General features: G+C 36.3%; 1 protein-coding gene across 1 annotated transcript; it reads right to left on the bottom strand.

Moving 5' to 3' along the window:
* Positions 1-24703: 24703 nt before the first annotated feature.
* TET2 (tet methylcytosine dioxygenase 2) lies at positions 24704-131428 on the bottom strand. Its single transcript, XM_019738917.3, has 11 exons — positions 130953-131428; positions 96541-96681; positions 60891-64354; positions 59114-59204; positions 57634-57727; positions 56765-56973; positions 42329-42479; positions 40286-40375; positions 30763-30900; positions 28720-29074; positions 24704-26346 (listed from the first exon to the last, which is right to left on the bottom strand). Exons 3-11 carry the CDS (start codon positions 64306-64308, stop codon positions 24845-24847), a joined length of 6048 nt encoding a protein of 2015 aa, XP_019594476.3. The 5' UTR covers positions 64309-64354; positions 96541-96681; positions 130953-131428; the 3' UTR covers positions 24704-24844.
* Positions 131429-144179: the final 12751 nt, after the last annotated feature.

Below are 144179 nucleotides of genomic sequence, written 5' to 3'. Positions count from 1 at the left end.
CTTACAGTGAGAATAGAAAATAATGGATGAAAACAAGGTGGTATGCACAAGCAAGCTATGAGGAATTGTTTCTGTGGTCAAAAGCAAACTTTTCTGGATTAATTTTTCTTCTATTGAAATACAGCAAAATAATAAAGTTTGAATGAAAGGCTACTATCTTAAAAGTAGGAAAATATTTAGACAACATTATCTTAGCTGTGATGAGTTTTGATGTGACTGGGTAAAATACTGTCAGCTTTGCATCTTCAAGAACAAATTGTCAATCTAAACTGTGGAAGACGATCGTCAGCTATGTCTCTGGATGAGCAAAATTATTGATTGCGTCTTTGGAAAGTGAAAGTTCCTGGGAGTGAGAAGAAATTGTCAGATGCATATTTTCAAGATAGACTCTTTGGCCATGTCACTTAAATAACATGTTACTGTTATTTTACTGCCAAACTATGAAATTTACCATTTTTATCCCCTTTGCCATTTGAATTGATGGAGTGAACTCCACCCAAATTGTCATGTGCTTTGGTACTTAACAAGGGCTGATGTGCCACATGTGTTTTTGTGTTATGACTGGAAAGATAGATAGATATGAGCAACCAACCAGAGAGTATATGACAAAATGTTGCTTGTGTTAATGGAGAAAGAGCCATTCTGGATTCCTTTAATGGGTGCTTCATTCAAAACGAAAGGCATCCAGGTCAGCAGGAGGTGGGACAAAGGCACAGGGAGTGGGGCAGTCATGACTACAGCACTATATTTAATAACATGGTTGGCGACAGGTTTGTGCTAAGTCAATAATTCCCTCCTCAGTCACATTGTTTGGCTGAGGAGAGAGAGAGAGAGAGAGAGAGAGAGAGAGAGAGAGAGAGAGAGAGAGAGAGAGAGAGAGAGAGAGAGAGAGAGCGCCCGACTGACTATTTCTATACTGGCTCCCATTCAACAGACAAGAAGTGTTTCTGACAGAGTAAGTTAGCCTTAAGAGTAAGGAGTAAATAGATGAGAATTTCTTGTGTACACTTATATAACAAGAGTTTTCAAATTTATATTTGAGAAACTAGCCTGAATAACACTGCCAAAATGAGGTAGATTCTCCATTACTGGAAGGATTCGAATTCCCTCGCCAATTACTAAAATGCTAATACTGGGTGCATTTTCTTTTTGAGACCAAGATGTTCTGCTTCAACATCCCAGGAATCTCAGGGATATCCCCAGAAATTAGTTGTCTGTTTCATTCTGATTCTGTGGGTTTGTGACTGTCAGAAAGGAAAGCAGTTCCAGCTTTGAGTCTAAATTAAAGAAGTTGGAAATGTTGAGCTTCAGGATTCCCAAAGTTTGCTCTTTAGCAAAACTAATCCAGTTATCTGTACTGTGACACACTCTGCTCACAATTTTTCAATGGCTTCCCAATACCTATTGTAGTTCAACAGGGGACTCAGGCGGAAACAGATACTTGTAACAGGGTACAGAAAATGTTACAGGTGTGAGGGGTGGACGAAGGCACAGGGCATAATAAGAGCAGACAGGAAGAACTTCTTACCCAGATTTAGGGTTTAGAAGGAAAAGTCTACCCTGTGGACGTGACAGTTAGGCTGATACCTGAGAGAAGGGGAAGGGATCTTAGCTATTATAAGAAAGTTGTGGCAGGGTCTCTTACTGAACTAGCAAACTGAGTTAGTGCTCGTCCCTATACCTTTTCCATTCTCTTTATTCCAAGCAGGTGGACTCTATTATGTGAGATGGGCATGGTGAGAGATGAGGGGATTGCATGTTATGAAGGGTGTTGTAGGCTATCCCAAGGTGCTTGAGCCTTGTCTTATAAGGAGACATTGAAGAGAAGGACACAGGGGAGGGACGAGATCAAATTTGCATTTCAGAAACATTACTCCAGCTTCAGTGAAAAAAGATAGTTAGATAACCAAATCGTGTGGTTTGCCTATTGTGTTCTATACATTTTAGCATCTGTCTTAGATTTTTTATTTTGTAACAAATTAGGAACTCCACTTTATACTTCTAGCTTCTCCATGGGTTCTTCTTACAGTGTTTGAGCTAGATCAGTGAACAGAATTCTCACCTTAACATGGGATTAAGTCTGAAAGTCACCTCCATTTCAAAGTCAGCATACGAGACATTCATGATAAAATAGCCCAACAAATAACTATATCCAAGACCTTTAGGTCCTGAATAGAGGTGGGAGAAGTGTATAAGCCTACTATTCTACTGATGTACCACCCCACTGTGCCAGCCTGTGAGATGCAGGAAGCCATCACATTAAATGGGAAACAAGGGACCATAAAGGTTAAATGCACATAAAATAATGAGCAGGAACTAGAAGTTGGGTGGTTTGCTCTAGTGCATAAGAGAGAAGTCCTACAGTGGTTTGTAATTATGTGTTATGCATCTGTAACAATTTATTTGATTTTATTATTTGTTGGCCTTTTATTGAACAAGAAACCCTTTCAGCAGCCATGGGTTCAAAAAAAGATCAAAAGAGCATTTTCAATGAAAATTTAGTACTGAGTTATGGTTTCTTGGGAAAGTTGATACTGATTGATCAATAAAATGATCAAACAAAATAATATCACTAACCAAATAAAAACCAGAAGACAGAAATTTCTAAAAATCATTAATTTTAAATTTAGTACTTATAAGAAAACTGTATGGCTACAACAATTTAATGTGTGTGATACAGAAAGTGTATTTCCTTATCACTCTACAAACATGAATTTTCATTAGCTCAACTGACTGCTCTGTTCATCTTCAATTCCAAGTCTTGTAGTACACATACAAAAACGAAGTGATAACTATTGCCTCCATTAGCAAATGAGACATTCTCAATCAATCTCAGTCAAATGATGCTGGTTTTGTATTAGTATTTTCATGATGCTTCAAACAGAAAAGTTCATTCCAATGGTCCTTTTCTTTTTTATTAAATTTATTGGGGTGACAATGGATAGTAAAGTTACGTAGGTTGCAAGTGTACAAATCTATAATACATCATCTATATATCACATTGTGTACTCACCACCCTCCTTCCACTACCTTATATTTGACCTCCTTTCCCCTCTTCTACCACCCTCCCCTTACCCTCTGGTAACCACTACACTGTTGTCTGTCTATGAGTTTTTGTTTGTTTGTTTATCTTGCTCCTTTTTTGCTTTCAGTTTTATATCCCATATATGAGTGAAGTCATATGGTTCTCGATTTTTCCTTTCTGACTTATTTCACTTAGCATAATAATCTCAAGATCCATCCATGTTGTCACAAATGGTAATAGTTCATCTTTTCTTATGGCAGAGTAGCATTCCATTGTGTATATATACCACATCTTCTTTATCCAATCTTTTGAAGAACACTTTGGTTGTTTCCATGTCTTGGCCACCGTAATGCTTCAATGAACATCGGGGTACATATATATTTACAGATAAATGTTTTCAGATTTTGGGGCGTAGATACTAGGAGAGGGATTACTGGGTCATAAGATAATTCTATTCTTAATTTTTTTGAGGAAACTGCATGCTGTTTTCCATAGCGGCTGTACCAATTTACATTCCCACCAACAGTGTATGAAGGTTCCTTTTTCTCCACAGCCTCTCCAACACTTGTTATGATAGCCACCAGTCTTGTTGATGATAGCCATTCTAACAGGTGTTAAGGTAATATTTCATTGTGGTTTTTATTTGAATTTCCTTAAAGCTAGTGAAGTTGAGCATATTTTCATGTATCTGTTGGCCGTTTGTACGTCTTGGGAGAAGTGTCTGTTCGGATCCTCTGCCCATTTTTTAATTGGATTGTTTGTTTTTTTGTTGTTGAGTTGTATGAGTTCTTTATATATTTTGGATATTAGCCCGTTATCAGAGCTGTTGTTTGAAAGTATCTTCTCCCATTTGGTTGGTTGCCTCTTTGTTTTGTTGATGGTTTCTTTTGCTGTACAGAAACTTTTTAGTCTGATATAGTCCCATTCATTTATTTCAGCTTTTACTTCCCTTGCCTTTGAGGTCAAATTCATAAAAATCTGCTTTGAATCCAAAGTCCATTTCATAGAATCAAAGTAAACCTTTTGGAATTTCATTTGGTTGGATTATTGTTACTGCTAGTGCAAATTTAGATTAAAACGAAGTACAACTTTGACCAACAATTTATTTTGTGACAATATAAACATATTTTGGTGAAGCACAGATACGAGGTATAAATATTTTTTTATACTAAAAGTTATGGAGCTGAAATGTACATGGATTCATTGTGGTGCACACATACTTCATAACTGCAGCTAAATAAGCTGTATTTTTTAACAATTAAATACATTTTTATATATTCCCATAGTAATATAAAGTTATATGATGCTGATGATACTGAATATACAAAACTACTTTTTCATGGCATAACTTATGTTTTTTCTCTTTGCTGCTCATTAATAATTGGATTTTAGAAATGCCTGAGTTTTTGAAGGACTCTTTGAAAATAAAACTGATTGACAGTGGTTCTAAAACATTTTGTAGACAATTTCTTTAACTTTTTATTGCATTTTGTCTAAAATGGGAATTTTAAATGCAAGTATTTAAAAAATGGACCACCAGAAAAACCAAGTTTTTAGCAAATTTTAGTTATAGGGGAAAAAATCTAAGAGAAAGGAAGACATTCAAATTTCTGACCCCCAAAACAAGAGAAGAATGGAAATCAATAATGTGGACCCAAGTAGTGTATATGATATTTCATTCTGAAGTTTTAAATTTTGTTGTGTAATATTTCGATTTGTGGGAAGAATCTTTTAACAGAACTCCTGTTTTTAACTGGATACATTTCTATTCCATATACCAGGATGGAAGGAGATGGAGAAAGATTATGATTTTCAGTATCTAAATTTGGTGACACATTCAAAAGTATCATCAATAGAGGCAAGTTTGAGGACAAAGTTATTTTGTGAAAATATGTATCAAAAAAAGGCACTCTAAAGAGTGACAAAAATATAGTACCTGTGAAAATATTTGAGCTGAAATACCTGTGATTTCAATATGCAAAATTCCATTTTGGCCTGGGCTTATCAGGCAGTATAAATAATGTTTTCCCAATAAAAAATACTATGGACTACAGGAAATAGTTAAAGGTGTAAAAAAGTTAAAATTTGTTAATTATAATAATGCAATATTAAAGATTTCAGGTAATTTTATGAAAAAAATAAATTCAGAAAAATAATATTTGGTGTTAAAATAGATACAGCTAAGAAAGTTAATGTAGCACATAAATACAGGCCAAGAATAATTATTCTACTAATATGATTTTTAGTTTTAGATAATCCACATAAAGTAGGATTTTTGCTTTAATATATACACGAATATGTATTTTTTAAGAAAAAATTTATTTAATGTGGTAAAAAAACATAAAATTTGTATTTTCAATTCAGTGGTATTAATTGTGTTAACAATATTATATAACCATAGCCACTATCAGTGTCCAAAACATTTCATCAGCCAAAAGAGAAGGTCTGTACCTATTAAGCAATAACTCCCTACTCCCCTCTCCCCAGCCCCTGGTCACCTCTAATCCACTTTCTATGTATATGAGTTTGTTCTGTTATTTTATATAAGTGGCATTCTATAATATTTGTCCTTTTGTGACTGACTCCTTTCACTTAGCTTAATGTTTTGAGGTTCATCCTCATTGTAACATATATCAGAACTTCATTCCTTTGTATGGCTAAGGAATATTCCATTATATGTATCTATCTCACATTTGTTTATATATTCATCTATTGGTGGACACTTGAATTCTTCCCACCTTTTGGCTATTGTGAGTCATGTCACAATGAATATTGGTGTATGAGTATTCTTTTGAGTCTGTTTTAATTTCTTCTAGGTGTATACCTAAGAGTAAAATTGCTAGGCGATATGGTAATTCTGTGTTTCATTTATTGAGGAACCACCAAACTGTTTTCCACAATGCCATTTTACATTCCTACCAGAAATCCACAAGGGTTTTGGTTCCTCCAAATTCTCACGCTATTTTCTGGGTTTTAAATACATTGTTTATTATTATGGCCATCTTAGCAGGTATGGATCTCATGGCAGTTCTGAGGAATTCTATTAAGACAGTTCTTGACTAGAACTATTTTATCAGTTCACCAATATAATGAAATATATCGAACTCAACTTGTCAGTCAAATAAATATTTCAAGATATCATATGTCAAATAGGGGAGACCAAAAAAACAAAAGTAGGCAGACTGAATGGCAGCTGTAGTCCAGGCAGTAGATAATGGTGTCCTGAACTGGGGTTGTGGCAACGTGAAGGAAATGGAGAGATCTAAGAAGTAACTATCAGGCGATAGTTAGCCAGTAAATGAGTGGACTTAAAGATTGATTAATATGAGGAATAGGAAGAGGAAAGACGTAAGCTTGATGCTCAGATTTCTGACTTAAGTAACAGCGAGCATAGGGAAGCTGTTTTCTAAGATATAAACCTCAGGAGGAGGAAGAGCAGGTGTTGAGGCAAAGCTGTATACAGATGATAAAAAGGACGTGCAGAGTTAGAAATGTCCATGGAGCATCAGAATGACCTTGCTGACCCAGAAAGCACATGGAGCTATGTGCCTGAAGTTCAGGAGAGAAATCTGGGCTGCTCATGGAAATTTTGCAACTACCTTTTTTTTTCTGTATTCTTATTTCTATTAACAAGACAATACTCCCTGAGGGAGTATCAAACATTTCCTTGTTTCTCTGATTTTTCATCCATACAGCAAATGTTAATTGAGCGTCTTTCATTCCTGAAACATTGTACTAGATTTAAGACAAATTAAACAAAAGATGAATATGGGATAGCCCTTGCCCTTAGAGAACATACAATCTAGCAAGGACAAGAAAAATTTAAATACAGAAATAAATACAGAGATTAAGTGAGGTGCTTTGAGGCATGCAGAAAAGTATTATTCATTCTGACTAAGGAGATCTTAGGGCGAATGATACACTTATTATAAAAGGACTTCAGTACTTTGTTTGATCTAATCATGATGGCTACGTAGTTTGTAGGGCCCAGTGTAACATGAAAATCTGGAGGCCTTTCATTCAAAAAGCAGGAAAAAGTGGCTTCCCTATCCTCACTGTTACTTGAGTCAGAAACCTGAGCATCGTGCTTAATTCTTTCCTCTTTCTATTCCTCATATCAATCAATCTTTAAGTCTACTCATTTTACCGGCTAAATATCTCCTGATATTTAAATGTTCATATACACTTCCATGACTTGGCAAAGTATTTGCTATTTAATGTTCTCAGTTAAAAAAAAAAAATTAAAATCTTTAATTATTAGCATGAATTTTACCATTTCCTTTTACACTGTGTAATGACAGTTTAAAGTGCAAATATCAGAGCATCTAATTCAATATGCAGAATCACTGAAATTATACAGTGTGAATTTCATGGCTCATCTCCTATCAGAGTGCTTAATACTGTCCTGAATGTAAACACAAATGAGACTCAAGAAGGTTGGAAGTAGGAAGAGAGGATCCCTTCAAGGGCACGGGGTTATTCAAGGGGCAAGTGCAAATCCTCCCAGTACCCAGGGCCATGCCCTGCCATGCAGGGTGGTTCTACTTCCTGCCAGCTGCCAGAACTCCCTGCTGTGCAATGACTGGGGGCTGTGTCTGGAAAGTCAAGCCAGGAATACTCACTTCCTAAGGACCTGTGCCCCAATTTACAAAACACAGGAAAACCCCAAGGATCTTTATGCCTCTGTGCCTTTACAGGCACATTGGTCATTGGATCAGGAATGAATAGGTGAGGGACTTCCCTGCTGAGATGCAAACTCTGGCCAGCTGTTCACATGGCACCCCAGGGCGCTGCCAGCCCCAGGTGGAACCAGCCTCTGTTGTGTTCAGCCTCTCCTCTTGGCCCTTGCCTGACCCCAACCCTCTGCCACACCCTACAGTGGTTGGAGGGCAGCTGTGGTCACAAGGAGGGGAAAGGAGGAGGTGGGGCAGGGCCAGGGCACCAGAACTTTGGGAAATGGTATGAGCCAGGCTGCAAGTTCCCAGCACATGGGCCCATTGGACTTAATTAAAAAAAAAAAAAAAAAAAAAAAAAAATTTTAAGAATTTCAAGAAAGTGAGAGCAAGAGCATTAAACCCTATGTATGGGGCCCTCTGAGCATGGGGGCTGATTTGACTGCCCTGGTTGCATGCCTAGGAGCCTGTTCTCCATGGAATGAACTCATCAGAAGCAGGAAACAGGTTATTGGGTTTCTGGCTCTGTGCATTCCAAGCCCTTGACTCCATGCTGCCTTTTTCAGAGAAGCAGGAGGTAAGCATAAACATGCATTTGGGAAAAGTCAAGTTAAGGTATGAAGGGGTTACTACAAACTGAAAATGAATGCCCATTCCTCAGTTATCTGTCTGGTCCACTTACTGAGAGAACGCCTGGTGACATCTGAGGCTACGTGCAGAACCACCCAAAAAAGCTGAACCTATGCATTGGAAGAGATGTGTGTTCACATCCCATCTCTTTTTCATTTTATTTTTTTTAGTAGGGAGAAATATAAACAAACCATAAATGCACACACAAAATGTGAATGTATTCAGTCTAGACTAAGGCTTTTATTTGGTTCTGATAGGTCTTTGGTGGGATGCAATACAGGGCAGGGGAAGGAAGACAAAGGAGGCTTTATTTGGCTTTGGAAAAGAACATTCTAAAGTCATACTTTTACTATGTGTTCCACTTCACATACATCATCTTGTTTAATTCTGCTAACTCATCTGCAAGATAGCAATCATTATTCGTTTTTCTGACTCCTGTTTTTAAGGCTCAGCAAGGTTAAGTAACTTGTTCAAGGCCAGACATGGCAGAACCAGAATTTGAACCCAGGTCTGTCTGCCTGGGAAGCTCATGTTCTTTCTTTTGGGACCAGGTTCCTGTCCTCGGGCAGCAGACCAGTCTCTCCCCTGGGTCTCAAGAAGACTGTAGGTGACACATTTATAAGAGGTGGTTTCTCCAACTTTTTACCAGCCGTGTCAGACTGAGAAAAATTGTCTAACAGGGTAGCATGTATGAGAGAGCAGGAGGAATTAGGAATAGCACACTTTCCCCACTAGGAAGTTTTTAACTTGCTAATGGCTTTCTAATGGAGAAAGGGAGCCATTAGTCCTCTCTCTCCCCCCCCACGTCCTCCCTCCCCAGGCCCCTCATGAATCCTGCAGCCGTAATTGGTTGTTGAATGTATGTATATGAGATGGAAGAGAAAGTAGGTGGAGGATTTTTCTTGCCTGGCCCAGTTAACATTCCTGTCTTTGATTTCCCAATGTAGATGTTGTGCACACTAGACTGGGAGGTCAAGTTCTTTCATTTCTGGGCTCAGTCGCTCTGAAACTCTTGAGGTGGATGGACACTGCCACTTCTGAATCTCCACCTTCTGTGAATACTGTGGTCATCATTAAATATTTGAGAAAAATATCAACTCTGAGGGAACGTGGTGTTGATGTCTTTCTTCCTCCCTCCTTCAGCCTCACCCCGACCGCAACCCATGCCCGGTGCCCTTCCTCCACCCCCCTCCGCTCTCTGACCCCATTTCCAGGACAGGTAGTGCTCTCTTGAGTCATTATTTCTGTTTCCAGATGGTTCACATTAATAGTGACTCAGAAAAGCGGAACAGCCTCTTTTCTCATGGTCAGATTCAGTGAGTGGCTTCTGGATGTCTTTCTGTCCTTCAGGTGCAGAGTGTCATTCTGTGCAGCCCTGGGGGTTTTCCCTCTTCTGAAGTTCTGGTTATGAATGGTTACCATGATAGCAAATGAGTCACCACTGTTTAATATCCCAAGAGGTAGGCGAGGCTCTGTGACATCAGCAAGTGGTGTGTACGTGGAATCAGACACATGCCCACCTACACCCACGTCTTTTTTTTTTTTTTTTTTTTTTTTTTTGTCATTTAGAGCTGGAAGTGCTGAATAGAGCAGGATCCCTGGTACTGTAACATCAGGGATGGTGTAATGTTTTCCAGTGATGCTTTTCAGAGAAGTGCATGGCCCAGGTAGGGGGTTAGCATCTGTCCGTGCTGTATACTCGCCATCCTAAACCATGTTGTTGGACCTGAGGCCATTTTTCTCTTTTACTCATCCTTTGTCACTGACCCAGACTCATTTGCCAGAGAACAAAGAAAGAATGAGCAGTACACCTTAGCCGTTCATTAATGGGGCAGACATGGTCCACCTAACTCTGCTGACAGCCCTAGATGAGGCTAATAGACATGTGGTCACCTGGGAGCTCCATTAAAAACTGGGCAGCCAGGCCAAAGGATGACCTACTATTCTGACTGGTCAGCCAAAGCCCCTGTTGCCCAGATAAAACAGAATTTCTCATATCTGCCTTACTTTCTGCCTGGCTCTAGAGGCACTCATTAGCTCTGTGATCTTAACGAAACTATTTCAATTCTGTATCTCAGTTTTTTCAACAATAAAATGGAGATAACAGTACTTCCCTTACGTAGTACTCAATGAGGATTGAAAGAGTTAATCCATGTAAGGCACTTAGATCAATATTTGGCCCATAGTAAAATTCCATATAACTGTTAGTGATTATTAATATCTTTAGTAAGTCTGTAGTTTGGGAATTTCCTAAGATGTAAATATATGTCATATCACAGCCTACCTGGGAGATGAGAACATCGTTGTTGTGAGGTTCTGTTCCTTGACATAAAAATACTCTGACAGTCACCCGATATATAAGCACCTGAGTACTTCTTGAGTATGATGCTCTCTTCCTGCAGTGGTCCTTAGCAGGAAGTCTGCAGGGGCTGGGACTGAGTCACATTTACCATTATTTCCAGCCCTTTTTGTGGTTCTTCCATAAAACCTGGCATGTTGTAGGTGCTCAACTGAATTGGCAATGAGGGCCATGATTTTGAATCTTTACCATGACAATGCTACCTCTGCTTGGCCTTGCAGAGCCGACTGTGCTGTACCACAGTGGAGATTGATTTCAGGCACTCGTAGCTCAAGAGTTCCTGTCTAAGGTGATGTAAGTGTTCCAAAGATACAGAGATTTATTTTTTTTTAACTATTGTATTTCTGGTGTCTAGAACAGTGTCTGGCACATGTTTGCTAAATATTTGTTGAAGGTATAAATAAATGTAAAATGGTGGAAGTGCATTGGGATGTATTGTGTTTAGAAGGGGCACAAATACACTGACATAGACTGTGATTGCATGACATAAAATTGACCATTTTAACAATTTTTATGTGTATAGTTCAGTGGCATTAAGTACATTCACTCTGTTGTGCAAACATCTCTACCATCCATATCCACCATTCATCTCCAGAAATTTTTCACCTTCCCAAACTGAAATTTTGTACCCTTTAAACACTAACTCTCTGTTACTTCCTACTCCCAGTCCTGAAAACCACTAGTCTACTTCCTGTCTCTATGAATTTGACTATTTCGGGTACCTCATATAAGTGAAATCATACAACATTTTGTGTCTGGCTTATTTCACTTAATGCAGTGTCCTCAAGGTTCATCCATGTTGTAGCATGTATCAGAGTTTTATTCTTCTTTGTCATTGAACAATATTCTATTGTATGTATATATTCCACATTTTGTTTATCCATTTGTTTGCACTGCCATAACAGATTACCATAGACTGGATGGCCAAACAGGAAATATTTTTCTCATACTTCTTGAATATTAGGAGTCAAGACCTAGGTGCCAGCAGATCCTGTGTGTGGTGAAGGTCCACTTCCGTGTTTGCAGGTGGTCATCTTCTCATTCTGTCCTCACTTGGCAGAGAGCAGGGGGAGGGAGCAAGCTCTCCTGTCATGTCTCTTCCTATACTGATCCTAATTTTATTCATGAGGACTCCACCCTCTTAACCTAATCATCTCCCATGGCCCCACCCCCAATCCCATCACATTGGAGGTTAGGATTTCAACATATGAATTTGGGGTGGGGGACACAAATATTCTACCTAGAATACCATTCATCTGTCAGTGAACATTTAGGCTGCTCCATCTGTTGTGAATAATGCTGCTATAAGCGTGGGTATACATATAACTGTTTTTTGAGTCCCTACTTTCAATTATTTTGTGTATGTACCCAGAAGTGGAATTGTTAGATCATATGGTAATTGTATGTTTGAGTTATTTTTGAGGAACCACCATACTGCTTTCCACACTCATTGCACCATGTTACATTCCCACCAGCAATGCACAAGAATTCCAGTTTCTCTACATCTCACCAGGACTTGTTGCCATCCTGATGGGTGTGAAGTTGATATCTCCTTGTGGTTTGCTTTGCAATCCTATACTGATTAGTGATATTGATCATCTTTTCATGTACTTATTGGCCAATTGTATATCTTCTTCGGAAACACTTCTCTTCAAGTCCTTTACCCATTTTTAAATCAGGTTGTATGTTGTTTTGTTGTTGAGGAAGGTAGTTGTTTTACATTCTTTGTCTAATAAATCTGATGTCTGTGCTTTATTTAGGGATGCTTTCTGGCAGTTTATTTTCTTCTTTGGAATGGGCCAGGTTTTCCTGTTTCTTTGTCTATCTTGTGACTTTTTTTGTTGAAAACTGGGCATTTAGCAAAACAACAATCTTAGTCCTTATAGTCTGGCTCTGTCCTGGGCTTCAGAATTAGCTGGGTGTGCTCAGGGCCTTGTGTCAGCCTGAGTTGACAATTCACGGTCTTTCTGGGTCTTTTCTCAGTGTGAGTTTTGTCTGGGCCTGTGTGTGGCTTTTTCAACCCCACCCCCACCCCCATCAAGGCTGCTTTTAAACGTTTTACTTCTCCACAGTGTCTCACCACAGCTTCTCCTCAGAGCCTTAGATGGTCTGTGGTATGCGTCCACCAGTAATCTCTTGCCCTAAGCATCTACTAGTCTGAGCCTCCTTGCAGCTTTCATGAGCAGCTCCCACACCTTCTCCCTACCTGAGCTCTAAGTTAGATGAAACAGGAAGATGTTCAAGCAGACCCCATACAGATTTGAATGTTGCAAATAAGTTCTGCTCTGAGCCTCTTGTTCATGGGAGGGAACTGGAAACTGGGATGCTGCCTTTTCAGATCAAGACACTGCCTCGCCCAGGAGGTGGTGTAGCAAGGAAAACATCACAGAATTGACTACCATTTGTAATCAGCCTTTTCTTGATTGAGCTTTCTTTCGGTTGCTGGTAGACTTTTGACTTTTTTTCCACTGTTCCTATAATGTTATTTTAGTGTGTGTGTGTGTGTGTGTGTGTGTGTGTGTGTGTGTGTGTTTAATGTTTCTATGGGGGACATGAGGGCTTAGAGATTTCTAGTCTGACATTTTGTTGACATCACTCCTCAATTTAGATTTTATGACTTCTTTTAGAGTAGCTTTGGGGCAGTATTGATGGAAATTAATACAATCTGAATCCCCTCCCCCATGAAGTGACTCGTAGGCACCACCCAGATTTCTGGAGTTTGAAGCCATGACTGTAACTAGAAACTCTCAGTAGAAGGCGAAGTAAAGAGGCTATGGAGAGCCATATTTGGAGTTGGGAGAAAGCCCTTCTAAGCTCTGTTCTGAGAACACTGTTGAGGGCAATACTTACACAATCCACATGTGTTATTTATGAGATCCTAAGGGAGAAGTTTTTGCCTTTACCTGATAGGGTTTAAAATACATTAATATTCTTCAAAAAGTAGGCAAGACCTTTGTCATGCCCATTTGCCTCATAAAATTAACATGAGTTTTAGCCAAAACTCTTCTCCCCATTCTGCTATGCTGACCCTCCGAACCTCCCTGAAGATGGAAGATTCATTTGTAGCTGAAAGCAGGATCTCTGTCTTGTATGCCAGTGTATCCCCTGCATCTAGGATGGTGCCTGACACATCGTAGGTGTTCAGCAAATGTTTGTGGAATGAATGAGTAAATGGGAGGAGCCACTTTCTTGTCATATATGAAGGGAAAATGAAGACTTGGTTATCTTTTTCAAACTTTGTTTAGTGAACTTTATAATGAAGTGCAACAGACATACAGAAAAGGGCACCTGTCCTAAGTACATAGGTCAGTGAGTTTCCACATGAACACATCCATATAACCAGCTCCCAGATACAGAAACACTATGCCCTCTGTCAGTCAATACCGACCACCAACCCCATCTTCTCTCTGAAGCATAACAACTACCCTGACTTCCTAACTGCATGGATTTATTTTGCCTGTTTTTGAACTTCCTATAGATTAAACAATACATGTCCTCTTTTCTCTTTTCGTATTGGCCTTTTTTGTTCAACATTTTGTGAGATTCATCCATGTTACTGAGTAAAGTTGTAGTTGAACTTTGTTACCTTTGGAGACTTTAAAAACATTTAGTTTGAAATTAATCAATGCCTGGGGAAATACCAGATTTATAGAATAATAGCCTTCAATAAACACCATGTATTGAGTACGTGGTAACAGGTACTGTGCTGGGAAGTGATATTCATGAATGATCTTACTTAACGCCCTCAGTGGTTCCTGAGGTGTGGCTACCATTCTCCCTACTTTCTTGGTAGAGAAACTCAAATATAGAGAAGTTAACTAGCAAGCAGCTAGTAAACAACAGGCTCATAAATGATGAAACCCTTATTTGAATCCAGGCTCCGTAGTCAACCATGTCCATGCTTTTATTAACTGCAGCTCTCATTTGCCATTCCCACAAAGGAATCCTTTAAGAAACTGTTTTAAATGAATATGCATTTAGGGAAAACTAGGGGGAAATGTGGGGCTGGTACTAATTTGGAGATGGCTTTTAGTATGTGCACTGTGTGACAGGACGGTTTCCCAGGGCCTCTTTGCTGACCCTTTTGGGTCCTTTGCCCTCTGATCACCAAGGCTGATTCAGGGACCCAGAGCCCAGGAGAAGAGCATAAGTGGACCTGGCCCCCAGCCTGTGCACCACAGATTTGGGCCTCAGGATCAAACGGCAAGAATTATCTCCAGCTATGTCCTGTTTCTTTGGGCCCCAACAGTCATGGGTCACAGGCCCATGCTATAGGTCAGCTCCACACCAGCTGTTCTCAATTTCTGGGTGGGACATGGTGTCCTTGGTTTGAATCAGCCTCAGTTGAGAACTGGATTCCTCTGTCAAGTGGTGAACTGGGTCTGCAGAGCTTTCCTCCAGAGGCAAACTCTCCCAGCCTGGGATTTACTGTGTTTACTTCCCAGTTGTTTTAAACACACCATTCAGAATGATGCAGATTTTTTCTTGTTCGATTTTTCTTGGGCCAGCATTTCGCCTTCCCCATTTTTGTGGGCCTTAAGTACTACAGGCTCACTTGACTCTTCTCACATTTGTTTGTAGAAGACATTGGTGAGCAAGAACAAAGACCTCCATTTAGCACCAGCAAAGGCTGTCCTCACTTTGTGTTGTCTCACCCATGGCCTGTCCTTTGAGAGGCAGGACACACCTTCATTATCCATTCTCTACCTTCAACTTTTTTGTTGTTGTTCAAAAGGCTTTATTTGCTGATTTTACAGATTCAGCCAGCATTGACCTCTTGGTGTAGGGCCTTCACTTCCCCAGTTTGGGGGAGTGCATGCTTTCTGTCTTCTAGTCCCTTTCCCTAATCTCTTATTCCATACCTTCGGCCTTGTGGATGAGCTCTCTTGGTGTCATCAACCTTCTATGTCAGTGCAATGCTTTCCTGTAGCTCTCTGTTCCTTTCAAAGATATATATGTACTCTCGGGGGTTTTATGACTGTGGCCTTTGCTTATTTCTTCTGCTGATCTTTCTCCCTGCTCTCCCCTTTCTGTTCTATTTCCTCTTGCCTCAGAGAATGATTTTAAGGTGGTCAAGTACAAATTCCTACTCTCTGCAGCCTCTCGGAATTGTCTAGAAGAACCAATCTTATTGTGCACCAGCCATCTTGCTAGGCACGTTGTCATGCTTAGTCCATGGTCCTCATGACCACCATTAAGATGTTACTATTGCTGTTTAATAGAGAGGAAGAAATTATGCCAAAATGCACAGAGCTGGACTCAAACTCACCTGTATTTAAACCCCAAATTTTGTCTGTTTTACCCCATTGCTTCCAAGCCCTTTTACCTTTGGTAATTAAAGAATGCTGTTCAGAGGAAAAGGGTCCCATCCTATAGTTTGTGGAGGCAGATTACTAAAATGGAGGGCCCATCAGTCAGTATTTCTCTATCCATTTGCCTAAACAAACACCTCTATCCTTCATAGACCAGCTCAGATGTCACCACTTCTGCGTGGCCGTCCCTGGGAGCAGCCCTCCTAGTGCCTTCTTGTGCCTTTGAAAAACCCTGAGGCTTCTTTGATCATATATTTGGCACTTATTTACTCTTTTTTGTTTTTCATATTTTTATACTATTTCACATTCCATACCTCCCATCATCAACCTCTTAAGGGTAGCAGTGCTGTCATGTTTTATCTTCCAAACTGCCCTGAACATAGTTTGCATCCAAAAATGTATTTTGATGAACTGAGTAGGTCATATCTCAATTATTTTGTAGGTTTTGATGATTTTCTTTCATTTTGGCTTTTGTCTTTTTTTTCCCCAAAGTCCAAGTATTTACTCTTGAGTTTTTTCCCTTCCTTGCTACTCAAAAAGCCCTTGGACGTTTCCAGGTTGCTTATGGGTCACCTTTCCAGGCTAGTTCAGCCCTGGTGATGTCTCTATCTTTTGAACTCCCAGATCTCTTAACAGCAACAGCCTCCATAGTGCTCCAAACCGATGCAAAACTGTATTAATATACTTTCATCATGAATTCTTTCAGGGAACAATTATTCAGTCTCATTTGAACTCCTTATATGCTGGGTACTGGATTACGTGGGGAGTGGTGGGTGAGGAGTAAAACCAGGGCCCATAGAGACCCCAGCTCCTGTCTTCAGGAAGTAAACAAGCCATTGCAGCCTGAGGTGTAGAGTGAGAGGGGACACAGGGCTGCTGCAGGAGGATGCTAACCTGGAAAGGAGGAGTTGGGGAACGTTCCTGTGAAGAGTTGCTGCAGTGGGCGAACTAAAACGGGTTCAATATGACTAGAATGTAAAATGGGACTGAAGATAGGGGCCAAGGAATGTTAAGAAATGAGACCAGAACCCAAAGCAGAGGCCCAATAGGAAGCACCCTGTAAGCCCTGGTTAGGACGTTGAACTTGATCCTGAGAGCAGCGAGAAGCCCCTGAAGGGAGCTGGTCAGGGGTGGGGGCCACTCTGGAAGCCCGTCACCCTGACTGCATGCTAAGATTATTAAAGGCAGACGCCTGTGTGGCTTTTCTGTAATTTGATGGTACTTTGCACATCATTGCTTAGCTATTGATAGTGATGAGGAGGCAGGGCCAGAATTCTACTTTTCCTCCTGCTAGCCCCATTGCCTGAATGGAAATGAAGAAGGAAGGAAGTGGGCTCAGGCTGCAATTGAGTGCTGCTTCTGCATTCTGGGCATTTTGCTACACATTGTTTCATGTAAATACTTTTATTTAATCTCCACAACAGCTTTGCAGCAAATGTATTTTCTCCCATTTATCATATGTGGAAATGAAACTTAAAAAGCTTAGATAATTTCATCAGTAACAATATCTAATAATAATTATTAGATAAGCTGGTTGGCTAAGAAAAAAAACAACCATATCACATTTACACTGAATTCCCAGTTGAATCTTGCTTCATAGAAGAACTTTATTAAAAATTCACCTAATTTTGTATTCTCTTGTGCCTTTGTACTATGTATGTACATAGTACCATCATACATATGTACATGGTACATAGCTCCCTGGTTAAAAATAGCATGTACTTATTTGGGGTAAGAGATGCATTTGCCGACATGTGATTTACAAGTTATCTTTTTAGCCTTTGGGACACGAACTGTCGTTACACACGGTTTTTATGGGAATTATGAATGAGCTTCATAAGAGTATATAAAAGACCTACCATGCCTTTGCTTAAGCAAAAACCCCACTTTAGTTAGAAATGGGATTCATTTTTCATTGTAATAAAATAGCATTTACTTAGTTCAGCGATGGAATTTATCAGATCAGTGGGCTTGTACATAGCCCTTTCTTCCACCTTTTGTTATGGGGCCTGTAGCTGTGATGGGGTGGGAAAAGTCTTATGGAAAATGGAGGAAGGCCTAGACTACCCCATACTGCCTTGTGACCTCAGCCAAGTTACTTTACTTCCCTATGCCTCAGTTTCTTTTAACTTATAGAAGCTTCTTCCCTCCTCCAGTATATCATGCCCCTCACTCTTTCTCCTGCATTATCAATTTTCCATCTCTACTGGACCGTTCCCATCTGCAGAGATACCATGTGACATTCCACCTTAAAAGGACTTTTCCTCATCTCCACCTACCCTCCAGATACAGCCTCATTTCTCTTCTTTCATCACTGCAAAACTCCTTGAAAGAACCCCTCTGCTCCCTGCCTGACATTCTTCTTCTCCACTTCTTAAACTCACTTCAGTCAGGATTTGGCCCTTGCCATTCCATCAAAACCACTCCTATGAATGTCAATCATGACCTCCTTGTGTCTGAATCCAGTGGCCCATTCTCAAGCCTGATCTTTTTTGATCGATCAGCAGCATATAACACAATTGATAAGACCTTTCTTCTTAAAGCTCTTTCCTCACTTGGTTTCTAGAAAACCCCTCCACAGCACTCACACTCCCACCTGCTTCATTAACTGTTCTTTCTGTTTTCTTTGCAGGATTCTTTTCTACTTCTCAGTCTGAATATTGGAATGGCCCAGGGCTCAGTCCTTGGACATCTTTTTTCTTTGATCTACATTCCTCTTTAGGTGATGTTTATCTAATGGCTTTAATACCATCTTATAGTATTTTCCAGCCTTCCTCTTGTTACAAATTTCTAGTTTCATATCATTGTGGCTGGAAAAGATACTTGTTACGATTTCAATCTTCTTAAATTTGCTAAGACTTATTTTGTGACCTATCCTGTGATCTATCCTAAAGAAAGTTCAGTGTGCACTTGAGAAGAATGTGTTTCCTGCTGCTGTTGGATCAGTGTTCTGTATATGTCTGTTAGGCTTATTTGGTGTAAAGTTTGGTTCAAGTCTAACGTTTCCTTGTTGATTTTCTGTCTGGATCACTTATCCATTGTTGAAAATGGAGTATTGAAGTCCTCTACTATTATTGAATTGTTGTTTATTACTTCCTTCAGATCTGTTAGTATTTGTTTAATATATTTAGATGCTGTGACATCAGGTGGATATGTACTTATGATTTTGTTATCTTCTCAGTGAAATTTATTATTTCTTGTTATCATTATTAGTCCCTTAGAGCTAAACCAAGAGCTACCCATGTGAGAAGGGCGAGGACACCTCAAGTTTCAAGCAACAGCACCCATATTTCTATTCATGTGGCTATTCTGTGCAAGAAATAAAAGCAAGTGCTCAGAGAATATACCTGTAAATCCTTAATTCTGTGAATATAGATAATCTAAATTAATTCTTGTGGGAGTAGGGAAGAAGTGCAGTGTCTTTATATAACTACTATTTTACTCAACACCTAAATAGAAATCTCATTTCAGTTTGAATTAAGAATTGATTAGAGAGTAAAATATCAAATTGAGTAAATTCCTTCTGAAACAGCATAAAAGGAAGCCCCCAAAGAAAACATATTTGTCAAGTACATATGCAAGGAAAAGAGTGGCTCCTTTCAAGAGTGAACGTTGGGCTAGACAAGCAAAGAGATTTGTAAAATATTGCCTGGTGAGAGAGGGAAATGTAGGCAGGTGGCCTCAAATATGGAACAAAAGTACCTTTGTTCTTTGAGATGGAAGCGTGCTGGTAAAACTGAACTAATCTGTAATTGCAGTTAATTCTCTTCCAAGCATTTTTTGTGAATGTTTTCTCACCACTCTAACAACTAGAGAGTGTATTTCTCAGGGGAGGGAGGGGCAGGGAGAAAGTGTCCCAACCCCTTACTGGTAAGCCCAGTAACTGAAGTTAGAGAGTAAGTGTTTTCATCGAACAAGCACAATCCCTTCACATTGATTTTAGGGAGAAAAAAGACGCTTCCCTAGACTTCCCTTGTTTTGCTAGATACTTACCTCCAGATGGCCTTTTAAACCAACAGAACCAATTTAAAATTCTCAGCAGCTTCAGGAATAGGTGCCTTGATGAATAAGGTCTTTTTCTCACTGAGTCTGGTTCTGACATAGCTGATCGAGTATGGGGCAGAATTAGGCAGGAGTCAAATTACTCAAAGCTGGAGGGTTTTTCTGATAAACCCACTGGAGAGACTGAGGAAAGGAACAGTGGTACTGTGTATGTGACAGGGCAGCTGTGTGCATGTCTGCCAGCATGAAAAGGTTCATTCTTGGCAATTATTTCCACAAAAGGCAAGGGGCCTATAAAGCTTTGTGAATGCTGGCTCACTGGTCATTTCCAGCTGTCTCTTCCTTCCACCAGCAGCTCATAGCAGCATCTTCATTTATAGCATCACCTGCCTCAGCTAGTTGGGGTTGAAATGGGACTCTGGCAGGAAAAGCTTTTGAGTTCACGGAATCTTAAATTCCCTTGCCCTGGGCAGTGGAGACTAGCAACTGAGAAGAGTGGGAGGTTCCCAAGGTTCTGTCAGAGGATGGATGGTAAAATGAGGGTTGACAATGTCCCTAGAGGGTTGAGATTAAAAAATAAATAAAAATCACTGGATCACTGCTTTATAACAGTTACGTGGCTGCTGCTTTCAATTCCTGGCTTTGAAGAGAGTGCTGGAAGAATCACCCCGCCAATGAGTTCCACGGTTACTAAACGGTAGTCCTTTCCTGGGCTCAGATAGTACTACTGAAGTCAAATCTGGCCCAGGCTGAACAAAGAGGGAAATATGGGAAAGTGGCTCCTCTTACTTTATACATCATGAACATTATTTCTCTGACAATTTGGGAAGCGGTGGAGTGAGCGTGGGACTGGAAAACTCACAAAACTATAACTAGTAATTGTGCTTAGTAGCTTGTGTTTCTAGGAAGTATTTCAGCTGGGGGGGAGGGGGCACTGGTACTGTGTGAGGGATGATTCACATGACAGAGATGAGGACAACCTAGCCTCCCGCTCCCGCTCTCGCTCCCTGAAGCCATGTGGGATGGATGAGGGCATGCACGTTGGTCTGGGGCCTCCCAGGCCACCTCTCGCTTCTCCTCTTGCCTAACACTGTCTGCGTTTTGGATGGGCAGGAAGAGGAGTCTTCCTTCAGAAGACTGGACATGAAGAGGAAGACGAAAATCTGAGAACAAGTCTGGCCTTAGACCAAAGCAATATGAACTCACCCCCAGGGTAGCTACTGTCACTGGTAGCTCTAACAGATGACACAGCAGAAGGGACGGTCAGTTTAAGGTCAGCAGAAATGCTATTAGTCTATTCCTGACTTAACCTGGCTACACATGCAAAGTGAATAGGCTAAAATGTAAGCTGGAAAAAAAACAAAACAAAACAAAACAAAACAAAATGTTGAATATCTAGACTATTCAACCAAAGAAATACTTTGGCCATAGTTTTTTGGATATTACTTTAGATATAGTTTAACATTAAGAATCTCTATCTAAAAAGTATCATTAAAAAGCAAATTCTTTTCCCTTTTGCCTCATTGATAGGGCAGTAATTTAGGCAGTAAACAGAAACTTCAACGAGACAATACTTAGAGTGCATTAAATAAATATAAATTTTATTAAAAACACTCACATAGCGTTATCAGGAATGATATAATAATAAACGCTTTCAAATAACCTGCATTCATAACATTACAATACTTACAGTATTTATAACCCTCCTCAGATTTTATAGACAAACCAAACATCTCATGAAAATGAAATGAAACTAAGTTTTTAAAAAAGCGTTGAAAAATGCAGAGTTCATTATCTTAGTGTCAAACTGCAAAAGTTTCCCTACACAAGTTGACCACTAGCTTTAGAAGTGAACTGTACACCACTGTGCGTCAATCAAGATGAAAAATTCATTCAAGTAAAGTTGACACCACTCAGAAGCATTTTCAAGTATGGCTATACAGTCAACCTGATATTCCTATATAAGCAAACTGGAGATCTGCTTTCCATTCATTCTAACTGAGGCAGGTTTGATATTTACAATTATAGATCTGATATTTACAATATGCTGTTCAATTTCCTCTTCTTCCTACCTAACCTCTCCCCAAACCCCAAACTATACTTTCTGCCCTTGTTGGCCAGCAGTTTGACAAGTGACCGTGGGTGATATAGAAACCAAATATTCATATAGAGATGGCTGACTCAAAACCAATAAATGAGCATGTAGTAACCAAACATTTGGGTAAATATATGGCATATGCAAAATATTAAAATCATGTGGTTTGACATATGCAAAACAAATGCTTTTGAAATATCTGTGAACTGGTCACAGCCGAAAACTAAAAAAAACTTTTTAAAAGACAAAGATTTGACCAATAAAACTCAAAGGCCTCCTATGATTAAGAGTGTATTTTAAATGTTAGTAAGCAAAAATGCACTTAGACCAAAATGTAATTGTACAGTTGATTGCACACAATATCTCTAAGTGTTTTGCCTGTTTGGAGAAGTCCTCATGGGTCTGTACCTATACTGATTACAGGATCAAAACATCCTTATTTAGAGAATTGAAAGACATTAGCCAACAGCCACTTGCCAAACTCCTGCCTTACAACTTTCCCTTTGTCAACTCAGTGCATTCTATTTTCATGTAATTTTTTTCCTGCTTGAAACAGTCAAAATATTCCCCAAACTTTTAAAATGCTTTTCTTTACAATTAAAAAGAGCCAAGTGATTTACAAAATTAGTTTTAGTTACATAAGGACATATACAAGCAAAATAGGAGGGATTCAAAATAAAAGGGTTAAATCCCTGAAAAAGAATATATTTATTAACGTATAACAATTTTACATAAACACAGGTGACATGTTGGCATAAGAAGAACATGAGCTGAAATATCCCTGATTTTTTAGAACAAAAAGGTTGACGTTCAAGTTATACTTGCTAAGAAATCAAGTATTGAAAAAAGGTATGCTTTTTTAATAAAAAAGTCTTGGAAAAAAATGATGGTACACAATGCTATAAGCTTTCACTCTCAGTTCAATATCCTATTGCCAAACTAGTGTTGAGGTATATGACAAGTAGGAACATCACTCAAACCTTTAATGAATTCTTAGCTCACATTATGATATATTTGTAGCAGGCTGAGTAGCACCATCATGATGTGAATTCTGCTTCAAATCCATATATATATATATGTATATATATACATATATATATTTTCCTTTTGTTTTTTACAGTACTAAAATACTAAAGCATTGCGTTAAAAAAGTTTTGTTTACAATTTAATTTACTTTCTATACATCTCTTTCACTTCTTTATACAAATCAATGATTTAAAACCACCACAGCAAACCAGCTGCCTGTTTTCTTTTTAATTAACAGATTCACATGGAACTAACCCTGTTTGTTTATCTTATGGAGGCATCAGTCTGCTCAATCTTCCTGGTAAAGAGGACACTTAAGCTAAGAAATGACAATGTCACAATGTACAATTATCAACACAAAGGCAGACTGCCATTCAGCTCACTGAAGAGCACATAGATACATAAAATCGCTTCGCTTAAGTGAACAGCTTGGTTTAGTCTGTAGCATGCAGTTAATTATTACCTGCAGTTGATAGAAAATTCTTAAAACTCTACATATTTGAGCAATGAACTTGTCATACAATTTTGTATAAAACGTTTACAGTATAGCATGTGAGATGAGCACCAGAAAACATGTTTTGTATACTAATGTATTACCTTGAATCCAGCAAGCCCCCTTCTGGATTTAACTGGCTGTATTAAAAATGGACACATTGCTCATCAGCAGATGCATGGCTAAAAGCAAAAATATTTTAAAAGCTTTCCTTTCCTTAAAAAAATCAGCTTTGCATTCTAAAATGAAAGTAAACTTTGTTTTTAAACATCTCAGTACCTTAGCATTGTTCAAGTTGTCAAAGCTTAGGTAGGCAAAGTGCTTCTAAGACACCATTTAACATATTTATACATATACATGTATGTGCACATATACATATGTGTGTATGTATGTACATGTATGTTTTTTTGTCCCACAAGGACTTCACTGGATGAGCAAAATCCAGAGGCCTTTAAAATGTCCACATTTTAAAAACTAAGCTTGTGTAAGAATAAGTAATTAAGATAAAAACTTCAATGTAAAGGTACCCCTGTTATTCAACAGCATTGGAGTACACTGATAGCATCTCGATGGTAGAAAGGCATTAAATTTTCAACTGTTAAAGACACCATTTTCTTAGCACCATTTCTTAGAACATCCAAACAAATTCAGTGTTTTGCTTTCTATTCACTTATTCTTCCTGTAGCTATTTTGATAAATACAAGTTAACATTAAGATTACAGTAAAAACTGCATGTTAAAAAGCCATAATTCCAGTATTTCAATACGTATGTTCAGCACCAGATGGTATTTTAAGAGTCCTGCCACTGTAATACTACAGTACTTGGTTGATTTGTGTTCCATGACTATGCAAACTTGGTATTATTAAAAGTGGTCACAGATGTGTAGAGTTGCCAGGGGAAGAAAACGTCACATTTACATATCATCTCGTCCAATAATAGAACCAGTGTTTAAAAATGTAAATTGTGGAACACTTTCTTCCCCACCTTCTTTTTGCACAGAATGCTTTGGTCTTTTGCCTAGATGCCATCTGTGATCACTTAGGAGTCAGTGGACATTAAGTGCTATGGTAAGGGGACCTCTTTTTCTGCTGGTGAGCTGAGGTTCCTCCTACCACATTTGTCATGAATACTGACTGTGTCCTTTCCCCACTGCCCATGTCATGAGAACTACACTATGGACAGGTTGGTTGTGGTCTTTTCAAATGAGGTAACCAACACGGGGGAGATATCATATGTATCTGTTGTAAGGCCCTGTGACCCGAGTGAAGGCATATGGAGATGTCGTTACTGTGGAGTCTGTGGTCACGGACATGGTCCTTTCAGCAAGGGACTTGATGAAGCGCAGGTAAGTGGGCTCGGAAGGTTCATGTGGCTCAGTGGGCTCCCGTTTCACTTTTTTGCCATGGGTTTTCTGAGGCACATAGTCCGGGCCATACTTTTCACACTCTTCTTCTTTCTCACGGGCTTTTTCAGCCATTTTAGCTTCCCAGAGCGCCAAGCCATGTTTTGGCTCATTCATGCTCTTGTGCTGGTAAAAGACAAGTGAGATCCTGGTGGGGTGATTCCTGTTGGGATTCTTTAAAGGGGTGGTGGCATGAAGCTCACGCTTTGCACACTCAATGAGAATTGACCCATGAGTTGGAGCTACGGCCACTCCCCCGATGTCAGGATCCAGAAAGCTCTGCTCGCTGTCTGACCAGACCTCATCATTGTCCTCGGCGGCAGATGGCTGCTTCTCCTGACTGCTAGCATCATGTAATTTGTGTAAGCCTTCTGGGACAGAAGCAGTTCTCTCATGGGTAAGACCTGGAAGCATCTTCGATAACCCATTAGCTGTGTGGGAAAGCATGTCATTCTCCTTGTTTTGGAGGCGCAGGGCATGGAGAGAGCTGTTGAACATGCCTGAAGCTGCAGTGTAGTTATGGATTATATGAGAAGATGGGTGATGTTCACCATTTTTACAGTCTATGTTTGGATTGCTCAAATTGGGTGGTAATCTCGAGGCAGCTCCCATGAAGTGACCATCCATCTCATGAGTGGAATACGGAGGAAATGTCCCTACATGGTGTACATTTGGCCTAACAGTACAACTGCTAAAGGCATCTCCCTGCATATTTTGGTTTCCATAACCTAAGTACTTAGAAGTAAAACTCGGGCTATTTCCAAACCTTGGCTGGTAAAGTGTATGGATGGGTGGTAGATTTAGCTTGGAGAGGGGGTCTTGGTTTGGATACCTATATAGCTCTATGGGCTGAGACTGGGGAGAATAGGAGCCTAGATACGGGGAGCAGTTGTCCATTGATATAGTTCCATTGCATTGATATGATGGATATTGGTTATTCTGATTTAAAAGCCTGGGGTAGGGGTTGATGGCATTAGAAGAATTCAAATATGAACCTGCAGTTTGGGATGAGGTGGAATAGAAGTTCACAGGGTTGGTGCCTCCGTAAATATCTGAAGTGTGTGAAGAGCTCGGATAAGGACTAACTGGATTAGGCCGTCTCGTATATGGATGGGTGGACCCAGAAGGAGAGAAAGAGTTGACAGCCTCTGACTGAGGGTTACTAGTCAAGGGATGATGTGGTGGTGGCTGCTGGGGTCGCTGCGGCTGTGGTGGCTGTGGTTGGGGTGGCTGCGGCTGTGGAGGTTGCTTCTGTAGTTGTTGGGATTGTGATTGGGGCTGGGGCTGCTGGGACTGCGGCATGACTGGTCCTGAATGTCGCAGAAGTTCTGTGGACAGGATAAGAAAGAGCAGTGACAAGTATGCTTGATTATTATTTTATGAATGCTGGCGAGGATGCTTAAATGTATGTAAGAACCACCAACAGCATTATGCGATAATCAAACAAGGACAAGAGCAAAGTCAGGGTTCTGATCACTGTCTGGCATAATTTTTGTGTGTCTAAAGCATTAGAAATAAAATGGCAGACTTCATAACAGTACAATCTGGTAATTGAAGAAAGATGCAATAAACATCCAAAGGCCATTCCATTGAGAGCACCATGGTTTCTGGAGCTTCTGTGCTTCTGACCATGTCACACTCTCCACATGAAGTGCCTTCCTTCCTCCACCCATTTCCTTGCCCTTCCTTGGCAGAGTCATCCCCTCCTTGAGGAAACCACCTATGACCGCCTCTTCCAGGGCTTTTGCAGTACCCTCTGCAAACATAAGTCAGATAAAGCAGCAATCATAATATATCGTAATGATCTATTTTAGTCTCCTCTTTACCCTCCTGCAAAGTAGTTCCTGGTGGGAGGGCAACGTGCCTTATTTTACTTTACTTCTCCATTGCCTGCCATGCAATAAAATTGGTTAAATAATTAAAGGAGTATAAAATTTGTTATGGAAGAGTCAGCAATACTACGAGAAAAAAAAATGATAGCCATTTAAACACTCAAAGCATCTTATATAAGAACCCTGTTTCATTAGCACGTTTTCGAGAAATTTACACAGTTGTAGTTTCATTACTTTCAGTTTTGCAAGTGAAACTTTTAAAAGTCATACTTCTGGTTCATGACCTCACGTAAAAAAGTAATCTGAGATAAGAACAAGCGGAGCTGCAATGGCAGTGCTGACAATCGAAACGATTACTGCAGAAACCAGTTAGAGGCCAAGTTCTATTGGACTATGCTTTATAGCTAACAGGAAGCATATATCAGCGACTGAATAGGATTAACTTCTCTTAGTGTGAGTCAACCAATCAATAAATATTTATTAAGCATCTTTAGCATATTATTCTAAATTCGTTTCTTTAAAATTTGAAATGAATCAGCAGGAAAATTTGACTCTGTGAACCAAAGATAGTTGGTTCTAAGCAAACTGGTACACTAAATTTAAAAGATATACTTTTTCTTAATCTTTATTAAATTTATTGGGGTGACATTGGTAACTAAAATTATAAGGGTTTCAAGTTTACATTTATGTATCATCTATATATTGCATTGTATGTTCACCACCCAGAGTCAGTTCTCCTTCCATCACCATATATCTGACCCCCTTTACCTTCTTCTGCCACCCTTCTCCCCCCTTATCCTCTGGTAACCACTATACTGTTGTCTGTGTCTGATTTTTTGTTTGTCTTGTTTATTTATTGCTTTCAGTTTTTTTATTAGTTTCAGGTATATGAAACAATATAATAGTTAGACATTTACACCCTTCACAAAGTGATAACCCCCCTCTCCCAATCTACTACCCCTCTGACAGCTTATATAGCTGTTACTTTCAGTTTTCATAGGAGTGAAGTCATATGGTGCTCGACTTTTTCTGTCTGACTTATTTCGCTTAGCATGGTAAAAAGATACACATTTTTCTTTTGTTAATGACCAGGCCAATACCATCTCTGAAGTTAGGATATGGACATTACATTGCTATATGATTTTTCACAGTGTTAACCATAGACATAAAGCAAGGGGCTTTGGAAAGAAAACGTCAACTTAGTATTGATAAATAATGCTCTATTGCCACTACTATAGACGTGATTTATTTTGATGGGTAAAAGCTTTATAAGAACTACATGTGATCCACGTCCTAAACCTCAGTGTGGCTAAGGAAAGGTATCTTAAGTCTCCAGCCCCTCACCCCACTTAATCCTGTTTCTAAACTTATTTCAATAAATCATATGTTATCTAGGCTTAAAACTTTGGAGTCATCTTTAAATTTTTCTTCACTTTCATGCCAATGTTTTGTCACCAGTGTACTGATATTCATTTTGGAAGAATTCCCTTCATCATTTTTGCTATATCTTCATTGTTACCACCAAAATTCAAGCTCTTATTACCTCACTCTTGGTTTATTGCATCTGTCTCCAAACTATAAGCTCCTCTAATGTGGTGTAGCTGCCACTGCTAGAACACTAATTTCGCCATATCACTCACCTTTCATGAAGCTGTCATTTATTACAGAATAAAATCCCAACTTTCTCATCAAGCTGGGGTTGATGGTGCAATATCTCAGTACCATCTTCAAGAGCAAAGCTGGGCCCTTGCTACTTTAGAGAAGATTCTAAGACCATAATTAATTGTAACCTTCCAAAATTAACAATGCTCATTTGTAACCTAAGCATCATATAACACATATGTCTACAATGCATCACATTAAATTTACCTGCCAACTGTTTAGCTTGGGTTGCATTTTCAGTCTGTTTTGTACGAGATGAAGCTGATTTTTCCTTTTCATTCTTATTTGCGCTGTTCTCCAAAGAGGAAAGCTTTTCAGCTGCAGCTTTCTTGGCTTCTAGTTTCCTCTGTCGGCATGTCTTGACTGGCTCTGCTAACATCCTGACTTTCCGCCGAAAAGAAGTCAGTACCTGAATGGCACCATTTCGTGTTTTCTCCTCCTGAGCTTCTACACTCCCAAACTCATCCACATCAGAGACTTTGTAGAGAGGCAGAACATGGAGCTGCTCGTCCTCAGGTTTGCCTCCAATTTCTCGATTGTCTTCTCTAGTGAGGGTGCATACCTGGTGAGGAAATAAGACAGTATAGCCTCAGTTTCAGTCCAAAAGAAAAGTGTGTGTGTGTGTGTGTGTATCAGAGTTGCCTATGGTGACTCTGTTCTTCACCTACTTTCTGACTCTAAGGGAAAAAGCAACACTCCTACCAAAATGAAGCAATCTTTGAATTTTCACTCTTGAAGAGTAGATGTGATAGATGTGAAGGCTCTTCAGAAAGAGGCTAAAACTTCGTTTCTACAAAGTGACTCCCTCTGTTTTGGGTAATATCACATTTGCCTCATCTCATACTATTGTACATGAAGAAATTTCAAGTCCTTCCTCACATCTGACTCCTAAATCTCCTTCACTGTGTTTCAGAAATTTCCACAAGTTATCAAAGTGAAATCTAAATAATGTAAAATTGAAGATTTGAGTGATATATTGATCATATAACTTAACAGTGTTTCTATCTTCCTTCTCTCTCCCCTGTATTGTTAAATCTAACTTACTGTTTCTCTTCTATCTCATTTCTTTTCTGAGCTATCACTACATACAAGGGGGTACTCTGAAAAGGAAAAAAGCTACTTCTGTTGCTTTGATAATTTAATGGTACTTTTTACCTTTTATTTGCCACAATCATGTTGATTTTGATGAAATGTTATTTGTTGGTTTTAAAACACTAGCTTTTTGTATTTAGTGTTTTTGATTAGTGGAGAAAATGTGACCATGGTTATTTAAAACCCAAGATAATATAAAATCATTGGAAGATACTCTTGAAAGGAATGTGGTCATGATTATAACAGACTTACCTTTATAAATAAGTTTAACACAAGATGGTATTAAAAATGTTCACTTCCTACACATAAAAGTCTTCCAAATTCATGTCTCCTGAGTACTGGTCACCTTTTCCCATGAATATTTATCCCTATTCAATTTTTATCTAGGGCTTCTTTCCATTTCACCTCACAGAACCTGTGACCCATCAGAGGCAAATTGCCCTTCATTCAAAACACCTTCCTCATCCTCTGCTCACTCTCCATCACCTTGCTGGAATGAAACATGCTTATTTTCAGGACCGACTATAGCTTCACCTTTTTCTTGTACTTCCCAGAATCTAGCAGAGCCTCCTAATAATGAGCAGGTGCTCAATACATAATTAGTAATGATTTTAGGTATTGCGGGTGATAAGTCTTGTATTTGTTCTCTTGGATTAGAAATCAGCAAACTGTGGCCAATCTGCCCCACAGCCTGTTTTGTATGACCAGTGAACTAAGAATGTTTTTTGCATTTTTACAGGATTTTAAAATTAAAATAAAGCCCAAAAAATCTTGGTCTTAGAGAGGATTTTATGAATTTAACCTCAAAGTTAAGGGAAGTAAAAGCTAAAACAAATAGACTAAAAAGCTTCTGCATAGCAAAAGAAACCATCAACAAAACAAAGAGGCAACCAACCGAATAGAAGATATTTGCAAATAATGCCTCCAATAAGGGGCCAATATCCAAAATATATAAAGAACTCATAAAACTCAACAACAACAACAACAAAAAAAACCCCAAACAATACAATTAAAAAACAGGCTAATATCCAAAAATATATATAAAGAACTCATAAACTCAACTACAAAACAACCAAACAATCCAATTAAAAAATGTGAACTTCCAGCCCTCCAGTCTTTGGCAGGCCATGCTGCTAGTCTGTCCTCAGCCCCACTTACCATTGTGCTGCCATTCTGCATGTTGTGCAAGTCTCTATGTGCATGAGCACAGAAGTCCAAACATGCAGTGACCCCTGAGAACGGGCGGCCTTCCTTCAGACCCAGACGGCACTCTGGTGCTCTGTGTTCATATTCAATCTGGAAAAACAAAGTGTGTGTGTGTGTGTGAGTGGGGAGGTACATAGGCATTTCAAATTCTTAGGCATACATTTGACAAAAAAAAAAAAAATCCAAGACTGATGCACTGAACAGGTAAAAAAGACACCTTAGTATTTAGACTAAAAGAACTTTTAGAAATGTTGTATATTTTATATGCAAAAACACAATGGAATGACACAAAATAGAGCAAATACCTTGACATGGTAAAGCTTTTATTTTACAGTGTAAGGGCATAACTGACATACATTAAGCAGAATATATTTGAGAATATACTTTTGAATTTCGACATCTATACATGAAAACATTGCCATAATTAAAATAAACTACATATCCCTCACGTCCAAAAGTTTCCTCATGACCCTTTGTAATTTATGCCTCCCCTTGGTTTTCAGGTAACTACTGATCTGCTTTCTGCCACTACTGATTAGTTGCAGTTTTTAGAATTTTATATAAATGGATCCATTTTGAGTTAATTTTTAGTTATAGTGTGAGGTTAAGAGTCAAGCTTAATTTTTTTTCCATATGCCTCTCCAACTGTTCAAATACCAATGGGTAAAAAGATTATCCTTTCCCCCATTGAATTGCTTTTGCTGAAAATTAATTGACCATACACGTTGGATCTATTTCTCCATGCTCTATTCTGATTTTTGGTATATAATCGTATGTTTGTGTGTGTGCCTGTGTGTGTGTGTGTGTGTGTGTGTGTGTGTGTGTACCAATACTAACTGTCTTGATTACTCATAAATGTAGATTTTTAGTAAATCTTGAAATCAGGAAGTATAAGTCTTCAAATTATGCCCTTATTTTAAAAAATTATTTGGCCACTCTAGATCCTTTGCATTTCTCTCTATAGATTTTAGAATCACCTTGTCAGTTTCTTCAAAACACCTGGTGAGATTTCGATAGGTCATGTATTAAATTCATTGATTAATTTGGGGACAATTGGCATCTTAATATTGTCTTTGTGATCCATGAACATGATCTATAATTTCTCTCAGCAATGTTTTGTAGTTTTTAATGTACAGTTCTTACATTTTTGTGAAATGTATGCCTAAGAACTTCATATTTTTTATGATATTTTAATTGCTATTGGTTTCCATTTCGGTTTTAATTGTTCATTGCTAGTATTAGAAATATAATTGCTTTTTGTGTTTTGCAACTTTGCTAAACCATTTATTAATTCTAGGAGGTTTTTTTGTAGATTCTTTGGGAATTTCTATGTTGACAAGTATGTTGTCTGCAAATAAGCACAGTTTTATTTCTTCTCAACCAATCTGTATTCTCTTTATTTCTTTTCCTGGACTATTGCACTGTCTAAAATTTTCAGTTAGATGTTCAATAGAAGTGGTAAGAAATGAAGTCCTTACCTTGTTTCTAATCTGAGTGGTAAAGTGTTCAGTCTTTCACCATTAAATATGATGTTAGCTTTAGGTTTTTTATCTGTGCCTTTTATCAGGCTGAGAAAGTTTCCTTCTGTGGATGTTGAATTTTGTCAAATGTTTTTTCTAGATCTATTGAGATAATATTTTCCCTGTTATGTCAGCTAATATGGTGAATTATATTAATTAATTTTTGAAAGTTAAATGAACCAAGTATTCCTGAAATGAACTCCATTTGGTAGTGATATATCATCAAACATTTTCAAACATTGTCAAATCTAATTTGCTAATTTTTTTTAAATTAAAGTTTATTGGGGTGACACTTGCTAAATTTGTTAAGAACTTTCATATCAATATTTATGAAGAACGTTGGACTGTAGTTTTCTTTCTTTTTAATGCCTTTGTCCGGTTCTAGTATCAGAATGTTTCTAGCCTCATAAAATGGGATGTGTTTATTCCTTTCCTATTTTCTAGAAGGCTTTCCACTGAATTGTTATTATTTCTTCCTTAATTAATGGGTCAAATTTGGAAGGGAAATTATCTGGGCTTGGAGTTTACTTTTCATGAAAGTTTTAACTACAAATTCAATTTCTTAATAGACAAAGGATTATTCATGGTATTTGATTTTTTCTTACTAAGCTTTGGTAATTGTTTTTAAGGGACTTTGCTCATTTCAGTTAAATTGTTGAATTTATTGGCATAAAGTTTTAATAACATGTCTTTATTATGCTTTTTAATGTCTGTAGGATCTGTAGTGATGTCTCATCTCTAATTCTTGATATTGGCAATTTGTACATCTTTTTTTTTTTTTAATTGAATTGACTCCAACTTTTGGTTTTACTTATTTATTCTCTTCTTCTCTGTATTCTAGTTCATTGAGTGCTGTTCTTTTCTTTAGGTTTTTTTTTTCCTTCCTGTTAACTTTTAGGGCTAAAACTGCTCTCCTTTTCTTAGGGTAGAAGCATAGAGCATTGATTTGAGACTTTATATTTTCTAATATAAGTGTTAAATGCTATAACTGTTTCTCTTAGCAAGGCTTTATTGCTGCATCCCACAAATTTCAATGTCATGTCTTAATATTCATTCAGTTTGAAATACTTTCTAGTTTCTCTAGTAATTTATTCTTTGCTCCATAGATCATTTAGAAATATATTGCTCAGTTTATAGATAATTAGGGATTTTGTAGGTATCTTTTTGGTAAAGATTTTTAATTTATTTGAATTTAATTTAGTGGCTGCTTGATTTAAGGTTTACAGTGCACTCTTAAACTTATCACAATCTACATTCAAGTAATATTATACCACTCCATATACAAGAACCTTACAACAGTATATAGTAGTCTCCCTTATCCACAGTTTCACTTTCTGCAGTTTCAGTTACCCACAGTTGACCATGGTCCAAAAATATTAATTGAAAAATTCCAGAAATAAACAATTCATAAGTTTAAATTGCACACCATTCTGAATAGTGTGATGAAATCTCACACCAGTCTTCTCAGTCTCACTCGGGACGTAAATCATCCCTTTGTCCAGCATCTCCAGCTGTATGTGCTACCCTATTTGCCCATCAGTCTATTAATAGTTGTCTTCCTCTCAGATCAACTGTCATAGTATCCAGTGTTTGTATTAAAGTAATACTTATTTTACTTAATAAACAACCCCCAAACACAAGACTAGTGATGTTGGTAATTTGGATATGCCAAAGAAGATGTGTAAAGTGCTCTCTTTGAGTGAAAAGGTGAGTATAGAGCAGTAAGATATTTTGAGAGAAAAAGAGAGACCACATTCACATAACTTTTATTATAGTATATATTTATAATTGTTCTATTTTATTAGCTATTCTTAATTTTTTACAGTGCGTAATTTATAAATTAAATTTTATCATAGGTATGTACGTATAGGAAAAACACAGTATATATAGGGTTTTGTACTATCCACTGTTCCGGGTACCCTACGAGAGTATTAGACTGAATCTCCCATAAATAAGGGTGGGGGGAAACTATTGTACTTCCAAATCCAAAGCCTCTGTGCTACTTCTACATGTTATAAACATCAAAATACCTTGATAATATATTTTTAATTAGCAAATTATCTTTTGAAGAAAATTTGAAAATAAAGAAAAAATCTTTTTACTCACATGTTTACTATTTATATTTTTTATTTCTTGTTGTCAATCCAGATTTATATCTGATATAATTTCCTTTCTACCAGAGGGCTTTCTTTAACATTTTTCAAGTGTTAGTCTTCTGGTGGTAAATTATTATTTCAGCTTTTTTTTTTTTTTTTTTTTTCAGTGTGCCCATATCTTTCTTTAAATTTTTTTTTGACAGTTTCACTTCATTATTAGTTTCAGGTATACAAAACAAGATAATGATTAGATAATTTACACACCTCACAATCACAAAGTGATAACCCAAGAAGTCTACTACCCATCTGATACCATACATAGCTATTAAAATCCCATACTCCCTATGCTGTACTTTACATCCCACAATTATATCTATATCTCTCTCTATATATATAGATATCTATATATCTATCTATATATCTATATATATAGAGAGATATAGATATATATGATTATATGATTATATGGTTATAGTTATAGCTGACATTAAATATTTTATATTAGTTTCAAGTGTGCAGTGCAGTGGTTAGACATTTATATAATTTATGAAGTGATCCCCAATTATTTTGGTTTTTGTCTGAAAAAACAATCTTCATTTTTCCTTTACTTTTGAGAGTTGTTTTTACTGGTTTTCTAGGTTGATAGTTTTATTTTCTTTCAGTACTTTAAAGATATTTCTCCTTTATCTTCTTTCTTGCATTTTTGTGTCATGGAGTCTCATTGTGTTTATAATTTTCCTCATTATATGTAATTTGTTTTTTTCTCCGTTTTTCACATTTTTCTCTTTATTATTGACCTCAAGCAAATTGATTTTAATGGATCTTTTATGTAGTTTTCTTCATGCTTCTCTCTTCCATCTCCCTCTACCCAAAATTAGGGTCTTGCTGTGCTTCTGGGATCAATGGGCTTATAGTTTAAAACAAATTTGAAAAACAATTAGCTGTTATTTCTTTAAATATCTTTCTGTCCCCTACCTCCTTCTGGGAGTCTAATTACACATATATTAGTGCAATAATTAGTGTAATCAATTATAGGTCATTAATCTATTCATTTTTTACCAGTTTTGTCTTTCCTCTTTATTTCACATTAGAACATTTGTACTGCTATGTATTCCATTTTACTAAATGCTGCTGACTCCATTTAGTGAATTTTTTTATCCAGACATCATATATTTTTCATCTCTAGAAGTTTAATGTGGGTCTTTTTGATATCTTCTTAGGTTTCTTTATCATGCTCATGCTTTCCTCTGTTGTCTAAAGCAAATGGAATATATGTATGATAGCTATTTTAATGTCCTTATCTACATATGCTTATTTATGTCATTTCCGGAATTATTTCTATTGATTGCTTCCCCATCCTCCTCGTTATGGGCTGTATTTTCTTGTTTCTTTGTATCTTTGGTAATATATGATGGGATGTTAGATATTAAAATTTTTACCTTGTTTTGTGGTTTTAAGTCTTTGTTTTGGGATGTTGTTAAGTCACTTGGAATCAGTTTGCTCCTTTCCAGTCTTGATTTTAAACATCTTTAGATGGGACCAAAATAGCCTAATCTACTTCTTCTATGAAGGCCATAAAATTCTGAATATATTATTTGCTGTCTTGTATGGTAGGAGGTCTTTTCTTTCTGAATGGTATTAACAAAAACTATTCCAGGTCCTATATATGAAACCAAGAGAATGTTCTGCCTGCTCCTTTTGATGGTTCTTTCCACAGCCTTGGTAATATCTTCCTATGCATGCACTGTTCAGTAAGTACTCAGCTGAAGATTCAAGCAGAATCCTCTACAGATCTCTTGAGCTCTTTTCAATGATGCTCTCTCCTCCTTGGTACTCTGATTAGTGAATTCTATGACCTTGCTTCCCCAAATTCTGAACTTTGTCTCCTTAATGCAGAGACAACCCTGGGGTCTGTTTAGGTTTCTCCTCCCTGCCCTGGAGCCTAATGTGCTCTTCAGGAAATAAGCTGGGGTAATCATAGGTTCACCTTTTTACTTCCTTTTTCTCCCGCTGCTTCTTGCTCTATGTATAAAAATAATTGTTGCATATATTTGGCGTCTTTTTTTTTAATGTGTAAATCCAGTTCATGTTAATTCATCATAGCTAGAAGCTGAACTCACAATATGATGTTTTTGATGGCTTGAATATTATTTACCAGTGGGGTCACATAGCATATTTGTATACTGAAACTTGTAAGACTCTGGCCAAAGGAAAGTGAAGGTGTGTGGCTTGTGACTGTTTAGTATAGGCTGTGGCATAGTTAGCATCATTCTGTTCCTTGAATAAAAATATATAGAAAATCTAGTTGGTGATTAGTCAGACTTACGCCACATCATAAGGAATACCATGCTCTTTATTTCTCAGATATGAATGTGAAATGAATTACTAAAAATCTACCTCCATGTCTGGAAGACAATCCAAGTGCATGGCTTTCAGATGATGTAAAGCTGTGCTGTTCAATAGGGTATCCACTAGCCACATGTGTCTATTTAAATGTAAATTAATTAAAATTCATTAACTCAGTTGCACTAGCCACATATCAAGTGTTCAATAACCACATGTGGCTAGCAGCTACTGTACTAAAGAGTGTAGACAGAGAATATTTCCATTGTCATAGAGAGTTCCTTTGGATAGCACTGGTCTATAATATCATCTCTACAGTCTATGGCCGTACCACTCTGAATGCACTCCATCTTGTCTGATCTTGGAAGCTAAGCAGGGTCAGGCCTGGTTAGTACTTGGACAGGAGTTAAAATGTCATTTCTACATAATATGATGAAAGCATATGATTCTGAGATCTGAACCTGCTAATTCAGGCCTAAAGTGTAATGGTAAGACAACCATAGAAAAGACAGAATAAATATAAATCTACTGGGTAGATATAAAAAAAAGAATATTTAATTGAGAAAACCTATGTTCTAGTTCTGTGGAGTTGACAGAAGAAATGCTCTGAAGACCCAGTGAAGCTTAACTTTAGCAATAAGACTTTAACTAAGAAATCAAGGAAACACATTCAGATCTGAGAAATAAAGAGCATATATTCAGTTGGAGGAGGCAAAAATCAAATGGCAGTTTTCCACAGCATCCATAACCTCAAAAGTTCTTCCCATATACTAGGTGGAAAGATGACATGGCTATTTTCTTGATCTCTAGACCATATATTAAGACATACAGGTGAACATTATCGATAGTATCTGCCATGCAATAAAAAACACCTTATCCATTCACAGCCTTTAATTGATTTAATTTACATAGATATTACATCTATTTTTTTATGCATGAATGTATGTAGTATTTAAATTTTATTTTACTGTGATAAGAACACTTAACATGAGATCCACCCTTTTAACAAAATTTTGAATGTATTGTTGACTATAGGTATAAATGTTCAGATCTCTAGAGCTTATTCACCTTGTTTAACTGAAACTTTAGGCCCACTGATTAGAACATCTACTCATTTATGCATATATAAATATTGAAGCACATCTCAGGTTATGCCTCATCATCTTATTATAACTTAAAAATTTTGACTACCTTCATATTTTGGGTGCTCCAATTTGAGGAAATGCATAAAATATGCAAAAGAAAATGTGATAGGGTAGAATATAAATTCTTAGAAAATCAGGTGTGTATGAGACAGTCTATAATGACAATCAAAAAAAGTAAAAAGAATATTAATTCTTTGCTACTCTCTCCCCTTCCCCAGTTAAAACCATTTGATTACTAGTACCTATAAAACAATTCATTCAACAAAAAATGGCCAAACTTGGAATCTAGCAACATAGACACCATTTTTATAGCTTGGTTTTTATTGTGTCCTCACCCAGAATTATTTCTCAATAGTTCCAAAACCTCACTTATTTTCTGTGGTACTGACTAAAATAGGTAAGTTTGTAAAATAATAGTTTTAATCCCACTATTATTAACAGCGTTTAAAATAGTTCTCCTAGACAGTCACATACATTTCTAAAAACCTAAGTTGTGAAACAAAACAACTTATAAACAGGCCATCATTATTGAATTTACTTCCATTAAAAAAAAAAAAAAGAGTTGAGGTTTAGGAAAGTGTTAAAGTCCACAATGGAAACAAGAGTAGCTAAATCATTAATTAGGATCCATCCCATCTGGCCCTGCTATGTAAACTAATCTAATCCCATTAGTCTTCAATGCTAAGTAAATGTGTGCCAATGTACTACCCTTCATACTTCCCCATACCCCTTTCTGCTATTTACTCTGCTCCATACTTTCTCGTCACCTCCAGTTTTTCTCCATCTGTCTCCCTCTTTCCCTTAAATCTTTAACCTCTCCTGCTGCATTGCTCCTACCCCTAGCACTTCACTGGTTTCTCTTCCTCGACTCACCCCTGAAATGTTGCTGTGTTCCAGAATCTCATCAGTATCATTAGCCCCTTCTCTTTGTCATCTCCACTCTGAAAAATGGCATTCACTCCTATGTATTTAATTTCAACTACTTCTGCATTTTTGATAACTCCCAAATCTACAGTGGATTGTTCTCTTGATTTTCCATCTAAATATCCTATGTAAAATCTATCACGTCCAAAATGAAATTTATCATTTTCCGCCTCTCTACCCCAAACATGTTTCCTCACTGACTCTTGATACTAGTTAATAGAACCACCTGTCCAGACCAGAAATTTGGTGGATCCTCAAATTCTATTGTGTTCATCCTCAAATCCAACCGGTCACTAAGTTCTATAAGTTCCACCTCAAATATTTCACATACTTACATACTTCCTTTTCTCTATCACTACTGCCAGCTCTTCAAATTATAGAAGCTACTGCAACCATTGGGCATAGATGGTAAGGTTCTAAATTAATCTTACACTAATCTAAGTTGTATTGCATTTATTTGGCTAGTTGAGTGGCCTTTTAAAAAAAATTACATCACTTCATCCTCCCCCACCCTCAACACACACTTAACACACCCTAATGGTAGCTTTCTTACCTACAGGATAAAGTTCAAAGATCTTTATGGGAACTACAAGGACATTCTGACCTTACATCTGTACTCTACTTTCAGGGAGAAACTTTTTGTTTTTTCAGAAATGTGTGCACACCTTTATCCCAGCTGTTTTCATATTATTCTGTAATTGGTATTTTACTTGTCTGTGTCTCCTATAAAGAAGAAATTCCTTAAAGTCAGAAAGCCTACATTGCTCATCTTCATGTCCACAGTGGCTAAACACAGTGCCTGGTTTATAACAGATTTTCATTTTAATGCTTTTGTGATAGATATTATTGAAACAGGAAAGACTTTATAGTCTTTTGCCTCCTTAATGAGCATTTCTGAACAAATCACATAGCTTTCTAAATAGGTACAGTCCAGAACACACTCATAAAGTAGGAAAAAATGTTTTTGCTTGGTTCATGGAGCCAAGGCCAAAAGGAAAAAAAAAAGGAAAGATCTAGCAAAACATGGCATACCTGGACACATGTGTGTACATTTACAAAGTAGTACACCCATAGCTTCATATATGTAGACTTTCTATGAAAACAGTTATGAGGTAGTTAGAACCTGTAGCTTGGGCCACATAATTTTAATTAATCACCAGTGTCTGATTACAGAGACAAAATTATTCGTATGAGAGCAAGATTAGTAGATATTGTGAGCCTTAAAAGCTCACAATATTTACGTATTACAAGACCAAAACTATGCTCCTTCTATGGTGTAATTTTTGTATACCAGAAACACAAGACGGCAATGGCTTCAACAATTAAAAAGAGGAAAAGTTAGAAAAATAAAGGAAAATATTTGCTTCAAAAATATTTGTGGAAGTAGGTAGGTAGGTCATCAATGAGTAAGTAAATAATTCCACTGTCAATAATTACTTAAACTTACCTGATTATTATATGCATCAGGTGCGAGTTTCTTGTATGTTGGTGCCATAAGAGTAGACAAGTTTTGTAAATGAGACTCCAGTTTCTCTTCCTGTATAAAATGAATAATTCTACATATTAAATTCTAAATCCATTCTCTCTTTATATGAGAGAGTCTATCAGATTCCGTCCCCCCACCCCCCTCATATCTTGGATCCAAATAACTCTATACTGTCTTATCAAACTAAACTAAAACGTCTTAACATGACTATTTCTATATATAGGCCATACATTACCAGTTTTTGTGTTATTAAATATCTAGCACTTTGGCATTTTCATAAGATTAATCAACTTTCTACTTTACATGTAGATATTTGGTATTTTATAAATATAAGCCGAAGTGGTAGGAGGGTTGGGAGAATGAGGACATATGGTCTTAAAGAGGTCACACGCTCTACTCCCTCTCCCATTATTACACGCATCAGGTGCAACAGCTGCCCAAGATGAGCTACTGAAAGGATTTGTTTGGTTTAATTTGTCTATTTCTAATCTTTATACTTTTAAATATCTATTAAAATAGCATTTCAAAATGTGAAATGTTCTCTCCATATAACAACTAACAATTACTAGATTCAAATATGGATCAAGTTTTCAGAACCAGAATGTGGTATATATGAAGAACTTCGCAAAGTTTACTTGAAAGGAGAAATGTTCCCTTACTCCCCTCCCCCCCCCCAACAAAGAACAGATTTTTCAAAGTAATCTACTTTTTAAAATTGTAGATAATAACATTCAGTTGTTCTATTCATACTTAGAAGCTCTCATTTCACATTGATATTTCTTTAAAAATCTTGGGAGACGTAACCACTTGGCAGAGATGTACTTGTTCACATTTTAGGAGAGGAGGCTTCTGAGCAGAGCTCTCCTACCTTACTGAGGGAGGATGTTACTAGCCATTCCTCGGATTTGGTTTACATGAAATCTGGCTATAGTGACAAACATTTATGAAATAGTGGTAAAAAGTCTCCAGTATGGAAAATTAAAGTGGCTGACAGCATGCAAAATTGCTACTCTTTATTAAGCTTATTAACATTCATGTGTTTTTCTTATGAAAAGGCATCTAGCATATTTAAGTAATAGAGTTTATTAAAAATATGATCCTTTGAAAAAAATTTTATATCATGATTTCAAGAGTTTTTGCCCTTGATTAAACTTCTACTTATTATAGTCACAAATAATAGTTTACAAATTTTTCATTTAGAAGGACATATCAATATCATAATATCCATAGTATGACTATATTTCAATTGCACTTAAAATTTGAAAGATAATTATAAGGTTCACAGAGTCACTAAAAATGTGGTTTCATCTAAATGCCAAATATACTGAGGTTTTCTGATTATTCAGGTTAGCATACTCTAAAATACATGCCACCCCAAACTTGTTAAACTTGATACCAACCAGTGAGTTATATTTTGAGAAATATATATTCTTGGCAAACAGACAAAAAACAGTGACTTCAGTGAGAAATTAATGTTCATTTACTTTAATTATGCATTTAAGATCTAAATATGTTTTAGTTACTGGAATGCGTTCATTATAGTAACTTAAACTATCCAATCTCATGGTGTGAAAATGTGACTAGAAATGTTCTTTTCTGAAGTGTCAGTCATGAACATGACTTCTATTATTCAGGTTCAAAGGATGAAAGTTTTAACACCGAAGTATTAACATTTAGTTTTAATACTGAAATAACAGCTGTTTAAAACTCTGCAATTAACATAAAAGATAAGGAATAAATATAAAAGGCCATAGGTAAGAAGAGTTTATGTTGCTCAGATTTGACCTATTACTTTGGCATAGTATGGTTATTATGCTAACTTAATAAATTATTATAACGTACCTACAGTTTAGCAAAGATTTTGTTGATTCATCTCCAATATGAAATTCTTTGTTAATGAGTGTTTAATGGGGCATGTCATATTTTTCATCTGAGCTCATCAATTCTCATCATATGATCTCATCAATGAAAATAAAGAGATTATACATCAGGAAGTAAACAAACCTCTTTTGGGTCATCCCCAAGCAGCTTAAATTTTCTTGGTATCTTGCTTCTGGCAAACTTACATCCATTGTAATACATGCTCCACGAACAACCAAAAGAAAAGGAGGCACCACAGGTGTCTGGGTCCAGCCCTTGACAGGCACAGGTTCTCCTAAGAAATCAAAGAACCAAGTTTATAGCTATGAATAGCATTACCTAGGACACCAATCTCATATTCTGGGTGTCTACATGTAAAAAAACGAGTGCAAATTAGTTTTCAATGACGTCTAATCGAGCCCTATATTAAGCTGTGCCATAATCACTATCAGAAAATAACCATTTCAATTGACTTTAAAACACAATTTAAGCAACTTTTTTGTAATATAATGCATAGAAAAGTACACATAATTTTACAGCTTGCAAATACTCACAAATGAAATACCTGAGTAGCATCCAAACAAAGAAACAAAACATATACTTGCACCCCAGAATCTCCTCTTAACGTCTTCCTTCCAGGCATTGTCCCGTTAACAGTAACTATCAGAAGAGATTAGTTTTGCCTATTTTGTTACACACACACACACACACACACACACACAGAGCTTTGTCTATTTTATACTATATATAGGATACTATATACCTACTGATAATATAGTGTGTATGTGTATGTATACATATATATGTATACATACAGTTTTGCCTATTAGTATAAAAGTACTAAAATACTAGTATTAAATATATAGTATAAAAATAGGCAAAACTGTGTATGTACATACACATACAAGCACACATATGTATATGGAATTATATAGTATAAGCTTAATTGTGTCTTGCTTCTTTTGTTCAACATTACGTTTGAGATATCCATCCATATTGTTGCATGTGTTGTACTTTATTCAATAAGTACAATTTTCCATCATGTAAACATGCCACAAATTAACCATTCTACTATTGATGGGGATCTGAGTGCTTTCTAGTTTTTAGCTAAAATATAGTATTGAAGCTTTACAGGCCAAGTCAAATATATTCTAAGAGCAATAGCAGACAAGCCAAAAAGCAAAACAAAACATGATAAAACAACATACTAGAAGAACTATATTCAGCACGTATTTTTTTCAGCTTTTTTGAGGTATAATTAACAAATAAAGTTGTAAGATATTTAAAGTGTACAAAGTAATGGTTATATATATATATATATATATATATATATATATATATATATATATATATATGCATCATGAAAGGATTCCTCCATCGAGTTAACACATACATCATTTCATATATTTAACATTCTGTGTGTATGGAAAGAACATTTAAGATTTACTCTCAGGAAATTTCAAACATATCATACAGTTTATCAATGATACTCACCATGTTATACATTAGATCCTTAGAACTTATTCATTTTATAACTGAAAGATTGTATCCTTTTATCAACCTCTCCCTATTTCCCCTGCTCCTCAGCCTCTTGGAACCAGTTTTCTACTCTTTGTTTCTATGAGTTCAACATTTGTTTTGGTTTTGATGCCACATATAAATGACACTATGCAGTATTTGTTTTTCTCTGTCTAGCTTATTTCAGTTAGCATAAGCCCTCCAGATTGCCCATGTTGTCACAAACATCAGGATTCCTTTTTTAAGGCTGAATAATATTTGCGTGTACATGGTGTGTGTGTGCACACTCACATGCACGTACACAAATACATCTTCTTTACCCGTTATCGGCTGATGGACACTTAGGTTGTATCCACACTTCGGTTTTTCTGAATAATGCTGCAATGAACAGTGGAGTGCAGGTATCTCATTAAGATAATGATTTTATTTCCTTCGGACATATACCCAGAAGTGGATTGCTGAATTATATGGTAGTTCTATTTTTAGTTTTTAGAGGAATCTCCATACTGTTTTCTTCTATAGTGCCTATACCAGTTTACGTTTACATTCAACAGTATATGAGTTTCCCTTTTCTCCACATTCTTGCCAGCATTTGTTATCTGTTATTTTCTTTGGTAATAGATATCTTAACAAGTATGAAGTGATATTTCATTGTGGTTTTGGTTTACATTTCCCTGATGATTAGTGATGAGGTGCACCTTTCATGTACCTATTGGCCATTTGTATGCCTTGTATACAAAAATGTCTATTCAAGTCCTTTGACCAAATTGTTTTTTGTTTTTTTGCCATTGAGTTCTATGAGATCCTTATACATTTTGGATATTAACCTCTTATTGGAAATGTGGTTAGCAAACATTTTCTCCCATTCCATAGGTTGCCTTTTCATTTTGTTGATGGTTTCCTTTACCGTGCAGATGCTTTTTAGTTTGATGTAGTCACACTTGTTTAATTGGCTTTTGTTGCCTTAGCTTTTGGTGTTAAATCCAAAAATCATTGTTGAGACCAATGTCAAGAAACTTATCCCTGAAGGGGTTCAAAACAGGCCTTCTCAAGATGTGCAACTTTGGCATGTGAATTATTTTGAAAGGCAATAAAGATCTTGTGGGCTCACAAGAAACTGTTATCTCTCCCTTAAAGAATTTAAATTAGGGGACTTGCCCATAATAAGAGTTATCAGCAGAAATAACTTTTATGCCTTATATATAGAGCAAGGCAAACTTTTAATTACTGAACATCTGCTCTTATGATCTGTTGTACAAATCATCTTCCTCTGTTCAGAAGCCCAAAGGTGATTTAACACTTTTCCTTTCTGTCTCTGACTCATGTATGTGGGGTTCAACTTGGTTATTTTCTCTTGTTAATCTGCCTCATGTCAATTCAATTATTAAACAACATAGAAGAATCTAGAATGATAGAGGAAAGTTTCTTCCCACCCCCACATCTCCTATGCTTACTTCTAGGAGTTTTACAGTTTTGGGTCATAGGTTCAAGATCATAATCCATTTTGAGTTGAATTTTGTGTATAGTATAAGACGGGTCCAATTTCATTCTTTTGCATGTGATATCTAGTTTTCCCATCACCATTTATTGAAGGCACTATCCTTTCCCACTGTATAGTCTTGGCTCCTTTGTCAATAGTAGTTGACCATATTTGCATGGACTTATTTCTGGGCTCTGTATTATGTTCTATTGATCTATGTGTCTGTTTTGAGGCTAGCACCATACTGTTTGATTACTAGAGCTTTGTAATATAGTTTGTATTCAGGAAGTGTGATGACTCCAGCTTTGTTCTTCCTTCTCAAGATTGCTTTGACTATTCAGGGTCCTTTTTAGTTCCACACAAATTTCAGGATCATTTTTTCGTATTACTGTGAAAAATGCCACTGAAAACTTAATGGGGATTGCACTGAATCTATAGATTTCTTTAAACAGTATGGGCATTTTAAGAATATTAATTTTTCCAAGCCATGAACACAGACTATATTTCCATTTATTTGTGTCTTCTTCGGTACCTTTTCATTAATATATTTTTTTCTCTTTTTTTTTTTCATTTTTTGCAAGAGTTAAGTTTTCAGCATGAACAGAGCAGAAACTCTTTAAATATGGTGACCAGGGAATACTACATTCAGTTACGTCTGAAACCCACGTGCAGAGTGTTCACTGCAGGAGTTTTCAGTGCACAGATCTTTCACCTCCTTAGTTAAATTTATTCCTAGGTATTTTATTCCATTTTATGATATTATAAATGGATTGCTTTCTTAATCACTCCTGTTAATTCATTGTTAGTCTATAGGAACACAACTGACTTTTGTATATTGATGTATCCTGACACTTCATTGAATTTGTTTATTACAAGTTTTTTAAAGGTAGTTTTTAGGGTTTTCTGTATATAGATGGTGCCAAAAAATGTATATACATTTTAAGAAAGAAAAACTGTATTAAAATGGTAATATTCAATATATACCAATTACAAAAGATGAATACAAGTCACGTTTGACTTCTGCAATTATAAGAGGCACTCAAAATGGTTACCATCAGCATCTAGAAACTTCTGTTTATGGTGAACTGCTTGAGCAACACTGACCAAAGTGCCCACTCATATACATTTTTTTGGCACCCCCAGTGTAATATCATGTCACCTGCCAATAGTGATGGTTTTACTTCTTCCTTTCTGATTTGTGTGCCTTTTATTTCCTTTTCTTGCCTGATTACTCTGACTAGGATTTCCAGTAGTATGTTGAATAAAAGTGATGAATGTAGCCATTTTTGTCTTGTTCCAGATCTCAGAGGAAAAACTTTCTGCTTTTGATCATTGAATATGATGTTAGCTGTAGCATTCTCATATTTACTATGTTGAAGTACATTCTTTTTTATAATTTTTTTTTGTGTTTTTCTCTTGAAAAGATGTTAAACTTTGTGAAACACTTTTCCTGCATCTATTAAGATGATCATATGATTTTTATTCTTCATTTTGTTAATATTGAGTATTGCATTGATTGATTGGGTATTTTGAACCATTCTTGCATCCCTGGAATAAATCCCAGTCGATCACAGTATACGATCCTTTCAATATACTATTGAACTTGGTTCACTAATATTTTCTTGAGGACTTTTGCATCTATGTTCATCAGGGTTATTGGCTGGTAATTTTCTTTTCTTGTAGTGTCCGTGATTTTGGTATCAAATTTTGGTATTAGGGTAAGGCTGGCCTTGTAAAATGAGTTTGGAAGTCATCACTGCTCTTCAATTCATTGGAAGAGTTTGAGGAGGACTACTATTAAATTATCTTTAAATGTTTGGTAGAATTCACTATTGAAGCAAACCCTCTGGTTCTGGACTTTTCTTTCTTATGAGGTTTCTGATTATAGATTCAATATCCTTACTAGTAATTGGTCTGTTAAGATTCCTATTTCTTCATGATTCAGTTTGGGCAAGTTTTATGTTTCTAAAAATGTATCCATTTCTTCCAATTTGTTGGTATATAACTGTTCATAATATTCTCTATGATTCTTTGTATTGGTGTGGTATCAGTTGTAATGTCTTCTCTTACACTTATCATTGTGAATATTTGAGTCCTCTCTCTCTCTCTCTCTCTCTTTGTAAATGTAGCTAAAGGTTTGACTTTTTTCCCCCCATTATTTAAAAAAGCTCTTAGTTGCATTCATTTTTTTCTATTGTCCTTTTGGTCTCTATTTCATTTCTTTTCACTCTGATCCTTGTTATTTCCTTACTTCTGCTAACTTTGGGCTTAGTTTATTGTTCTTCATCAGGTTCCTTGAGATGTAAAGCTGTTTGAGATCTTTTTTTCGCTAAATGTAGGTGTTTATAATAGTTTCTTCCTACAACTACTTTTCCTGCATTCCATAAGTTTTGGCATGTTTGTCTCAACATATTATTTTTTGAATAGATTTCTGTCCCTTTCCCTCCTCTCCTTCTAGGACCCCTATAATGGTCCTCATGGTGTCCACTAAACCCCTTAAGTTGTCTTCACTCTTTTTCATTTTTTCCCTCTCTTTTCTCCTCTGATTGGATACATTCTACTGCTCTTTGTCCTGTTTTTTTTGTGTGTGTGATTTTTTTTTTTTTTTTTTCCTACTGTGGAACTCCTACAGTAAAATTTTCAGTTTATTTATTTATTCTTCAGTTTTGTGATTTCTGTTTGGTACTTTTAAATATTTTATCTTTGTTGAAATTCTCATTTTGTTCATGCATTGCTCTTCTGACCTCATTGAACATCAACAGTCTTATTAGTAGTAATATTATTATTTTGAAATTACCTCTCTATATTGTGACATGAGGAGATCTTGTAATGTCAAAGAAGGCACAAGAATTTCAGTGCAAGATAAAAGTGTAAAAGATAAGTAAAATATCCTATAATCTTAACTATGACTAGGAAATGATGGCATGAATTCATGATTTGAGCTAAAAAGCTCACATTTTCTCTTTTTAAAAGATAATTACTTCCTATGTGTGCCCACTAAAAATGCCCAAACGCAATAATATCTCAGTAGCAATGAGCACATTTGGACACAGTTTCTGATTTCTAAATATCATTTCTCATGAAAATGAACATAAGTTAAAGTCCATGAGTTAGTAATGATAACAAAAAGAAAGAACTAATTAATCATTTTTGTATGATTACTAAGGCACCAAATCACTATTTGGAAGTTTCACAGCTACAGACACCATGAAATTTATTCTGTCATTTGTTTACCTGCTATATTTAATGGTACCCTAACAGTTAGTAAGGAGAAGTTCTTCAAAGAATTCCAGCTAATAAATACAAAGGAATGTTACAATTAGAAATTATCATTTTACATATGTCAGCAAAGATGGAAGAATAAGAATCTCTGAGAGTTCTCTCCACCATAAAAGCAATGCGAATAGTGGTAAATATTGTCAGAATCAATTTTTGAGAAATCTAGAAATTAACAAAAGGCTCACAGCTTTCCAGGAGCACTCATTCAAGAAAAGCAATGGAATTTCCATGAGAAGAGTAAGTTTTGTGGTGTTTTAATTTGCCCTATTCCTATGGTCCCCAACAGCCTTGAAAACCAATAGCTCGCATTTATGCATACCAACATATGCACACTGAGAATTCCTGAAATAAAGGAGGGAGAGTAAGACAGTATGGAACAGAAAGATTATTTGAATAAACAATGGACCCCAAATCCCCTAATTTGATGAATAACATTAATCCGCACATTCAAGAAGCTCAACCAACTGCAAACAGCAGACTCAAAGTTCTCTACACCTAAAAGCATCATTATCAAGTTGTTAAAAGCCAAAGAGAAAGATAAAATCTTGAAAGCAGCAAGAAAGAAAAGTAACTCATCATGTACAACAGATTCAATATGCTGATGTTTCAACAGCTAATAACTCATCAGAAACAATGGAGACTAGAAGGCACTGGGATGACATATTAAAGTGCTGCAAGAAAAAGACTGTCAACTATGAATTTCTATATCTAGCAAAACTATCCTTCAACCATAAATCATAAGTTAAGGAATTCCTTGATAAATAACCTGAGAGCATTTATTGCTATTAGGCCTGCCCTACAAGAAATACTAAATGGAGTCTTACAGGATGAAAGGAAGGATGCTAGACAGTAACTTGAACCCACATGAAAACAAAGAACACCAGTAAAAGTAAAAACACAGGTAAACAGAACAAACCTTATGTATTTTTTGTTTTTAACTTTTTCCTCCTATCTAATTTAAAGGCAACTGCATGAAGCAATAATTATAAATCTGTTAATGCATACACAATGTATAAAATATAACTTGTATAACAATAATAGAACAACAGAAGAGGAGGGAATGGAGCTATGTAGGAAAAAAGTTTCTGTATACTATTGTAATTAAATTGGTATTACTCCAAATTAGGTTGTTATAAGTTAAGATGTTAACTGAAACCTCTACTGCAACCACTAAAAATATAAGTTAAAAAAAGTGAAATGATAAGGGAATTGTAATGGTACACTAGAAAATATCTATTGAATACAAAATAAAGCAGTAATCAAAGAACAGATAAATAAAAAAGATAGACATATAGAAAACAACAGTAAATCGACAGACATAAATCCAACTTCATTTGTAATGACATTTTATGTATATGGATTAAATAATAAAATTAAAAGGCAGAGACTGAAAAATGGATTAAAAAACAATCCAATTATATGTTGCCTATAAGACACATGCTTTAGTTTCAAAGATGCAAACAGGCTGAAAATAAAAGGATGGAAAAAGAGATGTGCAAATGGTGACCAAATTGGAGTGGCTAAACTGATATCAGACAAAATAGAATTTAAGATATTATTGTCTTAATAATAAGTACAACAAACAAGTATATTTTATAATAATAAAAGGGCCAATCCATCAAGAAGATGTAAAAATTGTAAACACATATGAACCTACAGAACACCAAAATATGTGAAGTAAAAAATGACAGAATTAAAGGGAAAAATAGATAATTCAGTAGCCTACTTTCAATAATAGATAGAACAACTATACAGAAAATCAAGGAGAAAATAGAAGAGATGAAAAACACTGTAAGTCAAATAGAGTTAATAGACATCTAGAGAACACTCCACCAAAGAACAGCAGTCTTCTCAAGTGTAGATAGAACATTCTCCAGAATAGACTTTATCAGATCATAAAACAAGTCCAGCTAAATTTAAAAGTCAAAATAATGCAAACTATGTTCTCTGTTATCAGTGGAATGAAATTATGGATGACAAGAAGCAGAGTTAGGTAAGTAATCAATATGTAGAAATAAAATAACACATTCCTAAATAATTAGTGAGTCAAAGAAAAAATAAGGGAAAGTAGAAAATATTTTTTGAGAAATGTAAAGGAAAAGTTAACATGTCAAAATTTAATGCAATGCAGAAGTCTTAGAGGGAAATTTATAGCTTTAAATATCTAAATTTTTAAAAAATAAGAAATTTAGAAAAAGAGCAAACTAAACCCAAAGCAAGCAGAATGAAGAAAATACTAAAGATTAGAGGATAAACAATAGAGAAAATCAAAGAAATCAGGTTAGTTCTTTGAAAAAAAATCAACAAAAGTGACAAAACTATCTAGACTAAGAAAACAAGAGAAAAGACCCAAATTATTAAAATTAGGAATTAAAAAGAGGACAATACTACTGACCTTATAAAAAACATTATAAGAGAATACTGTAGCAATGGTACATCAACAAATTAGATACCTAAACGAAATGGACAAATTCCTACAAAGACATAAAGTACTTAAACTGCCTCAAAAAAGAAATAGGTTATCTGACTAGACCTATAACAAATTAAAAAATTGAATTAGTAATCAAAAGCTTGTCACAAAGATAAGCCCAAGAGTACATGACTTTGCTGGTGAATTCCACCAAACGTTTAAAGAATTAGCCCAGATCCTTTACAAATTCTTACAAAAAATAGAGGAGGGAACACTTCTTAATGCATTCTATAAAGCCAGCATTACCCTGATACCAAAAAGAAAAATATCACAAGAAAACTATAGATCAATATTCCTCATCAATATAGATGTAAAAATCCTCAATACAATACCAGCAAAGAGAATCCAGCATATAAAAAAGTATATATTATGGCCAACTAAGATTTATCCTAGAAATGCATTGTGATCCAATGTACAAAAAAGGAAAAGAAAAAGAAAGAAATCAACAAACTAAAAGGATGAGAACCACATGATCATCTTACTAGATTCACAAAAAGGATTTGAGAAAAGTCCAACGACCCATTCATGATAAAAATAATGAGCAAACTAGGATCAGAAAGAAACCTTCTCCACCTCATAAAGAGCATCAACAGAAAACAACAAAAACTACAGGTAACATCATATTTAATGGTGAAAAATTGAAAGTTTTCCCCCTAAAAGCAGAAACAAGACAAAGATGTTTGCTCTTGCCAATTCTGTTTAGTATCTAGTGTAGGTTTTAACCAGGGAAATTAGGCAAGAGAAATAAAGATGGGAAAGGAAGAAATTAAACTATCTCTATTTGTAGATGATATGATCTTATATGCAGTAAATTCAAAAGAATCTACAAAAAAATAGCACTAATAAACTAGTTCAGGAAGTTTGCAGGATACAATATTAATATATAAAAATCAACTGTATGGATGTATAGTGGCAATGAACAATCCAAAAATGAAACCAAAATAATTTCATTTAAAATAGCATCAAAAAATAAAATATTTAGAAAATTAAAAAGTACAGAACTTGTACATTGAAAAGTATACATCACTGAAAGAAATTAAAGACCTAAATAAATATAAAAACATCTGTGTTAATAAATTGGAAGAAAAGCTTAAGATGTTAATACTCCCCAAATTGGTCTACTGATTGAACAGAATCCCTGTCAAAATCCCAGATGGGGAAATTGACAAGTTGATCCTAAAATTCATAGGGACACGAAAAGGACTCAGAGTAGCCAAAACAGTCTTATAAAACAAAAACAGTTGGAGGACTTAACATGTCCCAATTTCAAAACTCACTACAAAACTACAGTAATCAATACTGGCTTAAGACTAGATATGTATATTAATCAAATAGAAGTAAGATCAAAATAACCCATACATCTTTGTCAATTAATTTTCAACAAGGGTGAAAAAAACATTCAATGAAGGAAAAAACAGTCTCTTCAACAGATAGTACTTACACAACTAGATAGCTACATGTTAAAGAATGAAATGGACTCATGTCATATCATAAAATTAACAGTGATAAAAGACCTAAATGTTAAGAGCTAAAACTATAATACTCAGAAGAAAACATTGGTGTAAATCTTCAAGACCTTGAATTAGGCAATGGTTTCTCAGATATGACACTAAAAGTACAAGCAATTAATTTAACAAACAGATAAGTTTGATTTAATCAAAACTGAAAACTTGTGTGCTTCAAGGACATTGTCAAGAAATTGAAGAGACAGCCTATAGAGTAAGAAAAACTATCTGCAAACCATGTATCTGATAATGTTCTAGTATCCAGAATATATAACTCTTACAACTCAAAATACAGTTTAAAAATGAGCAAAGATTTAAGTAAGTATTTCTCCAAAGAAGACATATAAATGGTGAAAAGCACATGAAATAATGCTTGCCATCATAAGTCATTAGGGAAATGCAAACCCAAACCATGAGGAGATACACTTCACACCTGCTGGGAGGGCTATAATAATAAAGACAGATGATAACTAGTTTTGGTGAGGATGGAAAGACACTGGAACCTCCATATATTGCTGGTAGCAACGAAAAATGGTGAAGCTGCTTTGGAAGACAGTTAGTTCCTCAAAAAGTTAAACATTAGAATTTCCATATGACCACCAATATCACTCCTATGTATGTACCAAAGAGAACTGAAAACGTATGTCCATATAAAAACTTTTACACAGGTTTTCATAGCAGAATTATTCATAATGAGCAAAAAGTGGAAACCCAAATGTCCATTAACTGAAAAATGGATAAAGAAAGTATGGTCTATATATATAACGGACTCTATTCAGCCATAAAAAGAAATAAAGTACTGATTAATGTTATGATATGAATGAACCTTTAAAACATTATGCACAGTGAAAGATACCAGACAGAAAGACCAAACACTGTATGATTTCACTAATATGAAATGCCCAGAATAGGCACATCTATAGAGACAGAAAGTTGATTAGTAGTTGACATTTAGGGGAGAGGAGAATTTGAAGTGACTGCCTAATGGGTATGTGGTTTTCTTTTGAGGGTGATGAAAATGTTGTACAACTTTGTGAATATACTAAACCACTGTATACTTTAAAAGGGCGAATTTTATGGTATATGGATTATATCTCAAAAATATATCTACAAAACAAGTTGGAGTGACTTCAAGGTGGTTTCCTACATGAAGTGGCTACCAACAGGCTTTTTTATTTCTATAGGGGGCTTTCAAATATTGTTAGAATTGGTAATGGCAGCCTCATTTTAACATGGCACAGAATTTGGCTCATGGTTAAAGGACAAATCAGTGGAGCAATTGTAATAAAAAATTCATGTACATAACAGATTTTTAAAAAATTAACTTGTGAAAAAATTGGACTTGTGAAAAAAAATTAAGAATTAGACTACTTATGCAAACTTACGTAAATATAGAAAACCTAGCAAAATAAATGTATATAACAATTAAATTCATACAACATCAAAAACAAGATTATCAATTTGTAAACTCTAACAAAATAATGGAAACAAGCAATGATCATCAGTGGATGTTTTCACCATTAGGTGAAAGTTTTCTGGGAAACTGTATGATTGATGAATCAAGCTGACAACTCCTAAACTAACTGAACACTATTACCATCAATAGAAATGGAACAAAGCAGACGTATGTCCCTATTGATGGGTAAGAACTAGGATTATTTCATCACCACTTATGAAGCATTTTTGCCAATATGTACATACATGTATACATATGTAACTTATTGAAGTCTCTACCAGTGTACAGAAGACACTGGGGATAGAGGAACAAGTTAAATAAAACAACTGTGCAATCAGCCAATTTCAGAATGTGGGAAATTTTACAGAGCAAATGATACAATCTCTTTAGCAAATACATTCATAAAAAAGAGAGGAGGAACTATATATAAAAAAAAGAGGTTTGTGAATCATATAACTTATCTTCCAAACTGGGACACTTCTGAGAATGAAAGAAAGTTCGAGTAACAATTATGCTAGACAATAGGCATGATCTGGGACCCCTCTGCTCAAACACTTCAATCAAATGCAAGGTATGGACTCTTCTTAATATCTTTTTACATTCATTCATTCATTCATTCATTCATTCACTTATTATTTGGGAAAGGATCCAATTGGAATTTGAACATGGTCTGAACATTAAACAATATTAAAGAATCATTGTCAATTTTAAGATGAATGATAATGACACTGCGACTGTTTTTGTAAAAAAAAAAAAAAAAAAAAAAAGTCCTCATCTGTTAGGTGCACACACTGAAGTGTCCGTAGGTGAGATGATACAGTACCTGTGAGGGTGGGAGTGGGGTACGAAGCATGGGGAAACATCAGTGAAACAGTATTGGTAAAATGTTTATAAATACTGAATCTGTGTGTTGGGCCCATGGGGATTCGTTATACTACACTTCCCCATTTATGTAATGCTTCAAAATTTTTATAATATGAACTTTCTTTAAAACTTCAATATCACCCAGCATGGCAGAAGGCATTTCTGGCTTTGACTTTCTTATAATGACAGATACACTCCCACAACTCTTCCTTGCCAAAAAAATACTGGTTAGGCTTAGTCATAAAATGGAAATCTCAAAGGGAAATCTTTAAAGGAGAAACAGCTGGTTTGGCTCAAAGGAAATGTAAAACTCCATTTTTGACTTTCCCACTGAAAGCTGCTCTCAGAGTTCTTTTCTGAGACTCACAGTGGGTGGTTATGGTGCGTGTGGGCACTGGGATTGGTAAGGACTCAGTGATGAGGTTCACACGGCCTTGAACATTAAACTGAGTCAGCAGTCCCAATTTGAGATTATCCTCTGTTCTTGGCACAAGTCATAGTTAAAAAACAAAAACAAACAAACAAAAACAACACAGCAGTGTACTGAATTTCTTAGAAAAAGACTGTTACCAACATGAGCTCAACGTGCCTTAACTTTAATTTTCATTCTGGTTAAAGGAGAACATTTTTAAAGGAGGAACAAGGGAAATTAGGGTAAACTGAATATTATTTTATAATAGTGGTCCATCATAAGTTTATGAGTCATGTGTTATGAATCAGCAACTTCTGCCTTCCACTGTATCATCTGTAAAAGTGAATTTATGGAAGTGAGGTACATACCATGACATTTTTAGATTACATCTACTACAGAAAGCCAAGTAACACTTCCTAAAAAAGTAACTTTTCTAAAAAGATTTATAGTTGATTTACACTACCTTGTGACCCAGAGAGAAGAACCTATGTTAACATAAAGTTAGTAAAACCATGCCAGTTAGAGTAATAGCCAGCAAAAGAACAAATTTAGTTAACAATGAGTTGTTGCAATGAGCAGCATAGTATTTCCATAAGCTCAGTAAACTATTTTGTAGTTTAGTGTACACAGAGGAAAGGAGATGAAAGGAAGAAGTGCAAAATTAAAATTATTTTAGAACCAACTGTGAATAAAATAAGTACTGTAGGATTTCAGTGTAGCATGGTGAATTTTCCTATATTGTTTGAATGTTATACAGGAATAGCATAGCAGAGGAATAATAGTAATAATAATAATAAACAACGAAGCTTTCTCCAAGTGAAGACTTAAACTTCCTATAAATTGAGAGGGTTAAAAACAAACAAAATCCACAAACAAACAAAAACATACTAACACTTGGATGCACTGAATATATTTAAAGGCATAACCCCGCTCTTCTATTCCAAATATTTATATGCCTAGAAAATAATGCATATGCATAGCCACTAAATTCTCGATTTAGTAGTAGTAAAAATGGAAGCAATTTTGATTTCAATCGTGGAAATAATGAACTAGATTAAACTGAAGTCAAAATCAGTTTAGCTTTTCTTAAAAAAAAGCAAAAAATCAGTTTGGTTCTATGTAACTTCTACAGACCTTGCATTTTTATGTTTGCTACATATATGAAGGTCCTTGACTTGGAAATCCTAAAGTTTCTCACCAAACTTACTTTCTGTTTCAAATACTGCAACTTAGAAGTGGCGTCACTACCTACTAATGTGGCAACGAGGCACACATAAGAGTGGTCATATTGCGAGTGGACACACACGTGTTTTCAAGTTTATGGTATGACTGAGTTCACGTGGGTACAAACACTCAGCCTTCCAGCAGGCTGCTCCTAACTAACGGCTCTACTGTCTGAAGGTACAAAGCATTCGTTAACAAAATCACCTCAAACTGTCCATGTTCACAAATACAACCTCCTATCTCATCACCGTGAAGCACACATTTCGGTCCCCATTTTCTAAATATAAAAATGCAGGTTCGACTGTCTTCCCTCCAACCATGATCAGGCTTTCCTATGAGTGGAAAGAGCAGAGAGGCCCTGGCTTCACTTACTCTTCATTCAAGGCACACCGACGGTTGGTGAGGGTGCCATATTTCCTCAGCGTCTCAGTGAGCTCCGAGTAGAGTTTGTCAGCCAGAGATAGTGGGATTCCTTCCCACACCAGGATGAGGATCACAATCACTGCAGCCTCACAGGTGTGGCCAGCTCGCTCCCGCACCAAACACAGTAGCTTCTCCTCACTGCAGCTTCTGCGCACCACCTGTGCGGGTCACCATTCCACCCCAACGCCCCCCACCCCAACCAAAACAAAACAAGGGTCACTTGCAGCAGATGAGAGCATTCATTTATGTATGTATATTCTGTTCATGTCTGGGTCACAGTTAGGGTGCCATTTACCACCACCTGCAACTTGCCTTTTGCTGCCCATCTACAAAGCTGGGATTCAGCATGGGGTCAGAACAGAGACATGCAAGACTGCTCAGTGTTTAGCAGACTACTATACACCCAGTACAGTGGGGGCAATGCTCCTGGGATTAAAGCCAGAGCTAGATGGAAGATATGCAGGTCTCTTTCATAAAGTTCAAGGTTATCATAAATGATAATATAAATATTAACTGAAGGTAGGTAAAAGATTAAGAACCACTTCTTCACATTCCAGGGAGAATTATATGTTTAGCAGGCACTTTGAATGGACCTCCTCCTTACCATTAAATTCTTTCAATTAAATATGGTTAGCAAATGATTTTAAAACTAATCTACCTTTTTCTTAGGACATAATACATGATAAAATAGATATAAGCAATATTCCTTTAACTGGCATTAGTGATTCTTTGATGTGGGTAACCCAATTCTCAGGGTTAGATTAATGAATCAAAATGCCCAAGACTGAAGACCAAAAGCTTTGTCAGGTCACACTTACCCATTTGGCAATAGGACATCCCTGAGAACTTTTGCCTTCTTTACCAGTATAGATGACTCTTTCAATCCTAATAGCTTTACCCTTCTGTCCAAACCTTAAAGAAATCCACAGAAACACACACACATAAAATTAGCAAATGAATCTAAGAGGCATCCAAAACACTGAACATTTGAGCATAATTTTATTTTATGACCACATCCTGAGAAATGAATAGTTTAATTTATTTTTTAAAAATAAAAACAAGTCTAAGCCAAGCAAATTGGATAATACACTTTAAGCCTTGTTTTACCTCAGTATCAAAATATACTGATAATTGTAATGAACCATTTTGAAATTCTACATTGGGTGAAATTAATGGGAAAGCTTATTTTTGATACATGATTTCACAAAGCACAAAACTTTTTTAAGTTTGCTAAATTCAGTCTTCTAAGATATACACTACTTGATTTTTGTCCTTTACTAAATTTAGCTATTTTAAAACTTAGGGAATCATAACAGATTTTAGTTAGAACTCTTCCTCAAAGAATCTCTCACATTATTAAAACGATGGCTGGCAACTTAACTAGTATCCAGCAATTCTAAAAATACAGAATAGTTCTAGAAATGGTTTATATTTTCCCTTATTACCAAGACACTACTTACTACTTGCTAATAATTTAAAAAGGCACTAGATGATTATTTAGTGAATTTCTACATGCTAATTTAGAAATGAATCATTTGGAAATGGGGCAAGAATTATGCGGAACATGCCCTTGCCGCCCAGAATGTCTCCTAATGTATTTGAATGATAACACTGCCTACCTCTTAAAGAAAAGGCACCCTAGCGTAGTAACAGCTCAAGCGCTGTGGACACCTATATGAAAGCCTCTCTCTGCATTGATTATCTCTCGCTCTTAAGAGTCTTCTACATGCAGGAGTAACTGTGTAGATTCAGGTAAATACTGGCATACCTGTGACTGACAGTGAAAAAGAAAATGCAGCTGTAAATAGAATCTGTCTCCATTTCCAGTCAGTATATTACACTTGCCCCTTTGCTCATACTAAGAAACAACTTCCTTCGAGGTAGCTACTCCTTTACAACTCTAGATGAATTTAAGTCAACGGTTCCTTTCTTACGCCACCTTTCCCCTCTCTTCCTCTTTGACACTTTATCCCCAAGTGGGAGCCAGAGTGGGGCCCCTCTTTGCCAGCACCCTTGTGCCTGGCAGGCTGGCTGGCTGGTTCTTGTTCATGCCTGGGTTTTCTGGCATCCATCTCAAAGTGGGCAGCCTGTGCCAGCTCGCAGACTATTAGTCCTGTCAAATATTGTGACTCTCTGGTGAATAGCACAGTGTGTAGTGTTGGCAACCCTGGAATAGCTAAGCCTACTAATAATTACTCAATTTACAATTGTTTACTGCTTTGTATGTGAAAGCTGGAAAAATTCTGACATATACAAAAGGATAAACGTTAATCTGCCCTGTGCCTTTGCGTTAATTACCTTTCTTCCATGATTTCTCTAATAGCTGCCACATTAGGACCTGCTCCTAGATGGGTATAAAAAGGACCTTCATCTTTTTCAATAATTTGCTCTGTTGAGATAATAGAAGATTATTATTATAGACCTCAATTATACTAAATATAAAGCCTACATCCACAAAGCTTATCCCCCAACTGCACATTAAGGGCCCTAAATGTGACTTTAGACTTTACACATTTTTTTTCTTTAAAATGAGCAAATTGATGGACTCATCTATTAGAAAATGTGCAAAATAATTAAGTATATGTACATGCTGGCTGTTGGATAAAAATAAATTACATTTCAGATATGGGATAAGAAATTATTTTATAGCAAATAAGTGGAAACTAAACAAGAAAACAGTGTGGGAATTATAATATATTATATGTAATATCAACTACAATCCAATTTTTTAAACTGAAAAAAAAAATTTTTTTACAACTAACTAGAATCCTGCTCGCTACTTGGATGTTAAAAGGTTAAAAATAAAAGTCCTGTCTTATCTGACCCCCAGGATATTGCTCGGTTTATTGTCAAGATACCTTTTTCTCTTCTTGTTTCTCCACAACATTTATTTACTCTGTTTTGAAAATAAAAACATTGAATCTAGACCAATATTTGTATGTACTTTAGAACAAGTTATGATGAGAGAAAATACTGGAGAGAGGGTCAGGTAAAAGGAAGAGGCTCTTGCAAACTATTAGAGATGAAAAGGGAGGGCAGGAGGGGTTGGGGTGATAGGAGAAGGGAGTGAAGGCAATTATAACTTACCTAATAGTATCTATGACATGTGTGGCACTTGAGCCCAATGAGGCAACCTAATAACACTAACCAATCACAAAGGGGCAGTAGTCATCCTCCCTCCATTCTTCCATAAAATGTGTGGGGTTCCATTGTAAGAGGAGCAACATGGGGTGGGTGGACCATTAGCCACGTTACTTTGACATTTGTTTTTTTCAATGTCTTCTACTGTATCCAAGCTGAGTAGCTATAATTAAGATCTCCACACATACATATGTATAAAATCTGCATTCATCAGCAAAATGTTTCCCTATTCCAACAGATCTATTATGTATCTTGAATTTTAACAAAAAGTGTTTTTAAAAAGGAAATGCCATATTTTCTATCAAAAAGATGAAACTTTAAAGAGAAAATAGAATCAAAATGAATATAAACCACAATATTTCAAGCGTATAAATGGAGAGAGGGCAACTTCATGAGTATTCAAAACTTCAGCATTGTAGTTTTTCCCAGTTCATTGAGACTGAAGCTAATAATTTCTCCTTTATCTAGAAATTAATCTTGTAAAACTATTAATGCATTCAAGCCTGAATTAAAAAATATTAAAAGCTCCTACATTAGCTTGCATATGGCAATTATTTTCTCATTTTAATAGACATTTTTACTGCCTGGCTGTCTCTTCAGAAGATGATCTATAAAGAGTTAAATATATTGATTAGCCTAAAACAGATAACTTTATATTTTAAAGGATTCGAATAGAGGGGGAAATGAATATGCACAACTGTTTTCATTTTTTTCGAAGACCTGAATATAAGTGAAGTTCTCTTTTGCACAGCACAAGCATTTGTAATTTAAAGAGACAAGAAATGTTTAAGCTTCAGATTTTTATGGGCCTCTACAAATTGCTGCCAGACTCAAGATAAAAAAGAAAAAAAGAAAAGAAAAAATCCCATATCTGAAGATAAATTGGCTAATTCTGGATAAACACCATGTGTCCCGGGACATTTCTGGCACTTACCTACACATCTGCATGATGGGAAATCATATTGAGTCTTGACAGGTGTATCCAATAAATTTTTTATAGGAGTATCTAGTAATTTGGAAGGTGACTCTAAAAAATTATTGAGAACAGAACCAGCTGTTCTTTTGGTTGGTGTCTTTTCTGAAGGAGTTGCTTGCTGCTCTAAAGCTGGGGGATAGCTATCAAGTTCTGCAGCAGTGGTTTGTCTAGTTAAAATCGTGACTGGCCCTGACATTTCAACTTTTACTTGTTTCTGTGATTTGAGAGTAAGAGCCTTATGGTCAAATAACGATTTGACCTGAAACTGTTTCAGATGTTGCTCCATGGTCTCAAGGATGCTCCTTTGCTGCACATTATCACAGCTTGGAGGTGGAATCTCTTGCTTAGTTATCTTTTTCCAGGTTTTGTTTTCTGACATGGGGTGCATACAGGCCTGGGGCTTCGATCCAGGTTCAACCTTAATTGGCCTGTGCATCTGATTATGGCAAGACTCAGTTTGGAGCTGTTGGTTTTGCTGCTGTTCTTGCTTCTGTAAGAGATGCCACCTTAGAGCAGCGTGCCTTTGAATGTCCTTCTGGGGAGGGGTCTGAATGTGACTTCCTCCCTGGTCAGGTGCAGGGAAAACATTTGCTTGGTTTTGCACCAGGTACCTTTGCTGAGCGAGTTGTGCAGCTTGTTGACCAGACACATCTTGGTTTTTACTTTTATATCCCTGTAGAACTGAAGCTTGTTGAGGCTTCTGTTCTTGTTCCTGAAAGCACCTGTGAAGAGCCTCTTGCTTTGAGGTCACATTATTCGGAAAATATTGCATGTGATGCAAGTTTTGGGTCTTGTTTCCTGTAAGAAGTTCAGAATTTATAGTCTGTTCTGTATTTTCTTGAACTTGGTGTGTGTTGTTTGAACAAGAAATCTGAGCTTTGCTTCCATTTGATTTCAAGATCTGACCATAGGGGGAATTTCTACTATTCATATTCTGTATGTGTTCCGATCCCATTTGAGAATTATGAGTGTGAAACTCAGTTGGTTTTGAATACTGATTTTCAACACGAAAGCATTCTTCCACTTTAATCTGGCTAAAGAATGAGCCTTCTCTTTGCTGATCACTGTTGCCTTGGGGATAAGAAAAAGTCTGGGACATCTGTTCTTTATTCTTCGTGTGTAATTTTTGCTGCTGCTGCTGTTGTTGTTGTTGTTGTTGCTGCTGCTGCTGCTGGTTTTGAGGGAGATGTGAATTCTGGGATGTTTGTGTTTGTGCTGCCTGCTTATGAGGCTTATGTTGTAAAACGTGTGAGTTTGTCTCTGAAGACTGTTGATTCAAGTGTTGCTTTAATGTTGAGGGCATGGGTTTCTCAGTTTGGGAATCTGGTCTTTGTTGAAAATGAAATCTAGGGGCGCACAGTGACTGCATTTGAGCTTTGGGTAAAGGGTCTGTTTTGGAGAAGTGCACCTGGAGTGAGGGTTTTTGGAACTGGAGATGTTGGTCCACTGTACCTTGAGACTGCCCTTGATTCACCTCAGCTTGGTACCTTTGTGGCCTCTGCTCTGGCTGCATTATTTTTGGGATGTAGACTTGCCCTGGGAGCCCCCCAGGCATGTTGGAATTTCCAGTGTATTGTATGGAGGTCATTTGATTGGAGGAGTTGGACTGATACTGAAGAATTGACCGCAGTGATGCCTCATTATATTTTAAATGGGATTCTGCTTGATGGAAGTGAGGGGCCTTCAATTCAATCCATCCTGGCATCAGAAAGGGCTGGGTTGGGAGCACAAGATCTCGTGTTTGTTCCTTGTCTTGACCCTGCAGAATCTCTTGATCTTTGTGTCCCATCAACTGCTGGCAGTGGTCCTGTGGAACTCCACTGCTACCAAAAATTGGTGGCTTATTCTTGAGATGTTCTGATATTTGCCTTGTTTTCTCAGAACACAATGGAACAGTCATTGTCCCTGGAGTCTGTATGTCATTCTTGTTAGCACAATTATTCTGAAACCTTTCTGGAAGCATCAGAGAGGGATTGGCTATACTTGTAGATGGATTAGGACTCTGGGATGGTGGTGCCTCGGCTTGACCCTCAATTTTCACTTCCCTTAAAAGAGTTGAATTACTTTGGTTGGGGTAGTGACGGTGTTCTTCCAAAACGCCATCATTCAGAGTGCTTTTTCCTTCTGAAGTAAGCTGAGGAACCTCCCCAAGACGAGGAGGGGGAGAAAGAAGCAATTGCGTTGTTGGTGGTGTGATAGTGGCAGGAAAGGAATTCTTAGTGAACACTGAGCTTTGCTTGAAGTGAGCACCATTCATTTCATTTTGTTTTAAATACCGTTCAGAGCTGCCACCAGGAGCCTGCAAATGGCTGCTGGAACCTGAACAGAATTCTTTACCAGATACTAGCTTTGTGGTTCCTTGGATGTTACTGTTCTCTTCAGGAGATGGGCTTATCTCAACAGCTGATTTTTGTTGTTCTGGTTTCTGAAAGGGACAGGTACCTAGCATTGCAGCTGGTTCACTGACATTATCAGCACCACAGGCCTCAATCACCACTGCATCTGGCTCTGGAGGCAGCTCAGAGTTCGAGGTCTGTAGGAAATTGATCTGCCCTGAGGTATGCAATGGGTGAGTGATCTCACAGGACAACTCATTAGTAGCCTGACTATTAATGGCATGTATGTGAGATGTGGTTTTCTGCACCGCAATGGAAACACAATCTGGATAATATTGAGACAGTGTTTTTTCCAGGAGTTCACCATGTGTGCTTTCCATGGAAGAGGCAGAAACTGTAGCACCATTAGGCATTAGCACGGACTTATTTTTAAGAAGTAATACAACGTTCTTTTCATGGTAATTAGCATTTTTCCCCTCCTGCTCATTCAGAATCTGAAGCTCTGTATTCTCAGACCCACTGCAGTTATTTGTTGAAAAATGGGTGAAATCTTTAACTGCATTTTCTGGGGCTGCAGAGCTCACAGATTCTCTCTTATCCTTCAAATCGGAGACATTTGGTTGACTGCTGCCTTTGACTGGATTTCTTTCTTGGCTTTCCCCGAAGTTCTTTGTTTCTCCATTAGCCTTTTGGTCATGTTTCAATTTCTTGCTCTGATGGAGCCCAGAGAGAGAAGGTTCACTAACTGTACGTTTTATTCCTCCATTTTGCAGACACTTGGAATACCCTCTACCTTCTTGTATAAAGTCCGGACTCACACGGCTATTCTGGCTTCCTTTCACATGGGGTATTCCATGGTAACTTTTTAAAGACTGCCACTTGTTATCTCCATTTACTTCTGGGTAAGGTCTCTCCGTTAATGGGCTTCCATTTTGGAGCTTAATAGCCAGAGGTTCTGTCTGGCAAATGGGAGAAGGAGATGGTGTCAGGAATGGACTTAGTCTGTTGCCCTCAACATGGTTGGTTCTATCTTGTTCCATCAGGCTTGCTTCGGGGCCATCCACAAGGCTGCCCTCTCAATGAAATCTAAAGAACATGGAAATAAAAATTAAATTAATATATATCTAACACTAATAATACATCTTAGAGAATAATCATGTCATTAATAGTACTGGAATTCCTAGACATAGCACACGGTGATACTCATTTTTATGTTTCAGGGTGACAATCAATAGCCACTTAGGAAATGACTTTTCTTGTCTTCCCAGCAACTCTCAAGTATGTATGGTCATGGAGAACAAAGATGATCAAAATCACCAGCCAAAGTGGGAAGTTTAGACTGTATTAGTAAATAGTATCAACTTCCTTCCTAAATAATTTTGTTGTGTCAAAATGCTAAAAACAATACAGAGTATCTCCTTTCTGTCTTTGTTAGCACTTTGTATCACAAATCCCTTCCTAAATTCCACCAATTCCATTTCCTATATATTCCTTGGATTATCTTCACTGATGCTTGGTAGCCAGATCTACATTATCTTGCTTCATTACCGATTGTAGCAGCTTTTTAAAGGGGAGAGAACAGCCTAGCCTATTCTCTCCCCAGTCCTCAAGGCTCCTTCAACTTGTTATCAAAGGAAGGTTCCAACAGGCAAATCTGATGTCATACTCTCCTTAACACACTTTACTGGCTCCATATTGCTTGCATTAGTAGTTCTCAAACTCTTTCACCCAAACACACCTGCAAGATAAACTACATTCCCTTTAGTGTTAACATACAAGGGAATGGGATAGGGGTGAAAAGTGTAGTTTATGAAATTCCTTTCTAGGAGATTCTATATTTTCTTCCGCAGCAGCTGGCTTCCCACTTCAATTGAGAATTCCTGCCTAACAGAAATGGTTTTTCATATGCCAGTTTCTACTTTTCTTTCCTCCTACTTCTTCCCATAGTTTATACTCCAACTACATCAGCTCATAAATACACAAACATGTAAGCTGTTTCAGACCTCCATGATGTTGTCTGCCCAGAATGCTTTCTTAGTTCCCTTATTTGTCCAGTGACTCTTAAGCATCCCTCTCTAACTGTCTCAGATAGCAGCTCCCTTAGGATTCTTCCTTTGATTTTCCAACAGAATTAATTACTCCCATTTCTGTGCTGCTTCTATACCTTATATATGGTCTACACTGAACATAACATATCACACTCAATTGTATTTTTTTTACTCTCTTACAGGACTGTGAATTCCTTAAGAATGCTCTACTCTGTTCATGTTTGTGCTTAATATAAAATCAGCATCCAAGCAGTTTCACTAGATTGATATAAATTTGCTCATCTTGTGATCATTCATTCATTCATCAAACATTTTTGAGACCAATACTGATGGAGATCTCAAAGTACCAATGATAGAGAAAGCAGGAAGAAATGGGCACTAAAAAAAACCAAATAATCTATTACATAAAGTGAATGCTGCCCCATTCACGATATAGTTATGATTATTTTTTTCACAGTTTTTCTCATTACATTTATTTTAAGGATGTATGTAGGGGAAAAATCAAGACTATTTTGCTTTTGGGCTATAATAGAGCTTTATTAAAATAGTCATTGCTTACTAACCAAGACAAATGAAACAGAGGAAGAAATAAGATATAAACACTGAAAAGCAACAGTAAAGGTATCATTATTTGCAGGTAATAAGATTGTATACTGGTCAACTAAAACAATCAATGGAACAACTGTTACAGCTGATGAGAATTCAGTAAAGTAGCCAAAGAAAAAATCAATAGCTTTGATATATAAAAACAACAACCAGTCAAAAGCTTTAGTGGAATAAAATACTGTAATAGAAAAAAACATTTTTAAAACAGTAGAAATATACATAAAAAGAAAAGTGGAAGATATAGTTGAATAAAATTTTAAAACAATACTAAAGAATATACAATGACAAAACAAGTAGAAAGGTATAATATGTTCTTTGATAGTTGTTAATCTACTCATTTAATATACTTTCAATAAAAATACTAACAGAATGTTTTGAGGCATTAAAGAAGCTGACACTAAAGTTCATGTGGAAAAATAAACAAATAGGGTAGCCAGGACAGGGCAGTATCCAAATTAAAAGATATTAAAAAAAAGCAACAAAAGCTATTGTACTTAGCTCGTTCTTGCCCATCAATAGATAACAGAGTGTTAAAAGACCAATGGGATTGAACAGAATGTCCAGAAATAGATACAAATAGAAATATGGATTGAAGTAATGGTGACATTTCAAATAAATATGATATTGGAACAACTGGGTAGTGTTCTGCAAAAAATGATAAAGTTGAATCTATCCTTTAAATCTTATACCAAAATGAATTCTAGGTGGATTTAACATTTGAATATAGACTATAACCACCCCTCCCCCCCAAAAAAAATTAAAAACAGTCTGAGAAAACTTAAAAAAAATAATCTAATAACTGGTAAGTTCTCTGTGACACAAAATATAAAAGACATAAAAGACTAGAAAGTACAGTAAAATTTACATACTGGATTTTCAAGGCTTCAGTGTGGACAAAAAAAAACCATACAATAATTCAATTTTAAAAACTATTATATGTGAAATATACCACTTTGGATATATTAAGGAAAATATATCATTACATTAATTTCATTTGTTTCTTTTTACTTGTTTTAATGTGAGTACTAGAAAATTTAAAATTCCATATGTGACTTATGTTATATTTCTATTGGATAGCTCTGAGCTAAACTAATACTTTAAAACATCAATAACCCTTAATAAAAATCTCCAGGTTCTAGAATCATGAAATTTGTAGTCTTTGATTTAAGATAATTCTCTAAAATCAGGGGTATTACTACTTTTCAAAAATTAAGGAGCATAGAAATAAGCCTAGATAAATCCTTCATAGACTAAGTCAATTAGCTTTCCAAATACTACAACAAAAATGTTTTCTTTTTGCAACTGTAAAATCAATTCACACATACACATCAAAAAGTATTTACATGTACACACATGTACACTTATGTTATATATTATATAAAACTTGCATGTTCCATGTACAATATATATTTTCTTACTTAATTTTCTACACATATTTTAAGCATTTAATACATCATTCTTTATGATGATCTATTCCATATAATTTGGACATTTTTTAAAGTGTCAAGGGCAGAATTACAATAGATGGAGCTTGCAAATCTTTTATGAGCATAATAATAGCTCTTAAGAAGAAATGAAGGTGAGTTAAAATTAAATTTATTTCAATATGGAGTTTTAAACACAATAGCCATTTTTAAATATTCATTTAAGCTAATTATCAAAACTATTCTGTCTATGACAGCAATTCCTTTATTGAGCACAACCATCGGATGTGGAACATTAAATGGTTAACTTTTTCAGGGAGGGCAGGAAAATTATATATTATGTTTCCATTTTAGGATGAGGAGAATTTGTTATTTGAGGATTATTTGTTATTAGGCTATGAATCTGATTCAGAAAATTTAAACCAATAAAGTGCCATTTAAGAGGGAGAAAAAAATATTTTACTTCACTATGTCCTAAACCATAGTTTTTCTGTATATACCCTGGAATATTACATGATCCAGTACTATTAAAACCCACTTGCACTCTTTTAATCACCTAGTGCTTTTGGCAAGAATTTATTTGGACAAGTTATTTCTTTTTTTAAAAAAAGAGAAATGAGACCTGTTCATTTTGCTCATTTATAGAAATATTTAAAAAGCTTTCATGCTGTCATTCATATAAAGTTTTTTCAAGCTTACATAAAGTCAATAATTTATGTGTGAGACAAATCTTCCAAGATAGTCTTTGTAGATATCTACCAATCATTAGTCAGTGAAAATAGGGTGAATAGGTTATTTTTACAAATGTAGGGGAAAAAATAAAACTTCTTCCAAAGTTAAACTATTTTTCAAATGAATGTAAATTTTTGCTGTAGAGATTTTTGGGTAACATTGTTTTTGCTTCTCAGAGATCAGGAACTGAGAGAGAGTTGTTATTCATTCACGTTTGCTTGTATGTGACTGTTAACAGAAATATTTTGAATTATCATAATTCGTTATTTTTGAGACAGATTAAATACCCTTTATTTTTTCCTACGTCACAGAAGATTTAACGTGCAGGACCAATCAGGATACTATTCCCTCATACAACTGAATATTCAAATGCTTTATAAAGTAATACCAGCTATTGGAGGTTTGTATTCCGTAATTTATGCTGAATAAAATTCCATATACTTTATGCCAAATTAAATTGTAGCTATAAAAAATCCAGAGAGAGAATTTTCATTTTAGAATGAGACTCAATTTTAAAATAGGGATAATGACTCACCTGAGAGGACACAGGCCAATCAGAATTAAGGCACTAAGTTTTTCTTAAAACTGTTACGAAGTTTATATGCAAGAGCATCAGCAAAAAAGCCTTTGGCAAACTTGGAAAAGATGACTGGTTAAGTTTACCAGGGATGCTTTTCATGGTGTAAATCCTTCAGGTTATAACATTTAGTTGCAATTTAAAAATGAATAGCTAGCTTTAAACATATTCCTGGTGACATGCTTTTATGGGTCATGGCTGATTTCAACCTCCAGTTCACGAAATAACTGAAATTTTCACAATCTGCTCTTGCAAACTGTTATGAGCTGTTTCTAAGCACACTACTGTTACAGCTACCAACATATTAACAAATAATTTCCCTCTCCTCCCCTTCCTTTCCCTTCTTTCTTTTGGCCAAAAGAATGAGATCAAATGCGTGTCACCTTATTTTGGTAGTCTTCCTAATGGTTTCCAGAATAGTACTGGACAAAGAGAGAGCTTGCTCATAGAATTACTGAACAATATTTTAAACTTCCGGATGGTTAAGAAATTTTAAAACAACACATTCAAAATGAGTGATAGTATGTGACGATGGTCCTAACATGTAAAACATTCAGAGTATAATAAAGGATCTCATTCTATTCTCTCATTTTACAGATGTAAAAACTGAGCAATTTGCTCAAGGTTAGGTAACAAAATAATTGCTCCCACAGGGGCTCGTGTGGCAGCTCCCAAGAAGCTCTTCCTGCTTCTTTAAGAAAAGTACAGAAATCAGGGAGTAGCTTTTATTTTGTTAATAAATTCACACTTAGCCAATATTTAAGGGTTTTTTCTTCAGCCTTAGGATGAAAGAGGAAATGAAAAGGAAGATGTAAACCTTTAGTAAATGGAATTTGAAGTTATCACAGAGTTATTCTGATCCCTTCCTTGCTACCTTTCTTGATTACCTTTTCAATCAATGCTGGGTTGCTGGTGATTTTTCTCTAAAATATTTGAGGACAATTTATCTCCACTAACATCAGTTAGAGAACTGGAGTTCAATGCTCATTAGCCATTTGTGAAGTTCATAGTTCATAGTTCATCAGTCAAGCATTAGTTGAATCCCCACTCAGTGCAAGTGCTAAGGAGCAGGGCTAACTTAAAGGTGTACAGGCCCTGCACTGCTCTGGACTGTGGTTGAGACAAGGGAATGTGACTGTTCAAGTGCCACAGGGGCACAGGAGAGGGGAAAAGTGCTTCCAGATGTCAGGGCCTGCCTACCATCAACTCAAACTTCTCTAATGAAATTTTTCATTCCCACTTGCCTTAGTAAGAGAGAAATCCATGTCCCACTAAGTCAAAATTAGTTTTAAAAGGATGACAGTGAACGTTGATCTAACAGTTCCATCAGCATCACTGAGGCAGAAGAACACTAGTACCCTAAGTAGGATATGTACCAGTCGTCATCAAGTACAGAGGAGACTATATAAAACACTCAATGGAATGCATTAAAAATAAATCAATAAACTAATGATATTCAACAAGTGACTTATGGAAATTTTTCTGATTATTAAACCCTTAACCTTGAAAAAGTCATGGTATATGTTTATCTGCTTTAGTCTAACAATTGTCTTTGCTAATCAAAATATAAGTAGATCATTTAAATTGTGTACACACACACACACACACACACACACACACAGTTTTTGATTACATGGTAATGGTACAGCATGAGGTTTCTTCATAGATTTACCAAAAAGGCAACAAAGTAACAAACTTTAAGAATGGACAAAATATAATACTCAAATTCTAAAATCAGCTTTGGCACTTTTTTTTTACAGCCTAAAGAAGCAGTTTTAGAAATGATTTACCTACATGACAGATGTTAATTAAGTCACAATTTAAAATGTCATAATTTAGATCCCACTAGTAATATTATTTATGTTTATCATTTTACTCTAATAGTTTAAGATTCCCCATAAGGTATGGCTATCTAAGGAACCAAAAAGAGCAGCTCTATCAGCACTAAATACCACCAATATTTTTGGAAATTCTAAAGGTCAAATTATAACCAGGTAATGGAATATAAATAGGATCACGCAATAATACATTATGACCACTCTATGATTTCAGCTAAGGCTCCAGAGTAATTTTTCATAAGCTATGAGTCGGGGGAAAGGAGGGGGGAAGGAAGGAGGAAAGGAGAGAAGGAAGAGAGAGGAGAGAGGCTCAGACGGAAATTGAGAATGTTAAGTAAAAATGCCAAGTATGTCAACCTTCAACCTCTATGTCAGAAGTACACATTTATGAAGCATGTTTACCTCAGGTGAAAATACTGGCCTTTTGACTAGTACAGATAATGTTTAGGTTGCCTAAGACCAAAACAGGTTTTAGCCACAGCAGTTTTCCTTTGGTATTTGATTTTGCTCCTTCTCCCGCCTCTTTGACAGTCATTTATTATGAATTCAAGTCACATCAGCAGCATCTGTGAAACAATTACTGCATCTAGGACTGACTCTGCAGTCTAATCCATCATAATTATGACAGGCCTCTTTGAAGATGCTATGATGCATGACTTAAAAATAGCACATTAGTGTGCAAATGGATCAGCATCTCATTTCACCAATATGCATTTAGGGTTGTAATTTAGCTCAAAACCATTTGAGTCTTTTTGAATCACTGAAGAATGGGGGCTGTATCTCTCACCACACAAAGCTGTAGATGATGCTCAAAACTTGTGAAGAGGGTATTTGTTTTTGCTCTTATTTTTGATTTATTGATTTCGGTGGTGTGTCTTACTGCTCTGAGAAAAAGAAATACACTTCATTTAAATCTCATGTCAGCTTTTTTCAAGGAGACAGAAGAGTCAGTTTATAGACCTGTATATTATAAGGCAACACATTTTTTTCTATAAAAAACCTTCGACTGCATATTCTAATATAAAAAGTATATAAAATACTCTGCCATCATCAAATGACTCCTGTTCATTGAATTATGCAAATTATTGGGGGTAAATTCTTAAGACTAATTACTGTATCTACTAAAGACTATGTGTTCCAGAATCAACCTTAGGAAATGACTATGTATGTCTTTATCACCTCCACTGACAGGCTTTGCCCCTATTGGTGATTCAAGTGTTAGGAATTAATTAGTTCTTGACATGGAAAACGTTGAATAAAGATGATATATTTGACAACACCTCCTACGTAGATGGTACTATTCTCCAAAAACTATTTTAGATTCTTCCTACCAAAATGGGATTTAATTTGTGTCAATTATACATTTATGTCAAGATATGGGCAACGGGCCTCAGCATTGTCTATTGAATGTCCCAATGAATATTGCTCTAAAATGTTGGTTTCAATCCCTCTCTTCTGTATCTATCAAATTCCCTCTATGTAGTTTGACTTTCTTTTTAATTAATATATAATATTAGCATGGTTGTTAAGTCCCACTCTGGTGCAAGCAAAGAGTTTTTTATAGGGCATTACTTATGAAATTAAAAACTTCTTTATTAATTTAATATTAACAGTAATTTGATATTAAAGCTAAAATTTTAAAGGAAAACAATCGATCAACCCAAAACATTTATTTTCAACAGCAAAACTGTGTATCCAAGCTACATGTTAAGTCTGGAATATAATGTGTCATATATGCATGAAGTATGGAGAACATGAAGTGAATTAATATTTTATGGCAAAACTGACATTCATATTTCTCGTAAGAAATTTCAATCTTAATATTAAGAAATCTGTGAAGATATATTTCATACTTTTGGAAAAGAACCAACAAATACCCAGGTCATGTCAGAGTCTCAGAAAAAGTTCTTATTATTTCTGGAAGTGCACTGATTAAACATGCAGCTGCGCGCACACACGACAGGCATGTACATTGTAGCATGATGGCGTGTTGCAGGGAGGCCTCGTCAGGTTTTTCGTAATCCCCAGTAGATAGTAGCTAATTCCAATGCTTTAAGTTTTAAAATGTATTTCTTATCTTAAAATCAAAGTACAGATAAAATTTAAGAACATACAGATTATTTCAGGGAGGAGAATCAGGAGGAATGTTCACTGAAGATTAGTGAAAAAGTTTATAGACAGAAGTGTGAGTTTAAGATGTGGAAACAACTGACAGTTTAGAAATAAATCTGCTTACAATTTGCAACTCTAGTCAACCAGTTTCCCCGCTGGTAAAATGGGCAGGATCATTTATCAGGTCTCAATTATCCACATATCTGTTAATCCTAGGATTGTTTTTCAAAGTTGGGCTTATACCTGATCTCTCTGTCATCAAACTAACATGTGCTGAGGAAAAAGATCCTCAAACATAATTAGAAATGTAATTGGTCACAAGCATTATTTGTTTCTCATAAATTATAAAAATTATTCAGATTTTTCACTGTCAGTCCATACCTTCATTACAATGGCTAATTGTGAGCTGGCTGGTCCTACTAGGTTACTCTATAGGATGGACTTATCAGGACATACTCTATCCAAAGCTTGACATTTTCAATTAAAAGGAAAAAAAAATGTACTGCAGAAACTGTAGTTGTTTGGGCTTATCTTGCTGATAACCTATCTGAGAATCTGTCCAGTGGGCAAGTAGACCCCAGCAGATAAAAAAGTGGATTCTCTAGGCAAAGTTGAAGTGGGTGTGGTGATAGAAGAGATAAACAGGAGACAGACATCCCGTATCAAGGAGCTGCACAGTAAGAGCCACTGCAGGCCCCTCTGAAGAACCCACGTGTGCCAAGTGAGAGCTAGTATCCGGATGCCTGCCCCATGGAGGGTATCCAATGGCCAGTCCATGTCAGCTACCAAAACAGAAACACCCAAAGTTCTGCAGCCTTGGTTAGGCAAATAAAATAGAGCCCTAAGCTTTTTCCTTCTTCCTGAGTCCTGCCCAAACTCCCAGTGACCGGTGCTTAAAGGGTGAGGGCAGATATTCAGAGTGAGACTCTTCTGCTCTCAAGGCCAAGTGTTGGAAACAGAGGTTAAGCCTGTGCTGAGGGAAGGAGAGGAGTGTTGAATCAGTCTTGACTTGGGAGTTTTAAGATAATGAGGACTGAGTTTCAAAGACTGGAATGAAATTGTTCTAATAACCAAAAGATGCTGTAAAAATTATGGAATCTAGTCAAGAAGATACGATAGGGAGAGCGGAGTAGGGGGAGACTCTCATAGTGTATTTGAGGGGCAATTATAGGACAAAAGCTTTCATTTTTATACATTGAAGTATGATGTTTCTCCAATAAGACCATTACATAAATCCAATAAAATTATGTCTAGTAATATATAAGAACTTTATATAATTTTTGACAGGGCTCATAGTCATTCAATGTTTTTAATATAATGACAGTGGTTGTTGTAAAAATAACCATCAGTGTATTCATTCTCTATTCAACAAATATTACTAGACGCATCCTATGTGCTAGGCACCATGGCAGCCAAAAGCAGTACATCACTGAACAAAAGAAACATCTCTGCCCTCTTGGACTGATATTCTAGTGTGGAGAGAAACAATAAACATAATAAGGAATAAACTGTATGATACAGTAAGAAGATATTGAGTGCTAATGGAAAAATGAAGAAATAATGGGGGCTCAAGAGTACCAGGGAGGGGCTGCAGGTTGTAGTAATAAATACTATAATCAGAGTAAGTCTCATTGAGAAAGTGAGATCTGAACAAAGTCTTGGAGTCAAATTATATATAATAAATATCCAATTCACCAAGGTGATGTTAATCAATTTGTTAATTCTATATTTTGGATACACTGTCCCATGTCTTCATCCCTAAAATCAAGAATGGAAACAGGAACTATCAAGATGTAGAAGACAACTCTATTAATGCCAACTATACTGTCATATCCCCAGGGGCATCTACAATATCAATGTGAAACAATCTATTAACATACCTAGCATGTTATTGAAAAACTTTATAAGAGGGATCCTTGCAACACAGGCATTTTGGTAATTACGTATGCACTATACTGTATTCATGAAATCTCCTTCTGGAAAGTGTTTTGTTCCCTACCATTGCCTCAAAAGAGACATGCCATCTGTGTTTCTTAAAGGTTTCGTACAACCTTGAACAGCTCCATCTTAGTACTGATCTAGTCCTAATTTGCTCCAGTTACCATGACAACCTAGTCATTTTTCTTCTTCCTATTTTGGAACAATTAGTGATTATTATGTTTCTGTTTCAGTTAACTTTGCAGGGTGTTAGAAAGTTATTCTTGAAGGTAAAATCAATATTCCACTTAAAGATTAATAACGGAGATGCCATTAAACCCATTAGTCATCAATGAGCTATCAACTTAAGGTATTTTAATATGTGCCAGTCCTAAATAAAACTGCCAACATTATTTCATAACATAAACAAAATAATTTTAGTCCATCCAGAAGACAAAAAAAAAATAAAATAAATTCTCTAGTAGGTAAAGCATTAAGGAAATGAGAAATATCAACTACGTAGATATTTTAAAAGGACTTCAAATCACCACATATTCATCAGAAACACATTCTCTCATACATTATGAAGATTACTCTCATCATCTATCTTCTGTGTTCTGGTAAAACATCTGATAAACACTTTAGATCACACAAAAGTACACATTTTAAATGGTATCAAAATAGAAACAGAACGACTATAATTTCTTTTTCCCTTCCTCAGAAAAGGTTTTTATTTCTGAGAACACAATCTATGGGATCCAGAATTAATATCAAATATAGTCTCTCTCTTTACAGATTTTTACCTATTTAATTGGCAAGATAAGATATATACGTGGGAGAACAGCAATTCAGAAAAAAAAAGTTCTGGATATGAGTATTTGAGCACGTTACAATCTGCAAATCACAATTAAAAAAAAAAGATCTCTAACATAATATGAGGGAAATGAATAAGAATACATCTAAGGGCTTTATGAGTTCTAAAATGCTCCAGTTCTCTAAAATTGCAATGGTAAATATCTACTGGGGTGTCAGAGAAATGTCGTCACAAAGGCTACTTTTGGTCGGGGAGATATAATTATCACCTTATTTACATATAAGTAAACAGAAGCTAAAAGAGTAAAGTAGCTTGGCATAAGTGATAGGAGGCAAAGGTAGATATGAAGTGAAGGCTTATCCAACTTCTGAGCCCAAGTGTGACTAGGTGGGGGTTGGTCAGTTCTGGGCAGAGAAGCCGTTTCTTTCCTTATCAATACTCTCCTGGGAAGAGAAACTGAACTGGCACATATGAGTGCAGTCACTAGGCAAGCAAATTCTTCTATGTGGCATGGATGACTAAGAAGATTCCTTCACTGAAGTCTAGATAATAGAATGTTACTTCAGACTCTTCTGCCTCCAAGAAACATTTGGTACCCTTCTTACAAGTGCTTTGGACAATGAACATAAATAATATTTTGATCACTGGAAATTTGAGTTCCTGATTATGAACTGATAAATGTATAAATTTGTTTAAATACCAACCTCTTGTGAGTTTGATTAAAACAAATCACTTTCCCTCAATCAAATCAACTCTGAGGGAAAGATAAAATTGGGTTTCTGGATTTTCAAATTAAGGAGCAGATCCTAGGTAGTGGTGTCTACCCCAAAGTGGTATCTTCTTGATATTGTCAAGTCTCTTTAAAAGCACATTGCTAATAAACTAGAAATGAGTCTGGATGCAGAGGTGCATGCACACAAATACACACCCACACTACTGGAACAGAGTCACATCATATGTGATCTATGAAACACCAGTTCTAGTGGATATTAGTACGGATTTTAAAAAAGAAAAGGTCAAGCTGAGGGAGAATGAGTAAGGAAAACTAGGTTAAAAATCAATTTTAAACTTTTACTAAGGAAAGTCCTCAAAGCCTTTCAAATGATGATGGGATCTCTAAAAAGGCACTGTGAGATGTGGCATGTCAGACATAGCCTGGGTTCAGAATCACTGTTTACAAAGTACCCTGCAAAACCAGCATCCCTTGGAATAGCATATATTGGAAAACCCTAATTCAGATCTATATGATAATTTTATGCCATTTTTATATGCACCTGGAACTTGAGGCACTGATGAGAACTTGTGGTCTAGGGAGAATATAAATGCCTATCACTACTCAGAGCTTAGCTGTGGAGAGTTCTGTGATCATCTTCAAGAGCCAAGGACATGTACATATGCAAGTCTTGCTTTAACTTCCAATTAAACATGTAAAACCTGAACTGTTTTCCTTGTCTTATTTCTTCCAATTACATAACTGTTCCAATCATTCAAACTCTTCCTTAGAAAAGGTTCTTTCCCTTAGCTCAAAATCTCATCTGTCTTGGTGAAAATCTTCAGAAATGGTTATAAAATCTCAACCTGAAATCAGAGTTTTGAAACAGTCACTCATACTTCTGTAATTAATAGTAACCCCTGTTTTCTTCATGATTTGAAGAGTAGCAGTCATTAAGTAATGCCAAGAGTGAATTTCATCATATATACATATAGCATGACTTTGAATAATGTAGTTTTGCTCATTGTCGTTTCATTATAACTTGCATGAGATGCTTTAAGAACTTAACTCTTATTTATATCAATCAGCTTTGGGTAGAATTGGTTTCTTTATATTTTAAAAAAAGCCTTTCATTTAAAGCTGCAGAACCTACCAAGGATATCAAGTGAGGACTTACTGTATTTTAAGAGACAAATGAGTACTTAGTCTTAAGGTTAAAGCTTATGAACTAGCTTTTGTGATCCCTATATTCCCACCTGCCACATCAAGAAAGACCCTCCTACTATGTTTCCCGGAAAATAAGACCTACCCCGAAAATAAGCCCCAGTTAAGATCATCAGCCAGACAGACGCATTTAGTACGTTATGACGATGTTCCAGAAGAAGATGACATGACTGTATTTGAATAAATGTAGATTGTTGTACATGAAAAAATAAGACATCCCCTGAAAATACACCCTAATGCATCTTTTGGAGCAAAAATTAATATAAGACCTGGTCTTATTTTCGGGGAAACACGGTAATTGTTCAATACCAGATTACATATTATAAAAATGTAATGAGGATTGGCATACGGTCTAAGTTTTTATACACTAAATACAAATAATAGAAATAAAATCATATTAGAGTTGAGAAACTATAGTAATATAAGACTCTAAATGAAGGGTAATATTGAATAAAATAGGAATAGAAAACTTGCTATAATTATTTTCTAAATACCAGAAATACTGTTATGCTCATATAGTAAGATGAAATAATTCTCCTATCAAAGATTTTATCAGGATTGAAGTGAATTAAACTTTTGATAACATGACCACAAAATCCCATTTTTTTCTAAATCCTTCCAAATATGCTATGTATTAGCTAGAACAGAGTCTTTAGCATTAGCGTAGAATGCAATATAAAACCTTGAAGCATAATTTTAAAAATAAAATAAGACAAACAGGAAAATTCAGATTCCAGGCAGAAATTTTATGTTAAACTATCCTATGTAATGCTTTACTTTCCCCAAATATGCAGAAAAAATATGCTGTTGTTTTTTTTCTTTTTTTGTATGAACTAAATACACCACCATTTAAGTTTTGTCTTTAAAGTTAAGAGAAAAGTCTGCTCTTGGGGTGTAATCCGGGTAATTGTTCCTTTATAACGTAGCATGGCACTGATGTATATTCTCACAGGACATGCCGGGAAGCACAAGAAGAAAAATAAAGAATATTTTTTAAAAAAAGGATTGTAAATTCACTAAACCTAAGCATTTAGAAAAACCAAAAATATACTTCCATATATGTCTGCATTAAAAATAGCATTTGGATTTAAAATAAGACCTAATTACCTGCAAAGTAATTTCTATATAACCACAGCATTATTTAGGAAATGTCAGAAATTTACATGTCACACCAAATGGTGCATTTAAAATTAATGTGGTGAATGGTTTTGCCTAACACACATAGCTATACATCTGTGTCATAACTATAACTAAATCTGTTAAAAAATGAATTACTTTTTTTGTTTGAAAATAGCTTCAAATTAATAGATCAATGAATGATCCAAGTTTATGGCATTTTTCATAGAACAAAAAATAAAATTTTCTAAAGAAAAAATCTATTAGAAAATATCATATAAATTTTCTGCCTTAAGTTTATCATATAATTTTTTTGTGTGTCAAATCATTTTACACTTCAGTTATATTTGAATATGGTAATACATAATAAAAGTCAGACACATTGCATACTTAAAATGTCACCACCAACCCCCAAAAGTTGCTTTCCCTTGTTTCCTTCTCTCAGTAGGTATAAGAACTCTGATTTTAACTGCCATCTTATAAATATGGCACCATAAGATAAGCCCACCAGTTCAAGTAAGCACTGAATTACAATGAAAAAACTTCTCAGGTTAACTCTTAATAGTTACAGAACTATAGTAACCAGAAACACCAACATTTCCATGAAAAGGCTGTTAAAATTCAAAACAGTAGTTCCTTTGAACTCTCCTCCCCCTCACCTATTTCAAAGAATTGGAGTGAAATAAACAGACATGAACATTCATTTGTTGTAGTCTTTAGCTTTAAAAATATTAATTTCTACTGTACTTGTCCTCTTCCGTCCCCCAGAAACTCTAACCAAACTCCAAGTCCACTAACTCCAATATTCATAGTGTGGAAATGTTTTACACTATCTTCTAAACCCATGGTTAGCAATTAAGGTCATAAAATACTCTGAAGCTAAATTAATTTTATTTGAGGGAAGAACAAAGGGTAGAAGAAAATGGTGGTTAGTATCCTAGTGGGAAAATTGCTTTAGGCACATATGAAGAAAACAGAAGTCTGAATTGTCAGACATTTCTATTCAAAGGTATTGACTTACAGTTAAAATATTACTCAGGCCACCCAATTATGGTATTGCATAAAAATTCAACACTGCTCTGCTGAAAGAGGTTATGGGATAGAATTCCAGAACTGAGTTGGCATTCTGGTTCCCTTTCAGTTTCCTACAATTCAAGGCAAATCTTTCTCATATTTAAATGTTCTCTTTGTGGCACCATGCAGCATGAAGAGATGGCAAAATCACTGGAGCCAAAAAGTTAGGATTTCCCAAATTTTAGAAACTGAAATTGTAAGGCCTGTCTGTATCTTTTAGTGCTGTTCTTTCCAGCTTAAATACATTAAAAATTGAATGAATGTTATTAGTCTCAATTTTCTAATTTCCATTAAACAAAAAACACATTCATTCTCTACCCCACCCCACCCCACCCCCACCTAGAGGCCCCATGGAAGTTTTATTTTACAAATGCATCTGCTCATCTATTTTCTTTTTAACTGCATTATGTTCTGAGTTTAAATCTTGACTCAAATCCTTAACCCTTCTTCTGGCATAGAAATGTACAGCTGCAGTATGAAATAGCTTACAGTGACTCTTTTGAGGAGTAGAACTCAGTATCTATAAACTACTGACATAACCTAAAGAAATTTGTCAGTATGCTTACTTGATTATTTTAAAATCAGAAAGGCAAAACTTAGGAAGATTCTCTGCTTTTTCAAATTTATTCAGAAGAGGTAAAATCTAAAAGAAGTATACTAAATATTTTTATCCAGTTTTAATCAAGTTGAGTGATTATGCATTAAAGCTTGTGGCATATCACAAAGAGTAATTAGGGTGCCATCTTGTGTAAGACTATCACATCTGTACCCTTCTCACTCTAAGGTTTTACATATACCTATGCTTGACCAAATAGATTTCTTGTTATTTTAAGATGACTATGTTTTAAGCCTTCTTTCTATAAATTATCTCAAGCATTTCCCTTCATCTAATTTTTCTTCCTTATCTGTAACTAAAGACATTCTCACTATTCCACTTACTGTGTGACCCTGATTTTTAACAGGGTCTGGTTTTTAACCTAGTGACAACACTAACACGAAAGGAGTTACTCTAAGTATTAAATATGTGAAAGACAAATGGGACGACTCTCTGTTCCCTAAAGAGGCATGTATTTTCAGCCTCTGTGCCTTTGCAGGGTTCTAGTCTAGAGCTTCTTTGGCATTCATTCATTCATTCATTCATTCATTCATTCAATTTAACAGGGAGCTATATTCAAGTTATCGCTCTGAGCTCTAGGGATGTACAGGTGAACAAGAGAGTCTGGATTCCTCTAATGAAGGAATTTATATGAAGCAATTTTAATGAAGTTTATTCAGTGAAACAAGTAGACCAGACAACTATAGACTGGTAAGTGCTATCATTCCTTCTATCCCATCATTCAGAAGGAAATAAATCTGAATGATGGGATAGAAGGAATGAGATGGGACTCTTTAGCTAGAGAAGATAGAGAAGACTCTCTGAGTCCCTGACATCTATCTATCTGAACTGAATGAAAAACCAGTGGTAGAATGAGCTGGGGAAAGAATGTTCCAGTAGGGAACAGAAAGTACAAAGTCACTGAAGCATAAAGGAGCTTGGCCTGAGGAACAGAGAAATGGGTCTGGTTGGTTCCAGTTGAGTGAGTGTTTTTAAGATGAGGTTAGAGGTATACAAAGGCCAGGTCGAGGGAAGTACTTAGCTTACTACTTGAATCCACTGGAAAGTCGTCAGAGCATTATATGTACAACAGGTGCATGATCTGATCTGGACTTTTGAAAGGTAACTCTGGTGGTCTGTGGAGAATGAGCTGAAGCCATGAAGGGTAGACACATCAAGTTGGCAGAACACAGTAATTCAAAAAGAACAACGTGATATCCTGGATTAGGGTGACAGCAGTAAAAATACAGGGGATTAGGGTGTAGTTTGGGATTAGGGTATAGTTTGGAGGCAGAAATAGAACTACTTGGTAATGGATTGGATGTGAGGGAGTGAATGAAACAAACAAGGAAAATGCCTACAGCTTTGGCTTGAGCCACAAGGTTGAAGATAATGCCATATACTCAGATGAGGTGAATGAGAGTAACAAGATTGATGGGAAAAATATGAGTTCTGTCTCGAATAAGCTAAGTTTGAAATGCATATTGGGGGGGCCGGATGGCTCAGTTGGTTAGAGCATGGGCGCTCAACAAGTTTGCTGGTTCAATTCCCGCATGGGATGGTGGGCTATGCCCCCTGCAACCAAAGATTGAAAATGGCAACTGGACTTGGAGCTGAGCTGCACTCTCCACAACTAGATTGAAGGACAATGACTGGGCCCTGGAGAAACACACTGTTCTCCAATATTCCCCAATAAAATAAAATAAAAAAAGATTCTGAAATGCATATTATCATTTAACTGGCTATATTAGGCAGGGAGTTAGTTATAAAAGTCAAGAACTAAGAACGAGGTCTAAGCTGGAGATAACCTTCAGTTATGCTAGCCTATCAATGGTACTGAAAGCCGTAGGACTGGATGGGATCATCCTAAAAGAGAAGATGGCCTAAGATTGGATCCTAGAAAACTCTAGAATTTAGAGGTCTGAAAAGAGTAACTACAGACAGCAAGGTGACCCAACAGATGGCCAGAAGACAGAGAGATAACTATCTAACTCCCATGAACACAAATTGCATTTCAATCTCATATCTCTACTTCTAGCCCTCAGCTGAATTCCCAATTTGAATGTGTAATAGTCTCTCAGTTATCTGTATATCCAAAACTGAATTCCTTGTCTTTCATTCCAAACTTGTCCTCTCTTGTATGTTACCTAACAGAGGAAGTGGTAGTATCATCTGCCCACTTACTTAAGAAAAAAACCTGGGATGTTTAATTCTTTCTTTCCTCCTATAAACATCCCATCAAATACCAGGTATAATTGGTTCTACCTTATCACGGTCTCTGGAATCCATAAATTATCCAGACATCCTCACTCTTACTATTATGGCTCTTGCTATCACCATCTCATTCCTGGTTACTACAACAGCCCATTAAATGGACTTCTTGCCTCCAGGCTTGTTCATCTTCTAACTATTCTGTATGCTAAAGTCCAGTACTGAACACCATTTCTTCTCTTCGGTAGAACACCACCCTTCAGTAGGTCCTTTTAGCCTTACATATCCCTTAATATGACCCTAAGGCCTTCTCTCTTTTTCTCTTATGTTCATTTGCCCCAGCCTCTTATTGATATATTTACAACTTATAATTCTCTTAACACACCATTCTCTCTTGCCCCTGTGCCTTTGCACATGTGGTCCCTCTCACTGTAGATCTTCTCTATAACTCTCCTTTTTACTGTTCCCACTCTGGACAAATTAACTCTTACTTATTCTATTCAGGTCTTAGTACACATAATACTTCCTCCAAGAAATCATAAATGACTTTCCTAGAGGGGGTTAGATGCTCTTCTGGATGTCCCAGAACACCTTCTATTTTTCCTTCCTCATCACAGCACATTACGCACTAGGCTGTGTCTGCCTATTTCCTTATCTGCATCTTCTACGAGGCTTTTTTTGCAGAGTAGGAGCTGTCTACTGGTTTCATAGTCATAACCGTAATATATAACTCAGTACCTGGCAGAAAGTATTGGTTGAATAAATGAATGTGTATACATATTCTCTCTTTTACTGGTTTATAGGAATCTTAAGGTCTGCATTTAGCAGTTATACCTCTTAACACAGAAATTTGTTTTAGTGGCTAAGTACATTGAAAACTGGAACAAAATTTCTATAAAGAGCAAAAATACAGGGTCAAATATATGGTGAGAGGAGGACACTAAACACTGGGTGAAGAGCACACAATGCATTATACAGATGATGTGTTATAATACTGTATACTTGAAACTTACATAGTGTTATTAACCAATGTGACCCCAATAGATTTAACTAAAAAAAGAGCAAAACTACATACTATCAGGTATAGATATTACTTAGAAAACGTACACTTTGTCATTGAATTAGCAACTGAGAGAAAACAAGTTTAAAGTCTTCCCATAGATGTCTATTTTCAACCCAGGTCCCAATCCACAAAAAAATAAATTCTGAAAAAACTACTCTGACTACAATATAAACGATTCAGTTTCTTTTTTAAGCATATTGGATAAAAGTGCAAAGACCTCGCATAGGAATTTGGAGCCATAAATTCCCTTGGTGAGTCCCCTTGTTATCACTAAAAAGGTTTGTTCTTTGACTCAGTTATTTCTGAACTACCTAGGGGAAAATTCCATGTCTTATCTACCTTCCTTCTCTATCCTAAAGGTACGCAGCAGGTACTCAAATTTTTTCTGTTGACTGAAAATGGAATGGATGTCATTATCCTTGATAGATTCCACTGTAAATAATCAAACAAACCAACCTGAAATGTCTATAAAATGTCTGTAACTAAATATTTTATACCAACCACAGGGGGGAAATCTTAGCATTGGTGTTCCCAGATGATGAGAAATAAAATGGAATTTTCTGTTTTTGTTTAAAATAGTCATTTCATAGCTGGCTACAAGTTTAAGAATTCTGAATTTTCTTGAGGACATTTACTACCATGTTTCCCCGAAAACAAGATCAGGTCTTATATGAAGTTGTGCTCCAAAAGATGCTTATGTTCAGGGGATGTCATCCTGAAAAATCATGCTAGGGCTTATTTTCCAGTTAGGTCTTATTTTCAGGGAAATACGGTATTAATAAAATATCTTCACCGTAGAAGGGTAAAATGACATATTTAATTCCATTAAGAAACACAAAAAAATATGGGAGAAACCTGTTGTTAGATTTCTGTTGGGTTCCCATTGTGACAAACCAACGTGGCTTATGTACTATTTTAGCCAAAAGAACGTTGTTGGAAGCGCAGCATGTCAGCCATGGGCCTGAATCAATGGGCACTGAGTACTTAGACCTCTAACCCTGGAAGTCAATTCAGCTGACAATTTAATGTAAAGATCCAAAGTCAGTGGGTTCTGAGTCCAGGATCATGCAGAGTATCTCAGTCAGGGTAAGAAGAGATTTCAAATAAGAGATTTCAAATTTCCTCCCAGATAAGCTTGAAGACACACTTTGCTCCAGAAATCTGTTATCACATTTGACTTACCCTAGAAGAAATTCAAACTTCAACTACTGTCAATTAGATGCAAACTTGGAGTTATATTGTTACAACCTTAATCACCCTGATTGAATAACTCATGACTGGAACGAACACCAGAGGTGAATGCATGAAAAACGCTCATGCAGACATTGATCAGCATATTCAGTTTTGCTGGATGCAGGCACCACCCAAACAGATACACCATGCATGAGGCAGCTATTTGTATTTCTGCTGTGCAAGTTGTAACTTATTAAATTCCAAACTTAATTAAACTGGCATGCATTTTAATCATTTTCCAGCAGATGGTGAAATTTAATAGCTTTGTCCCTTTATTCCTGTTTCTTTCTAAAACACTTATCACTATTTGAATTTGAGATTACATTTGCTGACAGTTCAATTCTTTGGTGGAAAGAGACTGGTTTTAATTGGTACCAAGCTTCCTGCTGTTTCCTCTTTGTTATGGCAGGTCACCATGTCAAAAAAACAGGAAGACATCAAAGAATAGAATTAATACTAAATTAATCCCAAACTTTGAGATAAATTGGAAACACTATCTTCTTACCACTGTGCCTTTTTATGCTCCTATTTTACTCTGTTTTTATCCTATAAACTAGTAAACAAAGTTGGTCATGCTCAGCAACTTTTCTGACTTGTAAAGATTCAAGAACTATGAAAGAGTTAGGTGGTAAAATAAAGATGACCTAATTACTTTTTAAAAAATTGTTGCACATAAAAAAAAATCAGTTTCTCTGTCCCTTATACTTCACTTAATGACAAGAAATAAAATAATTAGATGATAAAAATAAATGAGAAAACCAGAGTTTCCCAGTTTGGAAAACTGATTCTACAGGACTCAAAATATAATTTGGGGGACTATGCTGGAGAGTTCTGATCAGTACTGGACAGGTGGATTGTTCACAAATTGAACAATCAACTTCTTCAATTTTTGTAGAAAACTGTTCTACCAGTTTCCACCAAAACAAAAGACTATATGAAAATATTCTGATACATCTGAAGAGTGAGCTTTATTTATTCTGCTAATGCCTAACTGTATAACACAGGTATCTACTGTGACTTACACAGCCGAAAAGGTTGTGCTAAGTAAGATAAGAGGGAAACAAACAGTTGGGCTCTTTTCGCCTCTGAAACCACAAAAGTCCAGAGTTGCCATCATGACCAATCACTTCACTTTCTTCTTATGTTCCCTTAATACAGACGGTGAAGCTGAAGCCATAGCCCAAACAAACTGAACGCGCTTCCCACTTGTCTTTTTTTTTCATTATTAGTTTCAGGTGCACAAAACAAAGTAATACTTAGACGTTTATCATTTATATCCCTCACACTGTGTCAACCCCTGTCCCCCATCCACTACCCCTCTGACATCGCACACAGCCATTACATTTCCACTGTCTCTATTCCTAATGCAGTACTCAGCTTTTTGTAAGTATATACATATCTACCTATCCACTTGTCTTTTAAAACTCCCTCCTCCTTCTCCTGCAGCATACCAGAGGAACTATGCAATACAGGATCTTGCTTAAAATCTGTTGGTTATTCTGCATACACTTCAAATCATCACAAATCCAGTTTTCTGCCCTGAAGTTTCAGTTTTTACTCTCCTTTTAAGGAGCATTTCCATGCTTAAAGTTTTCATGTTTGTGCTAAAGCAATCTCTTATGGAATTAAGTTTATTATCCAAACCAGAAACTCATAAGATGGTGAATTTTTGCTTTAATTTTCTTATACATTCACAGCATTAGCTCCTTAGTTTTAAGATCCTGTCAAGAATCTCATGAAAGCAATTGGTCCCCTCTTCCTAGCAAATTTTATGTAAAATTTCCAGTGCCTTTATAGAGTCCCATACATAAATGCTTAGAATCCTTATCAGCTAAAGATTTTAGCTCTTCAGTTTCATTTGAAGAGTTCAACTTGAACTGGAAATGTAAAAAAAGTATACTCCAAAACCTGTTGTATAAGATTTGGCTTCTTTTTTCCTTGTGAGACTGGCTGATAATTTATTCTCTCTTCTTGAAAGCTTGCTTCCTATTTTGAATTTCCTCGAAAGCAGCATCCAAGATTAAATCCATTTAAGGAGCTAATTTTGATCGTGTTCATGAACAAAATTAGGCTGGAGGCCTTGCAGAGAAGTGGTAACATAAGAGTAGACATCCAAGCCCTCTTTCCAGCAAATGATTTAAATAATCGGTGAAAAACAAAAAATTGGAAAATATCCCGCATCAGCACTAAAATACTAGGGAATAGTGAGAGGCAGAAAGTTTGAGGAATTTCTGGATAACATGTAGATGAATCCATAGCAAGGGGCATCACTAAGAGTCTAATCACAGCACCCTTTCAGTGCCAGCTGTGGAATGCTGCAGAAAGTAAGAAAAGCTGGGCCCAACACCCCTTATTTGGAGGGCATGGGCTGGGCTAACAGGCAAGAGGGAGAATTAGTAATTGAGCCCTCCAGACCTGTACCGCAGTCGAGAGAGAACTTCTTAGAAACACAACAGAAACCCAGCAGTGCTGTGGTATCTCTCTCTGAGCTACATACTCTTGTGACAGGCTCACCCTAACTAAAAAAGCTGTCTTCCAAACCAAAATGTGTCCTCCTAATGTAGCAGCAAAAGCTAAAGGTGACGGAGCCATTGGAGGAACAGGCATGTCTTATTTAACCATGAAGCCGTCAAAGGAAGCAGTGTTGGGAAAAGAAAACATGCATGAACTCTCCAAACAGGACGCTATGGGCGGCAGGGCTCTTCTCCAACCGGGCTTCTCATTCAGAGCGGGCTCACCTTGACAAGAGTGCTCAATTTCCTCAACTGGTAGGGCTCACTGGAGAAGGGGGCCCCCAATACGGAATTGAGCTCTTCCCCAACTAAGCGCGCTGAAACACCAAACAAGAAAATCAGACAAAATCAAAGTATGAACCTGGCCTAGAGGCTGTGACAAATGAAAGAGAGATATGATGGCTGTTAGGGTGGGGACAAATGGGGATCTGATCTCTTATGCAATATTTTCAACAAACAGAAGTTTTACAGTGATAATGTTCTAAAGATACCACTAAAGGAATGTTTTCAACAACCTAAGAAGATTCTATCACATGTTAATGGTAGCAGGTGAGTCAGTCTTCCTTCAATGATATAAATAAGGGGAACAAATCCAGAACTATACCAATGAAAAAACAAACAATCGAAAAAAAAAACAAAAAAACACACACACAAAACTTCAACTAAAAGAGGAAAAATCTCACTCAACAGTAGAAAAGCATGCTTTCAGAAATGATTTGCTTAATGTTCTAGAAATAAACTCATGTCCCTTATCCTGCCAAAGAAAACTTTCATAGGTACTCTTTGAAACAACAGATGAATGACTAAGTTAGAAAACAGACAGAAATAAACAAGAAAATTAAGAAGTTAAGGAAAATAAAGCCAAGTAACAATTTCTCATGCAAAATATAAAACAACTGAAAGAAGCAAAGCACCCCCCAAACAAAATTAACACTACAAATAATAAAATTATGTCAAGAAGAGATTTTTTTTCTCTCTTTTTCTAAATAACTTTTTGCTCAAAGTAGAAATGAAAACTTTAAAAGAATTTCTGGTAAATGGTAATGAATACAGCACATCTCAAAATGCATGAGCTGTAGCCAAATTATAAACAGAGTCTTAAAATCCTTTTATTGACAACAGAAACTAGAATAAGAATAAATAAAATAATCATTTCCGATAATTTAGGAAAACAAAATAAAGTTAAGCAAAGAAGTGAAAAGAATTAATAACAAAAACATATGTCGTAGGCTTAAATAAATCAAGAGTAGGTTATTTGAAAAGGACAAAACATATGGACAAAATATATCACTAAGGCAATAAAAAAACAAACAAAACCCACATAAACTAGTGTAGACAGACGTGCTATATCTATAGACATAGAAACTATTGAAAAAATAACAAAATGGCATATACTTTAGACCAATAAAATAGAAAACCTAGATAGATTGAATCGGGATAGAGGGAAATGTATACTGCTAAAATCAGCTCAAAAAAGGCATAAAGCTGAAATAAACTTATACTTTTGGAATATAATCTATAAACTACCCAAATTGTTATCCTGCAATTACTCAGAGCTCAAGTGTTCCCAGAGACATACTCGTACAATTTTCTAAGAAACCTGTAACTCTTATGTTATTTGAATTTTACAGAGCACAGAAAAAGGAATAACTAAAGGTCCCTCTATGAGTAAATTATTCTGAATCACTGAGAACATTTTATCAACTGTATGCCTGATGCTACATGGTGTCTACAAGGAGCCCATTATTCATTTGAATACTATGTATTAAGTGCCCGGTATGTACTAAGGATTCGAGATTCCTGTCCCTCAGGAAGAGAGATGCTTAAAACATCATAAAGAGTGTGATTCGTTTTCTAATAGATTCTAACATGCTTTGGAAATATAAAAAAGGAGCTAAATTGTCCTCAAGGAACTGGGGATGACCTCACAGAAGTTGTGTATTCCTTATTATAATTAAAACTTACTCAGATCTTGTCATCATAGAAATTCCAATTGTTAAAATGTCTAAAACTGTACCCCCATCCCCCTTGAGAAAGTAGAACTTTTAAAAAAGGGGAAAGGAATGACAAATACAAATTATACAAATAAATAAAACTGCTCTTCTATCGTAAAAAAAGAAAAAAAAATGTATGAAACTGAATAAGGGGAAAAAATCTTTTTGAGACCATCTGGTTCTATACTTTTAATAAATCTATAACAAAAGGGTATATATTTTTTGTTCTACATGAAATACATTTAAAATGCCCAAGTATTCAATTCTGCATTTGATGTGGGAAGTGTATTTTCCCTCCTCTAAAGCTACAGGTCATAATAATCGCTTTACTGTTTGGTTAGGGAGCCTGGAGCTCAGAAGTCTTCCCTAAAATGCTCTCTCGAGATCCACCATATTGATTTAGCCCCACAAACTTGCACACATTCTCAGCTATGTCCTTATAACATCACAAAGCACCTGGACAGTAATACAAAACATATGGCCTCCCTACATTCTAAAGTACACCAACCACTTTCCTCCTTTTACCTGAGAGTGAAAACAGAACAAAACAAAAGAACTGCTAGATAATAAAAATCTATCATCAACTAAATTTTCTGGAATTTTCAAAACATTTCCTCATTTCCTTCATTCATGTCTCACTAAACAAGGTCTTGAGTATGTTTATTCATCAAAAGTATCACCCAACAGACATCAACTGTCTACAACAGCTTTCAAATTTCTCTTCCTATAGTGAAACGTTTAGGTTTATCAATACTACTGGAATTAGAACACTGAATGCATCCCTAAAGTCTCCTAAAATAGCAACTGTAATACATTTAATTTGGTAGACTATTTTAGGGGAAAAAATGATAAGTATCAAATGTTACTTATACAGGTGTTTGTTACAATTGAACATCTCTGAGGTTCAAGCTCTGAAATAATGTAACTTTGTATATGAGATGACCACGTCTAGACAGTTGAAGTTCCAATTGCCCATCTCCACAATTCTTCCACATGCCCCCCTCCATGGGCAGGTGCTGTATCAATTTTAAGGGGCCAGAGAGGACAAAGAAAAATAAAAGATATGAAAAAGATCAGAAAGTCAATTTGTTCATTTGAAGAGTGTGATTAAGTGCCTATTATGTAACCAGACTCTGTGTAGATGGTACGTATGCGAAGAGAAGACACGGCCTTTATCTCAGGGATTTCAGAGTTTGAAGAGAAGACAGGCACCCATGACTACAGTAAGTGTGTTGTTGAGGAACAATAGTGCCACAAATATGAGGCTTTGCTGATGAGAAACCTGATCCGGGTCTTTAAAGAAAAAGGGCAATTATCCAGGAGAGGAACAGCCAATACAAAGGCTTCAATATGTGAAATATGTTCTGTTTGAGACCTAGGAATAATTACATCACAGAATCTGAGGGACAACATGATGGCAAGGAGGTTGAAGAGTAATCAGGAGCCAGATCAGGAGATTCAAGCACAGAGTTTGATCTACTTCCTGTAGGCCAGTTGTTTTTCAAACTGAGTTCTTCAGATTCACATAGCTGTTCATGGCCACACTGGCTGCAAAGAGGGGTAGGCAGATGGCCCTATGAACCCTCACAATGCATCCACCTCTGCAATGATCAGATAAACTCCACCTTAATTGTAAAAACTTTGTGGGGTGGGGAAAAGGAGCGGCTACTGCTTTAACGAAGTTTGAAAATGGGTATCCAACAAAGAGTATTAAGAAGGAGTGTACATGGTTCGATTTGCATTAAGAACGAGCACACTGTAAATAAATAAATAAATAAATAAATAAAATAATAATCAGAAACAGTTTTGGAAACATGGAGGAAAAATAGAGGGTTGCTAGAGGGGCGGGGGGGTGGGGATAAGGGGAAGGTGAGAGGTTTTGGGAACGTACAGAGGGATAGTGGATGGGGGGAGGGGGGTTCACACAGTGTGAGGGATATAAATGATAAACGTCTAAGTTTTGCTTTGTCTTGTGCACCTGAAACTAATTAATTAAAAAAAAATAAAAAAATAAATAAATTAATTAAAAAAAAAAAAAAAGAACGAGCACACTGGGGCACATTAAATTGACATAAAAAAAAAAAGGAAGACTACGAGAGAGAACAATAAGGACATGATTAATTCATGGAAAAAGGAAATTTGAAAAAGTGGTATGAATGAGTAATGTATAGATTAGCTGGATTTGGGGTACGGGACGGAAAGGAAGGTAGAAGTTCGTGCTCAACAAGTTCAATAGTCTCAACAACGCAGGGAATAAGCTGTGTGGGAGGATGTTGTGTGTGCCTGTGTGCACGTGTGTCTGAACACAAGCGGGTGTGGATGGAGAGTCCAGATCTTGAGAAAATGGCCAAAGTTGTTTTTTGTAAAGTCCCTCCAAGCTCCCCACCCCAAGGTTCAAGGACCACATGTGCCTTGGTTGGAGAAATACAAAAGTATTATACACATGTACATTAACTATAACTTCACAGATTCTCCCAGAAACCCACCGCTTGTGCTCCTAATCTTCTCAACATAAAAAAAAAAGCCAAGATAACACACTAATTTCACATTTTTAGGAAAAGGTTAGGTCAGATTAACCTCGGTAAAGATGGATAAACATTTCTAGTGCCTTTATTTGCATTGGAACTTTCTTTCAGAATACAAAGTGCTTTCACCAACACTTTCATTTCTGCTTAAAATATCCTATGAGATCAATGGAGGCAACTGATGCTTCACCTTTTGATGTGGAAACTGAAACACAAGAATGGTGCAAATAACTTTCATAGGGTTCAATCTATTTTAGCACGACTGACTCGTTCTAAACTCAAAGCACGTGTCATATGGGGATAGACATTACTACCGAAAATGCTATAGTGCTATTTTGGGTATTTAGGAATTGCCAAAGTTCTCAGCAGAATCCCATGAGCACGTCATGGTCTTCCATAATTCAGTCTCTTGGGACATAGAGACTATGAGACCAATCTGGGCCTTAAAATAGACACAAGACACCACATGGAACAAAGGTTTTGCTTTTACACACTTCACTCATGACTTGTATCACAATGTAGTATGTGTAATGGAGAGAGTAAAGAAATGGATAAAGAAAGAATCATAGTGCGATTGTAAACAGAAAAAGAAACATTGTCTCCTTTGCATACTCTTCTGCTCACTTTCTAGATAATTACATTTTATTAAAATCAGGAGACATTTAATAACAAACAGATGGGTAGTAGGAAAGTTTGAAGAGTATGGTTTGAAGAGAGCGGCATTAGATGATCTCTATGCTCTATTCTTGTTTCAAGTCCTAAGACTCAAATGATACATTGATCAGACTTGTTAGAACAATGACCATGGATTTCAGCTTGTAAGATTGATCTGGAAGAAGGGGTCATTTGAAGTCTTAACTTTCAAGTCTAGATGGTGATTTAAATTTGAGACAAAGCCATTTTTTTCTGAAAGATAAACAGAAAAAAATGGACCATGATAGAAACACCATTCCATCTCAAACTACTGAAGAGATGGAAAGATGACTTATTTTAATCAGGAAACATCAACAACTAATAGGATGGGGAATCTAAGTATACCCAGGCAATGACCCTCTTCTAGTCTTTCAATGCTTGCTTGACCCTTTCTACACAAGTTAGATCTGTTTCATGAAAGAGGGTAAAAATGTCCACATTAATCAGAAGAATAGCTACAATACAGTGCTGATGGGCAAATGCAAACCTTCTAACTCTATTCTACACAAGCCAGCTGGAAAAATACAAACCACTAACCTTCTTACAGAGCACGGAGAGTGGGGGGAAGGGAGTTCTCAATATGGAGGCCTGAGCCCTGTCCAGTTTCTGCCAATAGCTAATGGCATGACCTTAGGGAAGTCATGTTTCATCTCTGGGTATCCTAACTTCCCTATTTCCTTTAATGCCATCACTTAATTGGTCATTTTACAAGCTGAAGAGAAACTCTGACTCCTCTCCTTTATCTCCTATGTGATTAAATCCTTATGATGTTTCCTTAGAAGATATCAAATCTATCTTCCTTTTCATTCTTATCTCTATTATCAAAATCCATGTTCTCAATCTCACTCCTAAATCACTCCAACTGCTTCATCCATCTCCCTACTCTCCTAAACTTGTCAAAATAATAATATTGTTAAAGACCTGAGTTCACCTTGTTACTTACCTGCTTCAATTGTGCCTCAATATTTGTAGGATAGCATGTAATCATCTTTAGCCTGGTCTTAGGATTTTACAAAATTTGGCCTCCCCTGATTTTCCATCTTCTCTGCCACTACTTGCCAACTCTACACAGTCGCCTGTGCCCCCACCCCGTTACCCGAGGCCTGGTGGGCACCTGCCCTCAAAGCCAACAACTTTATTTCACTCCAGCTCATGCTATTTCTCCTCCACCTCTCTCTACTGGGATGTCATTTGTGTGTGTGTGTGTGTGTGTGTGTGTGTGTGTGTGTGTGAGTTGTCTTATGGCAGACAGTATTATACACATATACTACATTAACTACAATGTAGTATGTGAGGGCTATGTGATTGTGACATGTATAAAAAGTAACTTTAATTAGAACTTTGTCATTGGAGGTTTTCTTTTCAGCTTCACTGATATATAAGTAACAAAAACGTAAGATATGTAAAGTGTACAATACAATGATTTGATATATATTACACACACACACACACACACACACACACAGTCATAGAATTTCCCCCAAGTTAATTAACACATTCATCACCTCACATTTTTGAGGGGGAGGATGGTGAAAACATTTAAGTTCTACTCTCTTAGCAAATTTCAATTATAAAATACAGTGTTACTAATTATAGTCACCATGATATACATTAGATCCTCGGACCTTATTCATCTTATAATTCAAAGTTTGTACCGTTTTACCAAATGTCTACATTCTTTCTATCCTTTAAGGTTTAGGCCACAACCTGCCACTTCCCATTTCCCATTGTGGACTCTCCTCTAACTGTTTTAGTCTAGACGAACCTTGCCATTCCTTGAATTTCCAAGGTTCTTATCCATATCACCTACTTGGGTACATGGGTAAATGTTTATTGGTGGCATATGTTTAAGTTGCATAAGATGCTCTGATTATCTTTGACTCACCGTGGAAAACCTTTCACTGCGAGAGGGCTTTGTGGCTTTTCTTCTTTACCTGGACTGCTCTTCCCCCATGTAACTCTATGGTTATGTTTATATTCCCTTTTCACATTTTTACTCATCTCATAAGGTCTTTCTTGACTATTCCATCTTCAGTTACTAGCTCAACATGCCCTCAATTTCCTTTTTCTACTTTGAATTTTTAGTTTAGCAATTCTTGGTATTGAACCTACATTTTTTATTTTTGTTTGTCTGTCTCCCACTCTAGATTGTAAGCTAAATAAGGAGAGTGACTTTTGTCCATTTTGCTCATTAATGTAACCCAGTTCCTAAAGAGTCCCTGATATTTAATAGGTGCTCAAGAAATACTTTTTGATTGAACTCACTATTAAAAAACTCAAAGCAACATTAATAGTAGTAATTGACAACAAGCAAATGCTAATATAAAATTGAGAACTTACTATGTGCCGGGCCATACATAGATTATCCATATGATATATGATCCCATTACTGTTAACTATGACTATTTTCCTTCTTGCCAAATAAAAAAAAAAGGTGTAAAGAGGTTGAATAATTTTCCTAAGAACACACAGCTAATAAGTGTTACTAAAAATAAGCCCTAGGCTTATATACAACTGAAAAAAAATCCTAGACTGAGCTTATCCAACTGTAAAAAAAAATAAATGCAAAATCACATTTTTCTTTTCTTTTTTCTTTTGGATATGAGGAAAGAACTCTTCTAGTTGTTGTAAAATCTTTTTTTACAAACAGCTAGTACTTTAATTTCCTGTCCTCTTTTCTAGTTAGTAATTTATCTTACACTGTTCCCTAAACGTTTGCACTTTCTTACTTACCCACTCTTCACCTCCAAGAAGAGAAAATCTTATGAGTTCACTAAAGAGATAAAAATTCCATTTAAAAAATTTGTCTCGGTTCTCATGTTAAGGCCAAGCACAGAATGAGTAGCCACCGTCCTAACCGTGAGAGGCAAAGCATCCACTAAGGGAGGAGGGGGAAAGCAAAGAATGCTTTATTCATAATTACCTAAGATTTTCCAGCATGAGAGGGGAAAGAGGAAGTCTATTTTCAGTGACAATGATTACTCTAAAAACATTTACATGAAGGGGAAAATTTTCATTCTGAGAGCTACTACAGTGCTGCGTTCTCTTTCCCTTACAGAGGGACTTAAAATTCTCAGGGCAGAGAGGTAATCTAGGCAGACACACTTGCCCATGTCTTGAAAATGGCAACATCCAGGAATCATGGGAGTTTAACTGAGGACACACTGGAAAGGATTTCTCAGCACCAGGTCAGTCTCTAAGAAGTATCAAGTGGCAGAGTGCATACTTATATCCTCAGGCGTCTGGAGTGAGAGCAGAGATTACAGCTACACAGGCTTTTCAGAAGATTTGTAATGCGGGATGCATAAACAAGATTCAGGGAAACCAAAACTGAATTACCTGCGAAAGGAATTATACAAATAGAAAAAATAGACTCATTCTTCCTTTCCTCTACCTAACCTCCACTTCCTTTCTTATAAGGCCCCCATAAGTTTCACTGGCTTATACTACAGACAGAACTATATACAGAATTTATTCTAGTCTTTGTCTTGAATATTTGGGGGTAAAAATGCATGTTTATATACATTCACATAAGTAATAATGATCTGGTAAATATCCCTTAGGTTGGGACATTCGTTAGGAGGTCAGGGGCATTCAGAACAAACTGATTTTATTAACATCAACTACAAGAACATGATGTAAAAAGGATTTGGTGTCTTCCTCTCTGTGAGTACCTCTGTCTGTCTTGTCAGGAAACTCATGTGAAAAATCACACAGGTTCTTCTGAGTTCTGTCATTCTACACTTTACTTCTCCACTAGCTCTGTTGCGCCAAATTACCATAAAACCTGGCTGCCTAAGCTCAATAGGTGCTCACTTCTCAGTTCAGCAAATAACCAGAAAAATCACTTTTTCAGTCCTCAACAAGATTGAGACAAAATGGCGATAAGTGAGGTAAAATGGACGGGAGAAATACTGCGACAAGCGGTTATAGATACCACATTTCTCCTCGCTTATGCTATATTTGAATGGTTCTTACTCATATCTCTCTTTTTTAAATTCACAGACATTAAGAATCTGATGAAACTCTTTCCCTCCTACAAAAAAAATGTATGTACATAAACGTCGGTACATAATTTTAGGGGATTCATAAATCTTAAAATCTAAGCCATGTGTCCAGAGCATAGATAACAAAGACATTTTAGAGAGTAGAGAATAAATTAGAGTTAAAGGTTGGAAGAGACATTGGCCATTAAATTGGTAATAAAAAGACTTCTCGCAAACCAAGCACCAGCTGTCCCCATGGTCTTACCAGCAGCTCTGTCCCTCACTGCTCCTCCTGGATCATGGCCTGCTGGCTGCTGCTGAGCCCATCTCCTGCTTCCAAGCGTAACTCAAGGAGCAAGGGCGAGTGAACAATCGTGAGAGGGTCTGCTGCTGAATGTTGGCCAGCCTAGGAAAGACACAGAGTTTGAATGTTTTTAAGTTAGCAAAAAAGAACAAGGCATGTGCATCTGGCATGAAGGCAGAGTTTAAAATGTTTAAGATGCTCGTAAATGGCTATTTCCACTACACCATTGACTATTAAAAAAAAAAAAAAATTAGGGTTCAAGGATCTTTCTCAAAGCAGTGAAACTCACAAATGCATTGTCTAGTATTTGTAGAGCCCTTTGCAATGCCCAGAGCGTCTCTGCCTGCATCGGTGCTCTTCACGTCTGGATTGTGAGAATCATTCAGGTTTGGGACCCACTGGCTTATATTCCTTCATCTGGTGATGCTAATGGCTCTCAGCCTTTGTTGTAATTGTATCACCTGTGTGAAGCTGAGGCCTCCACTCAGAGAATCTGACTTGTTGAGCTAACATGAAGCTTTATTCCTCAGGTGATTCTAAGGTGCAGCCAGGATTGAGAATCATTAATTTAAGCTCTTGTACTTGTTGAGATGTAGCACTAATTTAATTCATAAATAACAAACACTTATTCAGAATGCTATATGTGGGGACAGAGCCCCAAAGAGAAGTTTCCAGGCTCTTGGCCTCATGTACAAAGGTGATGGCTCAGGTAGTAAATGGCCATCAACTGTGATTGCATGGCCATCAACTGTGGCTAGTTGGCCGTCAGCTGTAACCAGTGAGCCATTAGCCACTAATATAACTGATGTGGCTACACTAGCAGAAAATGGGGGCTAGCAAGAAGATGGTGGCTGAGCTAGCAAGTGCGGATTGCACAGAGGCGGATGCCGCCAGCGAGAATATAGTGATATGACTCCCTTACTTATGGCTCCAAGGGTGTTCCTTTTTGGCCTCACCATATCCTGCGTTATTATGTGTGGACCAGAACCAGAGAACCTGCCCGACACCCCACGTGACACTATATGTACCATATCAAGGGAATGTGCTAAGCGCTATGCAAAAGGTAAAGCATTATAACTAACATGTGGCCCCTGTTTTCAGAGGCTTTAATTTAGCTAAAGAGATTGGGCAGGTACTTTAAAAAGATCACCTGATAAGAAACACACTTTAAAAATATAACCAAAGAAAGGCTTCATCTGGTCCAAGATGTAGTGAAAATCTTGGGTGCTACAAAAAGGAGAGATAACCATCCACGAAATAAAGGAGAAAGTTTAATGCATGAGGAAAGTCTGCTGAGTTCTAAGAGCAGGGTGAAATTGAGAGAAAGAGACAGTAACAGGAAGAGAGCATTATTTTCAGGCAGACAGAGCTGCAAGAATATATACAGCAAACTAAGGGAGACTAAAAAGCCCATTCTGACTAAAGCATTTCTATAAAGGAACACTGGAAGACTTTGGAGAGGCAGATTTGAGCCAAAACATAAAGACTATTGGTAAAATGGCTAATGGAGTTGGGCCATTTTCCTGAATACCTGGAAATAGTATCTGGAATAGTATTAGAAGCTGTTGAAGGCTGGCATCCCAAGGGGTCTTAGTAAATTTATTGTGGTCTTAGTAATTGCCAGACACTGTGCTGAATGCACTACATATGTTACCTCATTTAACACAAACAGCTGGTAATGTAGTTATTTTTACCCCTATTTTACAGAGTAAGAAGAGGTCACTTAATTTTCTCAAAGTTATATGGCTAGAAATAGTAAGTTGAGACTGCGGCATGCTGTTTCTTTAGAAACATGACATCATATAAGTCACGTGTTAAGATTTAGGTTTTAAAAAAATTGATATATGAGTCACATACCATAAAATTCATCCATTTGAAATACACAATTCAGTCGTTTTTAGTATATTCAAAAAGGTGTGCCATTATTACCACTATCTAAATCCAGAACCATTTCATCACTCCCAAATAAATCCAGTACCCATCAGGAGACAGTTTTCATTCATCACCTCCAGCTAACTGACTTTCTGGCACTATGGTCTTGCCTATACTGGGGATTTCAAATAAATCAATCATGTAAAATTTGTCTTTTTGTGTCTGGTTTCTTTTACTTAACATAATATTTTCAAGGTTCATTTATATTTTAATGTGAATTAGTTCTTCATTCATTTATATGGCTGAATAACATTCCACTATATAGCTATATCACACTTTATGATGAATATTTGAGTTACGTCTACTTTTTGGCTATTACAAATAATGCAGCCATAAACAATCATTAACAAATATTTTTTATTGTTGTAAAATATATATGACATAAAATTTACCATTCTAACCATATTTTAAATATACATTGCTATGGCATTAAGTACATTCACATTGTTGTGCAACCATCACCACCATCTATCTCCAGAAAATTTTCATCTTCTCAAACTGAAATTCTGTACCCATTAAACAATAAGTTGCCATTTTCCCCTCCACCTGGTGAACACAATTCTACTTTTTCTATGAATTTGACTATTCTATGTACCTCATATAGGCAGAATGATCCAATATTTGCCCTTTTGTGATTGGCTACTTTATTCAGCATGTCTTCAATACTCATACCTGCTATAGCATGTATCATAATTTCCTTCCTTTTTAAGGTTGAATAGTATTCCATTAAGAGAGTATATGACATTTTGTTTATCCATTCATTTGCTGATGGACACTTCAGTTGCTTCCACATTTACGCTCTTCTCACTAATGATGCTTTGAACATGGTGTTCATTACTTGTAAGTTTTGGTGTTAGCATATGTTTTCAATTCTCTTGGGACTGGAATTCCTAGAATTGCTGGGTCATATGGTAATTCTGTTTCTCCTTTTGAGGAATTGCCAAACTGTTTTGCAAAATAGCTGTACTATTTTACATTCCCATCTGTAATGTATGAGTGCACTAATTTTTCCACATCCTCACCAACACTTAATATTGTTTGTCTTTTTTATTATAGCCATCCTAGTGGGTGTGAAGATTTAGGTGTTATGACTTCTTACAGGCAAGATATTAGCTTATTGTAGTAGTTCAGATGTAAAGTGATGAGTCAGAATGAAAGAGTGGCAGAGGAAATGAAATAAAATAATCAAGCAGGGAAATATTACTGATTGAGAAATGAGTGGATTTTAGTAACATTCTAGATGTAGGGAGAAAAAAAGACTCAATTTAGTAATAAAGCTTTGAGTTTGGTAGCTTGGAAGAATGACGACGGTATTAATCAGAGAAATAGGTAATTCTAGAAAGGAATCTGAAATGACAAAATAAATTATTGATGTGATATATTTGAGGAAGCTATACATTCCAAATAAATAATTAGCAGGCAGGTAAAGTTCAGGAGGTCGGGTTTGGAGACACTGAAATATCTCCTGTTTTTAGAAAGGATCAAAGAAGCTTTGGTAAGACTAGAAGAAGGTCATTGTCTGTATATGCTTAGATTCCTCAGGCTGGATTTAGCAACTTATGAACCATAAACATTGAGGAAGGTGGAGCAACAGTACCATACACTTGCCTTCTTGTTTACTGTTTAGAATAGTAAAACAGCTTAAATAGTAAAACGAATATTCTTTATACTCAGCGCTTTATTGGAACTTCAGCTATTCAGTCCCTTGAGTTGGCGTTAGGTTCTTATCCACACATTGAGACACTCAGGACAGCACTACCCTTGGCTCAGGATGGTGTGAGCAGCTTAGTGAGACTGCCCTCTAAGGGCTGGCACAGGATCGGGAGTCCTAGAGGAATGCGTGTCACTACAAGCAGTTATCTGGTTGGCTGGGAACCAAGCTGGCAAACGATCAAGGAGAAATGTGGAATTCCAGTTTTCTATGTCTCAAACAACCCCCTTATACAAAGAGGCCATCTCAGCAAATAGAACGTACACCTGTAAGAGACCACAGGTCTCTTGTTAGAACACAGTTCCTCAGTGGTCAACAAGCCTGGCTTTGTTCAGTTTTGGAAAGTGTCCAGTGTGATAACATTCAGGAATTGATACAGTGATGACTCACATGCTTGGGTACCTGCTGTTTTGAAAGAGAAGCTTAATGATTCTATTTAGGATGCTATGGGAAATAGTCTCAAAGAAGATGAGAAATGCTGTCAGTCAACTTACACATTGAGTTTTCCCTCTGACCTGATATACTTAGATTATAAGAAAAATAAATCACTTAGGAGGTAAAACAGAATAAACATGAAGGGTAATTACTGAAGACGGGTTAAGAGCCAGAGAGGGAGGGAAGGAGGAGGGAGGGAGGGAGGGATCGATCTACGAATGAAAGCCTATGAGCACATTTAAACATTCTTACTCCCACACACATATCTACATTTTTAATTGAATAAAAAAAACTTCACCATCAAAATTTCAGTCTTTCTGAGGATAATGTGGTTCCAAGACAGGTTTTTCTTTGTTTCCCTAAATTGGAACCTATTCTGGCATATTTTGTCTTCATCAACCATTCACTGTTTTAATATGATAATATCTACTTTCTGCAGTATTTTTCAGGATGTAGATTTTTAAATAATAAAAATAAACATAGGTAAGATTTATTGACTGTGTCTTAGTCATGTAATCTTCAAAATACTGTTGGTCACGTCTCTGCACACACTTGGTAGGTGGCAGACTTCCAGAGCCTGTGTTCTTATCCACCATGACTCACAGCCTCCACTGGCTTGTAGGAGATTCAATGAAGAAAACACTTTGGTGAAAGGTAAGTTATTCTATATTTCAAACCCAAGAAGCAAATATTTTCTCTCAAAACATAAACACAACTTTTCTCTGCAAATCAGTCACTCCATCTATAAACATGTATGTATTGATACAAGCTATGTATCGTGTATAGAAATCTTTGCGGCCTTAAATACATTGTCCTTGCAACACATGGGCCCATCAATGACCCAAAGTCATTAAATACTTCCATTACAAACAGGGGACTGTTACCCTGCTGGATCTAGTCCTTCCTCTCCCCTGTCTCTTCAAAGCTTCCAAGCAATAGGTGTTTCCTTCTGTTGTAATGCTGTCTGGCTGCTTCCCCACTCAAGTATGATCATCCTCCAAGTTCAAATGGGGTCAGAGTGAAGTTCACTGAACAGCAGGTGACTGACCTCAGCAGGATAAGCCCACAAAAGTTTTCCTCCCCCTTCTCTTTCCTTCCCTCCCTCTTCCTTCTTCCTCTCTCCCCCCATCTCTCTCTCTCTCTCTCTCTCTCTCTCTCTCTCTCTCTCTCTCACACACACACACACACACACACACACAACCTCTTTCTGCAAGCAAATGATCCCAACTGTATGGTTCCCAAAGGGAAGTACTATTTCAAATGTCAGCTACTTGGCAGCAGTTGCTGTTCCATTAATGCTTTTTTTAAAAAAAAAAATCACTACAGTAGATAAAGTTCTAAGAAGAAAACTAAAGGAAGTCCTCATATGTATTTACTCCCTGCACTTCCTAACATAAAGGGGTGACTCCAAGGAAACATTAAGTAAGCGTTTACAGAACAAATTCCACTAGATAAAAACAAATACACACTAAACAAGATTGTTTCTAATCAACAGTCTTTATAGAACTAAAATTGCCAAACAAAGCTGAAATGTCAGGCAGCAGTTATAAACTGCTTGGCATAGTATTTCCATTGCAAAAATAAATTATTTAAGAACCAAGACATAGAAACAAAGAGGTCCACATATGGATTCACAACATTATTTGTAGGTTATCAGATCAATATTCCAGAAACAAAAAAAACAAAACGTTATGAGGAAATTGTTTTTTTGTTTTTTTTAAATCAAGATGGAAAACCCACACTGGAAGAAAAAAACATTGAGTAAAATGAGCAGAAAAAGCATATATAAATTCTTGCACCTGAAACACAAATATTTCTATGACAAACTGACACTTGCTAATACTGGGCTTCTTTGATCAGAGCCTGGGCTATTATAAACCAATGGAGTTGTGACCAGTATCTTCACTCTGAAGAGCCAGTAGAGGACACGGTTTATTTTTCATCCACTAAAACAGGAAACATAATTCTCTACAATTCTCTAGAATTGCTATTCCTAACATCCAAGCATTTGGGGGATCGTCTCTAAAAATTCCATGTAATGATGGAGAGGAATGTGGGGAGCCACAGAGGAAAGGGATAAAGGAGAAGAAAGAGACAAAGAAAAGTGTGTGGACTGATTTTAATGGTTCATCTGTCATTTCCTTTTTCTCCACAAGGAATTTTAGGTACTGGCAATTGTATTTATATGGTTCACTGCAGGACAATAATTCTACTGGGAGCTAGATTTTGAGATGAATCTGAAAATAAACTTCTCTACCAGAACTGTCACAAACCTATAAGCAAACCTATAGGCAGTAGGCAGGTAGGAGAGATAACCAAATTATAAATCCATCTCAGGTTCTAACTCTGACACTGATACTCCATAACTTCATGATCTTGACTCTATCACTTAAGGAAAACTGAAGGCTAGAGAAGTCTATAAAATGTTGAATTGTATTATTTCTGTTCCAAACCATGTTTAAGGATTTATGATTCTGTGACTTAGATACTATCATATATATATATATATATATATATATATATATATATGAGGTACTGCACAAATAAATAAAACGTAAAAACATGAGCAAAATTATATTGGTGGAATTATCCCAATTTAAATACATTTATATAATATTAAAACTTTATAATGAATAAGCCTTAAATTGTAATATGTAACTGTAACTGACAGTCACAACACTCATTATTGATTCCAAAGAAATTTTTATAATGTATATTCTATTCTTTTAGATTTGGTAATTTCATACTATAAGTGATGCAAAGGGTTTTGCAGAGCAATGAGGATACTACCATCATTCATTCAGATTGAATCGCTAGTTACATCCATTTATAACAGCAATAGATTTAGGATCGATAACTTGGTAGACTGTAAGTGCTTTTTAAAAAACTGCTTGAAATCTGTAACATTAACCTAGATATTTAAAAAATGAGTTCATTTTCCCTACCCTTTAGGAAAATTATTAGGTGTATATTAACCCCACCTTCCCATTTCTTTAAGACAGATGGGAAGTAAAAGAATACATTTTGAATAAATTAATTACATATAAATTATTCAACAGCCCAAAAAATATCTTCATGCAAGGATGCTGTAAGTCATATGTGCTACTACATGAGTGAAGGTTTAAAGCCATTGCATTAATAACATCAATACAAACTCCAAAGGATCAATGAGAAAAATTCTAACGCTTGATGAGATGGCAAATGGTGTGTAAAATGAAATTTTATGCCATATATAAAACTGCCAACATATGATTTATTACTATTTTTCAAAGCAATATTACTTCAGTTATAATACTGTCTACATTATGCATTCTAAAAATTTTCAACAAGGAAGTTTCATCAAATCTTATTTCCAATAAATAGAGGAAAACTCCGCATATTTCCCAAAGATTCTAATTTTATCTTGTTCCTTAAAATGGAATATTACACTGAAAAGATCTCAGAACACAGAGAAACTATAGAATTATGTTTACCTGGATTGTTAAAAACAAATTATGCATTTTGCAAAATTGGAAGTCATTAAGATGATCTTATCATAAGGTATTCTTAAAAACAGTTCAGTAAACATCAATTTTAAGGCAAATACATAATGATTGTCTTGCCATACACATGAATGCTCATCAAAATATTAACAGCTGTCATAGTGTTAGAGAAGGGTCTTAGAGGCCACCTACAGGCCATGTGTAATTATTATGTCACAGGATTGTGGGGAGGTCCAGGGAGTCATGAGGAGAGAACCACAGTGGCTGAGGACAGCAGAATTCTCCAGCTACCTTGGTAATATTTCAGTAACCATCAGCATAGCCACACTCATGTACACCTGCTGCCCTTCAGTTCTGGTTGTTTGTATGATTCTTAAATAAGGGATTAAAAAAAAAAAGGCAGTAAGCAATTGTCAAAAGTCTTTGCAAATCTACCACTTGTTACTGGAGAAAATGTAACTATTAACTTTGGCAGTAGGTAGAAAGCAACATTATGGGGAAAATTTGATGGAGAAAAAAAAATTAAAGACGAAAGATTTTTTTACTTTCAAAACTAAACATGAAAATTATAGAGGATACTTCATGACGATTTTAAATTAAAAATAAAAATATGTAGTTAAATCTTCAATTAATGGCCAGAATTTCAGAACTTAAATATATTTCTTCCTAAATAAAGAAGACATTTAGTATAAAAAGCTGTAAATTCAATCACACTTAAGACTAGAGAGTCATATAAATGAATGAGAAATCTAAATAGCCATTTTAATAAAATTTTGACATATTTTTCACAAAATTATCATTTTCATATTACACTGGGTTATCACATATTAAGTTTCCTGGAGATACTGTATAACTATTGCCAGTTAAAATTTGATTTCTTATGAATAAGCATATCATAATGATGAAGAAATAGCAGCATAATTTTTAAAATATTTGATGCCAAGTTAGAGATATAGGAGATGGTCTATATAGAACTGTACATTTTTAAAAAATGTTTTAAATCATTTTTTATTTACTAGATCTTCTAGGTGAAATATACAAATCTAAAGAGGACAGGAATTTGTTGTTGTTGATTCTCCCCTTGTTGAAAGGGATTAAAGTTACCTAGCAACCTCTGTGTTGTAGCAACCAAAATAAGAGTTGGTTGTCTACTACCAGTTCTTCTAAAACAGAAGAGTACATGCAAGGAGAAAAGCACTATTTGTGCTATACTGCTTTGACACACAGTCAAATGTGAAAAAATACTCATTTTTCATCACATAACAAAGTATAAATCATTAAGAAATTCCGGGAAAAAGAAATCCTCTAAAAACGTATTAATTATAACTAAATGGAGAGTTTACAAACCACAACCACACAGACAGAGACACATACACACACAGTACAAAAAAGGAAATAATAAGACTTGACCACAGAGCATATAGATCACATTTTAGAGATGGGGGATGAATAATAGAAACTTTGGTCAGGTCTTTGAAATATTCTAGGTTGAACTATAAATGAGCATCATTATCATAATAAGTTATAGAACCAGAGACTTTATTTTTGAACTTATTTTTATAGAGGCAAAGAAGGAATGAATATTAAATTTAAACAGGAGTACTTAGGGAAAGTAACTTTAACATGGAGGAATAAATACAAGAATTTGAGTTTTAAAGAATGATAGATGGATGATATCAATTAGAATGTGCAATATACTTTGTGATAATGGTAAATGATAGAGGATATTTATATTTCAAAAAACTTTTTTGAGGGTCATATTACAGACTGCAGAAAATAAACTCTGAAATAAACATAATTTAGCTCCCTAGTAAAACAAACACACTATACATTTTAAAACAAAAGAGCTCAATAATTGTAGAACATGTATGCATATATTTTATGTGTGTGTATGAGAGCAGAAAAGAGCAGGCATGTGAGAATTTGTATTTTCCTCTATGCATTAATGAATGAAGTTCTGGAATTTGAGGCAGTATTTTTAGATAGTGAAAGAATAAAATCATCATTTTTAAATCATCATTGAGCAAAGTGGAGTATGGAAAAAAAAAAAAGAAAAAGGAACCAATGACTGCCTTTAGAGAGGATGTCTAGGGAAAAAAGCCCTTGGTGCCAAGTTAATGTGGGTTCATAGGCCATGGAAATCAATATGAAATGTTTTGATTCTTCATTGTCTCCGAGTGGATGAGAAACTAAAGAAAAACTGGAGCATCTAACTCCTTATATTTGGGGATGTGAAAGTATTGTTTCTAAGAAAGATCAATTGTCAGCTGACCAGAAAGGCATACCTATTCGAAGGCATACCTATCCAAGAATGAGCCAGTAAAAGAAGTGAAGGGAAACAAATGAATAACCATTAGTAATATGCATGCTATTTCAGCTCCATTAAAAGCCAGATACTCTGCATGCTAGAAAAAGCTCTTTGCTTTTGAGAAAGATGAGTAAAATTAAAGAACCTAAAAGTGGGATAAACTTAATCGGGTCCCGCTAGGAACACAGCTGCTGTGCAGAATCTCACCGTAGATAGTCTTACAGTGGGATGTCACGCTTCCCTTCAAGTGCCACTAAAAAGACTTAACACTCTAGGTTTTTGCCAGGTTAGTGTACACAGGTCATCTCCAGAGCCATGAATGAGGTCATGCTTTATCAGAAAGCAGGACAAATCGTGTAAGTATAACAGCTAACTAAAAATAAATTTCAGTCATAAGCAGCCATTTCCTAAATGAAGGATATATACACTTCATTTTTTGGAGGCATGATGATGGGGAAATCCGCATATGAAACCAAACAAGACTTTTTCATCTTCAACACTCTGAGAGAAGGCATGGAGTCTGTAGATGCACAAGAATTTGGCTTACAGTCTTTGATGCACTACGGGACTGAATGAAGCCAACTGAATTGCACCCACTGACTGACTCCCTTCAGGAAATCCCCTGGCCCCTCCTCCAACTGCCTTTCTATGAGCACTGGCACTAAGTGTTCATTGCAAATAAAGTTGTGGGTCATTTAAGGAGATCGGGTTATTTTCCTTAACCTCATGTTGGAAAGCCAAGTGTCCAAAGAAGACTTAAATTGAAACACTATAGCTGTCATTAAGAAAGAGAAGACATATTTTATTGCCTAGTGTATTTTCTTTCTACACATTTAATGGTTTTTCAGGTTGTTTTATTTTTTTTAAATTAATAAACTATTTCTGAGAACAGATTTAGGTTCACTCTAAAATTTAGCAAAGTACAGAGAGCTGCCATATACTTCTGTCCACACAAATGCGCACTTTCCCACTGTCAGCATCTCCCACCAGAGTGGTACGTTTGTTACAGCTGATGAATCTATACCGACATATCACTGTCACCTAAAGTCCACACTTTACATCAGGGGTCACTCTTGGTGCTGCACATTCTGTGAGTTTTGACAGATGTAAAATGACATGTATCCACCATTGTTATATATTACAGAATAGTTTCACTGCCTTACAAATCCTCTGTACTCTGCCTATTCACTGCTTCCTACCCGTTAATCTCTGGAAACCACTATTCATTTTACTGTCGCCATAGCTGCTCCTTTTCCAGAATGTCATACAATTGGAATCAAGCAGTATGTAGCTTTTACAGAACGGCTTATTTCACTTAGTAACATGCATTTAATGTTCCTCCGTGTATTGTCATGGCTTGGTAGCTTATTTCTTTTTAGTGCTGAACAATATTCCATTGTTTGGATGGACCAGTTTATTTATCCATTCACCTACTGAAGGGCATCTAAGTTGCTACCAAGTTTTGGCAATTGTAAAGAAAGCTGCTATAAACATCCACGTGCAGGTTTTTGTATGGACATAACTTTTCAGCTCCTTCAGCTACCAAGAGCGCAATTGCTAGATTGCATGGTTAAAGTAAGTTTAATTTTGTAAGAAACCACCAAACTATCTTGCAAAGTGTCTGTATCATTTTGCATTCCCACCAGCAATGAATGAAGTTTTTGTTGCTCCCCATCCTCACCATCACTTGGGGTTGTCAGTGTTTTGACCATTCTAATAAGTGTGCCGTGCAATCTCACTGTTGTTTTAATTTGCAATTCCCAAATGACATATGATGTTGAACATCTTTTCATATGCCTAGTAATCTATACATTTTCTTTGGTGAAATGTCTGTTTAGGTCTTGTGTCCATTTCTTAAATCATACTGTTCATTTTTTATTGTTTTAAGAGTTTGAAGAGTTCTTTGTATATTTTGAATAACAGTCCTTTATCATATCTGTCTTTTGCAAATATTTTCTCCCAGTTTGTAGCTTGTGTTCTCATTCTTTTAACATTGACTTTAGCAGAGTCACTCCACCTAGTTCTTCTTTGATATCTTGCATCAGAATATTACTGTATTCCTCATACAGATCTTGAACATTTTGTGAGGTATATACATAAGTAGCTCATTTTGGGGGATACAAATGTAAATGGTAATGAGTTTTGAATTTCAAATTCCAGTTGACATTGCTTGTACGTAGGAGAGTGAATGACTTTTATATATTAACTTGTTCCCTGCAACTAGCTATAATTGCTTAGTAGTTATTGGAGTGTTTTTGTTGATTATTTCAGATTTTCTCGCTAGAAGATCATGTCATCTAGGAAAAAAGACAGCTTTATTTATTGCTTCCCAATCTCTTACTTCGATTTCCAGTACTATGTTGAAAAGCAAGAGTGAAAGGGAACATTCTTGTCTTTGTCCTAATTTTAGTGGGAAAATGTTGAGTTTCTTACCATTAACTGTGATCTAGCTATAGGTTTTTTATAGACATTCTTTATCAAATTGAGGAAGTTCCCCTCTATTCCTAGTTTGCTGAGTTTTTTTATCATGCACGTTGTTGGATTTTTTTGAATGTTTTTTCTATATCTATTGAGAAAATGATGTGTTTTTTTCTTCTGTAGCCTGTTAAGGTGATCAATTACATTAATTGATTTTTGAATGTTGAGCCAGCCTTGAATACCTGGCATAAATCCCATTTGGCCATAGTATGCAACTATTTTTATACATTGTGGGATTCGACTTGTGACTATTTTGTTGAGGATTTTTGCATCTATGTTCATGAGCGATATTGATGTACAGTTTTTCTTGTAAGTAATTTTGGCATTAGGGTAATGGCCTCATATAATAATTTAAGAAGTATTCCCCCCGCTTCTAGTCTCTGAGACTATAGAGAACTGGTATAATTTCTTCCTTAAATGTTTAGTAAAATTCACCAGTGAACCCATACGGACCTGTTGCTTTCTGCTTTGGAAGGTGATTAATTGAGTCAATGTCTTTAAAAGATACAGGCCTATTCAGATTATCTAATTATTCTTGTGTGAGTTTTGGCAGATTGCATCTTTCAAAGAATAAATAAAGTATGGCTTATGGAAATAAGACCAAAGTAACTTTGCTCCTGCTTTGTCAGAAAAGCATCATAATTACATTAAAAATATAGTAGCATAGGCAATTCAGAAAAAAAAATACCACACACACAACTTAATTGCCCTTATTAATTTTATTACCAAAAATATACCATCTATTAGAACAGTTCTGATGAACACTTTTTCCCTCACTAAAAGATTCTATTTTTAAGGTGGGAAAAGAGTTAATAACTTTCACCTCTTAAAGCCACTAATATACTCACACTATAAGAAATATTGCAGAAAGTATAAAGACAAACTATAAGAAATCTTGAATTTAACCTTCATAGTTCTGAAATGTTTATACAGGCATTTGAATGTAATAGTATTTTTTTCTTAAAAGGAAATAACAAAGTCGCTTACAATGTGCAATGAAACAAATATTCATTTAACATTAGTTCTATGCTGCAAGTAGTCATGTATAATATATATATATACATCATTATGCTAGATTTGAAGTTCAGTGAAATGTCAAAAAAACGTTATCTTGTCCTTCGTTTTATAGATGAGGAAACATGTAGTAAGTGTCCAGCCCAACATCACATGGAAAGTCAAAGATTTCATTTAAAGTCAACAATTCTTTTTTCCAATACCAAATACCTACTAATCAGATTTGGCTTGTCTGAGAATTGCATGCGATGTACATGTGAAGGAGATAAGGAAGATTAGAAAACAGACTCCACAACAGGTAAAGATAAGCATATGAAAATGAACAACACAACCTGGAAGGAAGAGCCTAGTCTATTTCTGTAGGTGTATTCTCAGGTATGAATGTTACCTTACCTTTTTCAACATCCCAGGTACCACACTGTACTTTCCACTGTAAATGGGAAGCTATAACTAACACTGGCAGCAAAAACCAAGAACCAGCATCTTTTATCAAGAAGCAGTTCTAGCTCAAGAGTCGCACGTTGGTAGCACCATTATAGAGTTTAAGGATTTCAGAAGATGCCTTACTAAGTTATACTGTTTACTTGAAAAAATTTTTGACCTCTTATTTTTTTAAAAAAATTCTCATCTTTCTGCCAATTTTTGTAAAGAACAGAAGATCAATGAGGGACTACTGGCTTTTTAAACCTTGTTGTATGGTTTTTTGTATATATAATAAAATATATTAAAACTCATAAATCAATTCTCTGATTTCAGAAAGTTCTCTATATTTGGGGGGAAAGTAAAGAAAAAGAACTCATCAATTTTCACTTCATTTCACTAGCACCAAGTAGAGCATTATAATTATGGGTCTTTTATGCTACTAAATCTTTTGAATGATAATTCTCTAAAAGTTCTGGTCTACAATCAACAAATATCAATTGTGGGCTTCAAATGTTTCAGTACTGAGCTACACACTGGGGATAACACTTTGAACAAAACAGAAATAGAACTCCAATCATGGAGCTTGCAAATCAAATACAAATTCTGCTGGATTTTGAGCTTTTAATAAAAATAATAGCAGCCAAAAGAAAAATGCATTCAAAATACTACGGATTTATTTTAGCCACTCTTAAAATGAATAAAGAAGTTATTTCAAAACCAATGGAAAACTTACATATGAAGAATTATCTACCTGTAACTATTTTTCACTATGAAATAAGTGCCAAGGACACTCGGACTCAGAACTAAGGAACTAGTGGAATGATATTATCTCATCATGATAGTAGCTACTGAGATATTGGAAATGGTGCTATTTCTTTCTCCTAGCCTAGGAGGAAAAAGGTAGACACACAACTGAAAGGAAGCAGAACACAAGCAGTGCTCATCTTCCAGAAGCTTATAGTCCAAAAGTCTATTTATTAACCACTGTTTAAAACTTAAAGTAGTTTTGCCAGTCATGTTTATATTTTGAAGTAGCCTTAAAAGACAAAAGTCTTTTAAACACACAATGTAACTGAAATACTAAATACTATCCAATTATAATAACATCAGAAAAGAGTATAGTTGCCAATATGTATAATATTTTAGCTACAAATGTTTCCTTGGCCCCAGAAACGCTGGGGATATTGTCTCAGCTGTGCCATATGGATAAGACTGACTAATTATACCTATGTGTGCTCAATGGCTATTATATTTATCTTTAATTTCGGATAGGCAGAAATAAAGAGAGAAAACAACACTGGTAACCTTAAAGAGAAAGCAGTAAAAATAAAATTATATACCATTGTCTTTGTGCTGAGAAGGGGCTGTATGTCAGCAGCAGCCCCAACAATGTCCCTGTTCTCACAGATCTCACATTTACTGGGAGAACAGACAATAAATATTTTTTTTTGCATTAAAAAACAAATACTCTGTCAGGTGATAATATATATTTTAAAAGAAAACAAAAGAAGGTAAAGAACCTCAGTTCTGTTAGATAGAATGGTTAGGGCATGTGTCTCTGAAACTGGAACACTCAAGGAGAGATCAGAAGGAAAGAAAGCAATGCATGTGGATATCTGAAGAAAGAATGTTCCAGAAAGAGCAAACAGCAAGTGAGAAAACATGGAGGAAAGGGGATGCTCATCTTGTAGCCAGGACAGCAGGAAAGCCATGGAGATTTGAGTGAGGGAGAACAGTGGCAAGAAATGGAATCAGAAATGTAAACATTAGCCAGAACACCTGAGGCCTTATATGCCATGGAAAGGATTTGGCTTTCACTCTTGAGTTAAACGGGAATCCATCAATGGTTTTAAGCAGAGAAAAGGCATGATCTGACTTAATTTTTAAATGATGACTTGAATTTCTGGGTTTGGGTAAGAGACCATGAGGGGAGGGACAGCAAAGCCAGAAGCAGGGAGACCCAGTATTAGGGCATATTGCAATATTGAAGTGACACATGATGGTGGCTTCAAAGGGTATGGAAATGCTGGAATGGTGGGAAATGATCAGATTCAGGACATATTTCCAAGTTAGAGAACAAACTTTGTTGAAGGACTGGACGTTTCTTTTCTATGTCTATCTGATGTTTCTAGGCTCCCTTTCATTCCCTGAAGATAGAGAATTGAAGCTCTTAGAAAAGATTATGTCCTTGTGGATTCTGCATTTATTTTTAAAGATAGCTGAGCCGCGCAAAATGAAATTTAAGTTTCAACTCCTAGCCTTACTTTCTAATACCTGTTACTGAGCAGCAAAATAGGTAAACAATATGAAGATGCACAAAGTATCATCAAAGGTCCAGAAATTAGATAGTCATCTAATTTCTGCATAGGAAGAACTTGTACTGTTAGAACTAACAGGGACAACCATGTTTCTCTGAAAATAAGACCCAGCCGGACAATCAGCTCTACTGCACCTTTTGGAGCAAAAATTAATATAAGACCCGGTCTTATTTTACTATAACATAAGACTCGGTCTTATATAAGACTGGGTCCTACATTAATTTTTGCTCCAAAAGATGCATTAGAGTTGATTGTCCGGCTGGGTCTTATTTTCAGAGAAACACAGTAATAGCACAGTCACTGACTATGCCCAGGGACTATACACTGATGCATGATGGGGGATAGTGAGGGCTTAGCAAACAGTATACACCAAGGTTTAAAGATTAGTCAGTAATGGACTTTAGCTATATATTATTTTTAAAAGGAGTATAAATAAAGTACCAGTGAAACTACACATATATTATCTATGTACATATATATTGTGCATGTGCACACATTTTTCAAGGTTGGTTTGTATTGTTTCTCAGAGACAGTTGAGATAAAATTTAACTCTTTCTTTGCTTCTCTAATTTTTCTACAAAATTCAATCTGTTCCATAGAATTTGAGCTGCCAAACAGGCTGCCATTAAAAAGAATCAATCGGGACATAAGACTTTTTGGAACTTTAAATTCAATTGTTAACATAAAAAAAAAAATCGAGAGAGTGGGGAAAATAAAATAGAGGGAAAACAGATGAGAGAGGGAATTTAAATAAACAAGAAAAATAAATTGAGGAGGTCTACTGTACAATTAACATGAATTCCACAAAGATAGAAAAGAAAAAATACAGGGGAAGAAATAATCAAAGGTATAATAGAAGAAAAGTTCCTAAAGTGGAACAAAGGCACTTGTTTCCAGATTATACCAGATAATTTAATGCTGGAAAGGATGCATTTTAAAAGAGCTATACCTAGACACATTTGGACTTAGATTTTCCTGAAGCTTTTAATTTTCTGATGGAATTTCAGAGCTGAAAAGATAAAGATCCTATAAGCATTTAAATAAAAAAACGTTATCTAAAAAATTGAACCAAATTTGTATCACATACCTCATAAGCAAAATGAGATGAAACACAGCAATGTACCAATGTCTCCTGAGTTCAGAGAGATAATTATTTTGAACCCAGGATCATATACACAATTATTTATCACTTAACTCTGAGGAATGATTTAAGGCATTTTGGACATGCAACCACTCAGTTTTCCTCCTACACACCATTTCGGGGTGGGGGGGGACTTGGGGAGGTATGCTAGTAAAAAGAAAAAAAATATCAAATACCAAGGAAGACACGAGACTAAAGTAACAGTGAGCTGAACGAGGAGAATAATAAAAAGAAACTCTAATTCAGCCTAGAAGAATTAGAGAGCACAGAGAATAAGGACTTTAAGAAGAAAGCATATTTCAATCACCAAGTAGTGTAATTAAAAATTTGGAAAAATCATTGCAATATGATAAAAATGTTTCTTCTATCAAAAAGAACAAAGGAGATTAGAATTTTTAACAAAGATTAAAAGCTCACAGGAAAAGTTAAGTTCAAAATGAAAGAAATTAAAATATGGCACAATTTTCAGGAATTAAAGAAACTTAAGAAAATGGAATCCATTTTACTCTGAAGCTTCAAATATTATCCTTGGAACAAACAAAGTTTTAGTACCAGGGGATCATTTTTTTCCTTCTCTTACATGTTCAACCACACTACTAGGTATTATAGTGTGCTCTATTTGTTATAATCACAACATTTTAAATGCTATTTTTTTATTGATTAGCATTGAGCAACAAACAAAGCACAGGAGAAATAACTATAGATGCAGAACAGAATATAAATATTATAAACTGAGCAGTATAAAATAATGGTATAGAATTCAGAAGCTGGCATAAAGCAGGGGAGGAAAAGTAGATAGAAATGAAGAATAACAACTTTCACATCTTATATGGTAGAAAGTCAGAAAGCTATAGTCTGACATTGGTAATTTTGAAATTTAAATGTATTAATGTAAGAGAAAAAGAAGACCTACTTCTGATTGTATTATTTAAAACTGTTTGGTTTTGTTACCACGTACTTGTCATTTTTGAAAAGTCACCTGTAGAAACTAACCAATCAATCACATGTCCTCTTTTTGTGTTCCTTCTTTCCCCAAAATGATAGTTCAGACTTAGGATGGTACTCAAGAATATTTCCAACCTATCCATGACAACCAGTGTCTCAGTAAGGATGTACGTATGTGTGTTGAGGGTCTGCTATGTACTTGGTTGCATGCTAATTACTGTAGGAGATTCCACAGATACACACGAGGTGATCCTGCTCTCAATGAAATTTCAATCTTGATGAAAGAAGACAGTTGCTGACACATAAATAGCTGATATATTTTAAACTGTTAACTAATTGGAAGACACTCCAAAACATCTGTAACATGGGCCCTAAATCCCATGACACCACCATGTAAGGAATTTTCATTCTCATGGGAAGCTCCTGGGATGACAACAAGACTATCATCTATCGTTAAGCAAGGTATGCCAAAGTATCTGTTCCTGTTCCTAAAAATGGGATATGAAACACAGTAAGAAAGTGTAATATCTATAATCCTTAGTTTTTAAATCATGCATGCTATCATGTTGTGTTTCTATGACAAGCTTGTATCCTTTCAGTATACCTACTAATAAAGACAGTAAAAGATGACTATGAACAGATAAAACAATGGACTCATAGTTTGTATCTTAATTAAAATGGTAAAAGGGATGGAAATAATCTTTCCTCTCTTCCCCCTAGGGGCATTCTTCAGAGACTATGCTGTTAGACTTGTGTAAGTCTGTGTCAGGCCCCAGTGTTGAGAAAGCTATGCCAACTCTAGTACTTAGGGCCATTCAGGCAACTGAGGTACCTATCACATCTTTGAGCAAATGGCTGGAAGCATACTGGGAAATTCCTCACAAGGCCAGTTTGTGAGTCCTACAATTTCTATCTCATTATTATTATTATTATTTTTAATCATAGTATTGATTCTTTCCTCTGAGTCTATATACTCCACAAAGGCAAGGATGGATCTTTTCTTTCCTAACAGATAGAAGCTCAACAGATGCTTGAGCAATGAAAAAGTATTTACTTAATCACTGCAATTTTGCCAAGTAATATGCTGGTTGTTTTATTGATGTTAATTCATCTGACCATCTCAGCAATATATGAGGTAAATTTTACTAGCTGTTCCAATTTTACAGATGTGGAAGCAGATTCAGAGAGGTTAAAGCTACCATATTGAGTAAGAATATACACCGCCTGTAATAAAGTCAGGATTCAAAACTAGATCTTCCTAACCCCACAGACCAGACTGTTTGATGGCATCAGCTGCTCAGGAGTTGATTTTGATCCTTTAGAAATAAGGAGGCAATGTAGATTCCTTTGGAGGAAAAAAATGGTGAAAAAAGCAGAAATAATTGGAAGAGGATGGGGAGAAAAGGTCATAGAGGTGAGAACACCAAGGAGACCAAGAAATTACAGTCACAATGGAGGGAAGTGAAAAAAGAATAGGGTGGGAAGGAGAACTGACTCTGGGTGGTAAAGACAAAATGTGATATGTAGATGATGTAATACAGAATTGTACACCTGAAACCTATGTAACTTTACTAACAATTGTCACCTCAATAAACTTTAATTTAAAAAAAAGTCTACTGAGGATGGAGTCCAGCATTTATTAAGTTATAAACAAATATTGCCATCATTAAATAAGTATTACTAAAAATAAAAAAATAAGGATAGGGTGAAGGAAGCAGAAATGGAAAGGCACAAGGCAAATGAACACAGTAAGATATTCTATAGTGTTTAGTGATCAATTTGCAAATAGGGGAGATGACTAAGATAATTCAAAATGTACAGGGAAGTTATTTAACCCTATGTCCTAGTTTCTTCCTCAATAAAATGGGAAGCAAAAAAGAGGTGATGTGAGAATTAAATAAGATAATCTATGGAAAGTGCCTAGCATGGTGCTTAATACCATGCAAGAATTTATTCAATATTGGTTGTAATTAGAATGATAAATATCCTATTATGCAATTCAAGGCAACCTTTCCCCTCCTGTGCCTCAATTTTCGCATATGTAAAAGCAACACACTCTATAAAGCCAATAACAATCTGATTCTATGTTTGAAAATAAACTACATTTTTGCAAATCTGACTAATGATTTATTGAAATGTTGAGGTAAAGGTGGTGGGACTCCCGGTGGCAATATCTTATTAGGTAGGAAATCTCTAGTTTATATAGCTAATCTCAAACACAAACATACGTGCACACAGAATTAAACCCACAGTCCTAAAATTAATTAAAAAAAAACAAATCTTAAAAGTTCAAAGGAAGGTGGATAAAATTTTTTTGATAATTTGTTACAAATAGGCAAGAGTTTGAAACAGATCTTTAAAATGTCTTAATTTTTGATAGAGCATTTATTCATTGAAAACTCTTCATAGTTTCATTTTTTACAGGTTTTCTCCTTACTATTTTAGGCACTTTTCCATGTAAAACATAGTTCATTGTATTTAGTAGAATATCACCATTTTATTATTACATATTTTCCAAAATTATCAGTTACCTTTTCTCTCCCTTTATCACGATTCTACCAAATAAGAGGGGTTCTTCCCCCATATTGTTGCAGATATAGACTCTTAAACATATTACAATGTTAATATTACAAAGTAGCTCCACACAAACATATTCAATGATTGTGGAAAGCATTTCTATACGCAGTAGGAATGACGTACTTTCAAAAACAAAACAGAAATAATAATGGGTGAGAAACACTTTTAAAATAAGAGAAAATGGCAGCTCTGACTCCAACTGTCTGTTTCCATGCAGGTATGTGGTAACATTATTAGAGATGGTTACGTTGCCACAACTTCTAAAAGAGTCTGAGTCAGCTTGATTATGAAAGACAGTGGCATTCTAAGAGCTTCCTCACCTCCAGTCCTTGGATAGTAAAGCACTCACTCACTTGTCCCCAGGTAAAAGCTACTACTACTATGTTAAGTTCAAAGTAGAAAGCTCCTTTCAGGTGGTAAGACTAGTTTAAAATAAACAATGTGGGATTTGGGGGAAACCCGCCTTTAAGCATCTGTCATGTCCTCCCCACCCCCACCAGTCAAATTTTACTACAATCAGTGCTTCCTTATTCTGTATCAGTATTTATGATCCAGGTCATCAAACAGTTTATGAAATACAGACCACTCCTTCTCCCCCCCATTGTTACATCACTGGTGTTCAGAATTCAGAACAGTGTGTGTAAACATTAAAACCAGGAGTGCTGGACCACAAGGGAAGGCATCGGGATGACCTGGAACTCCCAGGCAAGAGGGAACTCCCTGGGGCCAACTTAACATCATAAAGCCAACTGTTTGTTTTCATGTGTGAGCCCCTATTTGATCCCACAGCTCGCATCTAAAAGGACCATATAAAAGCAGTTTATACAAAAGACCCTAAGGATTTTGTGCAAGATCGTGATATTTGGGAAAACGCGTGGCATCAGAATCTTTTCATTTCATAGTCATAGACAGAGACTTTTACTATGGTTTGTTTAATTGACCATTTCTGCCAAGAGTACTTAACTCACGTATCAAAAGTCCAAAACACATGTGAGAATACATACATGTGGGTGCATGCACACTCGTTCACACACACCCACACTCAGTCATAACTGAAAAGGGATAAACAACTTTGTAATTGAAAAGGGATAAACAATACCATGTTGCTTCTTGGTATGCATATTTTACATTCAATCTACCATTTTGGTATTTTATAATACAGAGAGAATACAGAAAACTAAGTTTTGTTCTTATGAAGATAGCTCATCCATTGAATAAACCAATTTTTATTGCATGCCTGCCACTTCAAGGGAAACTATCGTCAAATGAAAGATATATTTAAATCCCTTTCTTTAGAAGAAATGCATTAACTTATAGCCTTTATCAAATTCTAAATCATTTCAGCTTATAATCATATATAATTACTGTCCAACAAAGGTATAAGAAGAGGAGAAAATATTAATGTTCCAATTATACGATAAGATGATTCTCGTGAAAGCCTAAGAGTGTTCAGACATGGCACTGCTCTTAGTAGGGAAGTATACTCATAAGTAATTCATGCAAACTTTGACTATTTGGGCCTCGGTGATTAAGATAAATACATAATCGTCAGGCCAAAACAATGAAAAGCAAGCAAACAAGGAAATGAAAAGAATCTTTTTAAGCCTATAACCTATTTGTACCATATCTTAATTCAATGTATTAGAAATGTGCAGTTTCTTATAACTGATAAACATTAAATAAGTTATATCTTTTCAAATCCAGTGGGAAGTTTTACTCAGCAACAGAGATGAAAAATATCCATCCTTAGATTTCATTGTCTTGGTTAAATGAGTCACTCTTTTGGTAATTTCTTTCAATGGAGAACAGATTCAGCTATTAAACAGTAAAATTGATTTTTAAGTCTCAAATATAAATAATATATTTGGACAGATAATCTCTAAATTATTCCAGAGCCAAACTTCTCTTATACCAAGTGTTACTTAAAACAAAATAGATTTGTGGCTTGGTTTATATCTTGGGAAAGAACTTTTATTTTTAAAAGTTGAACAAATTTCTTTCCTCTATAGTATCACATTTCAAAGATTCTGATCTTTCCTCTTTTTAGAAAGGTAGTATAATTATGTTCTATGAAAGACGAGCTCAAATAAGCCAACTTTTTAATTCATTTTTTGATGATCTAATTTCAATTTTTTTTTTAGGCAAAAAGATTTCTATTTTTGGATAATCAATTAAGGTGTGCATCTAAAATGATCCTTACATGCAATACAAAAACAATTCAAAATTTACTCATATTTTAAATATTCCAACCAGTCATCTTACAATTTACAATGAAAAGCACCAGGAAACATAACAGATACACAGGATTCGACATTTAAACTCTTATTTTTTAAAAAACTCAAGACTTTCTTTTTATTGAGAAACATAAACGAAAAACTCTTAAAATCAACCTAGGAAGAAAAGAACAATTCATCCCCTAAGTACAGAAAGCTGAAAAAAAAAATATTTTTAACCCCAAATCTTGATGTAGAATTAAAAATGGAGGAGGACTGAGAGAGGTGTGGTAACAGAATTGAAAGGGGCGGAGAAAGGGAGGGGAAGGGATAAGTATAGGATTGGAGGCGGAGAAAATCAACCATTTTCTTGAGTGTTTTGTGGTCAGAATGTCTAGTCAGCAAGTCAGATTATGACTTTTCTTGCATCCGAAGATGCTTACAAATATGAAAATGTACTTTTTTAAAAAGGCATTTGTGAGACTGCAGCCGGACGAGCACTTCAGTCCCTGTGGCACTGTAAATTGCAACCAGAACCAAGGTACAATCTGCCCACATTTACAAAATCACACACACACACACACACACACACACACACACAATTGGCATCACTGGTTATGTTTGCTGCAGGAGGAGAAAAAAAAATTAACCTGGTATTAAGGTACAGCCTTTGAGGCTTTGGTAGAAAAACTGCCTATTGGGCAGGTCAATCCTGACCCAGACACCTTGATCTTTGGTTCATGACCCTGTCAGAGCCAGACAAGGGCTCCCAGACTATGAATTAAACTGTTTGATACCTCCGCCTACAGACACACAAAGCCCTGTAGTCTCTCAGCTGTTACATAAGAGTCTCTGGAATCCTAGGATGGTGTTTGTAAGTAGCGCTGCCACGCTCACCGCACCCACGTGTCAAATGTTGATGTGATGGCGTTTAATCAGAAAGCGAGAAAGCATCCACAAGCTCCAAAGAGAAACCTCCCATTTCTTTAGCTCTAAAAAAGGAGCATATGCATGTCAAGGAATTATCTCTAAGGGTGATTTATTTTTCTTTTCTTTCTTTTTTTTCCCCCTTTTTTCTTTTCTTCCCCTCTCCTATCTTCCCCCACCCACCCGCCAAAAAAAAATAGTGGGAAGAAGAACTGGATGAAATGACCAATCTCCATTGCATTTCTTTCCTTCTTTGAGTAGCTCCTGACCTGAGGATCAAAATTAACTGGCCTACTTAATTAAATTCAGGATAAGTGTTGTAATCTCAACAATGCATTCTGAATGCACTTTCTACCTCAGCTCATCCCAAGACTTCTTATTTTTATTTGCTCATTTACTTCAGTGTGAACTGAAATACTACGACAGGTGGGATTGCACACCACTAGAGCTACACTAAGTAGGCAAATAGTTTGCAAAGTGACAATCTACAGCCAAATAAAATTACAGGATGCTTTCAGCAAAAAGGATCCAATGACTGTGAGTAAAAAGAAACACAATTTAGTATGCTACCTGTCTTATTTTAAATTTCACCCTTATCTACATTCATTTTGTAGTTTACAATGGGTTTGTGAACAAACCATTCCTGAAGGAGACTAAATTTTTACCAATAACAGAGAAAAATAGTAATGCCAACAACTAAGTTTCTTGTTTGCTTCCCCCTCCCACCCAAATGTGAAAAGTTCCTCATAAACTTCGGGGTTATTTAAAGCATGACAAATTATAACAATGCAAAAAAATTAAAGCAAAACTGTTAGGAGCAAATTAAGCTTGTTTTTAAAAATACTCTGACTTCAACAAAATCTCAAGCATGGCTTTTAAGTCATTTTACAGTGCCATGTCCTACATATTTCATACACTTGATAGAACTCTTTTTAAATTATATATTAAACATTTCTCCATAAAAATGTCCATAAAATTTCCTACTTGAAATAAGAATCACATTGAAGAGTAAACAGGTTAAATTTCAAAATACTGAAAATTTAGTTCCCAAAGTTAATAACCAAATGTCTTTTCCAATTATGATTTTCAGTAGAAACACATAATCAAATCATGGCCACTAAAAAGGTAAGTCATTAGCAAAATGTCTACTAGCTTTGTTTTCTGCTAGTAGAAAACAAGGTTTTTCTCCAAGCAACAATGTGGTCAACATTCCAAAATTAAATACAACTTCCTCTTAACGTCAATTATAAATATTATACCTTCATAGGAGAAAAAAGTAACCATTTAGGTGGCTGGATTAGAATACAGATTAAGTCTACAGTACAAAGTTTAAAATGTGCTTTCCTGCAAAAATGTACCTGCTTTTCTTTTTATGAAAATAATTTATGTGGTGAGTATTTTTGGTTTGAAAGATCTGTCCTTCCCTCATGTTTGAGAAGTATCCACTTATGTTTCCTTTCATCTGTTATGTTTGGTACATTAAAATATGAATGTAAGTAAATTAATGTTTTGTTTTGTTTTTTTAATTAAAGTTTATTGGGGTGACAAATGTTAGTAAAGTTACATAGGGTTCAGGTGTACAATTCTGTAATACATCATCTATAAATCACAAATGAATGTTTTAATAAGTGAATTCACTTAAGATACTCTCTCTAATTCTATGAACAATCAGATACTTTATTTGCAGAAATGATTTCTTGTTCTGTTCTGAAGTATGAAGTAAAACAAACAAAAAGCTAATAATCTTCCAAACTAATTACAGGGTGTCTAAAAGTAATCCTTTTAATGCAAAAATCATGAAAGGTTATGAAACAGCTGAGAGAATTTTATAGCCAATGGCAAATATAAAAATTCTATAACTTCAAAGTGACTTCAAACAAAGATGGAAAAAGTACTGAAGAACAAACAGATTAAAAAATAAATTAATAGGAACAAGACAGTATGTTAGGGATGGAATCTGGGTGTGATATCGTTGTATTATTTTCAGGTTCTGGTACTTTACTTAGAAGCAGCACAACTAATAATTAAGGTAATTTTAATGGGTGCCCTTATTTCTTAATGCAGACAGGGAAGAAAAATAGGAGGAATAACTCAGAGATAGACCATGTTATATGCTTTGGGTTTCACTATCATTATTTAAGCCCATTTTGCAAGACAAAAATATATATACCAATTTGAAGAGATTATAATAAAAACCCATCTTGAGAGTTGGGTGAATAGCTTCCATTAAAGTATAATCTGGACATAGAAACTAGATTTAATACTCTATCAAGAAAATAAGTGACTTAATAAGGCAGGTTTTAGCAATAGCTAATGAGACATGACAATAGCAATTAAAATTATCATTACTTTGCAGCATCCACAAAACCAGCTGTGACAAATCTCAAACTATGAAAAGTAGCAAATGAAGAACTATCAACACCACGTATGGCATACCTTAATGGGAGGTCTGTTTTGTCTATGCCTGACTATAGCCAAGTCTTGCCCTCTGATGAAAGACGTCCATCAGCAAAAATTCACAGCCCTATGTTTTTCTTTTGACTACAGTATATCTTCTGTATTATTTATAAAAAGCAAAGTTAAAAATATAAACAACAAATCAAAATATCCCATTTTCTATATTTCTAATTTGTTTGAAAAGGATTACAGTGTTTGGAAGTGCATTAAAAAAGCAAAGATGGCGTACTACACTTAAACCCAGTAGACATTTTGAGTATTATGGAGATACACATACTAGTATAAAAATCCATTATCAGCTGAGGAGGGTTACAAAGTGCTCAGAGAAACAAAAATGGGTAAATACAAGTAAATTACTAATTTCTCCCATAAGGAGAACCAGACCTATTTTCTATCTTATTACTTCCATAACAGTCATTGTCACCTTCTTGATGGGTTAAAGATTCTAACAGAGTCTAACTTGGGCCTGTCACAAAATAAACAACAAACCTGCAAGTCAGTGCTATCATCATACTCTTAAAAAGTATTCTGGTTCATTTCTACAGCTCTTCCTTGAAAAAGTAATAATCACAGCAATTACATAAAGCCAAGACATTTCCTTATTGAGTGCAAGAACGCGAATACGTTATTAAAGCTGAATGCTTCCAGATCATTGAATCTCCCCCACCCCAGTTATCAGTCATGGCCCCAAGCTATGGGATCCAACTGGCAGCAATCCAACATTCTCATCAGAAGAAGGAGGAAGATAAGCATTGCTCAACAAGAAGAATGTCTGGTATCTACAATTACATAGTTAGAAATTCAAATAAACCAACTCCAAGTAATTCACCCTGTGTGTCCAAAACTAGTCCTAATTTCATTGGTACTAGTCCTAAAAATCTGGTCTCATTTTACCATTAATAAATCTGTAAAAATTCTATTGGTGTTTGTAAAGACTGTGGCCATGCACAGCAAAACATGGAGAGCCATCAACATTCTGACCCTTACTTTTCCTCACTTTGACTTGGCATCACAAAAACTGCTGCAATTTCTTTCTCAACCTTATTTTACATCTATGATGTACTACAATATCAGTACACAGATTCTTGGCTTAATCCAATGAGATGCTTTGTCATTTTAATTTTAAAAACTGATAGATGATATATAAAGTAGAAATATAAAGTTAAAAATTAAAATTTGGAAGACAGCCTACTCTATATATCCTCCAGTGCCATTTTGTTTTCACGTAGACAAGAAATTTTAATGCAAACAAAAAAATCACCTAGGATTTGGCCTTATTAAACTATATATTTCTAGATTAAACTACACATTTCACAGCAGTTTAACCAAGAATGGCAATTTTTATAGACATTCCTTTTAACACTTGGGTTACATCTCCTGAACTAAATCGGAAAATGGCTACGTAATTGAATACATTAGAGAAAGTTTCTTGCAATTATACATTAAGACCTGTTCACCAAGTCATCTAACCCATCACCTGTTAAGTGAAACATCTCATAGAACTCCTAAAGGCTCTTATCCACCACTAAACACAATGCTGTACTTTTGTGTAATTAAGTATCCTTCTCATCTATGAGAGAAAGGCAACTACGTAAAACTCACTGGTGCCATTTTTCTAGGGAGATATGCTTAGCCTCCTATAATTCAATTCAAACATTACCTACATTTCTTTGTATGAGACGTGAGATCATTTTCTGAAAGCCAAGTATCTTGTCAGTGGTATGTACTTTTTACAACTTTATTGAAATATGATTCACAAGCAATAATATTCACTGTTTTAAAGTGTATAATTCTGTGTTATTTTAGAGTTGTGTAACCATTACTATCTAATTATAGAACATTTTCATCACCCCTAAAAGAAACTCCATATCAGTTAGCAGTCAGTCCTCCTTTCCCTTACCCCAAACCCCTAGTAATAACTACTCTGCCTTTGATCTCTTTAAATTTGCCTATTTTGGACATTTCATCTAAGTGGAATCATATCATATATGGCCTTTTCTTACTTAACCTCTAACAAGGTTCATCTAGGTTGTAGCATATATCAGTACTTCATTCCGTTTTACTGCTGAATAATATTCCATTGTATGAATATACCACAGTTTATCCATTTATGAGTTGATGGACATTTAGGTCATTCCAATTTTTGACAATTATTAATAATGCTGTTATGAATATTTGAATACAGGTCTTGCACAGACAACTGTATGCATTTGAAGTCTCTTTTTATGATTTTCCCTATGTAGCCTATGGTACCGCTATACATTTGTTATTAATTGTAGTAAGGCAGGATAGCACAGTGGCTAAAAGATTGCGCTATAGACACAGGCCGCCTAAATTCAAATCTTAGTGAAGCCACTCTCTGACAGTACGAACTCGGGTAAGTTATTTAACCTCACCATGCTTCAGTTTCCTCACCTGAGATGGGGATAATAACTCTATCTCTAGAGTTATGATGAGAATTAAGTGACATAACTTACCTAATCATAAAACATTAAGACAACTTAAAGTATTTTGAACACAAAGGTCATTTTATGCAAAAAAGAAAAAAACATTTAAGTAAACAAAAATATATTCTGATGAACATTTTAATAAGGCATGGTAGCACAATCACACGATTAAGTAGAACTGTGTTAAACTTTTCTGTTTTCAGGAAAAAAGGTTTAAAAATATCTGATCATGTGATAATGTGATACAATGGTATAGGACTAATATATACATCCACCCATTTGCAAGTTAAACTGGGGAAATCTGAATAAGATAGGCAGACTGTGTCAATCTCAGTATCCTGGTTGTGATATTATGTTACAGTTTTGCACAATGTTACCACTGGGGGAAATTAGGCAGAATGTACATGGCCACTTTGTATTATTTCATATAACTGCATATAAATCTGCAAATACATCAATAACATTTTTAATTAAAAATATGTGATCCCAGTATTAATTTACTAGAAGTCATTAAACTGTATGCTCACAATTGATTACTTTTGTGAGACAAATGCCGTAGCCTTTAGAAGTTACATGTAAGGAAAAAGCACCATCATTACTACTATCATCACCATCACCGAAAACTTTTACATTATTTTTTGTCTTATAAGGGAGGATGGATTACACATTTTCTCATTAAATGGCATTAGTTTTTGCTAGTTCTATGTCATTCATTAAATCTTTTCTCCAGCTTTTATTGAGATGTAATGGACATATAATGTCATGGAAGTTTAAGGTGCACGATATAATGATTTGATATGTGTAATATTGGGAAATAATTACTATGATAAAGTTAATGAATACATCCATTATCTCACATAGTTACAATCTGTGTAAGTAGTGAGAACTTTCAATATCTACTCTCTTAGCAAGTTTCAAATATACAATACAGTATCGTTAACTATAGTCACCGTGCTACACATTACATACCAGAACTCATTCATCTTACAACTGGAAGTTTGTAGCCTTTGATCTCCTTTACTTTACCCCCCCATTCTCCTCCCACTCATTAAAGCTTGACTAAGTAGGACACCACTAGGTTCTACTAGGGAATAAAAATACACAGAAATCAATTTAATACTCTATCAATAGATATAAGTCTAATTTAAAGGAAACACAGTATTTTCAGTGAAACACACCAGTTCATTTTACGTCCTAAAGTGTCCTTCCAGAACACTTCATCCCAATTTATGCATCTCTTAATTTAATTATCAGATTACTTGGAGCTTGATTTCAAGTCAATTTGAGTAACAACCCTTAGTAAGTATAAAATATTGAGTTCTAAACTTTTAAGACAGCAGATAGGTTGACATTATCACTGAATTTATTTTTATACAAAACATTGAAAACCCACCTAGTATGTATTTCCACCTCTTGAAGCCTGGCACACGTAACGGCATTTCATGAGAAGCGGAGAAAGCATAAATCAAAGCTGATAGGCTTTACTATTTAAGAATGGACAACCAAAACCCATTTTATTGAGAAAAGATTATATATCTATTATATTATGTCAGTGATTTTCTGCAATGTACAATGCAGATTCAGAATAATGCTGGAAAGAAGTAGACAGATGCAATTCTTTTTGGCTTACAGTCACAATGATTCAAGCACTCACTTTTACCCTATCCCTTCTAGAACTCTTCTCTCCTAGTATACACCAAACCAACAGATGTACTAGATAACCTCCTTAAATAATGTCACAGTATAATAATGTCACAGAAATAATTCACTGAGCTTCGGCAGTGAGTCAAAATAGAAATTGGAGATCTAGACCAAGCAAATACTGTATATTTGGCAAAATCACTTGTGGTTGTGTTCTTCAGCACAGGTTCCAAGATAACCACCAGCTCTACTTGGCAACCTGAGTCTCCCACAGTTAAGGCTCCAATTGTAAAGCTGGCTTCTGAGTTTCCTGCTACTGGCTTTGGTGCTGTTACTACTTTTAAGAATGGTGGCATCACAGTTAAGGGAAAAAATGTTATTTTGATGAACCAACACTGAGAGTTGGTCCAAAGTTTTAACCTGTCCTCATAAGACACAATTTTAGTACAACAGTCTATATATTGTTTATAAAACAAAGAAGACTCCCTCTAATCATATGAGATGGCTAGGCAAGACTATGACATTCTATTAAGCAATAACAACAACAACTAAACTTGTAGTAGAAACAAGTAAAGCATAAGAAAGCAGATCTAATATTTCTCAGTATCAGACATTCTAAAATGTCAAACATCCATAGCTTTTGAAAACATTTATTTCAAGGTAATTTCATAAGAACTTCTAAGAATTTATCAATTTGGATTCGGGGCAAGATGGAAAATAAAATTTTTGCCTAGGTGTGTCTGTGAATCATAAGAGGGCTTTTGAATGAGGTCAGCAAGTAAGGAAATACGTTTCAATAGTGACATTTGGCTTACAACATTGTGTATGGGTGGGGCCTTGGAGGCATTGATAGAGAAATTCTAACTTCAGCAAGTGAAACCAAAACATGAACTGCAGTTTTTATTACCTAATGTAAGTCCAGTACCCAAATAGGACTTTGGAGGTCTGTCACAACAGCTCCTCGGCAGGTATGTTTCACTAGTTCTGGAAGTGATATTGACCTGCCAATGTCTAGATCCATGGGCCATTGCATCAAAATCATATCAATCCCCCTGGCTCCTAGCATGGACCAGTACAATGCCAGATCTAACTAAAGCATTAAGGGGTGGGGGGGAGAGGGAGAGAGAGAGAGAGAGAGAGAGAGAGAGAGAGAGAGAGAGAGAGAGAGAGAGATTGGTTGTGTGAACTTAAAAAAAAAGGTGGGGGGGACTTTCCTCATTTCAAGTTATTTCTCATTAACCATTAGTTCAATAATAAGTGAAACAACATTGTAGTTCAAGAAAAACTACTGTCTATCTTGTGGTTGTCCACTGTCACTCCCCTAAAATTCAGTTAACCAAGACAATTCTATCTATGAAATTTTTGGAGCATCCAGGTGGTAACTGACTCACAAATATTGTAAGTGAAGAACTGAGTTTGTCTTTTATTATAAACTCTTTGTTCCATACTGATTCAAATACTTTTTCTTTGCTAATAAATGGAAAAGTGGTACTTTTATTCAGATTGGTGAATAATTTGCACATCTCCTCCTTATAATCATTGAGCCCTCATACAACATTAATTAGCAGCTATTTTCACCATGCAAATAGGATTCATAAAGTAACAAAAGAGTCTAAACTTGATGATAGTCAAGAATAAGGCTTCATGGTCACAACCAAAATTATTAACCAATGCAATGTACATATTTTTAATTATCAATGTAAGTGGAAAATATTATATCTATTATTAGTTGAATAACTTGAAGACAGCATATGCCACAATATTTGAAAAAGTCCCTCAAGAAGTAGGTAAATACTAGGCTGTTCACAACAGGACTTGTTTATTTTTAATTCTGAATGGCTAAAATAATTAACCATAGTTTTCTCAGTGAATACCAAGCATTTATGCTAAATTCCTAAGTGTTTTTTCCTTTAATATTTTATGACAAATAACTAACCAGATGAGCTGTTTCTATTCCACAGAGATGAGTAATACTTCTCCCTTGTAATCATGTGAAATAACCTCCAGTATCAATGGTTAAAGTAAACTGCTTCTCCAGAGATCAAAATAGAAAGTTACAAAGTGAACTATTGAGGACAAATGGTTACAGAAATCTGATTTATGGGGTACTGTTCATTATTGTGTTTTTCCTTCTGTCCATCTTTTAATCATATACATGACTTATAACTTAAGCTTGACTTTTCAGTCCTTCACTAACTCTTCTTTACTTAGTAACATTAAAAAGAGCAATATTTATTGCGTTGAAATTTATATTCTACTTCAAATCTATTGTGAAACACACCTGCAAACATGTAAAAGACTATAACTTCCCTCCAGTATTTCAACTTTCCATTAAAATGCAAATATGATTTCATTAGCCAGGCAACAATACCCACAGCCTTAAACCAAACAAAACCAGTATCTTTTCTCTCTACATCCCAATTTCTCCTAAGATACAAGGTTCCTCTTATATGGGATCATTTCTTGATGAATATTTTTGGATTTGGACTTGCCATGATTATCTCTGATTAGAGAGGGAAAATTAAAATACGTGATTTGTGATTTGAAATGCATAGATGTATCCTACTTCCTAGACAGGCAAATATAAAATTTTATAAAAATAGTTAACTAAATTTTAAGCAAACAACTGGAAAATAGCCCTTCTTTCAGTTCCTAAGCACTAGATGAAGAAGGAGGGAAATCACTCAACGCAACTAAAAGTGTGTCATGAAAGCAATAGCCACTGTATTTCATATTCTACCTTCCCAGGAGTCTATCCAGGCCACACTTCATTTTGCCATAGGTAGAAAACTCTCCATAGAAACTCTGTTAGCTTAATAACACTAGACAAGCAGCCCCAGTGAAAAGATTCATCAAATTTGAGGGTGGGGGGGAGAAAGGAGACACAGAGAAAGGCAGAGATAAAAGACCCAAGCAGCCAAGAGAGAAAGAGAAATTTGGACGGGACTGTTAGAAATTTGCTCTCTACTTCTCTGCTGGGATTGGGTTTCATTTCTTTCGGCGCCCCTGACCTTGCAGTCTTCCAAGTCTCCACGCTCCCCCTCCTGACCACCCCCTCCCCAGGCCTGCGCCTGCCTTTGTGTCTGCCTGTCACTTACGGGGAACCCAAAGGAGCGGATTCGGGAGAAGCACAAAGCCAGGACACAGATTTGCCCACAAATTCACTTATACAACATTCCCCAGGCTGCAAGGCATGGCCCATCGCAGAGCTGATGTATCTTCAGAAAGTGGGTTCTGGTCTTGTTTGGGTGACCAGAGAAACTATTCTTTTCTCTCCCACTCGGCACCACTAACAAAACGCGCGGACTTAAGGGAAAAACAAAACCTCACTTAGTGTACTCCTGTTCCACTCCGCGTGACATTCGCTCAGTACGCCCCCCAAAAAGGGGACACGGGGGTAGAAGGGGCGGACGCAAACCCAGACCCAGACCCAGACCGACAGCACATAAAAGGGTCAAAAAACCTCCCGTCACTGTTCTTTCCAGGGTGGGTTAGGATAGACCAGAGACTCGTTTGACTTCCACGAAGGAAGGGGAGTGGGAGGATTAGAGGGAAATGTAGTGCCCCCCCAAAGCTTAACTATTTTAGAAAGGGAAGCAAAGAAAAATCACTTTCCTGAGGATAAAAGGCCGAGAAACCGGCTGGTCGGAGTCACAAAGGTAAGTTTTCCGGGTCAGGAGGACACGAGCAATAGCAGGAGAAAGAAAAGAACACAGAACTATAGGTTTAAGGAGGGCGGGGGGGAGAATTAAAACTATATTTGTCAGCCATGTTGAAGAGGCTCCAGTAATTTGTGAAGCTTCCCTCTTCCCTCTTGGTATTCGTGGGTGACACTGCAGGGTTTGCTCCCCTGTCCCTGGAAGCCCGAGAGAAAGCGAAGGGGAGAGGAAAGGGAGTTTCACGGCAAAAGAGAAGCGCTCTGACCTCGTTCTCGTCCCGCAGCCTTGCAGCAATCCAGCAGTTGCAGTCAGGTCTCCTTTCTAACAAATCCTAAAGGGCAGCCATCTTGCTTTCTTCTGCTTCTCTACGAAAGCAGCCTAGCCTCCGCATCAATATTCATAAGGCAGTTTGACGTCTGTTCTCATCACTCGGCGGGCCGGCGTCTCGGGGCGGCCGCGCCGAGGGGGCGGACGTGACTCGCATGCGAGCCGGGCCTGGGCGCGCAGCGCTCGTGGGGAGGCGGCGGCTGCCCGAGCTCTCCTCCTCCGCCGCCTCTCCTTCTTCTCCACCCCGCTGTCCTCCTCCTCCTCCGCCCGGCCTCCGCCACCGCCCTGGGTCCCTCAGCCCCCGCTCCCAGGGAGTCAGCCCCCCTCTGGGGCGTCCCGCACCAAGGCCGAGGCACCCGGGGGCCGGACACTGGGGTGCGCGGTCCAGGCCGGGCTTCCCTGGCGCCGTGGAGCGAGCGAAGCGGGGGGAGCGACGCGCCTGGCTGAGCGCGGGGCAGGGGCGGGCGCGGGGGAAGGTCCAGCCCCAGACGCCCAGCCCGACCCGGACCACCCCAGGACTTTCGGACAGGTCTCCACCCCGGGTTAAGGCGCGCAGGCGAGGTGGCCTGGGTGCCTGACACAAGGATGCGAGACCCCAGGTTAACCTTTTAAACTTTTTGTTGGTACAGCACTCCACCACCCGCTTCTAGGTAACTGCGCACCCCTCGCCCCCGCGCGCACCCACTCCGCCTCACACTAGCCCTTGTTCCCACTTCCCTGCAGGCATCCCCGAGCACGCCCCTCGCACACCTACCTCCTCCTGCAAAGGCCCGCACTCCCATCCCCTGGTAGGTCCCGGGTCCCCCTGCCCCACCCCGGTTTGGGCATCCTCTCTCTACTGTCACTTTAATCTTGCGGAGCAAAAGCACTCCCCAGTTCGCTGAGGGCATGCCCTAAGTGCATTAGGGGTCTGTAGTTTTAGAGACTCGACAGATTAGGAAACTGACCCAGGCCCGCTTCTCCCCGCCCTGGCCCACCTTCTGTTTACTTTGGGCACGTGGACTGGGAAGGAGAGGGATTCCCACAAATCCAAGATGAATTTCTCATCAGTGACTCGACTTCTCGCTAGATTCGGTTGTAAGAAATAAGCCTGCACCGTCAAATTCTTAAGTTTTCTCCCATATGAGTCTCTACTGTGAAGAAAAAAAAAAAATCCACCCGTAGAATTAACGAAGAAATCGACCCCAAAAGAACAAAATCCCTATGACGGACACCGGATTTTCCCTGACTTTTGGGACTCGATAACTACGACTGTCCATTGACAGGAGGGTTTTTGTTTTGTTTTGTTTTCTATCGCCGATTAGTTTTTCCCCTCCTTTTACAGCTCCTTTTTTCTATTTTCTTTTTTAATTTGAAGATAAGAACAAAGCCCATATGAATCATTATATCTGATCGTTTTGGGGATTTGTCTATCTTTAACAAGTTCTCACGTTACTGACATTCAGACTTTAAATAGATGTTTTGAGCACATCTTTTATGGGACCACTACACAGTGATCATAATACTCTTAAGTCAACAGAGGCTATGTTGTGTATCCCACTTTTCTGTGTCTGTAATTTCTTTAGAAGTAAAATCTTCCGCTAATTTTATGAAATTGGAATATTTTCTCTTAGGAAAAAGTTAAAAGGAACTCTATGTGTCACATTGTTACTAAGAAGAATGTTTAAAGTTTGTTCTAATGAAACATTGTTTATTCCATTTTGAGACAAAGTTAACTCAGGTTTCTGATTTTGCATAGGCTAAGCAAAGTCGCTCATTTTCCCCTAAGCATTTCGCTTTGTGAAAATGAATTCCCATCTTTTCTGATTGTACACTAGTATGTCATCAAAGTCTTGGCAATTGCTAATGGACTTTAAACTGTTTGGGAGATTCCTTGGATTTGCTTTTCAAGTCCCAAAAGTCAAGTTTTCCAAAGACTATGACATTCATTTATGTAGTGCACAGTACAGCAGAATTATTGAAAGCATGGGTTTTGGAATCCAACAGACCTAAGTTAATCTTGACTCTGTCATTTACTAAATGTGTGACTTCAATCATGGTACTTAACTCCGTTAAGTTTTCTCATCTACTAAACACCCTCTAAAACAACAGGGTTGTTGTGAGGATTAAATAAGACACTAGGTAAGTGCCAGGTAGTTATCACTATTACCAACCATAAAACATCTACTTCTATGAGTTTTTCTTAATTGACTAAAAATATATAACGTCTTCAAATAACGTGGCAAATATTGTCGTCACGTGTCTCATATAAACATCTGTACATTCCCTTGGTTACTTATAAGGTAATTGGTAAAATGGTCTTTAAGGTCACCTCCTTCTCATTTCATTTTTAAAATCTCTCTCTGTGTGTTGTAACAGGTGGTTGTTGTCTATCTGGAATCATTCTTGGCTTGCAGTTGGTTTTGCAACAGGCCCTAAACCTTTCCTTGCCAACTTCTTTCTCTGCACCCCCACCACACCCTTAACCACCATGACATTTGTTAATTTAAAAGAAAATACATTACTCCTCTTGGCTATTATGACTTTTCAACAGCAAAAGGAAGTAAAATTCTGAAGGTTTCCAAATGTAAAATATTTTAGTGATATTTTGTTGATTTACAAAAAAACTCTTAGTTGCTATTTCTGGGAAAGAAAAGATATAGTGTACACAATCGGTTGTTTACTGGACATTAAACAATGTGTTAGTGCACATTTGTATGTGTAATTCAGAGCTAGCTTTTATCAATTGTGTGCATTCTTGAGATTCCTCGTATAGGTGTGGATAATCTGTTTTTAAAAGATAACTTACTGTCAATTGTTATCAAACAACAGTCAATTGTTATCAAATTCCGTGTCTTCCCACCCCCTCCCCCAAACTACCAATAGCACTGCTTCCATACAGAGAAATCCTTGCTTCTTTAACAGGGAAAAAAGACTAATAGAACAAGTTCCATGACATGCTATTCTGTGTTAGAAAATTGACTTGATTGGCCTGGGCACCTGCTGTCTAACTCAGTTGCTCAGTCTCTAAGCCTCTTAGAGTGGAGACAGCTTCCTGTCTGCTCTGTCCATTAAAGAGCTGACAATAGCAGCTTGCTTTACAATGCAAATTTCTTGTACTAACAACAACAAAAAAATAATAGGTAATTCTTAATTTCCTCCCCACCTGCAGCACAGGAAGTTTTAAGGACTGATCTTCTCTTTAACAAAGAGAAATAGTTGTGATACATACTGCTTTGACGTAATTATAGTGGTTTAACAAAGGCATCAAATCATCCCATATCTGAAAACATATTTCTGAAGTAAGACCTGATAAAGATTCTCTGCATGCTTAAAAGACAATTGACCTTCAAACAACAGAGCAGTCATTGCTGTGAAGGGGCTTTTTTGTTTCCTTTGGTCTGGTGACATTACTGCACATCGTTCGAAGGTACATATTTAACATAGGTATTACAGAATACTAATTTTAAAAATCAGTAATAGATTAAACATTTAGACACATTTTAACTTATTGATATAAATTATTATCAATAAAATCATTGTTGTCTAAAGCCAGGGGTCATAATATTATAACAGTCTTGATACAGAGTCTCTTTTATTGTTATGATTTCTACTTACTTTTTCTCTGAACTTTCTTCATATTGCTAGTTTCTCTTTCTGTAATTTGGAAAATTTAAAGAAATAGATACAAATGTTCTAAAACTATCTTACTTAAATCAAGAGCAGTCCAAACTGTGTACTGATTTAATGGGGGCAAAATGAAATGTCAGGTGAAACTCAAGTTTAATCTTGTTAAAATATTGCCAAAGCCATTATAAAAAGAATATTAGGATCATTAGTGGGACAAACATCATGGAAATGCCTCCAGAGCTATTGTAAATATGTTGCTAATATGAATATCTTTTCTTCTTATAAATTCTAACTTCACAATACTATAACTGCTCTTATTCAAATTTGGTAACTCACTATGTCATTTTCTTTTGAGAGAATAATGTTTCAACTTTAATGATGAGTGTCAGTGAAGAACAAATTTTAACTATTAGCAATTACCTTAGCACCATCTTATATTTATATAGGATTTTATGGTTTTTAAAACGTTTTTGTATACTATTGGTTTTTTATGATAAAGTGTACACTATTATGTTTAATAGTCAAAATCATATGCCATACTCAAATTAGCACTTAATAATTCCCATCTTATACATTTGAAAAGTGAGGTTAAGTGACTGTCCCAGGATCATATAGCCTGTAAACAGAGGAGCACCTCTCAAATGCAAGTTTTGTGAATTCAAGGTCAGGCCTTTTCATTTTACCCAAACTGTCCCCCTATATTTTTCTGCTCACCTTCCTCTAAGTTTTTCTCATGATTATTAGTACTGACTGATATAGGAATCTTCCCTTCAAAACTCAGAATAATTCTGCATTATTCTTTGTTACCAAACAAACAAACAAACAAAAAAACAACTCACCGTCTATATTTGCTTATTCTTAGTACTCCATTGGTAATACTATCTGTTAAATACTGGCTATCCCAAACACTGGGGTGATAGCTCTACCCCCTTTTTTTCTTTGAATTTAATGCTTATTACAACCAAATAAGGTAAGTAATATCTTATTGAGAATTAAGGATTGAGGAACCAGGTTGGGATTAAAAAGCTGGAACCCAAGTCTAAATCAAGGTTTGTCTGATTCTAAAGCTCACCTCCTTGCAAGTACACTGTGCTATCTCCCCGTTTAGTAGGTATGGATATCTATGTGTACATCATGGTAAGTTTTCATACAACTAGGTGTTTTGTTTTAGCAATAAAATCAGTGTTTTTCGCCTCTTCTTCATATAACACAAAAACAGACAAACAAAACCCAAAAGACCCTCTTCTGTCTAAATCTCGACTTGGTTTTTCTTATCATTTGCTTTCTACCCTTCTCTTCAGTTTCCAATTTTATGCTAAAAAGTTGTCATGCTTGAACTCTTTGGAACAATGATTACATTTGTGTAATAAATGTGATACCACACCCCCACCGCTCCCCTGCCCCAACTACTTTAACATATGTCTTACCCCACTAACAAATGGTTTAGAAAGATAAACTCTGCTATCTGTTTTCAAATGGGTGTGGTGGAAGGGAATTGCAGCACCCTTGATCCGCTCCCGACTTCCTTGAATGACTTAGGGGTTCATTCCTGCCAAACAGGGAAGCTGGCAGGTGGAAAGATCGCCACCTACTGAAAGCATTAATAGGACATGTGAATCTTTGGGGATAAAGTCCTCAGAATGAGGTAGCATGAAATCTTTCCTCTGGGAAAACGAATCGGTATCATCTGAGGAGCTTTTGGAAAATATGCATAACTGAGTTCCACTCCTCTACTCCCACCAGCCTCTTGGAGACTGATTAATGAGGTCTAGGATGGGGCTGGAGTAACAGTATTTTTCAACAGATTCACAATCAGAAGTATGACTCTGCTTTAAAATCATGAGTATAGCTTAATGTGTTAAAATACAATGAAAACAGTTAAGTTTTACATACACCTAATAGGCACACAGTGTTGTCATTTGTGGAGCAATACTAGTATCTCTCTAGGCTGGGGGAGCCTTCACACCTTTCCAAAGATCTAGCAAAGGTGTATGTGACTCCCTGCTGTTTCAGGTTGATTAAGTCCTTCTAAGTTCTCTTCTGACAAGTAAGGAAAAAAAACAAACAAAACATATATGTGTGTGTGTGTGTGTGTGGGTGTGTGTCTGTGTGTGTGTATGTATATGTATATCCTTGAGAAGGAGGTAAATAATTAGCAGTCCAAGAATGACCCAGATTATCAGTAGTGAAAGGGAAGATTAGGGGTAAAATAAAATGATAGGGCTGATACCCTGATGAGTTGGGGAAAAAGAAGTATTGAAAGTTGCCTGAGTTCAATTTGTGAAGAATATTTCAGAATTTTTGTTCTTGAGGCTACTATGAGTTGTGTCATATTTTTCTAAAATTTTTAAACCATTCTTTAGACAATTAGACAAATTGATTTTTATTTCTTTTTCCAGTCTAATGGCCATGTAATTGTTTAGGAGTATATGATAGAGCATCATATTAACTATTAGTGTAATTCTTCCTGAAAGGAAGAGCTATAGGGAATACACGAATTTTAGACCCCCATGAGTTAAGTTAATCCCTTTTTTATCGATAGTCTGCATGGAAAAGAAAGAACAATAAGAAAGGAAATAGGATAGCCATTATGTGACATCCAGTTTTCTTCATGTATTCTGTTGTGTTTTCATACTTTCTAGAGATGTGTGAGAAAAGCTAATGAGATCTGACTCAGCGCCAACTCAGAGCCTGTGGGAGCATGAGAGGCCGAGGAGCTTCCTGCAAAACTTGCTCTACCAATCTCTGTTTAATTTATTTTCTCATTTTATATCTTAGAGCACAATATTAATATTGTTTGGCAGAAAACCTCCTTGATCGGTCAGTAATTAAGCAGGCCTCTAAATTGAACATGGGTTGATTGCCAAACAATTTTTCTGCATTTGACAATGACTTTTATCCTCAAGAGAATAAATTATAGCCAAACAGTGACCACAAAATAGGGGTTCCTGAAAGAAAAGTTGGAGAAGTTGAAACGAAACACGCACACACACACACACACACACAAACACACACATTAAATCAGAACATCAAAAACAAATCCTAAAGGAGCACTTCATTGGGGGGCTCCTAATTTTTGTTTCTCTGAAATCTTATGATCACTGACCCTAGTAAGACTAGGTAGGGAGAGAGAAGGAAGTGAAACATACTGGAAAAGGGTGTGTTTAGCTTCGTGGGGGTGGGGTGGGGATTGTCAGGTGGGTGTGACCCAAGTGATGATACTTATTTTAATGAAGGAAGCTTTCCTGAATCTCCTTAAATCATAAAACATCAATAGCCACTGCCTTCTCGTGAACAAGAACTAGAAGAGTCTCTAAATTTAAAACTCAGGAAAGGGTAAAATCATAATTTTGATGGGTGAGGGCTGCTGTTAAAGGTAAAAGTAGTATGAACTCATAAAATAGATATATTTAAAAAATTAAAAAGAGAAACTAATAAAAACATACTTATTGGAAGTGTTAAACTCAGTCTGATATAAATAAATGGCATAGTCCAGATTGTAGTCTAGACTCTGCTACTGAAAACCTACAAAAAAAAAAAAAAAAAAAGCAACAAAATAAAAAGTTTCGTATACATTATCTCATTTAGTATACACAGTACTCTTGAAAATAGGTAAGACAGTTATGACACAACTTATTGTATTTTTTAGCACCAGAGAACATGTGTTTAACACATGAGGGGACATGTCAGAGAGATTAAGTAACTTGCCTAGGGTCACACAGCAGGTGATACATTCTCAGACTTAAGCCTTCTTTAATGTTCTTTTTACAAACCAAAGGGAAACAAATAAACCAACTTTAATTCCTTCCTGCGGGCAGAAAAGAAGCTCTGATCAACTTGTGACATTGTATCTTAGGCTGATCACCTTTTCATTTTTTGCCTGTGCTCACACAGAGGAGAATGCTACAGTAACAGAAACATTTAGAAAAAGTGTGTGTAAATTGTTCTTTTTCTTTTTTTTTTAAGTAGGCCATCCACTGTGGTAGAAATTCTTTCATTCCAAATGTGAGGTGAAAGTTAATCTATTCCCTAAAAACATTTCTCAGGGGAAGAATAACAAGTTACTGAAAGTCTTGATAGATAAAATATTGGAGCTCTTCCTTGATTTCTTCCTTCTCATGCCATAAAAAAAAAAAAAAAAAAAAAAAAAAAGATGTTTGGGTAGGAGTGTGTGTGTGTGTGTGTGAGAGAGGGAGAGAGAGAGAGAGAGCGAGAGAGAGAGAGAGAGAGAGAGAGAATTTAAAGAAGAAAAATTGTTAGACAAGAAGACATAGACTCACATTTTCATAAAGAGCAAATATATATATTTAAATATCTGTAGTTAATTGAAACAATTTTTGTTTTAGTGAGTAGGGCTGGACAGGGTGGGTTTTGGTAGATTTATGTTCAGTCAGAGTTTCAAACTCACAGATTTTCTAATGAAACCAAAACTCAGAATGAAACTTTATGCACACAATCTGGAATGAGTAAAATTTTTGCCCTAAACTATTTCATGAAAAGACAAGTTTTATACAATTTTTGCAAATGACAGTGCTCTCCAACAGGGCTGCTTGCCAAGCAATAACACTTTACCATATACCCTATGTCTTTAGAAGAAAAGCTTACATAGATAAATTAATTGTAGAATTGTTAATTCTTGGTGACTATTTATTTTACTTGATCTCTTACATTTTTACTTTTAAATTTTTAGAGACTTCATGCGTGGCAGCCTATATGGAGGGTGTGGATTTTGGTAGCAATGCATAAAATTCAAAAGCATAGTTTTGGTGACATGAGAAATACTTATAGGCCCACTCTTTCATTGGGATCTTTTGAGTTCTTTGCTCATGAAAATGTTGTGCTATGAATTCAGAGGTTGGGGAGAAGCTTACCAAAGGATTTGAGATAAATGAAAACTTACCTAGTCGGGATACCTTCTCAGAAATGTTTTCAAAGAACTTTAGAAATGAAGGATGGTTAGTCTCCTTTTCCATTGCATAAATGGCTCTTCAAATCTGAATTTCTAATTTATCATAGTTTATCATATGTGTCATTTGTGTTTTAGTTTTCACATTCTTGAGAGGCAGTATAATCAGTGCATGACCATAACTAAACTAAGTCAAATGGTGACATTATGGGGTCTGCTTGGGGAAGCCTCAAAACACAGAAGAATCAGAAGTGGATGGAAATATGGTCATAGAACATCCCTCAAAAGAGTGTTATAATAATGACATGTTTATTCATTCTGTTTTCACATTAGTGGTGGCATTGCCCATGCTCTGCTCTCTCTGCCTTGTTCTATGTTAAAATTACACTTTGTTGTGATGGCTCACTGCATTATTCTCACATCAATACACTTTTTTATTCTCTTATTCAGTGATATAATAGTGAACAAGATGTGTCCCCTGCCCTTACAGAGCTTAGAGTCAAATGGGGGAAAATATGTAAATGGGCGATGATAAATCCATGTCAGATGTGTGAAGAAAAGTGTTCTGGGTGCAGTAGGAAGGATGCTTAACTCCTAGCTGCAGGTTCAGAGAAAACTTCCCATGAAAGCAACCATTTAAGCTGCAATCTTAAGGATGAGTAGGAATTATTCAGGCCACGTGGAAAGTCAGAAAAGAGTACTTGGTGGAGATAAAACAGTATGTGAAGAACAGGGGCACAACAGCACATGACATGCTTGAAGAAATCGAACACATTCCAAATGACTTGCGGAGGACATCAGAGGGAGAGTGTGAACACTCAGGCTGCAGCATGGTTGGGGTGCAGATCGTGAGGATTCATGTAAATCATGGCAAGCGGTTTGGATCATGGCCAAAGTGCAATGCAAAATCAATAATGGGTTTTAAAAGAGAAGAAAATGATCAGATTTGGACTTTGAAAGTAGCTCTATAGTTGTAGTGACGAGAATGGATTGAGAGAACATAATAGCATAGGCTAGGACATCAGTAAGGAGATGGAAGCCACTTAGGTAGGAAAAATTAGTGTCTGCATTAGAGATTAGGCACCAGGAAGGAGAACAATGGGGTGGTCCATAGTTTCACAGAGTTAAAGAAATGGAGCATAGTAACTGCTCTGATGCAGGGCTAGGCAGGACTCAACGGTGCCACCCAGACTTCTGACCTGGCCAATGAGACGGTTGGTGGTGGCTTTCACTACAGATGGAAATGACAGGAAGAGAGGAAGACCTGGAAATAGGAGTTTGGGAGCTACAGGAGAAAAACATAATCAGTGAGGAAAAAGTGAAGTCTGAGGCACTGGAAGGCCATCCACGTGGAGGTGTGCAGCCAGCGGTGGGACATCAGAGCCTGAAACCTAGCAAAGAGATTCAGACTGGAGTTATACATTTGTGAGTTATCTGCATAAAGACGGCAGTTGAGGAAGACAACTTTAGGCTCTGAGTGAGAAGGGAAGTGGGGCTCCAGGAGACAAACAGAGAAGGAGCACCCTTGAGGTGTGAGAGAAAGCAGAGTAGCCCTGAAAGGAGGAAATTGGAGGTGGGTGGTGGTGTGGGAGCCAACTGAGGACAAGCGTCACCAAGGAGGTCTGGCTTGCTTAGTAGTTCCACACACTACTGAGCTGTCACCTGTGACAGGTAAGGAGAAGTGTCCCTTGGATATAACAGTGGCACATTGATTGCAATCCTTGGCAAAGGGGGATTCAGTAGAATAGTGGTAACAGAAGCCAGATTGCCCAGGGTTGAAGGATAAACAGGAAGTGAGGATGTGGAGATAGGGAGTGCAGAGGACCATTTAAAGAAGTTTTAGCAAAAGAGAGGAGGAAGGAGATAGCAACGTAGTGACGGGGATGTGGGGTTGAAGAAAAAATTGTTTTAAGGTGGAAGAGACTTGAGCATGTTTTCTTTTAATTGTTTATGGTTTATGTAGGGTATAGTAGATAGTGAGTGACAAAGGCTAAAGGAGGCCATTTCTTTGTGCCCTCCCTCCACCTCTCCCTCTGTAGAGGGCCCTGTGAACTATCTTCACAAGTTTTATCATTGTTTTGGAGAGACAGAGGAATGGGGTCTGTGAAATGTATTATGAATAAAATTCTGATGATTTGGACAACGCTGAGATGATGACTATGATATAATATAAAATTCTAGAAGTCAGAGCTTCCTTTAAAATACAGGGGTGTATTGTTAAAAGCTGTAGGTAATACATACATAGAGGTTTTATATGGTGGCAAGAGATTCTCCATCTGGGTGATGTGCAGTGATGGCTGTAGTTTCTAATCCATGCTTCTTACTATAGTGGCAGTTCTGTGATCCAAGAATAATCATAAGAATATATACCAATATTGATTGCCTACTGAGTGTTGGGCATAAAGAATATATTGTTTTTATATTCTTACAAGAACCCTATAAAGTAGATATTACTTTCAACTTACAGATAAGTAAAGGCTCAGAGAGAATAAATAAATTTCTACAATCAAAGAGCTAGTAAATGGCTGAACTAACACTAAAACTCAGGCTTGTCTATTTCAGAGAACGAGCACTCTGCACTGAGCAACATGCTATATTATCCAGAAATATGTAATTAAAAATCGGTTTTGCTATGTCATGTGTTGCTATGCAACTATATCTTCTCTTTAAGACAATAGTGAACACAACATAAGGAAAAATTGATATTGGTGTATCAGGGAGAGTCAAAAGAAAAGTAGATTCAGGAATATAGAGGTTAACGGGAGGAAAAAATGATCTTCAGCTCTACACAATCCTTCAGTTTGCCCACTTGTTCATGCATTTTGTTTCTTCACTCAGTGACTACTACTTTTAAACCTATAGACAGAGACGTTTTATCCCCATAGAGCTGAAAGTAATTACACAATTAAATACTGAATTGCAATTGTGACAAACACTACGAGAAGTTTGAAAGTTGGGGAGGGGGGAAGATAAAGGAAAACTGAAACTCAATGTAGAAGTCAACTTAAGTCTTTCTTGAAGAAGTGATAATTGAGCTTTGAAAAAGCCTCTGGAATATGAGTAGAAATGAACCAATCGAACAGGGCATGAGGAGGAGTCTTGTTCCAGGCTGCGGGAATTGCAGCAGACGGCAGATCCAGGAACAGAAATGGAAGTGGCATAAGGCCAGTGTGGCTGGAGAATGCCATCAAATGAGGCAGTTAAGGCAGACGGGAGCCAGAACGTAGTCACTTTTGTAATTATCTATTGATTTCACCTGCTCAGGAACCATTCTCCCTTTTGTCAGGTAATGACACTATGATTTATCCTTGGGGAACCAACCTTCAAACCATGAGGCTCAGGGAAAGCTAGACCCCTTTTGCGCTAAGGAGTGGGCACATGTTCCTTGGCCAATCAGATAATAAACTCTGATTCTTTCCACAGGAATTATTAAGCTGGAAACACAAACCAAGCCAGGCAAATCAGAACCAATAAAGCTAACTCTGGACCTTTTGCTCAGAGTTGAGGACAATTATTCTCAATAGTGTTGAGGACAATTATTCTCTTTCTACTGTGATTGCTAGCACTATGGGATGTAAACCTAAAGCTGTGGCAATCAGAGGGGAAAAGCTTGATTCTTTTGTCAACATAAGAAATGTCCAAACTTGCAGACAATTCTTATAAGAGTATATTTAAGCCAAACTGACATCGCATGCTGGGGAGCAAGATCTCCAATGCTCTGGAGAATCATAGTTTTGCAGCTTCTTTTATGTATTTGAAATGAAGGAGGCAATTTAAGGAAGATTGGAGAAAGCAAGGCGGGGATTGGATTTCAGGATAGTTACCAAGATTATGTGCTCTCTGGAGGTTAATATCCTCTTCCAGGGGTATTACTTCTGGCATCTCAAAGGTGTGTTAACCTGGATGCATAGGAACAATGGACAGGGCTGGCTTAAAACTTTTCACGGAAGAAGTTATAAGTCTGGGACGTGACTACCCACCATGACCTACCCAGCTGGGAATTTATGGTTTGATCACCCTGTGAGGTTACTTTCCATAAAACCCCTTTTTTTCATCTACAGTTTCAAAGGAAGTGTCTCTCCTCCAGTGTAGCCAATACAGAGAGAAGTGGGGCTGAGAGAGGAAGAGGGGAGTCCAATTGACGTCATTGAACGGATCTCCATAACTTTTCAGTTTTGTGAACCAGTAAATTCCTCTTACCAAGCAAGTCTGTTTAAGATATACTTTAGTCACTTAGATCTGGAAGGGTCCTGATTTTTTTTTTTTTTTATGGCACAAGAACTGAAGTGTGGTAAGTAACAGACTCTAAAGTGTGGAAATAGCTGAATCCCGGTAGGGAAGAGGAAATGAGGACCTCTCTTTCTTTAGCTGAGAAATTAACACAACAGTTCATTAACTTGCTGTCTGTGGTATCTTGGGCTCAAAACATGCGCCTACTAAAACTGGAGATTAGAGGACGTGTTTGGAAAAAAATCAGGAATGCATTGGTTCCTTCTTGTGGGGTTTAGTAAGTTCCTTTATGAAAGAGAAGCTGCAGTTAAACCTGATTCCTCTGGAATCAGGGGAAATACTCACAGCCGGCCTTTAGCCCTTATCCTGAAATCTCGGACAGCTGAGAGTCAGAAGTGTTTTAACTTTGGAGTTTGAAAA

The sequence above is a fragment of the Rhinolophus sinicus genome, chromosome 1, assembly GCF_057876585.1.
Source record: "Rhinolophus sinicus isolate RSI-liver-muscle chromosome 1, RSI-T2T, whole genome shotgun sequence".
Classification (NCBI taxonomy): domain Eukaryota; kingdom Metazoa; phylum Chordata; class Mammalia; order Chiroptera; family Rhinolophidae; genus Rhinolophus; species Rhinolophus sinicus.
The sequence above is the reverse complement of the archived record's forward strand: the minus strand, read 5'-3'. Positions and strand labels throughout refer to the sequence as shown.

Bases quoted from the DNA above. Each gene is read 5' to 3' on its own strand.
- TET2 (XM_019738917.3), bottom strand. From the start codon at position 64,308: ATGGAACAAGATAGAACCAACCATGTTGAGGGCAACAGACTAAGTCCA. The intron at 57,728-59,113 runs GTAATTAACGCA...GATTTCTTTAAG, and splicing joins AGAGAAATCATGGAAGAAAG to GTTTGGACAGAAGGGTAAAG. The intron at 56,974-57,633 runs GTAAGTGTGACC...TGACCCGCACAG, and splicing joins GATGTCCTATTGCCAAATGG to GTGGTGCGCAGAAGCTGCAG.